General features: G+C 48.1%; 1 long non-coding RNA gene across 1 annotated transcript; it reads right to left on the bottom strand.

Annotated features, from left to right (window-relative positions):
• Window positions 1-53,807: 53,807 nt before the first annotated feature.
• Window positions 53,808-99,133, bottom strand: LOC144166137 (uncharacterized). Its single transcript, XR_013321599.1, has 3 exons — window positions 98,962-99,133; window positions 93,671-93,752; window positions 53,808-53,960 (listed from the first exon to the last, which is right to left on the bottom strand). It is a non-coding gene; the product is annotated as an uncharacterized LOC144166137 (long non-coding RNA).
• Between the last annotated feature and the right edge of the window lie 45,046 nt (window positions 99,134-144,179).

Raw genomic sequence — 144,179 nt, 5'->3', positions numbered from 1 at the left:
AGACCCCCTCTCACTCTCCGAGCTTCCAGGTGTTATTTATTAGATTCCGTGCACCGAATAAAAATCAGTGTAGATTGGCGAAACGGGGGATCTGAAAAGACGATTAACGCAGCACTAGAGCGAAGTGGACAAGGGCTATGCAAAAACAAGCGCACTGGCCGATCACCATGACAGGACGGGACACGTGGTCGAATGGAACAAGGCGAAATTACTGACAACTGAGTGCAATCTATATTCTTGATTACTGCTCGAGTCCGTCATCGTTCAGGCGACGCCAAACAGTATCACCATAATGAATGGCAATCTGAACCACATCTATGCGAACTCATTGCGCCGCGTAATGCCCAATATATAGCTTCGTTTCTCACGGCACATGCTTACAGTAAACAAGCACCAAAACGTTGAATGACTTTCTTGACTTGGTCAGTGACCTACGTTTCATCATTACAATAATGCTTTTGCCTGCCTACACGGCATTCCGTCAAACACGGGACTACACTACATGAGCCATTGCCGTTCTTAACCTGCACCAGAGTATATAACCTTTCACTACTTCTATGAGATAGACCCATAAACGCACTTCAATATGGCCTTTACATTTAGCTCTTCGAAACATTGTATGGCTGTTATGCATTATTTCACCTTTATGCTGCACCTGCTACAGCAGCAGGTAATATTCCAAAGACATGAAAAAATGGCGGTTTAACACGCCAAAGCTACACTTGGGATATGAGGAGCACTGTACGGGAACACTTCGCATTATTTTGAACAGCTGGGTATTTTTAATGCGCACCGAAATCTCGACACACGGGCGTTTTCACGTGGTGCCTCCATCTGAAAAGCGCCCACACGAAGCGGTATCTAACCGACATTTGCCTCCACACCACACCACCCTAGCCACTGCAGTGGTTTAAACATATGAAATGAATTGAGTTTTGGAGTGCAAATGAAAATATTATTAACACGTCTTATTTTCCCAATCGATCTACCTTTTGAAATCCACCATGCAATCCCCCCTCCTCTACCAGCCTACTAAAACACCTTTGTCTCAAGAAGTAATCAGGCTGTTCTTAATAAAGTAAGTATTTTCAATTCGAGACTTGCCATCGTTAAAGTCATGCACTTTTTTTCGAGATAAGTGACATTAGCCATTTGCAGCACCAGAAGTTAATTGTGTTAAGATCAGATTGAAAGCATTGACGGTAGTAGTTGAAAGAAATTGTGTGATAAATTACAACATCGTCTGCAAATATACCTACATGGGAGGATATGCAACATGGAAGATAGACAGGATCAAGCAAACTGCCTGGGGGGACAACAAAAGTGGCACGAGCAAAAGAAGTATATAGTTATTGGGAGAAGTAAAGTGCATTCAAGAAGACTGAAAATGTTTCGCTCAAGTGAGGACGTTAGGGTGAAGTTTGAGAAGAAGTCTGGTGTGCAATGAGATTGAATGCCTTAGAAAAATCCAGAAAAAACTACAGCAGTTTGTAATACTGTGTCAATGGGTCAATGTAGATCGTGAAGAAATGCTGAAAATTGTGTTTCTCAAGTAACCCTTGTGAAAACCGTGGTGATATTCGAATGTGATATTGTGCTTTTATAAATAATTACCGACATGAGAGTGGATGAAATATTTCCCGACCTTGCATTAGTTGCTTGTTAGGGAAATTTATTGGTTAAGTACCGTCTCCTGATTTAAAGATTGGTGCTACCTCGACTAACCTCGAATCATTGAGAATAGTGCCTGTCATGAGAGACTGCGAAAAAAGTGCTGTCCGAATTCTACAGACTGCGGGATGTACTTTTCTGTATGGTGTGATTAATACCAGAAGGATCTGAAGTAGATAAAATTGTAAGCTTACTTAAAATAGAAAGTAGTTCCACACCAGTTTGTATTGCAATTTCAAAACCATAACGAAAGATCCTAAATGTTTGCTTGGCTTGATTACATACGAATACTTCCTTCAAGGTCAGTTCACTTTCTCTTCTTGCCCTTTAGGCATCCGCCCCAGATTCTCTTCAATATCTCTTCTAAGCAATGACACGCTCCAAACGCACCGCACTGCTTCATGAAAATGTTTCAAATAACCAGAGGCCACAGCACTGCTAACCGCTATACATCATGGCAGGTTCCACAACATGCAATAACTAACCTGAAAGTACATATTCGGTGCCTGGACCGACGTGTCGAGCAAATGCGCTGGCTTCTGAACGGGTGGTCCAAGTGGCCAGATGATGGAGGAAGGAATGACTATTCCAGGCGGTAAAGCGTACGGAGCACCAACGAAAGTCCTGGCAGTATTTGGGTACAGCAGGTGCAGTGTCGGTTGCCCACGGGAGGCCCTGGCAAAGCCTTTGAAACTGGACTGAGCGGCAGCCGACCCAGGACAGCCAGCAGCAGCACCTGCAGGTGCATAATCTGTGAGTGTGCTGACACCTGTTGAAATACAAAAGAGCACACACAAAGCACGAGTGCTTACATCAAGTAGATGTTTAATCGTTTAGAAACAGTAACCTCCAAGGCACTAATAAGAACAGTCCCGTAACGCCCAAAGTGAAATTTGGGTCACAGTAAGAATGTATTTATTACACCCGCAGGTACTGTGAGTGGGGTGTGCATGATATATGCAAAGCGCACTGCTAAGCTAATTTGCATGGAACGCATGCTAGAAGCCCATCTGTATCCCTTGCTTTCAATCGGAACTGATGTGTGATAGTTTGGGCTCCTACACTTCAATGTCTGACTTGTTTCTGCACGTTAAATTCTCCAATATTAATCGAGTTGAGTGAGTGCCTACGGCTTTCTCGTTAGTCTCTTATGGCCTGCGGTTTCGCGAAAATGAAAACTTGTGAATTCGCTCAAGTTTCTGCACTAATTTAAACAATACACATGCCTCTGATATCAAGCCCCAGACTTCCCGCGAGCTACTCTGACGAAATAGGCAGGCGCCTCGTAGGCGTACTGAAATCTCCCCCACTACCCTGAGAATATGCTAATTCCCTGCGAGGCCACATGCACGCATTTCACCTTCAATTTCCACGTATGTGAATTCTGTACCTCTGTGAAGTCTCAGACGGGCGTCGTAATATTCGTGCCGGACTCGTGAAGCTCGGCAACTTGAGGCGTCGTGAAATCGCCGCACTCGCTCGCTGGTGCGCGGCCCGAACTCTCTCACCGTTTCCTGCCCTTGCATACTATTTTCGCCCCCTTGCACTTTGTAAATTCTCACCTGTTTAACTACACCTCCTGCGTCCTCATCTCTTGCCTGTTTGTCTTCCAGCCAACTCCGCCAGCACCCGGTCGACGCGTAAGCTGTCGGGGCACGTTGGCGAGCGAGTACGGCAATTTCACGACGCTGTTGCCGAGCGTCACGAGAACGGCACGCATATCGCGGCCCGAAGACCGCGAGGTCGCAACGGTCTCGCGAGCGCAATAGCTGCGAAGCGCAATGCACGGAATTTGGGTAGGGGGGAGACTTCACGACACCTACAAAACGGCAGCCAAGGAATCAAGTGTACGCTTTCTTTCTTTTTAGCAGCCGTGTACTACAGCGCGAGCATCGTAACCAAGGTCTAGCTTCAGCGTAAATGATGCTGGCTTCTGCGGAAACGTTGGAGTGGGCGCCAAACAAGTATGCTAAATCACGTAGCCTCTCAGAGCAAATGAGATGGGGTCTAGTGAACCACTGACCCATAAACAACAGAACTCGTTCCAACCAAATACAGAATAATAAAAAATGCGTACTTACCCCAGCAAAAACGATGTTTCCAACGAACAATTCTCCTTCACTGTCGTCTTCATCTCGTGGACACCAACACGCTTTGTTTGAACGCAATGTCATCCACTTTAGACGCGGAGTATTTTATGCGGCGATATTCGTTCTTCCCGTGTCCCCATGTTCAACACACGCGTAGGTTGGAAGGGTAGACATCACCCATAGAGCTTTTATAACTATGATTTAAGCTTGAAATAGATAAAACTTAACCAATTGCGCCAGCAACCACTCGGCACAAAACGTCATGACCAAACACACAAAAAGTGAGAGATAGTTGCCAGGCTTCAATAGCAGTACTTCTATGTTCCACAGAAATTGTGTTAGTGCTGTATAATTGGTAATTATCTTTCTAATTTCAAAGTCTCAAAGAGGTCTATAACTTGCATTTGAGGTTTTTAAAGGCAAAAGTGAATACACATAAAGTAACTGACATATATACTGATATTGTAAAGAAGTTCTGACGTTTGTTTTGGTTTTCTTTTCACGGCAGGCTTCTGAAGAGAGAAGGTGCGAGGAAACAAGCTACTTTGGGTTTAAGAAGAGGGTGGTAAATGTCAGCGTGATGGAAAGCAAGGAAGAGGCGCTGACCCTGGTCTTAAAAAAAGAGCTAACAAAACCATCGCCGGAAACAAAAGCGAGGTTCGACAAGGAATCGAACCATGGACCTCCAAAACAGTAAGCGGACGCGTTACCACTAAGCTATCTCGGCGGGCGGCCAGGGTGCGCCTAAAACAACTGTATACTTACGTATGTTGCCAACCAATCTTGTTTGTGTCTAGTGTATGCTGCATTTTTGAAATTCTGGCTGTCCTAACGCTTGTTTCTCACGCATCCTTCTTGCAGACGAGGCCGCATTGCTAGTGCTGCAAGCGATTGAGCCAAAGCTCCCTTATTTGACTCAAGAAAAGCTGTCGCAGGTCAACCCGACCTTTTCTGCGCAAGCCACGGTAGCCACGAATGAAATGCAAAGTGCCGTTAGAATTCTGGCGTTGATAATGCTTGTTTGTCCGGCACCATCTTGCAGACAAGCAACGTCGCGCTAATACTACAAGCGATGTCACTCCGGGCATGTCAGGCGCATCTAACCCGTCGTGTAAAACGATTGCTAGCAGTGCGAAAACCTCTGAGTTTGTAACAAGTGGGTATAATGCAAGGCAATATTAGATAGCGACCGAAGGATGTGGTGGCGGCGACGTCATAGGTACTGCAAATAGGTACTGTGGGCGGCAGCGACGAGTGAAAAAGATTTTACATGGGCTGCCCCCGGCGGACTGCGCAAAAAAGGGAAGAACCCCTGCATACACGCCCTCGAAGAAAGCTGTACAGCCGATTCAGTTTATTTTTGACGAAGAGCAACCGAGGCTGCAGCAACAAACTATTGTGCTTGCCGTTGTATTAGCCAAAGCATATCTTGACATCGTTATGTTATCGTCCGTATGACTGTTACTTATTGAAAAGAAAAATCAGAACTCAAACGTTGACGTCTAGCGTCTATGCCAGACATAGACGCTGCTTTTTAGGCCCTAAAACAGCTTCAGGGCGTCTGTCGGTTCTGTCTGATGGCGCGCTCGCACCGCTGATTACCAACAAAGCGTCTGTTGGCGTTCACTGATGGTGTTGGCGAGCCGGTAAACGCAATCAAGGTTTAGCTCCCTGTTGGAAGACTAGGCTATTAGGACGATAGAGTGCCGACAGAATTTCTTATTGGCCCCACAGGCGTGCTGTCAGCACAACAGGAAACAGGTCTGCCCAACAGGTCTTGTTGGACTTTTTGTCCGGGCAGGCACTAGACCTAAAAGTATTGCTTCTAACTGGTCTACCTTATGAAGTCGAGACAGTGACGGAATCCCGTCTGGCCGGGAGAATACATTTCAAACACACGAAACGCCGACCAGTCAAAAAATCGTTCTTGACGTTTCGGCTTCCAGCACGGAAGCCTTGTTCACAAGGAAAACATCACCAGAAATGGATCGTTTAAAGGGGGTTTAGTAATCGATGTAAGGAGCGCGTAGACTGGATTTAGATTTCCGTCGTCCCGATTAACCGTGTTAGATGTGGTCTGAATGGTTAGTGATTCCAGATGCAGGCGTGAAGTAGCCTATTTTTCTGTTGCGACGATTCTTGCACCGTCCCAGTCAATCTTGTGGACATTCGTGACAGCGAAACGTCAAGAACGATTTTGTGACTGCTCGGCGTCTCGTGTGTTTGAAATGGTCTACCTTATTGGCGAGACTGCGAGCATTCACGAGGAGGAAACTTGCCGACTTCAGCTTCTCGTAATCCGCACTTCGTTTGCCGGTTGTTCGGCCGCAGCCTTGGTTGTTCGGCCGCAGCCTGGTGTTTTTTGTTATCTCAACCATGTTGTTACGGCTCTCATCCCAACGATAAACAGGACCGTCGACATTGACCTTATCCTAAACAAGGCGTACATTTTTATTACGGTCCCGGTTTTCTTTCGTGCGAAGCCACAGCTTTTTTCTGACATCCCGGATAGCCTGTGAAAAATCTTCGCTGGCTGAAAACGCAGATTCTTCTATTTCGATCAGTTTTTCATGACACGTTCTATGTCTCGTAAGTCAAGCAACTTAATTATTACAGGCCTGGGTTTGTGATCAGGCCCCTGCTTTGGTCGACCAAGACGGTGAATCCGCTCGACACCCGATATATTTACGCTAAGCACATCCTGAAAGATTTCTTTAATAACAGCTTTCTCGAGATTTTCCGTAGCCTCGTTATCATGTTCGTCAACACCATATACTATAAGGTTCGAACAACGACTACTGTTTTCAAGGTCGTCAAGTTTTTTACCCATACTTGCAAGGCTACTTTCCAATTCTGATACTTTGTTAACGCAGTGCGTTACTTTTTTCTCGAGTCCAGTAAGTTTTTCTATTATTCTTATCAATTTTATTCAGTATTTCATTGCCCGCTGTTTTGCCTTTTTTATTAACCTTGATATCTTGAGCAATTGCTGATAGTCGCTGCGCAAGTTCTTCAAGACTAGGTCTTGCGTTGGTCCCAATGTCACCATCAAGTAAGATTAAAAATCGCATAGACACACTAAAGTCACCAGCCAACTCATACAACTAATACAAAGGCCGAGGGCACGGCAGCAGTATTAGGCAAACATCATTAGAGCGGACACATTTGCCGAAGTTTTTCCCCACCAGGATGAGGAAGAGACGGATTTTTAGCCGGCATCCCGACACTGCGACCGTGGCCACTGCAGGGAAATCCTGGGGGGTGAGAAGGGGGCAGATGGCGGGGCTTGCTTTATACCGGGCAGTTGCGATGGCGCTGGGGATGAAATGTATCTTCCAGTTGAAGGGCGGTGACGGCATGGGTGATACCGTGCCGTACTTCCACGATGGACAATGATAAACCAATTCACGTTCTGCATCGTCGTTGTCCAAAATCTTCATCAGCTGCGCATCGGTTGACTACGATCGTCCCGTTGGTGTCCGGAGCAACACCAGAGAAGTCTGGATGATGAAGAGAAACGGATTTTTAGCCGGCATCCCGACACTGCCGCCATGCCCACTTGTCACATCGGCGTACTAATAGCGCGTAGTCTTAACTTTTATTTTCATTTGTTGGGACTGTCGCTTATGTTAGCATCGGGTCGATGCACTCTTAAAGGGGGGTAATGCCGCGAACCATACATTGGTTTGTTTATTTGTGTTTTGCTTTTACCGCCCGGCTGCGCAGGTCTGTGTTATCTCTGCACCAAGGGAAGCGAGTGTTCCATTCTTTCTTTCTGTGCCGCATGTGTTATCTGTTGTGATAGGGAGAGCATTCCGATTCAACGTGAACAGCCCAGAATAATCTTCTTGGATCTACTATGTTCTCGATGCGAGTCGACGTTTCGAGAACCACGCGAGCCAAAAGATAAAAGGCCTGCAGTGCGGACGCCAGGGCATTCGATTCTGCGACGCTCGCCGACGCAAGTCACTTTGTTGACCGCTGCTTCGCCGCCTCTGTATTCTTTTGAGTTGTTAGGGGAGCACAAGTTCGCTCCAAATAAACTTGTTTCTTCTTCAGGACAACTGCGTCGTCCTTGGCTTCGTGACATCTGGTGGAGGTGCAGGGTACTCACCCTTTATGGTCCCAATGACATCTGGAAGCCGCCAAGCCAGCCCAACCAGAAAACGTCGCCGACTGCAAGAATTGCTACCCGAGTTCGGTTTGATGCCAGAAGGGCCCAAGAAAATGAACGCTGCAACCAACACCATGGTGCAAGAAACAACGTCGCCAATCGTCCTGCAGCAGCCCCGGGAACCGTCATCGTTCCGGGGAGCCCCCACTTAAGACCCCGAAGAATGGTTGGAGAAGCTGGAGCGGGTCCGCATCTTCAACAGGTGGGACGACGAAGAAACTTTCCGGCATGTCTTCTTTTACTTAGAAGATACTGCTCGAACTTGGTTCGAGAACCATGAGAGTTCTTTGGCCGACTGGACTCACTTAAAAAGGAGTTCCTTAAGACATTCACTACCGTTGTGAGAAAAGAGCGAGCAGCGCTTTTGCTTGAAACTCGGACACAACACCCCAACGAAGGGGTCGTGATCTTCGTTGAAGAGATGAAGCAACTATTTCGCCGCGCGGACCCCGAAATGACGAAAGAAAAGAAGTTACGCTTCTTGATGGGTGGTGTGAAGGAGGAACTATTTGCTGGACTTGTCCGAAATCCGCCAAAGACCGTCGCCGAATTCGTAACCGAAGCCAGCACCATTGAGAAAGCACTCGAAATGCGTGCTAAGCAGTACGACCGGAACTATTTTGGTATGGCCAATGCGAATTGCGTCGACAATGTGCGCATTCCCGAATATAGCCTACGGGAGACTATCCGCGAAATAGTGAGGGAGGAGCTGCGTAAACTGCTCCCGACGCCACCGCAACCACAAGTCGCTTCTCTTACCGATGTAATTAGAGAAGAAGTGCAGCAAGCGCTTGGAACTTCAACGACTCCAGTACCACCTCGCGAGCCGGAAGCCATGACCTGCGCGGCTGCTGTACATTGCTTTCGCCCACCTGCACCCTATCGTCACGAGGCTCCGTACCGTCGTCCCCTCTCGCCGGCCCGACCACCTGCGGCGCAACCCCCCGCCCCAAGGAAGACCGACGTGTGGTGAACGTCCGGAAATCGTCCGCTGTGCTACCACTGCGGAGAGGCCGACCACGTCTACCGTCGCTGCCCCTACAGGAGGCTCGGTTTGTGAGGGTTCTCCGTCGATGCACCCCGCCCCCGAACTGGCCAGCGCCCATCGGAGATCGAAGAGTACCTGTCCAACACCAACCGTCGACCAGCCCGTTTCAACCGTTCGCCCTCACCCTAGCCGTACCAGTCGCCGGACCGCCGTAGCAATGCTGACTTCGCACGTGGAAGGTCTCCCAGCCCATGCAGGGGAAACTAAAGGCGGCAACTTCTGGAGGTGAAGTTGCTCTATGGCGAAAAACTGGAAACCCTTCAACGACGTAAGGACGCGCTGAAGACAGTGATTCACAACATGCCCTCATCCCGACGACCCGACCTAACCCTGACGAGACTCGCGAACACGACGACAGCTACACGGCGCGACGCGTACCCAACCTGACCGAGACGTCCGTTGAGAAGACGACGACAACGACGATGCACAGTGCCCGACCATCAACACGTACAAGCAGAGATACGAAGCCCCGAAGAACCCGGAACTCGATGAAGACTGCATCTGACGTCAAGGTGTCCATCGACGGCTTTGACGTAGTCGCCCTCGTAGACACGGGAGCTGACTATTCGGTAATGAGCGGATCATTTGCGTCTAAACTGAAGAAAGTTATGACCAGATGGGACGGTCCGCACATACGCACAGCAGGAGGCCACCTCGTGACGCCAAGTGGAACGTGCACATCGCGCGTCACCATAGACGGCACAACGTACCCTTCGGCGTTCGTCATTCTTCCTAACTGCTCCCGCGACGTAATTCTTGGAATGGACTTTTTGATGGACAACGGTGCAATATTCGATCTGCAGACTAAGTCAATAACGTTTTCCCCCCATCACTCCATAACGCCGGAACCGAACCCCGAACGACGTGCTGCTGTAAGAATTGCCGATGATCATGTCACCCTGCCACCCCGCGCAAGCTTGATGGTCGCAGTCTACTGTGAAGATGCTGGTCCTGACGTCGACGCTAACGTAGAGACTGATCAAAGGGTGCTTCTCAACCGTGGTGTGGCTGTCGCAAGAGGCATTGCGCGCTTCAAGCAACACCAATCCCACATTTTGGTTTCTAATTTCACCGAGGAATACCAGCATTTAAACAAGGGCACGGCAATTGCATTCCTCGAAGAAACGCAAGAAGCAAGTGACATAATCGCGGTCGCCGACTTTGAACGCACACCCGTAGAAACCTTCAAGCTCCCTCAGCCATTCGACATAAATCCGGCGCTACCACAAGAACAAAGGAAAAAATTATTGGCTTTGCTGCGTCGCTATAGCGAATGTTTTTCGTCGAGCGCAAAACTACGTCAGACCCCTCTAGCGAAGCACCGAATAATAACCGAAAATGAAGCCCGACCTACCCGACAGTCACCGTACCGCGTCTCTTCACACCAACGGGAAGCCATCCGGACTCACGTCGACGACATGCTCAGCGACGACATTATAAAGCCATCGAAAAGCTCCTGGGCTGCGCCCGTCGTACTCGTAAAGAAAAAAGACGGCACATCAAGGTTTTGCGTTGACTACCGGCGACTGAACAAAATCACGAAAAAGGACGTGTACCCCCTCCCCTGATTGACGACGCCCTCGACCACCTCTGCCACGCGAAGTACTTCTCATCGATGGACCTGAAGACCGGCTACTGGCAAATTGAAGTGGACGAGAGAGAACGAGGGAAGACTGCATTTATAACCCCAGACGGCCTATACGAGTTCAAGGTGATGCCGTTTGGGCTGTGCACAGCACCAGCGACATTTCCAAGAGTCATGGACACTGTGCTAGCTGGCCTTAAGTGGCACACCTGCCTCGTATACCTCGACGACGTAGTGGTATTCGCCCGGACTTTTGACGAACACCTTGAAAGGTTGGAGTCGGTACTCGAGGCCATTCGTACGTCGGGGTTGACGCTGAAGCCTGAAAAGTGTCGTTTCGCGTACGGGGAACTGAAGTTCTTGGGCCACGTCGTCAACGCCGCGGGAGTCCTACCTGACCCCGATACTTCCGCCATTGCGAACTTCCCAAGGCCGAAAGACAAGAAGGGCGTGCGAAGATTTCTCGGGCTGTGCGCATACTACCGGCGCTTCGTCGCAAACTTCGAACGCATTGCAGAGCCACTCACGCGCTTGACGAAAGATAGCACCCCTTTCAGCTGGGAAAACGCCCAAGAAAAAGCATTCTGCGAGCTGCAAAAACGCCTGCAAAGCCCGCCCGTGCTCGCTCATTTCGACGAAAATGCCGAAACGGAAATGCACACAGACGCCAGTGATATAGGCTTGAGTGCCGTCCTTGTCCAAAAGCAAAGAGGCTGCGAAAATGTAATCGCCTATGCCAGCCGTGGTCTGTCGAAGGAGGAGAAAATCTATTCTGCCTCTGAGAAAGAGTGCCTGGCTATTATATGGGCGATTTCAAAATTTCGCCCATACGTGTATGGAAGGCCATTCAAGGTCGTAACAGACCACCATGCGCTGTGTTGGCTCGCCAATTTGAAGGACCCCTCTGGCCGTCTTGGGCGGTGGAGCTTGCGCCTGCAGGAGTTCGACGTTACAGTCGTTTATAAATCCGGCAGGAAACACTCCGACGCCGACTGCCTGTCCCGCGCCCCCATCGACCCACCACCACAAGACTCTGATGAAGACAGCGCGTTCTTCGGGATCGTGACGGAGAGCGACCTAGCCGCCCAGCAGCATGCCGACCCCGACTTATGCGTCATAATCGAGTACCTCGAGGAATGCAACGTTGCCGTTCCTAGGACCTTCAAACGCAGCTTACCAGCATTCAGCCTGAGAAACTCCGTCCTTGTGAAAAAGAATTTCAGCCCGGGAACAAGAGCGAATTACCTTCTCGTCATCCCCGCGGACTTTCGTGACGACATTTTGGAAGCGTGCCACGACGACCCGTCTTCCGGACATCTGGGCACAGCCCGCACTATTGGAAAAATCAAGGCGAGATACTTCTGGCCCGGCCTTAGCTCTGACGTCACCCACTACGTCCGGAGCTGCCGTGACTGCCAGCGACGAAAAACGCCGCCGACAAGACCCGCCGGACTTCTGCAACCGATCGCCGTCCCATCGAGACCATTTCAACAGATTGGAATGGACCTTTTAGGCCCGTTCCCTACGTCACGATCACAGAACAGGTGGATTGTCGTAGCGACAGACTACATGATGCGCTACGCAGAGACCACCGCTCTTCCGAGGGGGACTGCAGAAGAAGTGGCGAAGTTCTTTATAAGCCAAGCTGTGCTGCGACATGGAGCCCCGGAAGTCCTAATCACAGACCGCGGAACATCATTTACTGCGGAGCTGATGCAAGGAGTATTACGCTACAGCAACACGGATCACCGAAGAACGACGGCATACCACCCCCAAACGAACGGACTAACAGAACGTCTGAACAAGACAATCGCAGATATGCTGTCAATGTACGTTGACGTTGAACATAAGACTTGGGACGATGTCCTCCCATATGTCACGTTTGCGTACAACATGGCTATCCAGGAGACGACGCAGCTGACGCCGTTCGAGCTTGTCTACGGTAGAAGGCCGACTACGATGCTCGACGCCATGCTTCCGCACGTAGAAGACGACGACCTCAACGCCGACGTCCACGGATATCTTCAACGTGCGGACGAGGCCATTCAGGTCGTTCGAGTTCGTATAACGAACCAGCAGCTGGTGGATGCGGGCCTCTACAACCTCCGACGCCGAGACGCCGAGTACCAACCAGGGGATCGTGTGTGGGTTTGGACTCCCATCCGACGACGCGGACTCAGTGAGAAGCTCCTGTGACGGTATTTCGGACCCTACCAGATTCTACGACGTGTTGGCCAACTTACCTACGAAGGTCCCCGATGGTGACTCCGGCACATCACGACAGCGCACACGGCCTGAAGTCGTCCACGTGGTTCGCTTAAAACCTTTCTACGGACGATGACGAACTTTTATTTTCATTTGTTGGGACTGTCGCTTATGTTAGCATAGGGTCGATGCACTCTTAGAGGGGGGGTAATGCCGCGAACCATACATTGGTTTGTTTATTTGTGTTTTGCTTTTACCGCCCGGCTGCGCAGGTCAGTGTTATCTCTGCGCCGATGGAAGCGCGTGTTCCATTCTTTCTTTCTGTGCCGCATGTGTTATCTGTTGTGATAGAGAGAGCATTCCGATCTAACGTGAACAGCCCAGAGTAATCTTCTTGGATCTACTATGTTCTCGATGCGAATCGACGTTTCGAGAACCACGCGCGCCAAAAGATAAAAAGCCTGCAGTGCGGACGCCGGGGCATTCGATTCTGCGACGCTCGCCGACGCAAGTCACTTTGTTGACCGCTGCTTCGGCGCCTCTGTATTCTTTTGAGTTGTTAGGGGAGCACACGTTCGCTCCAAATAAACTTGTTTCTTCTTCAGGACAACTGCGTCGTCCTTGGCTTCGTGACAATATCATGCAACACCAATTCCCGGCCATGGCAGCCGCCTTCCGATGGGGGGCACTTGTAAAAGATACACGTACATGATATGAGTGCAGAGCTCCAGGTTGCCTGAATCGATCAGTTCCTTACTGCAGCATTCCTTGTAAACGTATTTTGGTATGTAATACCAAATTTAGAATACTACAGGTCAGTATTTTGGCATGGCAGTAGGGGCTACGCAGTATACATACAATATAATGAAAATTAATATAAACAATCAAAACAACATGACGACCAAAGCAAAGTACTACGATCGAAATTTACAGTGTTGGTTTAAAGGTCTTTTATAAAATCAGCGGAGTCAAAAATCTCGCGGGGCAAACCATTACTTTCGGACACTGTTTTCGGTACTCCTATACTTCTGTGCGTACATTTTAGCAAAAATTGGCGATAAAGAGTATTCATGGCTGTGTCTAGTTCTCCGTGAAGTAAAGGCTTTGTGCAATTAGGAAGTATTGATTTATTTTCAATACAAGAGACTTGTGAAGAGACCCACGACGACTAATTTTTGCGGAGAAACCTCGACATTCGGTACATTGTACTTCTGCATCAATATAGATGGCCAATCATGCCTTTCATATCTACCCAAAATATATCTCATTGCCTTTCTGTGAACTCTTTCAAGCTGCATAACATCCTTTTTATAACGGGGGTCACAAAAGTCAGCAGCATACCCCAGTTTTGTCCAAACGCATGTATTCTAGGCAAACTTTTTAGTACTGACTGGAGCATTATTAAGATTTCTTTTAAGGAAGAATAACCTACCCAGGCCTGATCGAGAAATATCGAATGTATGCTTTCACCAAGTAAGCCTCCTAGTTAGAGTCACACCTAGATAATTATGTTGGGTTACCAAACTACAGCTATTGATGTAGTAGATAACAAAAGAACTATGACATTTTTTTCTTGTGACACGTAGAAGCACGGTTTTCGCTTTATTCATCACTGTACCCCAACGCATACACCAATCATCAATGGCAAGAGGGTTTTTTTGCAAGAAAAACTCATCATATGTGAAAAATATTGCCGCGAACCATGTATGGACTCGCCTATTTATTGTTTGTTTTTACTGCCGGGCCACGCCCGGCTGTGTTATCTGCGTTCCAAGCAAAGCGCGTCTTCCATTCTTTATTTTTATGCCACACGGGCTATCACATTCAGATAAGCAAACTGTTTCGCCCTAACGTTTCGCCTAGAATAATCGTCTGTGATCTACAATGTTCTGGATGTGAATCGATGGTTCCAGAAACACTCGCGCGAAAAGATATAAAGCCTGCAGAGCAGACGCCTCGGCATTCGATTCTGCGACGCTCGCCGACGCAAGTCACTTTGCTGACCGATGCTTTACCGCCTCTGCATTCTTTTGAGTTGTAAGGGCAGCACAAGTTCACTCCAATAAACGTGTTTCTCCTTCAAGACAACTTCGTCGTCCTTGGCTTTGTGACATCTTGTGCATGTGCTGGGTACTCACCCTTTATGCTCTTTACGACATCTGGAAGCCGCCAAGCCAGCCCAACCAGAGAAAGCCGCCGACTGCAAGGATTGCTACCCGAGTTCGGTCTCAAATCAGAGGGGCCCAAGAGAAGGAACACTGCAACCAACAACATGGTGCAAGATACAACGTCGCCAATCGTCCTGCAGCAGCCCCGGGAACAGCCATCGTTCCGAGGAGGCCCCGCTGAAGACTCCGAAGAATGGTTGGAGAAGCTGGAGTGCGTCCGCACCTTGAACAGGTGGGACGACGAAGTAACATTCTGGCGTGTCTTCTTTTACTTAGAAGATGCTACTCGAACTTGGTTCGAGAACAATGAGAGTTCTTTGACCGACAGGACTCAATTCAAAAGGGAGTTTGTTAAGGCCTTCACAACCGTTGTGAGAAAAGAGCGAGCTGCGCTTTTTCGTGAAACTCGAACGCAGCTCCCCAACGAAGGTGTCGTGATCTTCGTTGAGGCGATGAAGCGACTTTTTCGCCGTGCGGACCCCGAAATAACCGAAGAAAAGAAGCTCAGGTTTCTAATGCGAGGAGCGAAGCAAGAGCTTGTTGCTTGTCTAGTCCGTAACCCGCCAAAAACGATTGCTGAATTCGCGTCTGAGTCGGCCGCGATGGAGAAGACGGTAGAAATTTGAACTAGGCAGTATGACTGCCCTGTCAACGCACTGTTCTCGGAGACCATCGGTGCCGCAACTGGAAGCTCCGATACATTGCGCGAGACCATTCGAGCAGTGGTCAAGGAGGAGCTGCAGAAGCTTTTTCTAACAACGCCGCAACCTCAAGTGGCTTCTCTGACTGACGTCATCCGTGAAGAGGTTCAACAGGCGCTGGGAACTTCTATGCCTTAAGACGCACCACGTCAGCCCCAAGCGATGACCTACTAAGCAGGTCTTCGTCAACCCCGCCCTGCTCCAACCCGTCGTCAAGAGGCCCAGCCATACCGCCGTCCAATGCCTCTCTCCCGACGCCCTGTAGACCAATAGCAGACGCCAAGGAAGACCGACGGGTGGCGAACGCCCCATAATCGCCCGCTTTGCTATCACTGCGGAGAGGCCGACCATATATACAGTCGCTGCCGTTACAAGAGGCTCGGTCTACGGGGATTCTCCGTCGACGCACACGCCCCCGACACGGCCAGCACCCTACTGAGATCGACGAATACCTGTCCAACACGAGCCGAGGACCTGGTCGATTCAGCCGTTCGGCGTGCCCCTACCGGTACCGGTCGCCAAACCACCATAACACTGCTGAATTCTCACGTGGAAGGTCCCCCAGCCCACGCGGGGGAAAATAAAAACAGGAACTTCTGGAGGTGAAGTTGCAGATCAGCGAAAAAACGAAAACCCTGTAACGACGCATGGCCTCACCGAACACCGTACCTGCAGCCCAGCGAATCGATCTAACCCGGACGTGACTCCCGAACCCGACGATGACACGACTTGACACGTACCCGAAACGACACAGCCTGCCGCTGAGAAGGTGACGAGAATGACGACGCATGTGCCCGACCGTCAACACGCACAAGCCGAGGTACAACGCCCCGACGCACTAGAAACTCGAGGAAAGCGGCGTCCGACATCCAGTTGTTTATCGACGACTTTGACGTAGTCGCCCTCATCGACACGGGAGCTGACTACTCGGTTGTGAGCGGCTCATTCGCGTCGAAGCTGAAGAAAGTTACGACAACATGGGGCGGTCCGCATATACGCACAGCAGGAGGCCACCTCGTAACGCCAAGTGGAACTTGCACATCACGCGCCACCATAGGCGGCACCACGTACCCTGCTGAGTTCGTTATTTTGCCTAACTGCTCCGGCGACGTAATTCTCAGAATTGACTTTTTGATGGACAACGGCGCAATAATTGATATGCAGACCAAGCCGACAACTTTTTCCTCCGATCACTCCACGACGTCGCAGCCGACCCCCGATCACCGAGCTGCTGTCAGGATCGCCGACGATCACATTACCCTACCACCCCGCGCAAGCTTGATGATCGCCGTGTACTGTGAGGATGCTGCTTCTGACATCGACGCTAGCGTAGAGAGTGATCGAAGGTTGCTTATCGGCCACGGTGTCTCCGTCGCAAGAGGCATTGCGCATTTTAGCAACGGCAATCTGACGTTTTGGTCACTAATTTCACCGAAGAGTACCAGCATTTAAACAAGGGAGCTGCAATTGCGTTCCTCGAAGAAACGCAAGAAGCAAGTGGCGTGATCGCGGTCGCCGACTTTGAACACACACCCGATGACACCTTCAAGCTTCCGCAGCCCTTCGACGTGAATCCGGCGCTACCCCTAGAACAACGGAACAAAATATTGGCCTTGCTGCGTCTCTACAGCGAGTGGTTTTCGTCGAGTTTAAAATTACGTCAGACACCCCTAGCTAAGCACCGTTTTCTAACTGAAGATAGAGCCCGACCTACCCGACAGTCATCATACCGCGTCTCTTCCCACGTACGGGAATCCATCAGGACTCAAGTCGCCCACATGCTCAGCGACGACATTATACAGCCATCGAAAAGCCCCTGGGCTGCGCCGGTCGTACTCGTAAAGAAAAAAAGACGGCACATTAGGTTCTGCGTTGACTGCCGGCGACTAAACAAAATCACCAAAAAGGACGTGAATCCCCTGCCAAATCCCCAGGGACGAATCGACGACGCCCTTGACCACCTCTCTCATGCCAAGTACTTCTCATCGATGGATTTAAACACCGGCTGCTGGCAAATTCAAGTGGACGAGAGAGACCGAGAGAAAACTGCGTTTATAACCCCGGACGGCCTATACGAGTTCAAGGTCATGCCTTTTGGGCGGTGCACGGCGCCAGCAACGTTTCAAAGAGTCATGGACACTGTGCTAGCTGGCATGAAGTGGCACACTTGCTTCGTATACCTCGACGACGTTGTGGTATCCGCCCGGAATTTCGACGAACACCTTGCAAGGTTGGAGTCTGTACTCGAGGCCATTCGTACATCGGGGTTAACGCCGAAGTCTGAAAAGTGTCGTTTCGCATATGAGGAGCTGAAGTTCTTGGGCCACGTCTTCAACGCCGCGGGAGTCCTACCTGACACGGCAAAAACTTCGGCCATTGCGAACTTCCCAAGGCCGAAAGACCAGAAGGGCGTGCGAAAATTTCTCCAAATGTGCGCATACTACCGGCGCTTGGTCGCAAACTGCGCCCGCATTGCAGAGCCACTCACACGGTTGACGAAAGATAGCATGCTTTTTAGCTGGGAAAATGACCAAGAAAAGGCATTCTGCGAGCTGCTAAAACGACTGCAAGGCCCTCCCGTGCTCGCTCATTTCGATGAAAACGCTGAAACAGAAATGCACACCGACGCCAACAATACAGGCTTGGGTGCCGTTCTCGTCCAAAAGCAAAGTGGTGTCGAAAAAGTAACCGCCTTTGCCAGCCGTGATCTGTCGAAGGAGGATAATAATTACCCAGCCTCTCAAAAAGAGTGCCCTCGCAATTATATGGGTCATTTCAAATTTTCGCCTATACCTATATGGTAGACCATTCAAGGTTGTCACAGACCACCATGCGCTGTGTTGGCTCGCCAATATGAAAAATCCCTCTGGCCGTCTTGGGCGGTGGAGCTTGCGCCTGCAAAAGTTCGACGTTACAATCATCTACAAATCTTTCCGCAAACAATCCTTAGCCGACTGCCCTTCCCGCGCCCCCACCGACCCGCCCCAACTAGACTCCGAAGAAGACAGCGCGTTCTTCGGAGTCGTTACGGAGAGCGACCTAGCCGCCCAGCAGCGTGTCGACCCCGACTTGCGTGTCTAGATCGACTACCTCGAAAGACGAAATGTCGCCGTGCCTAGAGCGTTCAAGCGGAACTTGCCAGCATTCAGCCTCAAAAACGCCGTCCGCGTGAAGAAGAATTTCAGCTCCGGAACGAGAACGCATTACCTACTTGTCATCCTTGCAGAGCTCCGTGACGAAATTTTGGAAGCGTGCCACGACGACCCGTCTTCCGGACATCTCGGCATAGCTCGCACTATTGCAAAAATCTAGGCGAAGTAATTCTGGCCCCGCCTTACATCCGACGTCACCCACTACGTTCGGAGTTGCCGTGACTGCAAGCGAAGAAAAACGCCGCCGACAAGAGCCGCCGGCTTTCTGCAACCGATCGCCGTCCCGGCGAGGCCTTTTCAACAGATTGGAATGGATCTTCAGGCCCGTTCCCTACGTCACAATCACAGAACAAGTGAATTTTCGTGGCGACAAACTACATGACGCGCTACGCAGAGACCGCCGCTCTTCCGAGGTGCACTGCAGAGGAAGTCGCTAAGTTCTTCATAAGCCAAGTTGTGCTGCGACATGGAGCCCCGGAAGTCCTAATCAGGGACCGCGAAACGGCCTTTACTGTGGAGCTGATGCAAGAAATATTGCGCTACAGCAACACGAATCACAGAAGAACGACGGCGTACCATCCCCAAACGAACGGACTAACAGAACGTCTGAACAAGACAATCGCAGATATGCTGTCAATGCACGTTGATGTTGAACATTAGACTTGGGACGCACTGCTCGCGTATGTCACGTTTGCGTACAACACGGCCATCCAGGAGACGACGCAGCTGACGCCGTTCGAGCTTGTCTACGGAAGACGGCCAACTACGATGCTCGACGCCATGCTTCAGCACGTAGAAGTCGACCACCTCAACACCGACATCCAAGGATACCTTCAGCGTGCGGAGGAGGGCCGCCAGCTGGCTCGAGTTCATACAACGCGCCAGCAGCTCGTGGATGCCGGGCGTTACAACCTCCGACGCCGAGACGCCGAGTACCACCCAGGGGACCGTGTTTGTGTTTGGACTCCCATCCGACGACACGGACTCAGTGAGAAGCTTTGGGGACGATATTTCGGACCCTACCAAATTCTACGACGTGTCGACCAACTTACCTACGAGGTGATCCCTAATGGTGATTCCCGAACATCACGACGACGCACGCGGCCCGAAGTCGTCCACGTGGTTCGCTTGAAACCTTACTATGCAAGATGACGAAATTCTTTTTTTGTTGTTGCTGGTTATTCGGACTGTCTTTTATATTAGCATCGGGTCGACGCAATCTTAGAGGGGCGGGGGGGGGGGCGGTAATGCCGCGATCCATGCATGGGCTTGCTTATTTATTGTTTGTTTTTACTGCCAGGCCACGCCCGGCTGTGTTATCTCCGTTCCATGCAAACCGCGTCTTCCATTCTTTATTTTTATGCCGCACGGGCTATCACATTCAGACAAGCAAACTGTTTCGCCCTAACGTATCGCCAGAATAATCGTCTGTGATCTACAATGTTTAGGATGTGAATCGACGGTTCCAGAAACACTCGCGCCGAAAGATATAAAGCCTGCAGAGCAGACGCCTCGGCATACGACTCCGCGACGCTCGCCGATGCAAGGCACTTTGTTGACCGCTGCTTCGCCGCCTCTGCATTCTTTTGAGTTGTTAGGGGAGCACAAGTTCGCTCCAATAAACTTGTTTCTTCTTCAAGACTACTGCGTCCCCTTGGCTTCGTGACCATATTTCTTTAAAAACATCACAATCATCACAAAGCATTCCTAGGATACATCGTTGCGTACTACATTCACCAAATGAAGAAAATAAAGAAGGAGCAGTGTGCCTAAAACACGCACCTGTGGAATTACCGAGGTAACAGAATAAACGGAAAGTGATAAATTTTTACAAACTGTTTTCTGTCGGCTGCTTTACAAAGTGATTTATAATATGTTCCAAACGGTTGCAACAGGAACTCGCAACAGTGACAAGACGGTAAGTTTTAGAAAGTTACCTGTCATCGGTTTTATGGACGGCCGCCACACTAAGGCTATAAGACCGTCAGCTGTTACGTTATCAAACGTTATTGAAAAGTTAAACATTGCAGTAAAAAATTGAGATTTGTTGACCGTAACATCTTTACATGCATTAGAGAGTCCGGCAGGGCCAGCGGACGTATTTTACAGCTTCAATAACAAGGCCAGGTTGCCCTCTGTATTTGCATCCAGCTCGTTTTCGAATACAGGAGCAATATTCAGCAGGTTCTATGTGTCATGTATTTAAACCACTTAAAAGTACTGAATAAACGTCTCTGCAATAGACGTTGGGTCGTCCAGAATTTATCATAAACTTTCACTTAGTTAAACTCCTTGTAACTTAGACTGAGGTAGCGCCGTAACATTCAAGTGGCGTTTTTTTGAACTCGACTTTAGTGTGTCTAAAAAACCGCTTTTTGCTTGTTTTACTTTGCAGATTCTGCTTCAACTGCATCAATTGTGAAATGAATGTTTTTTTTGTAATTTGCTTAACCTTTCCTTAGGTCTCTATTATATCCCAACTAGTTCAGGGGTTTCTAATATGATTTTGCAGTCTTCTTGATCGAATGAAATGTTTAATGCAGAACTTAACTGCCGAATGAAGCTGTTCCACAACCGTTCAACATTTTTTGTGCTAACCCGATCCTCTTCTAAATAATTAAATACAGCTGTGTCGTCGGCTCTTTTATAGTCTTTACAGCAGCTGCAGGAATTTTTATTTTTCCATCTTGGTTTATCTAGTCCAGCAGAAAGATGTTAGGTTATGGCCAGAAATTCCAGGTTTAGCCTGTACTGTTCCCTAGAAGAATTTTTAGAAAGAAATAGGAGATCCAAAAGTGCATTCCCGATGTTGTAATCTCTTACAATGTGATCAAGAATAAAAGTGAGGTTTATATCACTTAGGGCGTCAGCTGCTACAGAATGCCCAGATTGCATGGTAGTCAAATGAAGCGATGACAAGTTAAAATCTCCTGTTATGATTTGGATTTTGTCCCGGAATTCAAGCAGCGCATTGTATACCCTACTCAAAAACAAGTCATCAGCATTTGGTGGGACGTCTTCTATGTAACTTGTGAAGTTTTCACCGACCTGCCGGGCTCGTAAGCACAAGCGCTGCTCCGCTCGAAGCTTGCGCACAGTTGGGCGGCCGAAAACCGCAAGGATTTTGTCCTTGAACTCAGTCCATGTCTTAGTGCGACGATGGTTATTCCGGTATTAAATTTCGGCGACGCGGTCAGGAGGAGGCTCACGTTATTGAGTTTGAAAGCGTCGTCCCACTGGTTGTATGTGCTCACTCGCTCTTACGATGCGAGCCAATCTTACGCGTCTTTTTCATCACTGCCGTTGAAGCCTGGCGGGTCTCGCTCATGCACGGCACCGGAGCACATAACAGGCGGAGGCGAGGGCGTAGTGGTTTGGCTGGCTTCGCTGGTCATCAGTTGGGACAGTGTCCGGCTCCGGAGTTCCAGGACTAGATCGTGATCCCGGCTCCTCCACCACTTGAAATGAGGTTTATTGGCAAACGTTGCTGTCCAGGCAAAAGATAAGGCGGGCACAGTCGTAGCACCGTCTGAGCATAGTCAACGCTTGGAAAAGGCAGCGCGAAGAAACCCCGTCGCTCTAGGAGATGGTGGTGCGGCTTCGCATTCGGTTTCTGCTACCGATAATGATAAGATGGTGCACAACTCCGGCAGAACATTGGCGGTTGTCCTGGTTCTTCCGGTGAACGTCGCCAATCTTCTGCATTACAGTACTTATTGTTACTCACACTCACGAATGTGTGCGATTAGGAGTGAGCACTGAAGTAAGCGCAGTAGTCGTGAGTACAGTACTCATGAGTAGACTAAATATGAGTATGAGTATTCGTGAGTGCAGTACTCATGAGTATTAGTACTCATGAGTACACAGTACTTATGAGCACAGTACTTTGTGAGTACACATTACTCATAAGTGTATAGTAATCGTGGGGACATAGTACTCATGAGCACGATACTCATGAGTATTGTATTTGCGAATGCCTGCAGTCATGAGAACGTGTGCTTGTGTGCACGGTAGTAACACATTTTATCAAGAACTCGAGTCTGGAAGCGTGTGTACGAGTCGCAAACATTTAGCAGTGCCGCTGCGCCGCTTAAGAATCAAGGATGGTAACATAAGACAACAAAAACTGCGTATTTCTTCTCCCGGCCCCTGTTTGACGATGTTAGCAATTTTTTGGAAGTCGCTCGCTAACCGTGAAAATGGAAAAATTAGGGGGTCACGGCCGCATTGGCAACGCGGACGTGGTCGCTTTGCTTCTTGATAATGTATTGATTGGCGCAGTTATTTTTGTTTACGCGGCATGAGAACACGCGACGGTTTCGTTGCGCTAGCCCCGTTCAAGTTGTTTTTGGGGAGAGGCGGTGGAGGCTGCTCAAAATGCAAGCAATAGGCGTACTGAAATCGCTCCTTCTCAATCTTCAGCCGTTTTCCGGGACGCACATCGCGCTGTGTACTCGTTTGTGAGTCGAACCACTAATTTAAACAGACCTGATTAGGAACCTATTTTGCGTCAAATGGACTACATGGTTTCCGACGCCGCAATTTTCCGCATCAATCAGCTGTACAGATTCAAGCGACAATTTTGCTGATGTAGGAGCTCCAATCTGGTTAACGAGTATCCCCGTTTTGAAACATTTAGCTCAGGTTCACTAGGACTATGGTCTCGTGCAGTGCCATTTATAAGTTAACACAAAGCTACAATGTGCATGCACGGCGGTAGAATTATCCGCCCCAATGAAAATAGAACATCCGAGTACACCTAAAGCCATTTGTGGGTTATAAATCGGATAACATGATGGCAGCTGAATGCGTGCGTGGCCTTGTCTCGACTCACATTGTGCTCCTACATTACGCGCCGCTTCTCGTTGATGCCACAGTGTAATGCTCAAGCTGACGACGACGGTGAAGCTCGGTGGTTGTTCTTTCCTACCCTCATCTGCAGTTTATTGGCGTGGCGACCACCCCTCGCTAGCAACTACTCCACAATTTAAGCTCACAGTGGGGAAGAACTCTTGAAGGGGCCATTTTTAAAGCAAACCTGTATTGCTCTAGCATCCAACGCATCTTTCGTGGCGTGCGGGACAAGAAACTCCCAACGCAGCGGAGGCGAAGGCGGCTAATGACGGGGCAGAGGGTTTCCTTCACGGAGCCCACTGTAGACGGCGGGACTTTCCCTTGGCGTACCCAGCGTTCCCCGCGCGCTGGAGCGTGTTCAGGCCGGCGGGAACTACTGCGCAACTCATTCTGTTGCCTTTGTCGTCTCCTTCAGCCGTGGTTGTTTTGCGCCTGTTTTGGAGCACCTTCGCGTTCATTGCGCACATTCATAGCAGGGCTCGATTAATCCTTTCGACACCATGTCATGGGTAACCCGGACCCGACGGAATTAAGTGATCACACGGCAAAGATACGTTAAGGATTTGCTTGCAGGCCGGGAAAGCAATACCTAGAAACCATTAAGGGAAATTTGGCCGCTAGAGAAAGGCTACCTTTTGAGCACTGCTTGCAACGAATGGGACTCCGTTTTCTATATTAGTGAATACCAATTCGCTTGTGTTTTAGGACGTGTTACAAAAGGCAAAGGTAGGAACTGGTTCTGATAAATGCCAAATATAAATGATCCCTCAGGTTTATTAGAAAACTCAAAGTTACTGAATTCGTTTAAATGGGTAAAAATAAATATCACTCAGCTCACATCCCGAATTGTTTCGTTGTCTGCGTTTCTATCGCGCAGTGCTGTAGCCCCAAGCTAGAACGTCAGGGTGGCTAGTTCCGCGGTCTCACCCTTCGAAAGAAGCTCCTCTCCGTTTTCTCTCACTTCCGAGTCACGACCACGGCTATAGCGGCGGCGGCGTCTGCCGCTCTAGCCCGGCCGTGGCGGACGCTGCTTCGGTGTTCAGGACGCCACCCACCACGAGTGCCGTGTTGGACGCTACAACTCATTCCGTCCCTTAAGCATGTCGGCAAACAGCTTCCTGTTTGAAATGTACACACTCGCGCAACTGAGCATTTTCTTATTTTTTATGCTTTTGGTCAAGTTTTAACACTAGATCGGCCACCACGGATTCAAGTTCCTTAATTTTATTTGCAAGATCGGCATTAGTAAACACTGTGCAGTTGGTCAAAATGAACAAAGAGAGTCTTGATAGAGCAGCAGTTACAGTGTGGAAAAAGCCAACTAAACTACATTGTTATAAGTAACCTGCATAAATGCAGCGGCAAGACTAGCTTTTGACCAACCACCGCAACTGCCGCCCTGAAAACAATGTTAGCCGACCAGCAGCAACCAAAGCAACCCCTGGCGTGTTAACAAACGCATCAGCACTCCCGATTCTGCATCTGAGGGGCTGGCAACGTCCCGTGCTGCGCAAGACAACTGTTGATACTCCGTCACGCAAAATGTTCATACACGATAGCGGATAGTCGCCGACGATATTCTGGTTTTCAAAACTCCAGTGGTGAATACACGTGAATGAAAGGTTGCAGTTGGTCGAGTTGGTCTGACCTGGTAATAATGAAATTGCGCTAAAAGGACAACTGCGCAATAAAAATGTGGATGGGTGCTGCACAAAGCAGAAGGGGATGGTACACAGGGGGGAATGGAAGGACTGTGTAGAGGGTGAGGTTTACTTGATTCCGTTGCCGTACAAAAAGTATACAGCGGCAAAACTGGCAGATGTACTTGAACCTTCTCTTGTTTCCACGTGTCTATTTGATAGTTGTGTAGTAATCGTAGATATCAACTCAGTCTTTTAGCCTGCTCTGTGTAAAGTGTTTTCTTGGGCATATCGTGACCTTTTAGTGCAATTTTATTTCCACCACCGCGTTGCTCCTGCTGCAAAGTGTCTGGGCTTTTTCGTCCTTGGTGCTGGTAGCGACACCAATGGAGTGCCCAGCTCGGGAGCAAAAGTTTGATCTTTAGTTTCAGAAATTTCTCGGCGTAGGCGCCGGGTATTTGAAGCAGCATTGCAGCCGACGAATGGGAAACCTGAAATACCGTCAAACCTTGGGGAGTCGGAAAGGTGCACCGGCCACGTTGGGTACACATATTGCTTCGCCCATGAATAAAGTGGATTTGGGGTATTTTCAAGTTTTCCAACTTCTTCCTGGCGTATCTCGCTGTGGTGTACAATTGTTTCAGTGCTTCGAAAGTTTCGATGCGGATTAGGATCATTCTGTTATCGTAGGAAGTATGTTTAAATGTACTCGGTCCAAACCCGGACGTTAGACATGGTAGCCGCCTTATTGCTTTTTTAACTGATTCAAAGTTCTTCGTGCGCTCATTGAAGGAGCTGTTTCTTGTTCGGGGGTCCTGGTGGCTTTAAGAGCCTCCGAAGAGTGCTTTGAATAGTTGTAGCACAACGGGTCTCTAAAAGAGCTCACTCTTTCTGGAGCTGAGCTGAAATCCACCCGCCAATGCTGCTACAGAAGCTGGAGAAAAACACACTAGGAAACGCTGAGTGGTCCACGAACAATGTGGGGATGTTTATGAAATTCACTGAATAACAAGGGGACATGGCCCTGGGACAGTGCTCCACCAAGTGAACATGGGATAGCACTCATCGAAGACATAGTTCGGTACCACGCCGCCGCTGCTTCGCCGGACACAGTAGAGTGGCGCCCCGGCACTGTATTCCAGCGCCGAGTTCATGTACTTATTACAGCGTCATGACCCTTAGCGAAAACTAATGCGTTTGAAATGCGTACTGGAAGTGCACTTGAAATGTGCTTTGTTGTGCTGCTGAGCTCGAGGACGTTGGTTCGATGCGCGGCCGCGGCGGCCGCTTTTTCTCATGGACGCGAAAAGCAAAAAACTTGTGTGTACGAGATTTAGGTGCACATTAAAAATCCGCAGGTGCTCAAAACGAATCTGGAGCCTTCTACCCGGGCGAGCATCATCGCTTGCGTTGTGTCGCTGCGTTAAAGCCTACAAACAAAATAAACATGCTTTCGATATTGTACATGTACTTCAGGTGCAGTAAAACAGTATCAACTGAATTTTTTCCAAATAGTGAAAGTACATTTATACAAATGGGGAGAAAATACAGCACTTTTAAATACTCTCCAAATAGAATTAAAATCCACTGAACATCGCCAACGTGCGCCTAATGTATTCAGATTGTATTCAAAATGCAGTTTGTTCGGCAAAACGATAATGGTGTATGGCACTAGAAATCTGATGTAAATATACTTGACTGAATACATTTAGAGCAGTACCCTCAGTCAGTATTGCCAGATTGGGCTATTTATAGCCAAACTGTGCGATTTGATGGTTTTTGTGGCGTTGTTTTAGACGACGTGGCTATATGGCTGTTTTTGGGCTACATATGTACAAATGATATCCCATTCTAAAAAGCGTGTTTAAGTCCCTGCTATGTTCGCGACGCCCCTTTTCCCACATTTCACAGGCTTATTTCTATGGGCACATCACCATGCGTCACATCAATCCTTGAGTGGGTGTAAGTGGCGTTGCAGGCAATGCACTCTTCCCTTTCATTGAGCGGCAATACTCGCGAATTCTGGAGGGCTGTCGCGAAAGCTACTAACAGTGTGGATGAAGCTCTTTTTCCTAACTTGTCAGCGATGGTGCTTGCACTTCTTTGCTTACCTGCGTCGAACGCCACTGTAGAGTATTCAGTCTCGTGACTGTAAAAAAGACGGACCACAGAAGCAAAGTCACTGTGCGGAATCTCGAAATGATTCTGAACGTTCGGTGCGGCTTGAAAGAGTATTTCGGCTGCTGTAACAATTTTAAGCTAAGCGAGCGCTTTTTGGAGAAACCTAACAGTGCTGCCATGTATGAGGTGTAATATGTTCCTAGAGCATCGAGTGGTGTGCGATGATGTGCAATATTTTTATAGTCTTGCGTTACATCAGTTTACTTGTAATCACAGGGAAGTCAGCCAGTGTTTTTCGGACTCACTGTTATTATTCTGGCAGCAAGTTGTATGTACGGCGAGGTTTGCTGTGCTTTCGTGCCTGTCTCATGTCAGTTGTATTTACAAGGAAGTTAGCTAGTATTTTCTTCTCTCATTATTATCAATTTGGTAGCAAGTCTTGTGCTGCGAGGTGTGCGTTTTTATTCTTGCTGTATCTCCATATGCGTATTTAGAAGAAATTCATTGAGTGTCTTTTTTGTCATTGATAGATTAAGAGTATGCTGTTGTTTCTCAATTTATTTGTATAGGCGTAAAACCCTTTTTTTCTGTCACAGTAGTTCTTGCTAATAAAAAACTGTTTCTACCACTTTGCAGTCCATGGTTTTCGTACATCATTATGGTTACATTGGACTACTTACTATGGGCACCTCATTGCAAGGGTAGCTATTTTTGGGCAACATGTTTTTAAAATTTCGGCGGCGCCCTACAATGCCATCTGGCAACATTGCTCTCAATTTACCCTAAATATATGGTGAGGCATATAAATATACTCAGAATATGTTGGAAATATATTTCAACTGCCTTTTTTGTTTCTGGAAGAACCATGGTAGAAATACGCCATACATATAACAAAAATGTATTGAAAAGGAGTTTTAAACGAATAAAAACATTGTAAAAATTTTTTTCGAGTGCACTATGGGCCCTTATTCAGTGGCTGAATCTCAAGATACACGTAAAGCATGTCTTAAGCACCCGCTAAAAAAGCTTTGAAATGAATAAAAGCACAGCGAAAATTTTGTCCTCATTGTTATTATATTAGAAACTGACTGGGCGACTTTAATGGGGGACACATGTCCATCCGAGCGATCTAGTTGGCGACGTTGCGCGTCAAAAGATCTCCCAGGCTGGGTGGGTGCGGGAGCGGGAGGTGCGGCAGGACATCCGACCATGAAACAGGTTCTCGGTGTAGCCACGCGTACGTGGACGCGCCCCTTTCCGCTCATGTATTCAACCCTTAAGGTAGGCCGACAATTGAGGACCAAGGTATTAAAAAGACCTAAACATACAAATATGTAAGCTACGGTCTTTCAAAGGAATCGGCACCAAAAACACACATAAATAAATTACTATACATGTATACAGGGTGCTCAAAATTAGGCCGACAGATTTTTTCAAATTGGGCATAGATTTACGGAAAGACCGCCTCTACAGTGATGTTAAGCTCCCAGGGGGACACAGAATTAGGTGCTAAGTATTCTTATCGGCGGCCTCATTAACTAACAATGAATAATTAATGTTTTAGTGGTTGCAGTACGCAGGAATGTTTGTATTGACACGTTAGACGCAATCGTGTTTCTACGCAGGTTCATTTGGCAGAATTGTTCTAGCGCATCCGTCCTCCGAGATATCAAACTGCGAAGTGCCGTCCGCATTATTACGCATGCTGGACAGCGAAGACCGGCGCAAAGCTACTCCCTTTGTTCTGCGTTTCCATAGCGGTTCCGGCTTGCGCAGAGAGAGAGAAAGTGTTTATTAAAATAAATTACAAGGCGAAGCTTTGCCTCTCGACAAAGGGCACAAGTCTCGCCGGGGAAAAAGTGGTTTGAAAACAAAACAGTGAAAGGGCAATAGAAAATATATAAGATAACAGGATATAAAAGGCTATGCACAATCTATATACATACACACTCAGGTTACATACAGACAATTTACATACATCCGCACTCACACATACACAGCCACGCACAAAAGAGGGTTAAAAGGGGGTGGATAGCCGGTGGGGTCTGGCTTCTACCGTTCATGGGCCGGTGTTGAAGCCTTACTTGTCGAGGTACGAGAAGAGCAGTCTGAAATCCTCTCCGTGCAGCATGAAGGCTCCCCGAGGATGCAGGATGTCATCTGCAGTGCTTGACAGTAGCCCCAGCCACCGGTACCCAGACAGCAGTTTGTTCGGGGCACCAGCGTACGCAGGGCAGGAGCAGAGGATGTGATGTAATGTCTTGGCGTCGTGGCAGTCGGCACAGGCGGGTGTGGGCTTGCGACCCTGCCTGTGGAGGCGTGCTGCTCGGTTGTAGCGGACGGTGAGGAGCCGCAGTAGGAGGGACCGCTCTATTTGGGATATCCCTCTGCTGGAAAGGAGCCGCGGGGCCTCACCGGTGGCCACTCGTTTGCAGGGGTGGCGGGAGGCCATCTCTCGCCTGATGACGTCCCTGGCAGCATCATAGCGCACCAGGGACGCGGAAACTGGGGCCATTTGGGAGTGGGGGGCTGATTTGGGTAAATCCTCTGCAACCTCGTTCCCCGGTATACCAACGTTGGCAGGAAGCCACCGCAGTAGGCGGTTGCAGCCAAGCCATAGCAGGTCGCGCAGCTTGGAAACTAGGGACATCTCGAGGTGGCCACGTCGCCCCCGTTGTGAAGATGCCTCCCTCAGGCGAAGTAGCGCCGGCCGGCAGTCGCACAAGATGGTGGGCGCTGGTGGTGGATCTTCCCGCAGCATGTGCGCGGCCAAGTGTAAGCCTGCCAGCTCGGCCGCTGTGGAGCTGGTGGGGAACGGCAGCCGGCATTGCCGATGGGCTCCTCTGGCGAGGGCTGTGCAGGCAGCAGCACCTCGGCCCTCACTAGGAAGGGCCGAGCCATCTGTGTATACCAGTAGTTAAACCGGCGGTTCTAAGTTTATGAGTGCAGCAGCTTGGCGAATCTCGACCTCTGGCAGTCTCGCCCTTGACTTAGCTCCTGGTAGCGTGACTGTGATATCTAGGTGTACGACTGCCGGTGGCGGTGGGGGCAGCAGGCACGCTCTCTGAGGGACTTCAACATAGCCCTCAAATAGAGCGGCCATGCCGCCCATGCGAGATTGGCCTCACGAACGAAGTCTGGCCCGGAGGTGGTCACCTCCAGGTGCTCGGTGCAGGCGCTCCACATGTCGCAGTGCTGTCTGCGTGGCGAGCAGCTGGATGGGCCAGCTTCCGGTTTCCGCCAGGGTGCTGGCCACTGGGCAGTCTCTTGAGAGGCCGACGCAGCGCCGAAGGGCGTTTTAATGAGCCAGCTCCAGGGTCTTCCACTGGGCGTCCCTAAGGTTCACCAGGGGGGGGTGCGTATAGAACACGCGAGACAGCGCAGGCTGTATACATCAAGAGCGCCCACTGGTGCGAGCATCCTCTACCCTTTGCCACGAGCTTGTTGATACCCCTAACGGCGCAGGTCATTTGGTCCAGTTGTGCTCCAATGGCGGACCTCCATGAGAGGGTTTCGTCGATGACCAGGCCGTGGTAGACGACTTTGTGTCACCAGGGCAGGGATCTGCCATTGAGATGCAGTGGAGGAGTGAGTCGGGCTTGGGCTGGGCGCGGATGGATTGCGATGGCCTCCGTTTTGGCTTCGAAGATTCAAAGTCCCTTACTCGTCAGGTGGTTCGCCACTGTGTGGAGGGCAACCTGTAGGAACGCGGGAAACCGCCTGCCGACTTTGGTGGGGCCACGGGTCCCGAGTGACACGTCGTCGGCATAAATGTCCGTGTATACCCGGTACTCCAGGGATTCCGGAAGACGGCTCGGACGATCCGCCATGGCAAGGTTGAAGAGAAGTGGGCTCACAACACTTTCTATGAGTGAAACTTAAGCGCAAATTTTTTCACAGGTACGAGAAAGGGAACGACACAGGCGCTTACTATCAACTGAAAGTTTTAATGAAAACGAAACACATTTATACCACCCCCAGACTGAACAACCCAGCACGTGTGACCTTCGCACATGCGTACGGCCGTAGAAGAGAACCGCCCCATTTCCTTCCCTTTTCTCTTCTCCTTTCCCTCTCAAGGAGAGGGGTGGAGGATGAGGGAAAGGAGAAGAGAAAAGGGAAGAGAATGGGGCGGTTCTCTTCTACGGCCGTACGCATGTGCGAAGGGCACACGTGCTGGGTTGTTCAGTCTGGGGGTGGTATAAATGTGTTTCGTTTTCAATAAAACTTTCAGTTGATAGTAAGCGCCTGTGTCGTTCCCTCTCTCGTCCCTGTGAAAAATTTTGCGCTCAAGTTTCACTCATGAAAATTGCGAACCAACTAGCTCTTCTCTCCATTTTGCTTCACAACACTGCCCTGCGGGACACCCGTCCCCACTCAACGCGAGGGGCCGACGCATACACGCAGTCTACGGTCTCCGAGAAAGCCCCTTACATAATCTCGGAGCCTCTCCCTCTGCTCCCAGGCGGTCAAGGGCACCGTGGATGGTCTGGTGCGGTAGCGCGTCAAAAGTTGACTTGACATCCAAGAGCAGGAAGTACGCCCCCTCTTTCTCGTGTCGGGCCTGCTCTAGAAACGACACCACATCTGCGAGGGCGTCAGCGGTGCAGCGGGACCTTCGGAAGTCACTCTGCTTTTCATCAAGATCATTTTGTAGGCTTGTTAGCCATTCTAGTCTGCCCAGGACCACCGTCTCCATAAGGTTCCCCACCGCTGAGGTCAGAGAGATGGGGCGATACAAGGAAGGCTCGCTCGGTGGTAAGCCAGCCTTCAGCACTGCAGTCACAATAGCCATCCTCCTGTCCTCAGAGATGGTGCTGCTCCTCCAGACATGGTTGAAAAAGTCCAGTAGGCGCATATACTGGTCGGTTTGGAGTTCTCCCAGCATGGCATAGGTGATGCCGCCGGCGCCAGGGGTGCTGTACCGCCCGGGGCCGCGCCGCACAGCCGTCAGGAGCTCAGCCAGTGTGATGTCTGCATTGGAGGCCGCTTCTACCCAAGGGTCAGCTGGTCTCCGTGGTAGCTCGGCGAGAAGGACGCTGTATAGTATGAGGTAGTAGCCTGCTCTCGTGTGGCCCCGGCCAAAGATAGTGGCCATAGGGACCAGCGTTGGGGGTGGGTGCATAGGGTTGACGCAAGGGGCGAACGGCTGTGCAAGGAGCTCAGCTAGCTCTTACTCCCTTATCCCTGTGCCTATGGCCACGGAGTGAACTGGGTGCAGAGCGAAGGCCGGCTGTGTGAATGACGTGAACAGCTTCCACGCCCAGCCAGAGTCTCGGCTGCTGTCAAGGGAGCTGCAGAGGCTTTGCCAGCATCTCTTGCGCTGCTGCCTGGCGTGCCATCTGGCTGCTGCGTCCAGTCGTCTGAAGGCCGCCCCAAGGGCAGGGGTGTTGTGGCAGACGGCCTGGTTCTGGGCTCTGGTCCGGGTGGCCTGGAGGTTGAGCGCCCTAATGCCAGGCACCGGCTTTCCCCGGGTCACTTCGGTGTAGGTACTGGCAGCTTCAATGCAGGGGACAAGTTCCTAAGGGAGGGTGCGGTCGTCTGCTGTTTCAAGCTGTTCCCGGACCTGTTGCCTGAAGATGGTCCAGTTTAATACTCTGCAGCATCTGGTGTCAAAGCGGTGGTACCGGGAGGACGGGGTGAGGAGGACCGGGAAGTGTTCGGAGCCCCAGGTGTCGTTTGCCGTCTCCCAGTTGTAGGTACAGCGCTCGGACATCAATGCGAGGTTAATCCACGTCTGACAGGCTCGGCGGACAAAGGTTGTGCTGCCAGTGTTGATTATCAGCAGTCCTGTAGCGACCGACGCATTTAGGATGTCCATACCCCGTCTGGTGCTGCAGGGGCTTCCACAGTGCCGGTAGATAACGCCAGCCAAGACTGAAGACTGCGCAGATTGCGATAACGCCAGCCAAGAATGAAAGGGTTCCGTTTATCACCTTTGCCTGCGCCTCCACCCCGTTTGCAAACTAAACATCGTACACCGCAGGCACGTCATAAAAGGCCGGAGCATTCCGCGGGTACTCACCGCCTTGCATGCCTAATCATGATAACGGGAATTGCACTTCGCACTTCAACATCTCGGAGTACGGATGTGCTAGAAGAATTCTGCCAAATGAAACTGCGTAGAAACACGATTGCGTCTAAATGTTCTATACAAACATGCCTGCGTACTGCTGCTGCTAAAAAGTAAACAATTCATTTTCAGTTAATTAGGCTACTGATATCAATGTTTTCCCCATCATTTTGTGTGCCCCGGGGCTTAGAACCTCAAAGTAGATGCGGCCTTTACGTACATCCAGGCACGTAAAAAAAGAAACCTCTCGACGTAACCTTTATCACTCTCTGTATATGTATGAAGAGACTTGCACGAACAAAGAGTTGTTAAGACAGCAAGCTCTAGAAGCTTTCAAAATTGTCTTTTTCTGAAAAATATTGGCCTAAGATGGAAAACAGTGGCTATTCTTTAGAGTGCGAACAGCTGGGTGCCTCTCGCTGCCAACTCGCTACCCCCTACTCAGTCCCCGTACCTACGCCGAGAGATGGCACGGTGCACCCTCACTTCACATTTCATCTGCCCTCGCTGCGACCCATAGCGAAAAGTAATACGTTTGAATTACGGACGAGTATGGTTGAAGTGCATTTGAAGTAGGCTTTGTGTTTTTACATGCAATTAAGTGCATTAAAATGTATTTTGTCAATTTTTAATAAATATTGAAAATAGATTTAAAAAAAATTGGAACAAATACAGTACTTTTAGGTACCGTAACAGTAGATCAAGAATGCACTTAACCTAACGAATGTGTGCTAAAGTTATTCAGAATATAAATAAAAAGCAGTTTTTTTTCGCAAAACAATCACAGTGTAATTGCGCTGTAAATATATTTCTAATACTATAAATAAATAGGTTTAGATCAGCACTCTGAGAATACCTTAAACGTATGCATACAAAGATACTGCCAATATATTCGACATATATTTCAAGTGCCTTTTATGTTTGAGGAACGGAAACGGTAGAAATACGCCATGAATACAGCAATATATTAATTTGAAATACATTTTGAACTTATTAGATACCTTGGCCAAGTGACATTTCGAGTACACTACAGGTGCTTCTCTAGTTACTGGATCTTAAAATTCACGACAACCATGTCTCAGGGACCGGAGAAAAATAAATTTCAAGTAAATAAACGTAATGCTAAATTTGTTTTTCTCAATGTTGTTCGTTACATGCAGCAGCAGAAACTGAGGAAGATACGTCCGGTTATGGCGCTGTCTAAGGGAAGCATACAAATAAAAGCTGTGTTTTAGAGAGACCCTCAGCGTACAAATATGTAAGCGGCGGTGTTTCGGAGCAGTCGGCAAATCAAAAAATCTAATTTAATGGTAATATATGTCTATGAAGAAACTTGCACTTCGCGATCGCTTTTATGACAGTATCGCTGTGCAGGCTTTGAAAACTTTCTTTTTCTGATATATGTTGGCCTTGGATGGACGACGCTAACGATGCTTACGAGCGCGAGCAGCTCGGCACGTGAAACTGCCGCTGACTACATCGTCCTCAGTTCCGGGTACCTGCGGCGCGGGATCGCACGGTGCACCCCAAGTTCATGTTTTGGCTGCCCTCACTGCGTTTCTGCGACATGTCCTGTGGTTCACAAGTTTTTGACTTCCTCAACAGGCGGTCGTCGTGCGGACGCAGTCTTTACTTGGACCGGGCGTTGCAGCGGCGTTTGTATCAGGATTGGGGATTAGCCAAGGTAAGCGCGATTTACCAGCTATGTGCGTGTAAGCTGTCGCACAACAATTCATCGATGAATGTTTGCCTTGCCGTTGAAAAGTGTTTATGACTCCCCTTATGAAACTCGCACGCGGTTCATAAGGCGTACTTCCACCTGCGGGCAAGATTTCATACCGTAAGTACTGCGTGCAAGGGAATGCGCTCACAGATCAACGACAGCAAGGACACGTTTAAAAAAAGTATTTTAGCGCCTTTCTTTCTGAGCCTATTTTTTTAATTCGGGTCCTGTAGAGTGGTCGTGTGACTGTTGCTATGAGTTTTCTTGTAAATCCAGTTATTCCGTTCTTATCTAATTGAGGACTAAGACTTGCAGTAAACACAGAATAGCCAAGAACGTTTTCAGTGCAGCCTGTTCACAGAAAGTCCGCCATTCATGCTTACGCGATTGAAAAATTGGCGACGTGTATCTAGAGAGAAATCTTTTTTGCTGTTCGCAGTAGCCGCTCACAGGCGCACACGTTCACAGCCCTACAGGGCAAGAACCCAGTCTGTTGGATACATGCATCCACGACTAATGCGTATGGCGGGGCCGCATGGCGAGAAGCCGAGTAGCCTGCCGTGCAATTGAACGCAGTTAGCCATTTTTGTCGGTCGTCGCATGTCACCATTCTTTCATATAAAGCCAAAAGTCATGAAAGAGTTTATTCCGCTTGTTTGGAAGTAACCAAAAGTGTTAAATGCGACCCACGTAATCTTCGGCACAAGTGACTGTCGCGACACTAAGTTGCTTGTGCAGGCACTTATAATGATTTATCCATATACGACAAACTGTACAAGAGTCACCGGTAAGTTTCTGCAGCCTTTTGTCATCAGTTGCCATTCGTACTGCCACCGAGAACTAATAACTAGCAAAGAAGGAATTGAGAAGGGGGGTGAGGCACCCAGTTGCCAGCATGAAACCCTGCGGTTCCCGGCACGGGTTTCCCATACGGCCGTGTTCGTTTCTCTGTTTATTCAATCGCTCCCCCAAAATTTCCTGAAACTTCACGACCTTCCACCCTTCTTCTTTTGTGATTAATAGCAGCTTCTTGCCTCCTCCCGGCATTATTTTCGTAGTGTATTGACGCCTTGCACGTGTGCACTATTGGGGAGGCCCTTGAGACAGTTGTTGTCGAGTGTGAATCCGCCTTTGATGATGATGCTGCTACTTAGCGGCTTCCCCTTCGTAGCGGGGTGGCGTTGCACGGCGGCTTTATTCGTAATGCCACTGTACAATCACCTCGATATATATAACAAATAATAAATAAAAACTAAGTACCTTTATAAAATTTTTGTGCTAGTCTGACTTCTTTATTCGCATGTATTCCCATATTGTTCTCTGCTCTTTTCCCACCAACGTTCCAACCTAATTTTGCTAACCTCTAGTGCTGTCCAATTGACTTTTCCGTTAGCCTTAAAGCTTAGGGCTTCGGGAAGCTCTCTCTCATTGAAGACTGCACGGACACTTTTGCACTCCCGGTTACACTATGTTGCATGGTTTCTGGCTTCCTGCCGCAGCCTGCGCACAGTTCTTCCTGTACCGGCTTGCGGATAAGCGTTTTTGACTGCACGTAACCCGTCCGGGCTTCAGAAGGCAATGCTCTCTATTTGGTACTATCGAAGAATTTTTCCATTGTGATCTCCTGCTTCCCGATCCTGTAGATATTGAATTCTTTGCGTCGATCCTCCTTTTCTAAGTCGTTGTCCCTGATTCTGTTACATCATTTTTTATTGCCTTGATCGTTTCCCCTACACTTGCAGGTTTCGTACACTATGCCCTGTGCCTTCTGGTTCTTTTCCTCCAGTGTGTGTTTCCTCGCTTTTTATGTAAAGACACCGTACACATCAGTCGCCTATCCCTGGTCATTAATATTTTAAAGTCGTTCTTCAAAACATATTCGACTTTGTGCTTCTCTTATTTCAACAAAGGCCCCTCCGATGTCTGCCTGCACTGCCTCGTTTGTGTTTTTACTGTGTGCTCCTAAGGATAATCGACCTACCGCCCTCTGATTTGCTTCTAGCCCAGACTGAATCTCTGATTTGACACAGACTACTGCGTTTGAAAAGGTGAGTGCTGGTACCATTACTACTTTTAAGATTCCTCTCACTACTAGCTATCTGTTATGTCCCCACAGTGCTGTATACTTGGTGATAGAGGCGTTTGGTTTGCCTTTCATTCTGAAATGCTCCACATGAGTTCTTATATACGCCTGACATTCGTTTATTCATATGTCCAGATGTTGGTAATCCGTTACTCAAGGTATTGCTGCTTGTTGAACGAATACCGATTTTTTACGGGCGTTGTCAATAAAAACCCGAACTCTCGACTTTGCTGTGCTAAATTCTAACCCCAGTGCAGTGGCTTCTTCCCCACACATATCTGTGAGCTGTTGTAAACGTTGTTTGCTATCTGCCAGTAGTACTAGGTCATCTGCGTATATCGGTACCGGGATATGTTGTTGCACTTCCTGTCCTTTGCGGCCATAACACCGATTGAAACCCATTTTACTGCCTTCAAGCTTTCTTTCTAGTCTTGCCATGTACAACATCCCATGCACATATGCAGCGTGCCTTTTTTATTGCGCTGTGGCGGCCTCTGGTTGCACCGCCACGAACCGATATGGCAGGTGTACAGTTAGCCGTCACTGTAGCGGAAGGAGTTTCAGGGCTGTGCTGCTAGTTCCTTATTAGGTGCGACGCATCCCTTCCTCTGAGGCATGTCCCTCCTGCATCAGCGTCGGCGTCGGCGGCGTCCACACGCCACCTGTGCATGCGCGCCTCTCCTCCGCTCTTCTCTCCGGCAGCTGTGCGCAACAATCTCACTCCGTCTCATTATCACAAGCAACAGCTGCGTGCGCGCGTTTCGCTCCACTCGCGTCTGCTCCGGCGCGCAATTGCACGCATGCGCGACTCTCCTCCGCTGTCTCCTCTCCTTCAGGCGCTGTAAATAAAAGCGGGTAGCGCGCTGCGGCGGTTGAGTCAGCGCCCGCTCTCGTTCGACGCCGCATGCCTTTGCTTGACGACTCCGTGTTTGACTTGATTCTTCCGATGAAGACGTGATGGAAGCGAGGGTCCCTTCAGCGAGTGGGCTGACACAATCCAATACCAGCGTCAGCGCGAACGCTCAAGGCAACGTTACGACCAATTGAAACCACCGACGCGTCGCATCACATCAGGGTTTCCTCGCGGGAAGATGGGCGTAATTTTTTGTTTTAAGTGAATTGAATAGCAAGCGTAAAGCTGCAAAAGGAATAACGATGCTGGAAGACGTATGCTTTAAACGTGGGAAACATCTGAACAAGCGCATGACGCTCGTTTCTTCTTGTAGCGATTTCGCATGTGTCAGTACCGGATGGTGGCCCGCTGAGGCTAAGGGATGTTCTCACGCCATTCATTTTTTTATCCCTTAAAAGGGAGGGGTGAGGGATATCGGCATCTGTCAGACAGAAGCATAAACACGAGCACCTAATGTGTCCTTTATAAAAATCATTCCGTGATGCTGGTATGTGGATTTCAGCGAAGCAAAAATTATACGTGGCCACAGATGAGTTCGATTCCGCCGTTTTTCTTTTTTCACTCTCTCTTATCATAACGAGCATGAATGCATGTGCAGAGAACCCTTGTGGGCGTCTTGACCGACGCAAGCAAAGTCCAAAGCAGCCAAAGTACCAATGTATCTTAGAAAATTGCTTTTATAGTGCATTTCTATTCGTAACTGCTGTTGTTCATCCTAGTCGCACGATTACACTTCGAGCCAAACTTTCAGCGAATGCCAAACTGTCAGTTTGGTATTCGTTCATACCTTTTAAGCAGTGACAATATCGCAGGCCAAAAAAATGGTGCACAGGAACTACATTTCTACTAAAATCGCAAGCTCCTCGCCATTTGGACCAGCAGTGGAGGGTCGTATGCAAATTACCAGAAAAAAATTGATCACTTCCGGCAAGCATGCCAGGAAAAAAAAGAAGGTCCCTCAGAGGATTCGAACCATCATACCGGAGCGGTGCGGTGTTTCTGACGCTCTAGACCACTCGGCCACGGGCGCAGCAAACAGCAGCCGGCTTGAATGCAGCGGACACAAAGCGGAGGCTTGTCTTTTGTTTTGCACCTCACTGAAACCGTTTTTTTTTTGTGGTATACCTGGCACAGAAACGGATCATTTTTTGAATAGCGATTGTCCACTAAGCGTCTCTTGAATCCGCCCCCTCCCCCGAATAACTGATAAGCATACCATGAACTGCGCTACTTTCATTACGCCAGGCAATACGATTTTAGCTTCAAGCTGATCACGAGTCCACCCATCGACAAAAATGTGCTCTTCGTAAGATATTTTACACTTTACGATAGAAACATTGCTTCGTTTTGATTCATCCTTTCCTAGATTAAGTTGAGTAAGTCTTCTGGACTTGACATGCCGTAAATTTTCTACAAGCGTACCAGCTGTGTACGCATATAAAGCTTAGGTTTAGCGAAGTCAGCGGAGCGTCGCTAGCCTTGAAATACGGATCGAATACCTAGTGTGAAGGTCTCTTCGTTGACCTAACGAAGTTTATTATTCTCTACGAACTAAAAAATAGAGGCACATTCATCGCGGCCCGAATCTTGTCGGGTCCTGACGAGCCGCCTTGGTCAACAAACCTCTGATACCACAGCAACTCTCGGTCGGTCGGTGTGTTCGTATCGTCGTAGGGGTAATATGACAAGGCGATCTCTGGATTTGGCGTGCAAGCCGATTGTCATCACCGATGGTGTGAATAGCTGGTGTGACTGCGACGGGACGCAGAATAGGTGTTTATGCACGGTGCCGTGGCGGACAGTTCCTGATTTGTTCATTCCCGTTTTGGGGTTGCGGGTGTCGATAGAAACAAAAATTTCGCCTCTCATGTTCTGCCTTGCCGACAGTTGTGTTTGTAAAACGTGGTGCATATTGTTTTTTTCTGTGGGGGCCGATCCCGGTCGCATCTCTCACTACACGAGCCCAGATACAGCAGCAGACGGCAGTGGGGTCGCCGTGGAGCAGACCAGCCGATCCCTGCCATACTGTTCCAGCCCTCCATTGACAGTGCCATCCTCATGCGCAGAAGCGTTGTGAAAGAGGCGGATTACAAAAGTGTACCCAACGCAAGGCAGAACAGAGAGTTAGCGGGCACGCGTGGGCAGCTTGGCAGGTTGTGTGTGTTTGCAGCCGCAATTGCTCCTTTGCGCCTCAGCGGTGTTTCAACGAGTTTTTTAGGGATCTTACGTCTTAATGATGCCACTGAATTTTACTTGTTGGTAACTGACGATAAATAGTGTTCGTAAATATTTTTTCAGTGTATTAAAGACGTCAGTATTTAATTATTCCCCGCTTTTCTCCTCAATTAAATGATAGCATTTTCTGTGGACTGCAGAAACTATAAAAGTTTCCTTGTTTTGCTTTGGAGAGGAAGAAAATAAATACGTTGTAAGCAAAAGTGAACCTTTTTTGCTTTGCTTGTTTTGATCGCCTCAATTATGGGCCTACCGTATAACAGTTTGTAATTTTCAGGACGGCTTGTGGGAAAACCGCGCCTCGGCTGTTAGTGGCGCCGAAGAAAAGCGACGCAAGACCCGTTATCCATCTCAGCAAGCGTCGTGTTGTTTTTTGAAGACAAAGCCAATGGCACTACTCGCGCTGCGTGCTGCCCGTGCAGATCCTCGTCATCGTCGTCTTCCTTGCGAGCCTCATTCCATTGACGTGACAGTTCAGCGCGATGTTCAAATACAATTTACAACTTCCTCCGCACCCGACAAAGTTCACTAACCCAACTTCAGCGGGTGCAACAGCTGTACTGGTCTAGTAACTTCTATACCTACTGGTAAAGCGACCCTACATGCCCTAATATGATTGTCCCTCGATGAGTACACCGTGGCTATCCTACCGAGTTTCTAGAATGTTATGGGTACCTTGTCTTCCGTGATGACAGCTACCTCGCCAACCTTAAACTTGTTTTCAGGCTGTACTCCTCTGATATGTGCGCTTCTAAGGGATAAAAGGTACCAGTGGTTTCAAAAGTCGTTTACTTTTATCTGCCTGACTTCCACAGCTTGAGGGTATCAGCTCGATTCGAAGATGGTTCCGCACCATTGGAGCTAGGCAATGCAGTGGACTTCCTACCAGTCACGAAATCCGAAGGCGTAAGTACCACTGCCGCAGTAGCTTCAGAGGAGATGTAGGTTAGTGGCCTAGAGTTTATCACGTTTTCCACTTCTACTAGTTCGGTAGCAATCTGCTCAAAATTGAAGCAGCCCTTCCCTAGTGCTTTGCAGAGGCAGCCATTGACTGAACTAATCACCCTTTCCCACAAGCCTCCCCAGCACGGACCGCGTACGGCAATGAATTTCCAGGAAATATGGTTAGTAGAGCAGTAGTCCTGCACCTGGACATGGCGCAAAAGCCGGTACGCCGCATTCAACTTAGGACTGGCTGCATGAAATGCTGGGGAATTGCCGGAGCAAACAACAGTGGGCAAACCGCTTCGCGAAAGAAACCGACGAAAAGCCATCACAAACGATCCTGCAGTCATATCGGAGCATAGCTCTAAGTGGATAGTCTTTACTACGGCACATGTAAACAGCACTATGTATGTTTTAGCAGCACTGTTTCTCTTAATAAAAACAGGTCCGGTGGAGTCAACACCCACAACCTGGAATGGATGAGACCTGTCCACCCTGTCCGTCGGCAGTGGTGCGATCGGTGCTGATACAGGTTGTAGCTTGAACGGGCAAACACTGTACACTTTTATATGACTTTTTTCACGCACTGTGTGCTCCTAATAACCCAAAACTGGTCGCACATTTTGGCAAGGGTGTCATTGATCCCGCTATGCACCAGGCGCTGCTACACGAGGTTGGTGATGAGGTACGTCAGGCCGTGGTGGCCGGTAGCAAGATGGGGCGCAACCCTTCTTCTGAAGCCTTTACATTTTCAAGACTTGTCTTGGTCCTGAGGATAGCATGATGGTCCAAAAATGGGTGCAAGTCACGACAGCGGGACGCCGTGTGCAGTTGTTTGTCCGCTGATAGCGTTGTCTTCTCAGACCCAAACGCGTCCGCTTGAGCGCTCCTCATCAATATAAATTTGGCATCTTTTATCTCGGGAGTGGTTAGTGGGCCTAACACTCGCTGACTTGAGTGCACTCGACAATTTTGGACCATTCTTGTAATTCAAGCTGTGATTCTTGTCACTCGGATCCAGCTGCTGTGTTTGTGAATGTCCAAAAGGGGCTCTTTGGGCGAGCAGTGGCCGGCCAGTATGGTTGTTTCCTTATGGTTTCTTGCCCCCGAGAACACATCTGGTGACTTGTCAGAAATCACGTCACTTTGTGGCCAGACTTCTTGGGGACCAGATAGCCATTCAGGTTCATGTAACCATAAGTTGTTTGTGGATGCTCATGCCCAACTGGCATTGCGCCTTTGGAGTGGCTCTTCGGATGTCTCAAGTCGAGTAAGAATAAAAAATAGCCTGTTTAGAGGCACGGCAGAATGGGAAGTCTACAGCGGGTACTTGTGAGCTTATCGGTAGGTTATGTGTGATAGGAACCGCACTTGCCCATTTGCGTTTCAAGTGTATTTTAAAATCGCCCTTTTTAGGCGCCTAAAGTCGTAATATACACACTACTCTTTATTTTTCGGTCACTGACGCCAACAGGTGTTCATCAGATTTTGGTTTTCCACGTTAGAGACGCCAGCTTTCTTAAATATATTCCGCTTTTCTCCTGAACAACGAATTGCATTATCTGAGCACAGAAAGGAGTACAAAAGTACCGCTGATGTGTGGAGAAGAAGACAAATAAATATGTGTATAAGCAGAACCAGGCTTTTTTTGCTGTGCTTGTTTATTCCCCTCTGGTATGTGCCTACCATATAGCAGATTGTAATTTTAAGAACCGCTTGGAAACATTTGGTTTAATTATTTAGGAAATGAAATTACTGTGCCATTCCTTGAAAGGCACTGTTTAGTGCACATGCCGGTTGCTTCCTCTGTGCCTGTCGTTTTTAAGCTGTTTTGTTGCAAAATATTTTTAAAACGTGATGTCCTTAGGAGTAGAAGCCGAAATACGATTCACGAAAGATACGTTATTAGTTATTATACGATTACTCATGTTATTTTAATAGCTCATGGAAAATCAGAGATCAGGTTTGTCCAAAGTAATTGAATAACTAGAATAACCACCATTATTAACGCGGTTAAAAAAAGAAAGTAGTACCACGCTTCGAGTACTCTTGCATGTTTGATAATGCTCGTTTTTATGTCTAGCAGCATGTTTTTTCCACATTTGCGCTAATTTTCATCCCTACATCATCTGCAAGCATATCCCATCCCACCCCGAAGTGCGCCGTGAGCTATGTTCAAGAGGCAATTCCACATGGCAGTAACAAGTATGCTGAGTACTAGATACAGTTTTACATATTTTCAAGTCGTCTTCACCGCGAATGACAGTTGCTTTTCTACTTTCTTTTGTATGGGCAGGTAGTAAGTATTTGTTACGGGGAAACTGATTGATTGATTGATTGATTGATTGATAGTAGGGTGTAAAGCGCCGATGAAACACAGGCAATGAGGCCATGAGGAGTAGTTGAGTTCCGCAGGCGATGAGGAGTAGGGTTATAAAAAAATAGGACGGAATCACTCCTCTTCTGTCCGAGAGAACTGGAGTCGATCGAACAAGTGGACTCTATACATAGTTTATTACCCGCTGTCAAAGCACAAAATCTGGAAAAAAAATCCGACCGTTTCTGGTACTCCAGCCATTTCTTTCAGTACATTCAAGTAGAAATCAGCCATTATTTAACCCAGAGCAAAACAAAAACAACTTGAAGCCCTAATCATCTTCTTCAGTGACTGTTTCGCTCTTACCTCGAAGGTCACGCGCACTAAGGTGGATAAACACTGAATCATAACCGATGAAATAGAGGCGCCTGTTCCGCAGCAGCCGTACAGGGTTTCGGCAAGACAAAAGCCGATTAAACGTCATGTCAAGGAAGTGTTGCGTGATGTGATGAAGCCATGAAAGAGTCCATAAAAATCACCTGTCTTCCTCGCGGCAAAATAAGGAGGGTGCCCAACGCTTTATCGTTGATTCGTCAACATCATCACCACCACCATCAGCATGGTGGTAGGTTAAACAAGACGCCATTGCCTTCCATTAGCTCGGAAGCCATTGGATTTCCGAGCTATTGGCCACTCTGCGGTACATTAGGTTAAATATTTCTCTGGCGCCATGCACACGGTTACCGGAAGCAGAATCACACAGAAAGCACACCGAAAGCCGTGCTTCCACCAAGCGAATAAAAGCTCGCAGCTGAGCAAGCGCGCCTGTCGTGTTTCAACACGTCAGTCGGAGGAAACAGGCAAGAACGCCGCAAAAAAAATTAGCCCCATCTTCCCGAAGGGAAGTAGATGCGGAGCAGTTTGTGGGCTGGTGCTGACCCTTGCTTGCGCCAACCCACTAACTGACGGGACTGTTGCTTCCATAACACTTCATTGGACGAACGGAGTGAAGTGGAGTCAATCGCAGCAAGCGATGAACTGAACGCGCGCAGCGCGCTACCCGATTTACATTCAAGGTTAGAGAGGAGACGAGAGGAGGAGAGGTGCGCAAGCACCGAGCATGCGCCACGAAAGCAGAAGCGAGAACGCGGGAGAAGCGAAAACGAAGCGCACGCAGCTGGTACGAGAGAATAAGTGGCGGGAGTATCGCGTAGCTGTTGGAGAGAGGGAACGATGAGATTTGCGCATGCGCAGTGTGAGTAGGGACACCGACGCGGGACATGCACTGTCTATAAGATGCTCCGCATCTAAAAGCAGTTACCGAAGTGGTTGCGGCACGGCGCCGTGAAACAAGGTTTATTTAAACTAGAAAGCAGGTTATTTGAAACACCATTCGAGATAAATTCGGCTGGCGTCTCGCTAGCGTCGTGAAACAACTCCCCATTCCCTACCCAAGACTTTGTAAATTCTTTGCAGTGCGCCGCGCAGCGATTTTACTCGCGATAGTGGCCATGGCCGCAGCGGCCATCCGCCTCGCGGCCGGAATACGGGCGTCGTGATTGCGTGCTGTACTCGTGTAGCTCGAAAACACAGTCAGGCGTCGTAAAAGTGGCGTATTCTCTAGCCAACGTGCCCCGACAGTGTTCGCGTCTACCCGTTGGTGGCGGAGTGCTTTAGCGCGAGTTACGCTCTTAGATTAGTAGGCAATGCAAGAAAATATGCAAGTGCAGGAAAAGGTGCCAGAAACCTAGATCCGCGTGGGAGGGAGAGATCGCGCCGCAAGAGGGGGCGCGGCCCAGCGAGCGAGTAGGGCAATCTGTCGACATCCTATTTCGTCTAGCGTCAAGAGTCATCATCATCATCATCACCAGCCTATCTACGCCCACTGCAGGGAAAAGGCCTCTCCCATTATTCTCCAATTACCTAGGTCCTGTGCCAACTGTGAACAATTTATCCCCGCAAACTTCTTGATCTCATCTGCCTATCTAACTTTTTGGCCGCCCCCTGCAACGCTTGCCTTCTCTAGGGATCCAGTCTGTTACCCTTAATTACCAGCGGTTATCTTGCCTTCGCATTACATGCCCTGCCCACGTCCATTTCTTCTTCTTAATTTCTACTAATACGTCTTTAACACCAGTTTGCTCCCTGACCCACTCCGCTCTCTTGTTGTCCCTTAATGTTACACCTATCATTTTCCGCTCCATTGCCCGCTGAGTCGTTCTCAATTGAACTCCTTAGTTGAACTCTCTTAGTGAGCCTCCAAGTTTCTGCCCCGTAGGTGAGTACCGGTAAGATGCAGCTGTCATACACTTTTTTCTTCAGTGACAATGGTAGGCTGCCATTCATTATCTGAGAATGTCTGCCATATGCACCCCACCCCATTCTGATCCTTCTAATTATCTCTGCCTCATGGTTGAGATGTGGGTTCACAACTTGGCCTAAGTAGATATATTCGCTTACCACTTCTACTGCCTCGCCACCTATCTCAAACTGCTGTGATGTCCCGAGGTTATTGATTATTACTTTAGTTTTCTGCATATTATTTTCAGGCCCCCGGTTCTACTCTGTTCGCCCAGTGCGGAAAGCATGCTTTGCAATTCGTTCCCCGAGTTACTTAGCAAGGCAACGTCATCAGCAAATCTGAGGTTACTGAGGTATTCTCCATTAACCCTTACTCCCACCTGTTCCCAATCCAACATTCTGAATACTTCTTGTAAGCATGCTGGGAATAACATTGGAGAGGTTGCGTCTCCTTGTCTGACACCCTTCATTATGGGTATTTTACTGCTTTCCCTGTGGAGGATGATGGTAGCTGTAGACCCATTGTAGATATCCTCTAGTGTTCTTACATAATGATCATCTACCCCCTGGTTCCGTAATGCCTGAATGACTGCTAAGGTTTCGACCGAGTCAAATGCTTTCTCATAATCTATGAAGGCTATATATAGGGGTTCAGTATACTCAGCGCACTTCTCTATCACCTGATTGATCGTGTGAATATGGTCAATTGTTGAATAACCTTTACGGAACCCTGCTTGTTCTTTAGGTTGACTGAAATCTAAGGTTGCAGAGATTGGGTTAGCGATTACCTTGGTAAATACCTTGTAGACGACTGACAGAACGCTGATCGGCCTGTAATTTTTCAAGTCCTTCATGTCGCCTTTCTTATGGATTAGGATGATGTTCACGTTCTTCCAAGATTCCGGTACCACTGCGGTCATTAGGCATTGCGTATACACGTTTGCCAGTTTTTCAAGTACAATTTCTCCGCCATCCTTCAAGAGGTCTGCTGTTATCTGATCCTCACCAGGTGCTTTGCCCCCTTTCATTTCTTTCAAAGCCTTCCTTACTTCTTCTGTCGTTACTGGTGGGATGTCTATCTCCTCTGAACTACTGTCCCGTTCGGCATTAGCCTGTTTCTCCCGGCTACTGTACAGATCCCTATAGAACTCCTCGGCCACTGTGACTATTTTATCCCTATTTGTGATGACATTGCCTTGCTTATCCTTAAGTGCATACATCTGATTTTTCCCCACGCCAAGACGTCTCTTCACTGCTTTCAGGCTACCTCCGTTCTTTACAGCGTATTCGATCCTCTCCATAATAAACTTCCGTATGTCAGCTGTCTTACGCTTATTGATTAACTTTGAGAGCTCGGCTAGTTGTATTCTGTCAGCTGCGGTAGAGATTTTCATAGTTCGCCGTTTCCTGATTAGATCTTTCGTCTCCTGTGAAAGTTTACCAGTATCCTGTCTAGCCATAGTGCCCCCGACTTCTACTGCACGCTCCGTGATAATGCGTGTAGGGTTGCCGCTGGCTTCCTGTGTCGTAAGCTCGGCTACGTCGTTAAGGGCGGAATATCGGTTCTCCAGCACGATTCTGAATTCTTCTACTTTACGTCTTACTGTTAGCTCATTTTTCGGCTTCTTTCGTACTAGCTTGTTGCGGTCCCTCGTCAAATCTAGCCTAATTCGAGATCTCACGATACGGTGGTCACTACACCTTACCCTTCCGAGCACTTCTACATCTTGCACGACGCCAGGGTTATCGCATAATATGAGGACTATTTCATTTTTGTGTTCCCCATTCGGGCTCTTCCAGGTCCACTTCCGACTCTCCCGTTTACAGAAGAAGGTATTCAGTATGCGTAGGTTATTCCGTTCTGCAAACTCGGCTACTAGGTCCCCCCTGCTATTTGTACAGCCCAGACCATAGTTCTCAACTATGGTCCGCCATAACAACGGTATATTGTGTTTTTACTTTAGCCATTGCCGATTCCACATCTTCATAGAAGCGTTCCACTACTTCGTCGTCGTGGCTGGATGTGGGCGCGTAGCCCTGCACCACCTTGAGCTTGTACCTCTTATTGAGCCTAATTACAAGACCTGCTGCCCCTTCGTTAATGCTATAATATTCGTCTATGTTGCCAGCTATGCTTTTATTGACTAGAAATCCCACTCCCAGTTCTCTTCTGTCCTCTAGACCACGGTAACATAGGACGTGTCCATTTTTCAGCACCATAAGTGCTTCGTCTGCCCTCCTAACCTCGCTAAGTCCTATTACATCCCATTTAATGCCCTCTAATTCCTCGAACAACACCTCGAGACTTGCTTCGCTAGATAAGGTTCGCGCGTTAAACGTTGCCAGGTTCAGATTCCATTGGCAGCCTGTCCGGATCCAGGGATTCTTAGCACCCTCTGCTGCGTCACAGGTCTGACCGCCGCCGTGGTCAGTTGCTTCGCAGCCGCTGGGGACTGAGGGCCGAGGGTTAATTGGCGTATTCATGGTAGGTTGTGGCCGTTACTACACCAGGGTGGCCCATCCTGCTCTGGTGAGGGAGTGCAGTACCTGCAATGGTCGCCGGGGTCAGGCTGCACCCCAAGCCCCTTTGTGCAATTCCATCAATACGCGGATTTTGTTTTCTTTTTTTTATCCGGTGGGAATTGTCCGGCACCGGGATTCGAACCACGGTCCTTCTACACGCGAGGCGGGTGTTCTACCTCTACGCCATCGTTGCATTTCTAGTCAAGAGTACGGCACGCATAAACATCGGAGTCCTGTGTAAGGGGCAGGGGTGATTTCACGAATTGAGGCGCGAGCCTTAGGTTATGATACTATGTGGAAAAGATTTTGAGTTAAATGCAGTTCTGTTTTAGATGCGACGCATCTCTTTCACTCGCCTTGTCCCTCCGGCGTCGTCCGGCGTAGTCCACATCCCTCCCAATTCTCCCCGCCGCGCCAGCTGCGTGCTAGCGCCGCTCTTACCGCAGCGCCATCTGCGTGCTAGGGCTCGCCGGCGCTCGCTCCGTCGACGTGCGAGCTCTGCGTGGGTGCGGGTTAGCGCGCAGCTTGCGCTCGGTTAACACATGCGTATGCGCTGCTATGCGGTGCTCTATCTTATTCCGCTGCATATAAACGCGGTAACTGCGCCGCTCCGCTCAGTCGTTCCGCCGCCGCTCCGCCGATGACATCCTCCGATGACCACCGATGATTTGAGTGGAGACTAACAGGCCTGCTATCGCGATGGTCGGGGCAACCGTAACAATCACCGGCCATCACGATAAAAATTTACACCATCTTCCTCCGAGGGGAACCATGGGGTAGATGCGAAGCATCGGGGGTGAACATGCTGCGTAAAATATGGACACACAACAACAATGGACACGCTAACATAACGGAAACGCAACGGAAACCCCCGATGCGTCGCATCTACCCCATGGTTCCCCTCGCGGGAAAATGGTGTAAATTTTTTTCCAGAATGGGACAAGTGCTGCTTTCATAAAACGTGACACTGAAAAGGAAATGGCACTATTTGTAGTACGCTTCCTTTGAGAGCCAGTGTTAACAAGATGGAAATTTAGTTTGAGTATTTTCACAGGCGCATGTGTTACGAAGGGTACTCGATACTAGTGCATTTAGTAATAAGCTTCCGTTTAATATTAGAGTGAATTCCTTTTACGTATTACAGGCGCTAGCACGCAGGCGTGCTACCCGTAGCGAAGGGGTGGATGCAGCAACGGGAACAGCTCTTCCAAGCTGGAAATTTCAAGAATACTGCTTTTGAACTACACATCCTCTTTGAGGCTGATGGGTAAATTATTTACAAAAAATATGGTTATATCTACATAAATGTTTTCCCTTTTTAAAGCGTCTGTATCTGCTTAACACATCAGGTATTGATTGCGGGTGTATGAGACTTTTTCTGTACTTTTTTTGCTTTGCTTTCATGTCGACCGGTTTATTCAAGAACATTCTTTTCTGTTCTTGCAATTGTTAGCCATGTGTCTTATGTTAAAAATAAATGTTTGATCTGCATAATAAAAGAGTAACCGAAGAAAGCCGGCGTATTTTGGTGCTTCTTTTAAGGAAGTCACGTAATTTCGCCCCTGAGAATTCTTTTTTTGAGATGATGATGGTTGCATTTTAGTGGCTCAACGCCAACTGGGGCAAAGAGCACAAAAATAGATGGTTAACTACCACAGATTAAAAGTGAAAACTACAATCTAACAGCAACAGAGGTAAAAACAAATAACAAAATAGAGACGGCTGTTGTAGAGGGCTGTTGTAGAGGGCCAGCTTGGGATTATGCATAATACGATGTGAGATTCAGAAATTTAACCTCTGATAGATACTTGAAAACACGTTTGACAGTATTCCTCACCGAAGAAGTGTGATGGGTAGTGTGGGAATTCTTGTCTGTGGATTTCTCGAAAGTGTTTGCGTCCTGTACTGTGCAGTGCCTTGCATGTGATTAGTATGTAAACTACGGATAGCCCCTCTCCACACCTGCCGCACAGCGGTCTCGATGATCCAGTGAGCAAGTGTGAATGTGTAACATAAGTGTGGCCTATCCGTAGTCTGGCTAAGGCTACTTCCGTGTGTCTGTCTTGTAAGTGTCTTATGTGTCTATCTAAGTATGGCTTTATAGTGTAGAGTTTGTTCTCTGTTTGTGTGCCCCATCTTTCCTGCCAACATTTCCACAAAGCTGTCCGTACCAGTGGCTTTAGGTAGAGGCGGGGAACACACGGTACATCTATGCTACTTCGGAGGGCAGCCAGTTTCGTTCCCAAGAATGCCACTGTGACCCGGAACCCAGCAAACAATTATTTTTAGTTTTGAGTTATCAGCAAAAGGTTAGAGCTTAAATTAGATGCTGGGTGACAATGGTTCTCGCAGGTCTGAAGCAATGTAAGGCTGTTACCACACTTAGAGAGTCTGTAAAGATAATGGAGTGTTCTGTTCTGGTCTGTGTAATGTGTTGTACTGCTAATAAGATACCACGTGCTTCTGCCATAAAAATGCTGCTATTTCTGTGCAATGTCTTTGTACCGCTAAAGTTGGGCCCATGTGCGCCACATGCGACGGCCCAAGAAGACTTTAAAGCATCGGTGTAGAAGGCGGTGTGCGGGTATTTGTGTTCTAACTGTAGGATGTGTTGTAGTATAAGTTCTCTGGGCGCATTTAGTTTATGAAAATGCCTAAAAGAAATCTCACACGAAATTGCTGACCTCTCCAAAGGCGAAATGAGGCAACAACAGAAGACGTCATGCTCTCCTCAAATGAAATTAATAGTTCCTCAGCGAGGGCTCTCACTCGGATACAGAAAGAAGCGGGATTCGATGGCCACGCTGCGAACAACGGATCAGATGAGATGTTGTTTATGATCAAGGTACATGCGTGATTTTTACAGAAGTCGCCTTAATAGCGTACAGCAAGGATGTGTAAGAACGCTGGTGTTGAAGGCTCCATCTATCACACTCTGCATATAGGCTTTGAATGGGACTCGTCCGGAACGCACCAGATGCAAGACGGAGCCCCAACTGCAGCACTGGGTACCACAATTTTAGGGCAGTGTTACAGGCGGACCTATAGACAACACTCCCATAGTTCAACCATGAACCCAAACAGCTGGTAAACACGCGAGGAGTATTTGTTTGTCCGCTCCGTAAGAGCAATGCGAGAGGAGGACCTTCAGGATATTCATGGTTTTTAAGCATTTATCTTTCAGGTGTTTTATATGGAGAACGAATGTCATTTTTTCATCAAGTGCCACGCCTAAGAATTTCTGTTCCTCTTTGAGAGGGATTGAGACACCTTTTTACTTGTGTTGGGTTGCTTGTCTTGGGAGAATTTACAACGCCTGCGAGTCGCCTGCCGACTCTTGTGCAGTATAACAGTTAAAGATATATTAAGATGGCTTTATTGAACTCTAGCTATATATAGAGCTTTCGTTTTATTATTTTCTTGATGAACGTAAAAATATGCTGGAGCAAAAAAGTAATTACACTCCCGCTGGGCTTCTCCATTGATTCCGCTCGCATCTGACGCGTCCGACAAGGCAGAAGTGAGCAAAGGCGACAGCAACGCTGTAACCAGTTTAATCGCAAATAAGTTAGGCTTCTAGCGTCGCTTTAATGGTGACTTTACTTGGTTATCCCTTAAAAAGACAACGCATTAAAACGTACAAGGGTTCTCATCTACCTCCAAGTAGAAGTAGGTGTCTTGCGAAAAAAACGTTAACATTTGTGCGTTCCCAACTCATTGCGTAGTATGTTGCCTTGTCGTCTGATCCCGCGTTGTTAGAAAACAACTCTTCCGGTACTAAAACATTGACACTGTAGAAACTCGCAAAATAAAGAAAGGCACATTCTTCCATTCACACAAGTGTCGTGCCTTAGTTTCAACTGAGCGAACGAATTGCGATGGCTCCTCGGCGGCCGGCGGACTAAACATTGGGCAGACAGACTCTGCCGTGAGGTCGGCGAGCGATGGAGTAGCGCAGTGAAATCAAACAATTTCACATCAAGCTTTCATTCCGTTGTGCTCGGGAGGACGACAAACGGCGCTTGATAAGGAATGCAGAAAATAGGATAATTGCGGAGTTGGAGGAGGGCCTTTTGTTAGAGCCCCCTGTAATGACACGGCGCATCATAATGACGATGGGCTTGGCCTGACGGAGATTTTGTTGCACGACCGAACCTCCTACTCCAGTAAAATACACGTGAAGACCGAGAAGTTTCAAATATTTGTGGGGCGAATGGTTTTATGGTGATGATGAAGGACAGCTTGAAGTGGTAGCGTGTGATGGGAGTGCACAAAAAGAAATGAAGTTTTCCCTCCCGAGCAAGCTATACCGGTACTACGAGCTGTTTGCTCAACGACGTTTAGGACGTCTTGAAAGCTGTCTGGAATGAATCGAGGACTGTCGTGATTGATCCAGATAGTGATGTCGTCTGCATAGAGAGAGTACTAAACTTCGTGTGAAAGCTCTAGAGTGCTGTGGATACGGTGCATGGCGACTTTAAATATTGCAAGATAGAAGACCGCTCCATGAGGAATGCCTGTCTGTGGTGTGGGTGAGGTAGTGCATCAAGCTTGGCGTCACGAATTTGCATGGGGAGGTTACGAGATTGAGAAAGTCGCTCACGTAATGTACATGTTTCGGCCCCAATTCGTATTTGCTAGTTCTGAGAACATAGCGTCGTGATCCACACATTCAAATGTCTCTGTAAATTCCATACCGAGGATGCCTTTCAGCTCGGCTGAGCTGGGAGATTGAAATTTATCTCCGTATATGCGAAGCAGTGTGCCATGAGCCTAAAGCTGGGAGGGATATCCAGGCATACACTGATGGAGTGTTCCATTACTTTGCCAACGTGAAAGGTGAATGTGATAGGACAGAGATTAGGGAGGTGTACAGGTGTGCTGGGCTTCGGAATAAGGCTCATGTGGCCATTCCTTTACAAGTCACAGACCGCTACTTGTCCTATTTAAAATAGTTGTTTATGCAGGGGAAGAAATATTTTTTTAAATAATAAGAACACGTACCCGTAACCTACTCTTCCTCATCCATAGGAACGATTTAAGCTGGTATAAACTAAACAAAAATAACAAATCTTTAGAGGCGGTGTTACTTCACCTACATTTTTTCCCTTATTACTAAATTTGAAATTTTTCTAAGTCAACGGCATAACACGTAAATGGCGTCAATGTATAGCTGCAGGAAAGTGAACCGTACCGGTACCCTGGGTGTGGTGCCGGGCGTACTGGGTTTCAAGTTCCCGTTGTTGAAAAAGGAAACCTTAATTTATTGAAAAAAGCAGGGCAGAAGTGCAAAAAAATTATTGAGCGCCCATAAATCACTTTTAATATGAATTCGTATAATCCACCCATCTCCAACATGTGCCGCTTGTGTTATGGCCATAATAGAAGCACGCGCATCCACTTGGACATTCGACTATTCGGTTCCTCTCCTTGCGGCACTACATGAAATAGAAAAGGGTTTAATTAAAGACGGGAACACCAGGCACAAAAAATCAAGATTTTAGTGCCTATATTAGACACTGAGAAGGCCCAGTTGCACAATTATTGGCGCAAAGAACAATATTGTCACGAAGACAAGGAGGATGCAGTTGTCTTGAATGAGAAACACGTTTATTGGAGCGAACTTGTGCTCCCCTAACATCTCAAAGAATACAGAGGGGGCGAAGCAGCGGTCAACAAAGTGACTTGCACAGGCGAGTGTCGTCGAATTGAATGCCCCGGCGTCCGCACTGCAGGTTTTTTATCTTTCGGCGCGCGTGGTTCTCGAAACGGCGATTCACATCGAGAAAATAGTAGATCCAAAGAGATTATTCTGGGCTGTTTACGTTAGATCGGAATGCTCCCGCTATCACAACAGATAACACATGCGGCACAGAAAGAAAGAATGGAACACGCGCTTCCCTTGACGCAGAGATAACACAGACCGGCGCAGCCGGGCGGTAAACAAACCCAATGTATGGTTCGCGGCATTACCCCCCTCTAAGAGTGCATCGACCCGATGCTAACATAAGCGACAGTCCGAAAATAAAAAAATTCCCGCGCCTTCCCGCGAGGGGAACACGAGTAAATGCAGAGAATTGGGGCCTCAGTACTGATTGCAGGCAGTGTTGCTTCCATCGCTTCTTCCGTGATGCTGGAGTAGCAGACACGAGTAAACGTGAGCACGAGCGTCAACCAAGGAAGGAAGGAGCAACGCAGTGACTGAAACACGAGCGACCGCTAGCCGCTATATTTGCAGCGCGCGCAGTAGAGGGAGAGCAGTACGGGGGGGAGGGCGCACATGCGCAAGCAGCGCGCGCCCTTCCACGACCCACCGCGCTGCTATCACGCACCTGTTAGGCCGAGAGCACGACGGAGCGAACGGGCTGACTACGACGCATGCGCGCGCCAGCTGCTTTTGAGAGAGAGGAGGGAAGGAGAGGTGCACCTGCTGCGGACGCGAAACTGTTGACACCGTCCGACGCAGGAACAGGCGAGGCTAAGAAATCCTCTGCATTTGAAATAAAATTCCTTATCGTCCGTAGAAAGGTTTTAAGCAAACAACGTGTACGACTTGAGGCCGCGTGCGTTGTCGGGATGTGCCGGAGTCACCATCGGGGATCACTTCGTAGGTAAGTTGGCCAACACGCCGTAGAATCTGGTAGGGTCCGAAATACCGTCGCAGGAGCTTCTCACGGAGTCCGCGTCGTCGGATGGGAGTCCAAACCCACACACGATCCCCTGGTTGGTACTCGGCGTCTCAGCGTCGGAGCTGGTCCGTTATACGAACTCGAGCGAGCTGGCGGACCTCCTCCGCACGTTGAAGATATCCGTGGACGTCGGCGTTGAGGTCGTCGTCTTCTACGTGCGGAAGCATGGCGTCGAGCATCGTAGTCGGCCTTCTACCGTAGACAAGCTCGAACGGCGTCAGCTGCGTCGTCTCCTGGATAGCCGTGTTGTACGCAAACGTGACATACGGGAGCACTTCGTCCCAAGTCTTATGTTCGACCTCAACGTACATCGACAGCATATCTGCGATTGTCTTGTTCAGACGTTCTGTTAGTCCGTTCTTTTGGGGGTGGTACGCGGTCGTTATTCGATAATCCGTGTTGCTGTAGCGTAATACTCCTTGCATCAACTCCGCAGTAAATGCCGTCCCGCGGTCCGTGATTAGACTTCCAGGGCTCCATGTAGCAGCACAACTTGGTCTATAAAGAACTTTGCCACCTCTTGTGCAGTCCCCCTCGGAAGAGCGGCGGTCTCTGCGTAGCGCGTCATGGTGTCTGTCGCTACGACAATCCAGTTGTTCTGTGATCATGACGTAGGGAACGGGCCTAAAAGATCCATTCCAATCTGTTGAAATGGTCTCGACGGGACGGCGATCGGTTGCAGAAGTCCGGCGGGTCTTGTCAGTGGCGTTTTTCGTCGCTGGCAGTCACGGGAGCTCCGGACGTAGTGGGTGACGTCAGAGGTAAGGCCGGGACAGTAGTACCTCGCCTTGATTTTTCCAATAGTGCGGGCTGTGCCGAGATGTCCGGAAGACGGGTCGCCGTGGCACGCTTCCAAAATTTCGTCACGAAGGTGCGCGGGGATGACGAGAAGGTCATTCGCTCTTGTTCCGGGGCTGAAATAATTCGTCACGAGGACGGAGTTACTCAGGTTGAATGCTGGTAAGCTGCGTTTCAAGGTCCTGGGAACGGCAACGTTGCATCCCTCGAGGTACTCGATTATGACGTGTAAGTCGGGGTCAGCACGCTGCTTGGTGGCTAGGTCGCTCTCCGTCACCATCCCGAAGAACGGGCTGCCTTCATCAGAGTCTTGTGGTGGTGGGTCGATGGGTGCGCGGGACAGGCAGTCGGCGTCGGAGTGTTTCCTGCCGGATTTATAAACGACTGTAACGTCGAACTCCTGCAGGCGCAAGCTCCACCGCCCAAGACGGCCAGAGGGGTCCTTCAAATTGGCGAGCCAACAGAGCGCATGGTGGTCTGTTACAACCGTTACACGTCCTTTTTCGTGATTTTGTTCAGTCGCCGGTAGTCAACACAAAACCTTAATGTGCCATCTTTTTTCTTTACGAGTACGACGGGCGCAGCCCAGGGGCTTTTCAATGGCTGTATAATGTCGTCGCTGAGGATGTCATCGACTTGAGTCCGGGTGGCTTCCCGTTTGTGTGAAGAGACGCGGTACGGTGACTGTCGGGTAGGTCGGGCTCCATCTTCGGTTATTATTCGGTGCTTCGCTAGAGGGGTCTGAAGTAGTTTTGCGCTCGACGAAAAACGTTCGCTATAGCGACGCAGCAAAGCCAATAATTTGCTCTGTTGTTGTTGCGGTAGCGCCGGATTCACGTCGAAGGGCTGCGGGAGCTTGAAGTTTTCGACGGGTGTGCGTTCAAAGTCGGCGACCGCGATCACGTCACTTGCTTCTTGCGTTTCTTCGAGGAATGCAGTTGCCGCGCCCTTGTTTAAATGCTGGTACTCCTCGGTAAAATTAGTAACCAAAATGTGGAATTGGTGTTTCTTGAAGCGCGGAATGCCTCTTGCGACCGACACACCACGGTCGAGAAGCACCCTTTGATCAGTGTCTACGATAGCGTCGACGTCAGAAGCAGCATCTTCACAGTAGACTGCGACCATCAAGCTTTCAGGGTGGCAGGGTGGCAGGGTGACATGATCATCGGCAATCCTTACAGCAGCACGTCGTTCAGGGTTCGATTCCGGCGTCATGGAGTGATTGGGGGAAAAAGTTATTGTCTTGGTCTGCAGATCGATTATTCCAACGTTGTCCATCAAAAAGTCCATTCCAAGATTTACGTCTCGGGAGCAGTTAGGCAGAATGACGAACGCCGAAGGGTACGTTGTGCCGTCTATGGTGACGCGCGATGTGCACGTTCCACTTGGCGTCACGAGGTGGCCTCCTGCTGTGCGTATGTGCGGACCGTCCCATCTGGTCATAACTTTCTTCAGTTTAGACGCAAATGGTCCGCTCATTACCGAATAGTCAGCTCCTGTGTCTACGAGGGCGACTACGTCAAACCCGTCGATGGACACCTTGACGTCAGATGCAGTCTTCGTCGAGTTCCGGGTTCGTCGGGGCGTCGTATCTCTGCTTGTACGTGTTGACGGTCGGGCACTGTGCATCGTCGTTGTCGTCGTCTTCTCAACGGACGTGTCGGTCAGGTCGGGTACGCGTCGCGCCGTGTAGCTGTCGTCGTGTTCAGGAGTCTCTTCAGGGCTAGGTCGGGTCGTCGGGATGAGGGCATGTCGTGAATCACTGTCTTCGGCGCGTCCTTGTGTGTTTGGATGGCTTCCAGTTTTTCGCCGTTCACCTCCAGACGTTGCTGCTTTTAGTTTCCCCCGCGTGGCCTGGGGGACCTTCCACGTGCGAAATCAGCATTGCTATGGCTGTTAGGTGACTGGTATGGGTAGGGCGACGGCGATCGGTGTGAGCGGGCTGGTCCTCGGTTGGTGTTGGACAGGTATTCGTCGAACTCAGTAGTGCGCTGGCCGAGTCGGGGGCGTGGGGCGTGGACTGAGAAACCACGCAGTCTGAGTCTCCTGTACGGGCAGCGACAATAGATGTGATCGGGCTGCCCGCAATAGTAGCACAGCGGACGATGAACTGGCGTTCGCCAAACGTCAGTCTTCCTCGTCGTCTGGGTTTGGGCTGTGTACGGCAGTACGGTCGACGGCGGCCACAGTGGGGACGGCGGCGAGAGTGGGGACGGTGGCGAGAGTGGACGCCGGTACGGTGGATCTTCTTGCCTGTGGCTCCCGGGGTGCTTCGCATGGCATAGAATTGCCCAAAGCATGTTGAACCTCTTCGGGGATGACGTCAGTCAGGGAAGCCACTTGAGGTTGCGGCGTCGTCGGAAAAAGCTTCCGAAGCTTCTCCCTGACTACTGCTCGGATGGTTTCACGCAGTGTTTCGGAGCTTGTAGCCCCGGCACCGATCATCTCGGAAACCAGCACGTTGACCGGGCGATCGTACTGCCTCGTTCGAACTTCCAGCGTCTTCTCCATCGCGGCCGCCTCAGAAGCGAATTCGGCCACCATCTTGGGAGGATTGCGGACAAGGCAAGCAAAAAGCTTCTGCTTTACCCCTCGCATGAGAAACCTTAGTTTCTTTTCTTCTGTCATCTCCCGATCCGCACGTCGAAAGAACCTCTTCATCTCCTCAACAAAGATCACTACCCCTCCGTTTGGGTGCTGCGTTCGAGTTTCAAGTAAAAGCGCGGCGCGTTCTTTTCTGACCACGGTAGTGCGGGTCTTAGTCAACTCGCTTTTGAACTGAGCCCAGTTTGTCAAGGAGCTATCGTGGTTCTCTAACCAAGTCCCAGCCGAATCTTCCAAGTAAAAGAAAACGTGCCAGAACATTTCTGCGTCGTCCCACCGGTTGAATTTCCGGATGCGCTCCAGTTTCTCCAACCATTCTTCTGGGTCTTCTTCGGGGGCTCCTCGGAATGATGGCGGTTCCCGTGGCTGCTGCAGAACGACAGGAGGATTGGCTTGGTTGAGCATGGTGCTGGTTGCGACGTCTTTCGTCTTTGTCTTCTCCGGTAGTAGACCGAACTCGGGTGGTACATCTTGCAGGCGGAGGCTGGCGCTTGTTGAACTGGCTTGGCGGCTTCCCGAGGTTGTAGTGGGCATGAAGGGTGCGTACCCCGCACCTCTACCAGATGTCAAGAAGAAAAGGACGATGCAGTTGTCTTGAATGAGAAACACGTTTATTGGAGCGAACTTGTGCTCCCCTAACAACTCAAAGAATACAGAGGCGCGAAGCAGCGGTCAACAAAGGGACTTGCACTGGCGAGTGTCATCGAATCGAATGCCCCGGCGTCTGCACTGCAGGCTTTTTATCTTTCGGCGCGCGTGGTTCTCGAAACGTCGATTCACATCGAGAACATAGTAGATCCAAGAAGATTATTCTGGGCTGTTCACGTTAGATCGGAATGCTCTCCCTATCAAAACAGATAACACATGCGGCGCAGAAAGAAAGAATGGAACACGCTTCCCTTGGCGCAGAGATAACACAGACCGGCGCAGCCTGGCGGTAAAAGCAAAACAAAAATAAACAAACCCAATGTATGGTTTGCGGCAATATACAAAGTGAGAAGGCGTCAGACAAGGCGACACAATCTGTACAAGGTTATCCACAGCACGTTTACAAGAAGTATTCAGATTACTGTTGTGACATATATAGGCTTAATTTGTAGCAACATCAGCGGAGTATTTCACGAGAAATTTCGGCCCTGTAATAAAAAGAGCGAATTATCCTGTTCTGTAGGGAAAGTATTTTCTTCTGAATATAAACGTGAGATTGACGCCTCTCCAACACATTTATGTGAACTGTAGGTTTATTCCAGACTGGGAGAAATGATATGAAAGCTATGGCAAACCCTCACGATCTCAAGGTTTTACGGGATGAAGTTGTGCCCCTTTTCAGTGGTTATGTGTGTGTGGAAAAGTAATGCAAAGCGCCACTGAAGTTGACGGACTGTCCTTGTGTTTCGGAACGCTCTATTAGCGAATTTAATTGCTAGTATCGCAATGTTTGCCGGCCAGAATCTTTGCAAGTTGTTTTATCGGGGGCACTCAGGAAAGCGGGGTGCAAGAGGGAATTCAGTCTCCGCAAGGCTGTGTTAGGAATAGGTGTTTTGGTGCCGCTGACCCAGAAGGCACCCAAGTGTCATTTTCCCGGATGCTTTCTACTAAGAATGTGAAATACGCACACGAACGCACACTATTTTATTTATTTATTTGTTTATTTTTTTATTATTGATGTATTTATTCATTTTATTTATTTATTTATTTATTTATTTATTTATTTCTTTATTTATTTATTTATTTATTTATTTATTTATGTACCTACATTACCCTCAGGGCCCGGGAAGGGCGTTACAGATGGGAGTGGGAACATGACAATCACTAAATAAACATTGCAATAAGGAGTAGACACAGCAATGAAGGAAAAAAATGAGAACAGAAGAAAAATGCGAATGCACACAGAAGAGAATAAAAAATAAGATCACGCCAAGTTCACAACAAATAGCAGCAGCAAAGGTCCAGTCGTGTGCTACATAACAGCAGGCAAACGACACAAAAATAACGTAAATAAAATGACTAACAGATGAAAAACACGTCACATATTCTGGATATTTTTGACCTCAAATCAGCAAGCGGTAACGTAGCACCAGTGAAGCATGACAGTATATATTAATACAGCAAATTGACAACAAATAGGCACAATTGTCCGAGGGAACAAAATGGCCCAGTCATGACTGGCTGAAAATGTAAGTCGACACAGCAGATCAGAATAAATGATTGTCACGAATTAGATCTATCGGTTCGGGAAGGTGGTTCCAGTAGTTTATTTGTTGGGGTAGAAAGGAGTGATAGAACGGATAAGCGTTACAATGGATGGGTTCAACCTTGTGGCGGTTTTCTAAGAGACGCGATAAGAAGGGACTTGAAATCAGCAAAGCGTGAAGTGTGTCGTGATGAAAGATTTTATGTAATAAAAACAAACGCTGAAGCTGATGGCGTAATGACAGATCGAGTAAGAGCAAGTGTGATTTCATGGGTATTACACTAGCTGTGCGGAGATAATTAGAAAGGATGAAACGAGCAGAATGGTTTTGAACGGATTCAACAAATGAAGTTAAAGATGGCCCCAGGCCAGGGTCCCAAATAGAAGCGGCATACTCAAGATTCGGTCGAATTGGAGTTTTATACAATTGTAGTTTCAGCGAGAAAATAGGACTAGAAAAGTTTCGTTATAAATAGCCGAGCGGCAGTTAGCGTTATTTGTTATGTAGTTGATATGCGGTTCCCAGGAGAGACTAGATGTTATATAGAAGCCTAAGTGTTTATACGATATTACAGTCACTGGAAGATTACCTTGAAGGGAATAATTAAACCTAGCAGGTATTTTACGGCATACATGCATTACTTTACTTTTATTTATGTTAAGAGATATAATCCAGTCGTTACACCATGTAGCGATTGCGTTAATATCGGACTAGAGTATAGCAGAGTCATTATGAGTTGTAACTTCGTGGTAAAGAACACAATCTTCAGCGTATAGGTTGACTGAAGACTGTACTGTGGTAGGAAGGTCATTATTGTAGATTAAAAAGAGCAGTGGTCCAATAACAGAGCCTTGCGAAAAACGTGAATGGACTTCAGAAAAAGAATACGTAACTTGGTTACCAGACACAAACTGAGAGCGGTTTGTGAAAAACTTGCGTAAACAGGCAACGGTGTTATGATCGAGGCTAAGTTTGCTTAGTTTAAAAATTAGTAGTTCGTGTGCTACCTTGTCAAAGGCTTTGGAAAAATGAAGGAATACACAGTCTACTTTGTAACACTGGTGAAATATACAATGAAGTGACTGTGTGACGCAGGCTTGCTGATTTTCACATGAAAATGTTTACGAAAACCCTGTTGAGAACTGCGACTGAATTTCTTGAAATCCAAGTGGCGACCGATTTCTGATCATAAAATGTGTTCCAAAATTTTACACGGAATGCTTGTATGTGAAATGGGGCGGTAAATATTGACAGTATGCTTATCTGAACTTTTATGGACGGGAACCGCCTTCCCCACTTTCCAGTCAGACTGCAGGTTGCTTGTTAGTAACGATTGTTCAAAAATTCTTTACAACATAATTGAGGAGTACACTTTGGTATTTTTTAAGAACTTGGAATTTCATTTATCGATGCCAGCGGCTGAGGAATGTTTGGGAGTTTTATTTTAGCAATGCCGCAAGGATCTATAAAAACAGAAGGCATGTTCGAAAATTGATGACTATAAACTGTAAATTTTGGTGCGTGCAGGGTATTTGAAAATGATTTAAAAAAGAAGTCATTGAACGCGGAAGCACACTGTTTGTTGGGAAGCATGACACCATCATTTCATGTAATGGTAATAACATAATCGCGATGAGGATTGACAAGTTTCCAGAATTGGCGTAGCTGGTTTCTAAGCAATCGGGCAATGTTTGTGTGTTTTAAATATGTTTCGCTTCATGCAATGCGCGGAGATAGTTCCGATTGGGCAGATGATAATCTTGCCAATTTTTTGGTTGTATTCGGCGCTTCGCTTCACGAAATACACGCTTTTTTGTTAGCTAGTCGCTGAAGTTGTTTATTGAACCACAGGGATCGCTTAGTTTGTATGCAACGAAGCGGTGTATTATTGCTAGATAAATAGGATACTTTGTCTCTGAAAAGACACCAGTTTTCTCTAACGACCGCAAAGAAAAAGTTTCTAAGAAGTCTTCTACGAATAAGGATAATTCGGTATTTATGCTCTCGTAGTCCACTCGGGAATAATCATGTATCTGTTTTACTTTTTTGGGGTTACGGGTAGTAGCAAAATTTAGCTCCAATTAAAGAAGGGCATGATCGCTAAGTCCGGGTAGGGCTGACAATGATGTTATTGCTTCCGGAAACCTTGTTAATACAAAGTCAAGTATGTTGGCCGAATTTGCAGAGCATCCAGTTGGTTCTGTCATCTTGGTGAAGTGGAAGGTTGAACAAAGGTCAAAAAACGACTTCGCTTCGGAATTTAGAGGTACAATGCCAGGACCATCCTTGGGCCACTTTATGCTGGGATAATTAATGTCGCCAAAAAGAATAACCGGCGTGTAGGGGTATCGAACAAAAATTAAGTTAACTACGGCGTGACGATTATCAATGAAAGATTTATCGGCTGACGGGGACCGGTAGCATGCTCCTATTACTATATCCTTCTTTTTTTTAAGTGTTAAGGACGCCCATGAAATTTCCAGGTTGCTGGAAACATTAACGGGAGCAGACGTAATGTTAGAGTTTATTCCAATTATTACACCACCACCTGACCTACAATTTCTATCGTTTCGATAGAATGCGTATTTGTTTTTGCATTCAAGTATTTCCGAGTCACTGATTTTGCTAGAAAGCCACGTTTTCGTGAGCACAATTATATCAGCGGATGCTGAGTCGATAAATTCACTTAGTTTCTCACGTTTTTTGAGAACGCTGCGGATGTTTGTGTAAACAGTCGAAAGATTCCTATTACATCCACTTCCCCCGGTAACTTCTAGCTGGAGTGACCGACCGTGCTCATGGCATTATTGGGAGAAATTCCGGGTGACTTAGGGTACTCGGTGTGTTTACTGGGTGTCCTGTCGATAACGCAGCCGCTATCTTGATTGCACGTTTAAGTCTCACCACCCAAAAGTAATTTTTTGTATTTGATTTGATATTGGCGTCCTTGGGTTTTCGCGAATTCAATGAGCTGTTTGTGAGCAAGCCTAGTTGCTGGACAATGTTCTTCGCTTATCGTTATATTCTTTTCATTAGGGTGGGCGCGATTTGACGTCCAAGAGAAGCGTGATATAAAATAGTCTTCGCTGCTGCGTTCGTATCTGACGAAATCCGGTTGATACTTCGGAAACGTTTGTTGCAGTAGCTTTGCGGCCTTAGCCGAATACTTGAGATGGTAACCTTAGGACCAGGTGGAAGATACACAATCGTTAACCGCTCCTTGAAGACACCAACGTGCCCAGAGGAAATCTTGCTTGACCAAAGCTATTTTTACAGAGCTAAAGGAACTTCTCAGCTCTTTAAAACACCCATTAATCAAACCGACTGTACAGTGAGGTGCTACAATTCCACGTAGAATTTGGGAGTTATCCTGTGCTGCTGGATTGAATGACCAGCGAAGCTGTTGGAAGAATGCGACTCAGTAACTATGTATTATATGCCGATTAGCAACACCACACATCACGCAATATTCCTTGAAAATACCTGCAGCGTTAGGTTGCAAATGCGAAAAACGTTACGCGGCGCGGCCTATGACAGATGTCGTGCCCAGGCTACTTACATGCCGGTTAAGTGGCCTCCGTCCGTTTGTAAATTTTCCCTCGCATTAAAACCCTTCATATCTTTCTCAGCGGCTTGACCTGTCAACGAAACTCAGCTAAAACGTTTCTACAACAGTACTCTTGCTATTGTTACTCTCACCCCTCACAACATATCGAAATAAATTCGCCAAGGCAAACCACCACTGCCACGTTACTCGGACTGGTTTGTGACCTCAATCACAGACTTGCGTCATTGATTATGAAACTGCGCTTAATTGGCAGACCATCGTTATATTATTGTAAGTGCACTACCATGCCCCGTTCTTCACGAGATAACATCTAATAGGATAACACGCCATACCTCTCGGCGCTAGGTAGTTTTCCTCTTGAGAGAACTCCGGATCACATATTGTGAGTCGGAGTATACATACATGAAACGTTCTTCATTGAAAGCTACATTGAATGTCCTCGAAGACTTAACAAGAGTTTATTATTTCCTCTCCGCTACTCCCATTTCTCCCCAGTGGCCAACAGGCCTATCATTTCCAAAAATACTCCTTTACTGCGGCACGTGCTGTGTCTTGCTTACCGGCAATGACGGCTTATGGCGGTGCATGGGTTCGTCGTATCACTTTCAAATATCCATGTGTCAGATGCTCATCTGGGTTTCTACCGGGAGCTGTTTTAGACACTCAGCGGAATACGCACCAGGCTGTCGCGTTCGTTCTCTTTGCTTCTAGTTTATTGCGTTAGCAAAGAATAAATCATGCGCCAAAATTTTCGCCTTCGATCTGCGGAGGCAGCGCGATAGAATAACATCGACAAAGGAAGCTGAAGTGGGTAGTGGAGGGGTTAAGCGAATCCAGCGGGGATTGTGTATTGGGTGAGGGCACGCTGGGACCTCTGCAGGACCAGTAGCTCGGGGTGACGTCCGGTCGTTGTCTTGGCTACTGTAGCATCCGTTTTCGCGTCTTGGCGTTTTGGTACGAGGCAACAATTCGGTTTGCAAACAGGGTGCGGCAAACGCCAACCTGTGGGCTTCTGAAGCGGGAGCAGCCTTAGCAGAATATGAGCTCGATAATTTCTATAAGGGGATATACTACAACCCAGAAAACCCGTTTTACGCGCTAAAAACGCCAATAGGACGTGAACCCTAAAAAAGACGCCTAGGAGGCCTATGGATGATGCCCTGATATATTTTCATTCTCTTACTTTTGCTTATGCGACAAATAGCCGTGCTACGGACCCGAGGAAAAATATAGGCATTTTGCCTAACGCTTCGGTCTCAAGTTGTAATTATCACATTAGTTACATGAGCGGGTGTACAATGCCAGTTTACCTTAATACACGAGTAGTCAGGGATAAATTTAAAGTGGGGATAAAAATATAAAGCGAGAGACGCCAAATTGAACAATTGGTTCGTGGTTATGACATAATGATAATATTGTATTGGATTTGGAATCTCTAATTTGCACACTTTGTTCTTTTACGTAGTCACGCGATAAAGTACCTTGCATACACGAAAAGTGGGCTCTTTTTGTGCTTCCTTTCATATTAGCCCGTTCGATCTTTGTCTCCATCACTGTACATCTAAATGCAAACAAACGATGTGACGATTTCAGTGCAGGCTGCTTATCCTGCGCAGGGATGTTTTTTTCCGCTGTTGGAGACATTTACGAGAGATCATGTTGAACGTTTGCATGCAAGAACCACTGTTTGCCGAGTTAGCAATTCGGCTTGGGCCACCGTTCTGTATGGCGCTAGTTCACGTTACCATGATCTTACTTTTTTTCTGCATAGGGTAAAATGGCAAAGAGTAATAAAGTGATCGTCGTTTCTGCATATGGAAAACAGCACATCACACAATATTAGTGTCTGGTTCAATTTTGTTTTGAGAGCGCGACAAACAGGTCCCCAGAACAATCATGTCTCCCTACGAAAGCGCCATTTATGGTTGTATTCTCTTGATGGCACAGTCACATATATGCCGCGTAATTTACCGCCCAGCGCGGCAGTGGCTGAAATCAACACTCCAAAAAGCCGAACGCTGGTTTGAACGCCGAACGCTGGCTCCCATGCGGAATGCCGAAACCTCTTCTAATTCTTTCCGACTGCCTACACGTTCCCTGTCGTCAAGTTTTGCAGCAAGTACTGACAGCCATGCGTTCTTTTCTGCATTTGGATGCAGCTTGTTGTTACTAGTAAAAGGGGCAATAAAAAGCAGTTTGTAGATGGTTACGGGTCATTCCCAGAGGACCGCTTTTCTGTACATGCAAACAAAAAAAAACGTACATAACGAATTTGGAGTAGAACAAGGGCGGGAAATTCTTCCAGGTATATGAATTAAATGGAATTTTAGTTCGAAAGCGTCAACATAAATCTTTAAATGGTACAAAAGCACTCGGATGTCCCAAGTTAAATCTGTAGGCGGCACCTCCAATGATGCTTGTTATTAAAGGAATAATATAGCCAGCAACACTAAAACAGAGATGTTAACAACGGCAAATAAAGCTCCAACATAAAAAAGAGAAACAAGGATACAAAAACCAAAGAACAAAAAGTACACTAAGAAACGTGCACACTGAAAAACAACAAGCAGTAAAACGCAGTATATTCCTACTGTGGGATATAAAAGCCATAATAAAGGAAATACACAAAACACATCCCACTGAAGTTACAATTTAATAAAACGCGAAGTGTTTTACGGGAAAAATTTTTAGTTTAGAACTAAAAGGCGTAGAAAAATAGAAGATTTAATATCAGGTCACAGCCAAAACCGAAGTCAAATGGTGAAGAAACGAATCTGATGTTTGTGGTAGTGTGTAGATAACAAAGTAGCAGATTCTGCCATGAAGCAAAACATGTTGAAACGGTATCATCAGTGATGCAAGAAGAAAATATTCAATGCAAGGTGGTCGTTAGAAACATTAAAATAGAAAATGAAAATTGGAAGAAGAGAAAATGATAGGAGAGATTGAAAGATCCTGGTCATTTTTCACTGCGTATTTTTTGCTTTTCCGAAATGTGCTAAATTCTGCAATACGGCAGCTGAATGGACAGTTTGGAAGGCAATCTTGTTGCCCAGCCCTCTCTTATTGTGTCTTTGTTTTCACTCTGGGCATTGTGGACAGTTATTTCTCATTTAAAGAGAAGCTTTCTATGTCGGAGTTACTGTGCTGGACGTCGCTTCATTAGAAACTGCAATAAAGTAAACGTTACACAATGGGTATCACAAAGCCATGATGATAAATACCGAAGGACCATCAAGCAACTCAACATAAAAGTGCTTCCTGTGGTTGTAACCGAATTTGGATCCCTGAAAATATGAAGCAGCGGTCAACGGAACGCGTCAATCTGGAATGGTCGATGCAAATTCAATTTAGGACTGTGTGCTTAGGCTACATGGAAGAAAGCTTGGCGTTTCAACTTTCGTTCTTGTTATATGAAGACTGAATATTTTGTTGCGAAATGCGCTCGACCCTCGAACAAAATGCGCTCGAACCCTCGAAATGCGCTCGAAATGCGCTCGAACAAAAAACACGTCGGTCGACGACAAGGCTGAATTCGCCCATGGCGCGAATTTTGTCTGCTCTTCACAACAACAGTATAGGCGCCGGACAGAGCCCAGAGGGCGACATGGAGCCCGCGACACCCAGCGCCCCCTTCGACAGATATGCGCAACGCTGGGTCGGTCCCCGCAAGCCGGTACGCTTCTGGCTCGGGAGCGCTCTTCTTTTTGCAGCGCGAATGAAGCATATTAGACGCCTCTTTTGGGCTTAATCCGACACGACTTGGCTTCCGCCAATCGCCCTTCTCAGCATGCCAGCGGCAAATGCAAATATGGGTTGTGTCGCAGCAATTGAATGTTGGCAAAATGAAACAAGTACTTCCAGACGTTACGACAGATCTTGCCGATCGTGTGTTGATGCCGCTGGTGAGTTGAAAGGACGAAGTTCATTTTGGTGGACAACGGGAATATCTTAATGCGAAAGACAGTGAATTCCTGCGTCTTGCGCGTTCAATGAAAGGAGGACTTGGCAAGCGTCCTTAAAGCTCCCTGGAGTAACTACCAAAGTCCTTTGAATAAGAGAAGTATTACTCCGATTTGTCAGCTGAATGGATTATTAAAAGGCAAAGATTCCCTTTCCGTGCGGCATTGTAACGCATGACGCACGCGAAAAAATATAAATAGTTTGGTCGCTCTCATATCACGCCTTAAAACTGCTGTACTGTAAAGGCTCTCGGCGAGTCTCTAAGCGAGACGTGTGCAAAAAACAATTAAAGCTGTCATATTTCTTGGTGCAAAATCTTGTCGCTTCCAACCTGCACAACCACACGCAGAGGAGTCGTGGCTGTTATTGTAAGAAATTATATTGTAGTCTGTGGTCTGTTTTCTGCCTGTGTGAGTGCGGGTGACCCTGAGGCACTGTTCAATAAACTGAGCTGTGCTACAATCGTAGTAGTCGTATACCAGCCACCTAACTCGGTAGTTGCAACCTTTGTGAAAAAACTTGAAGCATCCCTCCTATTGTTATCCCGTGGAAAAAATGTGACATTGTAATTGTTGGTGACTTTGATATTGATCTGACAAGTGAATCTCCCACTAATTATTATTTGCCTGCGGAGTCGGAATTTACGAAAATATATAACTCAGCATACTCGGGTTACTACGACCACTAGTACGTTAATTCAACACGCTCTTTATAATGCTGATAACGTTTGTTTTGGCGTTATATCTGACCCTATCTGTGATAATGTACCTATGTTTATTGCCCTCCGAAACCAGTTGCCGATAAATGTAAAGTCATTTGGTACCGTGCCGAACACTAAGGTTGACTACTCTATGCTCCGCTGCTTGTCAGAACAGATTTTAATCTTGCCTATGATGATAACATTGATACAGAATGCCGACTTTTCACTGGTTTTTCAAATAATATTTTAACCGAGAGCACAAAAACTATGAACACTTCGAGCCATTCTGCAACTTTATGCCCTTGAATGACATCTTATATTTTAACAACTTTCGGAACGAGGACTACTGGTACAACAAATTGAAACGGAATAAACCTAATACATCATAACAAACCCAGTAGAAGCGCCAAAAAACGCTTCGGTGTCTATGACGAGAAAAAAAAGTTCGGATACTATACCTCCTTTATTGAACAAGCGGATGGAGATCGAAAAAAAATTGGGGGCATTGTGAACAACACCGTTGGCTGAAATCAAAGCCACAATAACAGGCTCATTTAATAGACCAGAATGCTGTAAGATCTTTTAATGACTATTCTACAAACATGGACCCAAAGCTGGCCAAACAAATACAGCCTAATAAATATTTATTGCCACAACTACAAGCCGTTTGAAATCGTTTCGCAATGACTGATATCATCTTCCATGAAATCATCGACGAAGTTACGACGCTTCAGGTAAGAAAAGCCCCCGGGGCAGACAGAATTCCAGACAAATTATTCAAAGATTACATGGATATTCTCGCTCTTCATCTCCAGCATCTGCTACACCATTGGATGGAAACGGAAATCTGCACTCATAAACTTAAATCGCTGATGTGGTTCCTATTTCAAAGATGGCGACAAACTGGAACATAGGAGTTATAGAGCGATTTCTGTATTACGTGTTACAAACACCATATTCAAGAAATTTTTCAGCCACGATATCAAGATGTATATATCGATGTACAATATTATAGGTCCCATTAGGCATGGCTTTACTCTGAAGGGATCTACATCTACAGCAGTACTCGTTTTAACACTGCTCTTCACAACAACAGTATAGGCGCCGGACAGCGCCCAGAGGGCGACACGGAGCCCGCCACACCCAGCCCCCTTCGGCAGATATGCGCAACGCTGGGTGGGTCCCCGCAAGCCGGTACGCTGCTGGCTCAGGAGCGCTCTTCTTTTTGCAGCGCGGATGAAGCATATTAGACGCCTCTTTTGGGCTTAAAACGAAGCAAGAAATTGTAAAGTAATCCTGCCTCATAGTGCATGTGAATGAAGAAGGATTTATTCGGTTTTAACTCGCGTATAGGACGGCTTATAGAGGCCGCATAGGAGTGAGGCCGAGAAGAGAAACGCTTGTACAGCCTGCCTGCGGGGAAAACATTTCTCAAGATCAGCATGTTTCGCTTCAAAAGAAAACATAATTCATATTGTTACATCACAAAAGGGGAGGCTTTGTCTGCAAATATATTAGACGTTGCGCGATGTTGCCGCGCGGGGTATTCCATCCATGTGACTGCACTTGCATGCGACTGCAGAACTACTAACTGGACCACATGGGAGTTACATATAGGTCTTTGATCCGAATGTGATGCTACATACATGTAACAGTAGGGAATTCACGTCTTTTGGGGTATAGTGAAAGTGCGGACGTTAAAAGATGCCCGCTTCGCCTAGAAACTTTTGGGCTTACAGTTGTAGCCTAGTACGCTAGTTGCATACATGTAAACACGCCCCGAAAAAAGAAACTCTACACGAGAAGGCTATCACAAGAAATTCCTTTGGGCAGGGCTGGGGTGGGGGAGGGCTAAGCAGAACATCTAATAGCCTATCGGAATAAATTACGGAATATTTATATTCGGGTATTTTTTTTCTCTCTCCACACGAACGGGTTCGGCGGGAGCCCTCCGTGAGGAAGGAATAGTAGCGCTTTTATTACCGTCAACACCTTTGCAACAAAGGTCACGGGAGAAAAATTTAGTTCCCTGAGTACACTCCTCACTGGTCCACAGTGACCGCAATCATAACGGATGGGATAAAATTTGTCCTCCTCCTCCTACTAATCCCCGAACGCAAAATGTTTTTCCTCTGTAAATATTGTTCCAACTTTTATTGCGGCACGTCTTAGCTATATTTTTCTTTACTTTTAAGTGGCTTAGACAACAATTTCATTGTTTCTTTTGCAAGAAGAGGCGGTGATTTTAAGCTATCTAAAAGCTCGCGAAACATTTGGGCACGTTAAAGCGTATAAGTGTCCGCGCCCCATATGTGTTTATATGTATTTAATACGGCGGTATAAGCACATGGAATATTAAATGAAGCAGAGTAGAACCACTGGGTGACAAAACTACAATGCTATAACTGTGCTTGGGGGCCCTCTTTGTTACCAAATTTAAAGCGCACTTATGTGTATTGACCGCTTGCTAACCAGCCTACTAACAAGCTGATCGTACACCACGGCAGCATGTAATCCGCTCGCTTAATGTGGGCCTTTCAAGACTCTGTAACCATGATTGGTATATGCGAAAAAAAAACAGAAGAAGATTCCGCGGGAGAATAGAAAGCCTTGAACACATGCTTCCCAGTTGTGTTAGCCTACGGCTCGGCAGCGAGGCGACAGCATTTTATCAGCGCCCCGTTTTATTTAAAGGCTTCCCCCGACTATATAACATTTTGCATGATTTTGTTGCACTATGTAGTACATATACGCGCAAATAGGGTTAAAACACACGTTTTTGCAAAGTTGCGTTCACTGGCGCTGAAGGCTGTCGGCGCGCCGGGACCGACCCAGAGTTGCGCGTGTCTGTCGCGGCTGGCGCTGCGCTCGCGCCGCACACTTCGCTGTCCGGAGCCTATAGCCGTAGAAGTAAATATAGACATAAAAAAGGCCTTCTATACAGTTATCCACAATAAAGTATTGAGTAAACTCTAGAACTATAGTTGTAGAGGAAAGACGCATGAACTGTTAACCACTTAGTTAACGGATAGAAGTCAATGCATGACAATTAGGGACTTCACCTCTGACCCGCAAACAGCATTAACCGTGGTACCCCAGGGCTTAGACTTCGACCCGATTCTATTCTCCTTGTGCATAAACAATTTTCCATTGATATTGAAACATTCGTAGGTATTAATGTACATTGATGACATGGCTCTTATATTCACAGGCGCGACGATCGAGGGAATTCAACCTAAAATAAACCGCCATCTCGGAAATGTACTGGCGTGGTTTTGCAAGAAATATCTGTCACTTAATCTTGAATAAATAAAACACACCATTTTCCACTCCAGGAGAAAGCAATTAGGTTCCAAGTGGTTGTCTATACTTTAAAAAACAAGTTCAGCACGTCCCTTCGTGCAAGTGTCTGGGTTTCATCTTCGAATCAGATATACACTGGAAGTCACAAATTCAACACGTCTGTTCCAAGCTGGCTTATGTAAGCCATATCTTAGTACAAGCGTTCGAATGTTTTGATAAAGCCATACTACGAATATTATACTTAGCTTTCGTTTGTAGTCACCTCAGTTATTGCCCGGACTTCTGGTGGGCTTCGTACATGACCTATGCGGAACCCGTTAGTATGCTGGGGAAGGGCACTCTCAGAATTATCTTTTGAAATTGTACAGAACCAACCAGACAACTTTTGAAGTTGACATGCATACTACCCGTCACCATGGTGACAAAGCAAAAAATTACGCAAACAATTCCTATAATAGTACATAACAGTGAACTGTTGCCATTGAGGTAAATAACAACCAATTTATGTTCCGGTTTGCCGTACCACTTTCGGACAAAGAGTAATTTAGTTTAAGGGCACCCATTCGAGCAGTTACCTAACAAATAACTTGCAGAACAAAAGGAACTTTTGTTTGGCTTTAAAGCAGTATATGCAAAGTGGGTATACATCATGATTATTGCGTTTTTTGCAAAGGACTATCCGCAAATTTGTATTCATAATGATCACTGCGTTTTTTTGTTTGTATATAATGATCATTACGACTGTGTTATGATATTTGGTGATATGGTTTGTCCCATGATATGTTAAGTTATAGAGCGTTGTTATACGTTATAATATCCTTACTTACATTCGATTTTTCAACTTCTATTTGTTGCTTTCGCTGCAAATATAGCGAATTTTTCATTCGACCCGCCACTAGCCAATCGGCTTTGGATTCAAACACTGTGTGGAAATTTCTGCAACTACGAGATGGATAAACTGAAACTGAAATGGAACTGATACTGTGACACGCTTTTAAAGTTGGCCTGCTTTAAATGTTCATGCTTTGCGTGGCGACGAGGAAAATAAGAAAGGCACCAGAGTCGGCCGTGTTCGGTGTCGCTCACTGGTAGTGCGTTGTGCTGTATTATCTATTTAAACGCCATGTTTAGAGATACGCAATTCGTGAGTATTCTTAAAAACGGTCTATATAACACGACACGGTCGCTGCGTAACCTGACCGAATGTTGCGATTCATCGTGGTCCTGCTGTCCCGCGCACCGAATTCTTCTCAAGATCAACCCCAACCACTGAGCGGCTACACAGAGATTCTCTCCCATTACAAGCAAACTCGCCGCAGCCTCCCACTACACCACTGGCGCTTCTCTAGAGTGGATGCTCCAACATGCCGGTGGCTCCAAACGAATACCTACACACATCCCAACCGCCTTCACCTCGACTTCCTTACCCAGCAACCCTCCCTCTTCGCTTACTCTCCCCAGCCTGGCCCCCCCTACCACATCATATGCAAGTGCCAACAAACTCCAGAGTCGCCCCCACTTCCCTACCCCACCTTCGAGCAGTGGAGGATTCCTTTGCCAGCCTGGACCCGGATATCCAGCGTTACCTCGTGACCCGAGCAGAGACGGTGAGCCGAAAGCAAGGCATCCCGTGCTAGGGATACCGTCCATGGAGCGAGGCCGACACATCAGCCTCTGCTCGATAAATAAAAACATTTATTTTCTCTTGCTCTCTTTCTTTCGCTCCAAGCTATCGAGTTCAGTGTCTAAGCAGCTGGGTCATCTGGAGCGTAAAATCTTGTAAGTGTTTGTGAAAGCGCCGCGGAGTGCCGTGAGGGCTGGTGTAGAGGGCAGTGCTTTTTCTTTATCAAGTGAGTGCATCGTGCTCTGGTGTGGCTATCGCCTGATGCATGATCGTCATTCAGGGGTCACTGTGGAAGCCGAAGGAAAGGTTGTGATGTATCGTAACTGGGCTCTCGGCGCTTCTGGTGAGCAGCGTGGTACTTTCAAAGTGCGATTGATGCGTGGTGTGGGCAGTAGTTTTCTCTGGGGTGGCTGTTTGGGAAAGCATGTTCGTGCCGGTAGCGGCGGGAGAGACGAATGTTTCGTCCTGCTCTAAAGCGCGACTGGTTGGTCTGCAATGCTGCAGTGTAGTAAAAAGTACAGATTCGAGTCACGAAAAGAGCGCAAGAATTGTTCAGAGCCCTATCAGCCGGCTATATTAGACCGCAGTTTTGGTGATCATGATAGCATTAAAAAGCAAGTGCGCCTTACAACTGTCGTGTTTGTGTATTTTCCTGAATGTTCTGTATGTGTCATTACACTTGGGAATTGCATTGCTGTGATCTAAAGTGGAGGATGTCGCTGCACCTATATTATTGCCCCCATTTATATCTGGCTAGCTGATGTGTCAGCGGCTTAGCAACAACGTGTGCTACAGTTTTTATCAGAACTGCTATCCATACATTCACTCGCACAACCTGCATAGATACTGATTGCCTTAAAAAAACCGCACTTACCCTGCTGATCAATAATGCAAGGTAATTTCACTTGCTTGTGCACTTAACAAAATCGCCCCAAATAAACTCTGCTTGCTTAAGCATACAGTAACCCTCTTCGGAAATAAAAAATGGCGTGTGCTAATTTTACACAATAAATTACTTGGAATGCAAGGCAATGTAGTTTGCAGTTGCAGCTTGCAGTTGGCACTGCCAGCACGAACGTTTCCATCGTCCAGGTCGCACAAAGTTTATGTGTTTGTGCCACGTTGTGTAAAGTATTCACAGGTGACATGACCTCGACAAGCCATAGAACATGGTGTGTAAAAAGCTTACATTTCAGTTGCACAAGAAGAAAAAAAGAGGTGTCGTGTTTTTGGTTGCAAGGCTCGTGACAAACTGCTATAACCCAAAGGTCGTTTATTGAGAACTAGCCTGGAGGTGTCCCGCGTGGTTCATGCTTGGGTGTGCCCCACCAGGGGGTGGTACTTGTCCACATGCGGCTTAATGGAGCACAGTACTTGAGTTGGGGCCTGCTGTAGCGCGGTACATGACACCTCTTCCCCCTCAAAGAGGGTAGCGGCGAGGCTTCCGTATTGCTCGCTGAGACTTCCGGGGCTTCACAGTTTCAGACTATCGTCTGTGCCTTGAAGCAGTCGCGATGGGTTCAGCTGGACGTTGTTCCACGACTGTTTTTTGTAGTTTACCCCAGATTTCCAGCGAGTCAACTTCGTTACTTATATCCAGGTCCCACACCAACGTCTCTGATGGGCCATCTGTGACTCTCTTGGTATCCCTTTTTCTTATTTCAGTTGTCGTCGAATGACCCCTCCTCCCACACATCGGACATTCCCAGATTGGTGGCGGATCTGTTTCTCGAGGACGCCGGAAATTTACTTGGGCTTCTTCAGAAACTGTCCTACCATGACTTGTTCGCCTGCCACTAACTGTCGGTTATTGGGCCGCTTCTCTTGTTTTTCAGTTGCTTCTGGCGAAGGCTTGATCTGGTTTAAGTGGGTTGGAAGCTTCCGTCCAAACATTTCTATGACTGGGGTGATACCTGTGGCCTGGTGAATGGTGCTGTGCCGCCGAAACAAGAATCACGTGAGCCGGCTACTCATCGGCCCAGACTTGTCCCGTGCCAGTGATATTTTCAACTCGCCAACATAGCCCTCTGCCTGCCCGTTGGTAGCAGGGTGGTACGGCGCCGAGGTTATGTGGCTGATTCCGTTGTGTGTGCAGAACCTCTTAATTTCAACAGACACGAAAGCTGCGCCACTGTCGGACACAATTTTCCGCGGTACGCCAAAAGTAGCGAAAAGGCTGTCTAGTACCACACTCACTGCTGCCGACATAGGCTGGTTCACTTCTCGCACTTTCAGCCACTTTGTAAAAGCATCTGCTACCACCAGAATGTATGTCCGCGCTTAGGTGTAGCAAACTCCACGTGCACTGTGTGCCAAGGCGTTGACGCCAGTGTCCATGACGGCATTGGGGCCCTTGCTGGGTTGCCCTGCGTGCTTTGGCATAGCTCACACGAGCGAACTGTTGCATCTATGTCGCCATCTGAGCCAGGCTGCCACAAGTAGCTTCGCGCGCAGCCTTTCATAACCACGACTCCATGATGTCCTGAATGCAACAGTGACATCGCTTGTTTTCGCTCTACCACGGGAATGACTACCCTGGACCCCAAAGTGATACAACCATGCTGGATTGCCAGATCGGAGCCTCTTCTGTGATATGGTGTGAATTCGTCTCCCTTGAGCTGCTGTATTGTACCTTCTTGTACGGCTGTGAACAGCTTTCAGATTGTCTCATCTTCCTGTGTGAAGGCTGCTATGACACCTGCTGTCAGTGACAGCCGTGACAGGGCCTCAAACATGAGTATGTGACCTGGAACATACGAACTTTCAATGCACTGCGGTAGTGGCAACCTGCTAAGAGCATCCGAATTTTGGTTCAAATTTTCCACCCGGTATTTCAGGTCATAGTCGTAGGCTACCAGTTTCTAGCACCATCGTGCCATGTGGGGCGAGATAATTTATGGCACTGACTTTTCTGGACCCAGGATTCCAAGCAGAGGCTGACGATCCGTTATGAACGTGACCATGCGTCCTAGGATGTACCAGTGAAAATGGTCAGTCGCGAACACTACCACAAGATCATCCCGGTCTAGCTGCGCATAGTTACGTTCGGCTGCTCCCAGTGTGCGGGACGCAAAAGCCGTTGGTGCCTCCCTTCCCAGAATATCTTGCTGAGCCAGTACTGCCCCAGCACCGTAAGGTGATGCATCACATAGGATTATGAAAGGCTTGGCCACGTCAAATTGTGCCAAGACGATTCTTCTCACAATGAGCTGTTTAATCAAATCAGAAGAGTTCTGGTGCTTCTGGTTCCACTTCAATGGAACATCTTTTTGCAGGAGCTCATACAGCACCGAAGCGATGGTTGCTCGGCCTTATAGAAAACGGTCATAAAAGGCCAACATCCGTGGGAATGACTGCAAGGTTTGATTGCTTGTCGGTGCAGGCGCTCCGACGATAGCCCTGACTTTGTCATCCGTTGTGTGAATCCCTTTGTCATCGATTCTGTGGCCTAGAAAATGTACTTCAGGTACTGCAAACCGACACTTGACCTTGTTGATTCCAAGCTTTAGCTGGGCCAGTCTCTGTAGAACCGCTCCCAATCGGTCGTTGTGCTCTGCCTCGGTGGTGCGACTGACGATAATGTCGTCAGTGGCACCAACTACTGCCAATGATTGTGTTTCAGTAGTCGCACTGCTATAACACAAACAAGCGGGAGGTGTTCGGTGTCGTCCATGCTCAGGCGCGCACTGCTACTCTCGGCCCGCGCAAACTACATCACGTGAGTGACTGTTTAGGTAGGCCCCACCAGGTGGCGGTACATGTGCGCTTACGGCTTTACGGAGCGCAGGACTTAAATTGGAGCCTGCCGGAGCGCGGTAGATGACATTTTTGTGTCCAGATTGCCGCTGAGAAAAGAAAGAATCGAAAAATGAGTGACAGCGCGGTGGCAAGCTGACTGTTAAGCTGTGACTGTAAGAGAGTTTGTGTTTATGAGGGGCACCTTGACAATGTTGCCAATACAGAAACATAGAACCTTTTCGGAAATGGCCGAATGTTTTGCAATAAAAATAAGCCAGGCATCGCAAATGAATCTGAGTATTTCTGGACTACCAAAATTGTTATATCGATTGGAGCGGTCAACACGCAGAATCTAGTGTTTGTATTCCAGCCGCGCCGTAGTGTATGGCTCCCGAATACTTTTTACTAACGTAGCATGTTTTAGGTATGACAAAATCTTGGCACACGGGTGATCTCGCACCCATCAGAAAAGATGCCACGGCGGCCGGCATCAAAACTGCGTCTCCAGGCCCAGAAGCAGACCTCATCCCTGATGCCACTGCGGCAGCGACTCCTAACTTGCACCTGACAAAAATGTTTTGCGCGTTTGCACAAGCTATGTATCACTATTTAGGAAAATCTCCTATTAATTGCATTCATGCGTTAAAATCGTCATTACGCCCCTTCCCCTACTCTAGAACAATAAGGCTACACTCGCACCGCCCGGCTAAGCGGCAACGACACAGAAACTACTAGCCGCAGCCGTTCGATGAACGACAGATCTGTTAACTAGCAGTCGCTCCATGAAGACGCCAGAAGTTAAACTGATATAGCAGTCGTCAGTAATACTAAAAACGACAATACCTCTTAAAAACACAAATGGCGCCCCACGTATATTGTACGTAAAAAAGTGGCCGATTAAGTCAAGCCACTGAATGACGTATTTATTTGAGAACGCCTCCGAACACATGTACATAGTCAAGAAGTCGCCTGGCAATTACAATTAACCGCTTGGAAGCCCCCACTACAACTGGGCAATAAACGAGCACAAGTTTAATTTAGGGGTTTTGGAAAAAACGTGTTGCTCTATCGTAGCGTTTACTCGAATGTTTCTTGAAAGTGAGGTTGCTGGGCGTGAAAGACTAGTTTCACGGCGGCTGTTGTCATCTCCATTCGTACCTCATCACAAAAATGTTTTTGGTACATTTTTGGAATGCAAAAAAAGGGCTCATTAATCTTATTAGGTTTTTACTTCACTAAGAAATCGCGAAAAAATAAAAACCATTTGACCAACCGGGTTGGCAGTCGCTTTCATTTGCGAGTCAGGATCGCGCTCGTCGAACGCGGCTCAGCTTTCCCTTTGAAGCCTCGTATGTTTATAATTAGTCCCCGGGGTACCGAATAACACGGATTAATCGCAGTATTTGATAATTTTTATTTAACAAAGCTTACTATTACAAATTATGCCCACACTCATCAGAGAGTAGTATGGCTGCCATCGTAACTAAGTTAAAATAACGCCGGCAATTATTTTCGACGCTGCAGAATTCTTTAGTTGGCTTTAACTGGTGCTGTTAAAGCGGTAAATTACATAATACCTAATATACCCCGCACGAGGCACCTTCAGCAATTTTGTTGATGGTATTGGGCGCACCGTGTACCGTGAGCCCCCATCCTTACGCTCTAACCGACCGAGGTAATGAGTTTTAAGGTGAAGGGTAGAAACCCTAAACGGTAGCCGTTGGAGCCCAGGTGAAGCTAGGTTTATAGAGAGTGTGGTTGGCGTAAATTACAAGGCGAATAAGGTAACATCAGGTGACATTCTCGCTGAAGTGCAAACCAAGCAACAATCCAATGAACTCTTGAGTCAGACTGAGATGCATGATTTAAAAGTATCTGTCACTCCACACCGAAGCCTATACAGCTCCCTAGCCGTAATTTCTGAACCTGGCCTCTTAAAAGCAACCAATTCTGGCACCCTAGATGGCATGCGTGACCAAGGCGTGATGGAAATGAAACACCAACGAAGCGTGTGATTCTAACTTTTGACCGGACCTCTCTTCCCCAGTCAGTCACTGCTAGATCCATGCATTGCGAAGTCTGACCATACACCCCCCCAACCCCCGCCGATGCTTCAAGTGCCAACGGTATGGGCACAGTACAACCTCCTGCCGCGGACGTCTGGCGTGCGCCAAATGTGCAGCATATGATCACCCGTCGGAAAAACAGATCTGATGCGCTGAAATGGCCCATCTGTGAACAACCGCAAGCAGCCTAGTACCGAACATGTGAAAAGTTCAAAGCATAAAAACAAATAATCAATCTCAAAGTAACGCAAAATATCTCCTACCAGGATGCGCGGATTAAACATGCCATGTTTTCTCCTAGGTATGCCAATGCAGCTCTCCAGGGTAGGAGCCGCGTCTGGTGTCGGTGGTGACCCAGTACAGCAGTGCTGACTTGGTCCCATCCTCGACCACACTGTGCTGCCCTCGGCAGCCTAAAACGTCGTCACACTGCCTGTGACTGCAGCAGCAGTGGCGACAAAGACTTCTAGAGATGGTGCGGCCCCTTCCGTGTCTGTTGCACCTACCCTCAGTGTTCCTGAGAGGTTCGGGAACATGAACTCGAGGGGCCCGGCTCTATCCTCCACGCTTGCCGTGCCGCATTCTGCGCCTCGAGCGCGCGCGGCCAACAAAGACACCAACCCTCTCGGAGCACGGCCGAAAGAGTCTGACTCATCAGCCGCGCATGGGGCACCCGTTGACGAAATGGACGTAACGCCGCCCCGGGTGGCACGATAACAGTCCAGGGACCGGTGTCCCTCAGTTGAGCGTAGAAAGCAAATCACAAGTGTACAGGTCCTCTAGGAAATATACAACAAATCTGATATAAACTCCCAAGCACAGTCTTTCCTAAAACGAAATAAATGCTGGACACCCTTTTACAGTAGAATTGTAGGGGCCTGTTGAAAAACCTTGACGACATTTCCGCAATACTGTCAGAACACAAGCCAGGTGTAATTTGTCCCCAGGAACCACATGTGAACGCAAATAACACACACTTTCTGACACAGTACAAGGTTTTTAGAAAGGATAGAGATGGCTGCACTCACTCTCCTGGAGGTGTTGCCCTAGTCGTTCAGAAGTGATTGATTTTCATCAAATAAGACTGCAAACTATCCTTGAAGCAGTTGCCGTAAGGGTGATTATCTTTATTAGGCTAATAACTGTTTGTTATTTGTTTATACCTCCAGATTACCATCTCTAAGCTAATAAATTTCAAACTTTAGTTGACCAACTCCTGCAGCCTTTTATACTGATGGGTGATTTTAATGTTCATCATCAACTGTGGGGTTCGGCACGTGCCGATACAGGAGCAAGACTTATAGATAAATTCTTGCCCTCTTCTGCCAAGTGCTTATTTAAGAAAAAAACGACTACTTACAACACAACCCATAACAATTACTCCCCGATCGATCTCGCAATAGGCTCCCCAACTCTCTTTACATTAGTACAGTGAAGTGTAACAGCAAATACCTACGGTAGTGACCACTTTCCTGTTGCATTAACCTCAATAAATAGCCCCACTATTCCAACGCACAAACAATGATTTCGCGAAAAGGAAGTGGACTGTTAAAAAATCAGGGCGATGTCCCGACTGTCATATGCCTCAATATAAAAGTTAGATATTTATCAAATGGCAGGTACAGTTACTGAACACCTAATTGAAGCAGCACATTCCTCAGTTCCCCAAACTCCGGTAGAAACAACAACAAACAGAGGCCTTGGTGGAACGAGACGTGCAAGATAGCTCGCAAAGAACAAACTAAAGCCTGGGGAGTCCTGAGAAGGTTTCCAACTACTGAAAATCTCGTTGCCTTCAAGGGCGCAGAGGCAAATGGCTGCCGAACTAAACGAGAAGCGAAAACTGACAGCTGTAAAACATTTCTACCTTCCATCAACGGTTACACTAATACTCACAAATTTGGAAAATATTTAGTGCACTACAGGGAAGAAACACAAACACCCTACCACTTCCTGCACAACTAGAGACACGCTTCAAGATCAAGCTAACGCCCTTCGGCAACACTTTGAGATGATCTCCAGCTCTGCTCACCACACTGCACAATTCTTGGAGCACTAAAACCTAATGAAACAGCAGCCTCTGCGGAAAAAGAAAAAGTGCGTGGGCTACAACTGCCCGTTCACCAAATATGAGTTTGTTGTTGCACTTCCTTCCTGTAGAAAAGAAAAACGCTCGAGGGGCAAAAAAATAACTTATGAAATGTTTAAACATGTTCATCAAGACACTCTAGCAGAATTCTTTTTTGTATTCAATAAAATATGGCAAGCAGGATTCCTTCCTAATTCTCGGAAAGAATCCTTGCAGTTCCATTACTAAAAGAAGGGTACCTGTTTACCTGCCAGCTACAGGCACATTGCATTAACAAGCTGTTTATGCAAGCTTTTTGAGAAAATGATAAACAGACGCCTTCTTTATTTTTTAGAGCATGACGGGATTTTAGTCAAGCGTCAAGCGGGCCTCCGTTCGGGAAGGTGCACAACGGATGCCCTTGTGGTCTTTGAGGCATACCGACGTGACGCCTTCGGCCACAAACAAAGCTGTATGTCTATATTCTTTGACCTAGAAAAAGCCTATACAACGTGGCATTACGGCATTCTACTCGACCTTTGTTCATTCAAAATCTGTGCAATATGCTAAATGTCATAGAAGACTATCTCGCCCACAGGACATTCCCAGTGAGAATTAGCCACGTGTTATCACGCGCTTTCATCGAAGAAAACGGTGTGCCTCAGGGAGGTGTCTTGAGTTCACTTTTAATCGTCAAAATCAATTCGTTAAAGAACATTCTACCCCACTCTCTCTTTTACTCTGCATATGTGGGTGATGTTCACATTAGGTTTAAATCTTGCATATGGCCATTTGTGATAGACTCCAACTTGAATTGAAATGCCTCTCAAGTAGGGCAAATGCAAACGGATTTGTGTTTAACTGTGACAAAAGCAGCTACGTACTTTTTACTAAGCTACGCAGCATGCGGGCGACCCATGTCAGACTCTTTAAGGGAAGCCCATCCCGATAGCAAAAGAGCACACATTTTTGGTGGTGCTGCTGCATGAAAAATCATTTATTCCTCACATAAAACAATGACGAATAAAATGCCCGAAAGCACTTAATATTCTAAAGATTCTATCACGTGAGTCGTATGGCACGGATAGAGCATGCTTATTGAAAATTTTCAACAGCCTCGTAGGATCGAGGCTTGATGATGGTAGCCTAGTGTATCAGTCAGCTCCAAAAGCTGCTCTGAATCTACTGGACCCTGCCTATCATTTAGGCCTGCGGTTTGCGACGGGTGCTTTTCGTACGAGCCCGATAGAAAGTTTGTAGAATCTTACATCTGGTCATTGGAAAACCAGCCTGCTTACACATCCTTGTTACATGCTGTGAAAACAACCTCAGACACAAAGCACCCATAAAACACCTTAATTCATTACACATCCACTGTAAATTTGTTCGTTAAGCGGCCGTCACTTCTGCAGCTCTATGAAATAACACTAAATACTGTAGCCGGAAACTTCGTTATTTCGGTCAAAGACACGTACAAGACCTGTTTAGCTGATGTTATAGCACCATGAAAGCTGTCGCCTCTAGCATGCCACACGTCTTTTGCAAGCGTAAACAAAAACAAAGTACCTAGTGCCTTAATTCATCAGCTCTTTTCAAGTCCTCAGCATAAATATAAATGTGCAGAGTGCTACACACACGCGTCCAAAACCAATTCTGCAGTGTCATGTGCCGTACTTTTACCAAACCTCTGCGCTCCAAAAATCCTAAATCCTCGCAGCAGCATTTTCACAGGTGCCGGGAATCTTTTGGAAAGCACCATCCTGACCCACCAGCACTTGCAATAGAACACATATTACACAACAAAATAGTTTACTCGGTCATATACCCTGATTCTCTCAGTGTGGTGACAGCCTTGCCTTAGCAAAGCCCCAAAAGAACAGTCTTCATTTCGCTCATAAACGCTATCATGGCAAAATGTTCGATGGGGCTCAACATTACTGACTGCTTGGTCCCTGGTCACTGTATAATAGCAGGAAATGAGGATGCTGATAGAGAGGCAGCTGTCGCTGCTCTTCGTCGAAATGTGACATAATGTAACTGCCTTACTGCGACATAAAATCGCTCATTAAAAGAAAACTCCGGGAACGCTGCCTGAAAATCTGCGACACGCGAACAGAAAACAAACCACAAATAGGTGGACACATAACCGAAAGACTACACAGGTGTGTAGAAGTTGCTCTGTGTCGTTTAAAGATAGGGCACACACATGGCACACATGGATACCTCTTGAATGAAACACCACGACCGAGGTGTGATAAACGTACAGGAGATATTTCTGTATTCCATATCCTAATTGAATGTACGTCACTGGATACAATCAGACAGACACTTCGCTAGTATTTACACAGAACACATACTACTACACCCAGCGCACTTTCTCTCGGATGAAGGAATATTCAGTTACAAAAAGTTTTAGACTACTTGGCTGAGGTTGAGTTTGAAGGAAAATTTCTTATCGATCATGACCCCAGCTTGTCGGTCAGTAATGAGGCACTGCTGAGATACTTTTCCATGACACTCAGGGGCCTCATCTTTTTTGTCCTAGGCAAAAGCTCTTCACGAGGCACACTCATTTTAACCCAAATCTTTATACTATAACAACGAGTTTTATTCACTGTTTAAGACAATCATTGGCCCAATACACCAATTTTACATAACCATCTTTTAACAAAAGCGTGCAGCATATAAGTCACCTGCGACATGAACACACCTTGTTTTTGCGCTCTTTTTCCTAGACGCCCTTGCGCCATTAAGCACAATCATCATCAATTACATAATATATAATGTAAGGGGAGCAGCAGAGTGCACATATAGGGACTAACAAGAGAGGTGTGTCAGATAGAATTCCTAAGCCTGTTTCGTTTAGTACTTGAGATTTTTACTTCAAGGTTCATCAGTGTAGGGAATCATGCAGGTTTTTGAGCTTGTTGGCGAGGTGAGCGAAATAACAAAAGAACACTCACAGTTCTGTTTTACTGTCATACTTATTGCAGAGGAGGTGTCCTACACACTACAGTAAAGTTTAACCCGATTAAAATGAGGACATTTATAGTCAAAAGATCCACGTACGTTCATCTGCCCGTGCAAAGATCCGACCACGACCCACACAGTGTGGTCGCTGCGGCCGCCTGGACCATGTACGGCCTACTGAAGGGTCAAGGAGAGGTGCGCGCGCTCTGGTAAAGGCGACACCAGGGAGCAGTGCACAGCTCCAGCTTCACTCTGCACCAACTGTTGTGGCCCACACTCGGTAACGGATCTCCGCTGCCCTCGATGGCAGCTCCAACGGGAAGTGGCCGCGGTCATGGCAGGGGCACGTTAGCCGCTGCCCCTAGCTGAGGCCAGAGAATCGGTCCGGATGGGACTGAGCCTGAGGCACGCGGAGGTGGCAAGGCACCGCACCAACCAGCAACAGCTATCCAGCCTCTAAACGTGGCCTGCTGCCACCCAGGGCCGACAGCAGCAGCCGAATCATGGCGCTCAGCGAAAGCCAGCCAAGCGGCCACCCGCCCAGATTTCCTCAGCCGCGGAGACCAGGCTGCAGCAGGCTCCAGCAGCCGCAGCTTCCCCCAGCCCGGATCAGCTGGTACCCGTCCTGGAGGCTCTGGTGCACAGCCTCGTGGAGAGACTTCCTACTGAGAACCCCGAACGCCTGGTGGCAACTGCCGCCCTTGCCCACCTGTGCCCTCCCACTGCCCTCAAAAATGGCTAGCAGACCCTGGAGGACAGGCAACCGGCAAAGCGTCTTCCACTGGAACTGCAACCGCCTTGGACGCCGCTGTGCAGAGCTGGCTGAAGACCTGCTGCGGGAGCCTTTTGAAGTGTTTGCGCCACAGGGCGCCAAAGTCTGCGGCAACAATCTGTGCCTGCCGGGGTACGTGCGCAACCCCAGTGCCATCAGCTGCCGCCTGCGCTCCTGCAGTAGCAACGCATGGCGGTATGCCAGCCACCCACCAAGAAAGTAAAAGGCTGCAATCTGCATGCGAGCAGCCTTCAACAGTGCCTCAGTCGGCCTTGCCACTGTGGTGGAGGGTTGAATGGAGTGCGCTGCCGTCACGGTGCTCCTGGGGTCCACGGACACCGTCGTGGCCAGCGTCAATGTCCCACTGCCACAGCAGTGACGCCACAGCAGTGGGTCGGTTGCGGGCCCTCCTGGGCTCGGACGCTGTCGTCTGTGGGGATTTCAACGCCCCCAACCCAGCCTCGGGCATCCGCCGCACCACACGCAGGGCACGAGAGCTTCTAGATGCTGCCACCTCCTCCGGGCTACTGGTGGCCAGCACGGGCAGCCCCACCTTCACCCGTCCTGGTTCCCGTGGCACCCTACAGCTCACGCACATTAATGTGACCCTGGTGTCGCAGCGGTGCGCCTACTCCTGGGAGGCCGCTACCAACACGGTGGGGTCCGACCATTTTCCCATCGTGGTCACTCCAAGGAATGGGCAGAGGCGCGCCGACACCAGGACCTATGCGGTCACCAACTGGGCTGAATTCCAAAAGGAGATGGCGCAGTGTGCGGAGGATTCATAAGACCACTTCCTGACAGTGGTCGTATGCAGCACTGCCAAGGCTACATTACGGGGCGAAGCACCACTGGGAACGGCGCTGCCAGACCCGCAGCTGCTGCAACTGCGGGCCAGGCGGAGCCAACTGCAGTGGCAGGCCATTTGAAGCAGGCGTCCAGAGGACTGGACGGCATACCGGGGGGGAATGCAAAATACGGAAGAGGGCCAGGCACCATCGGAAAGGGAGCTGGAAGTCTCTCTGCGCCTACTTCTACTCTCACAGAGACCCAGCCAAAGCCTGGCGAGTCTTCCGGGCTGTCCTTAAACCCGCCACCACAAGTCGCAAACCACTACTAAAGGCAACCGTATCCCAGGGAATCTTTGAGGGAACCCTGGAACAGCTGCTCGGCGATCAATCAAGAGCTGCTCGGCGACCACCGGCAGTACAACCCTCCCCAACGGAATGACGGCTCCCCTACATGACAAACGGGTCGTGGCCGTTTCCACAGCAGACATGACGCCATGGGAATTCCAGGCAGCCTTGGACCGCTGCTTCAAGGTTCCATATGCCCCCTGCATAGACGGCGTGACGTACCAGATTCTGCAAAACCTGCACGTCACCCAGTGGAGGCCACTCGTGCGCCTCTTCAACTGAGTGTGGAGGGCGGGTGTCCTTCCGGCATCCTGGCTGGTGGGGCTGGTATCAACCATCCTGAAGGTAGGTAAGCCACCCATGGAGCCAGCATCCTACCGGCCACTGTCTCTCGTGTCGGCAGCCGGCAAGCTCATAGAAAGCACCGTCCTGGCCCGCCAGCAGTGGATAGCTCACCATTGTGCGTCTTTCCGGAGCAGCAGAGTGGCTTCAGGCCGCACCGCTGCACTGCTGATGCACTGGGGGACGTCGTACGCATGCTGGAGCAGGTGCGCCACGACAAGGAGGTGGGATACCTCGTCTTTCTTGGCATTGGCTCGGCGTTCGACTCTGTCTGGCACAACCTTATCCTACAATCATTCAACGGCATGGGTGACGTGGAGAACCTCAGAAGCTATGTACAGGCGTTTCTGACCGGCTGGACCGTTTGGGTAAAGGTTGGCCGCGCGACCAGTAGATCACTAGGTGTCCACTGGGGGGTGCCTCAGCAGAGTGTGTTAAGCTATTCCTGTTAAACTTGCTGCTGGCTCTCCTGCTCGACTACATTCCCGGCGGGCTCCGGTATCATGTGGGAGTTGCAGCCTACACACACAACGCCGCCATCTGGACGCACGGGCCTACAAAACAGCTGTCCAAGGTGAAGGTGAGCAACCAGGAGCTGCTGGGGGCGTTCACATACTTCCCGAGAAGCCGTGGTCTACAGCTGTCCGAGGCTAAGATAAAGGCCATGATTAAACACCCACGTGGCTACCAGACATGGAAGATAACATACCCCTTGGCCAGACGCTCCCGTGGTGCCTCAGTGTACAAATACCTGGGGCTGCTGATTGACTGCTGGCTGACCTGGGCACTCAAGCAGCGCGCGGTGAGAGTCTAGCGGGGCGTGCGGAGGCTGCTGGCACGAGGCCAGGGCTGCTCGCACTCCGTGGCCCTGCGAGTGTTTCATGGAATGGCGTCGTCGGCCATCCTGTATGCTCTCTCACTGGCGCACCGACAGCCACTGCGGTGGAAGAAGCTGGAGATGGACCAGCTCCGGACCATACGTCTTGGCCTGGGTCTACCGAGAATGGTCCGGCTGCGGCGACATAGACAGAGGCCGGTACCTGGACCATCCAGATGCGGGCTCTGTAGTCGGGGCTACACAACATGCACCGGCTCCATAGCACACCGGATGGGCAGCCCTTTTGCAGCGCTGCCGCAGCCTCCTCTACTCGCATATAGGCATGCTGGCGTCCATCTACGAGGGTCAGATTAAGCTGCCGCAGGGTCCCCACTCGAGACACCACCACGTGGTACCGGGTGAGCTCTTCGCCTCAGTACAACTCTCTCGGAGATTCGCAACAAGCGGTCAACATCAACCCAGGCTATCCATCACTAGGTTGCTGCCCTGCTGCAAGATGACACGGCCTGGCTCCTGTAGCTCTACACAGACGGCTACGTGCAAACCTCTATAGGTAGAGCTGGAGCCCCTGCATGGCAATGGAGATTGGCACTAGTCCAGTGTGCTGCCTGCCCTTCCCCGCCCTCTTCTCCCATCTAGAGCTGGCCGGCCTGCACCTTGCTGCAGACCTGCTCTTGGAGAACGCCAACCAGCTTCAGGGGGTCGTCAACTTCATTGACTCCCTGCGCGTTCTCTTACGACTGCGAGTGGCGGACCAGCCATGGAGCTCCAGCGGCTATGTTGAGCAGTCGCTGGCGGCGAAGCTTCACCTGGTGGAGTACCGCGGATATGACCTGCAGCTCCACTGATTGCCATCCCGCCAGAATCACCGGCAATGACGTGGCTAACGCACTAGCCACAGGTGCTGCTCGCCAGGATGGGGTCCCTGCCTTCAGCAACCTGATGCCCATCGACGCCGCACAACCCATCCTGCCGCGGAAGGTGGAGACGACACAACCGGGCCCCAGAGTCATCAGTGGTCAAGCTCCCCAGATCCTTGTCATGCCGCATCATCAGGGACGCCCGCTCCATACTCTTGCGCATGAGGCTCGACTGCTGCAACGTGGCAGGACTTGCACCGACAAGGCCGGCGGTCGTCGCCAACATATGCTAACTGCCGAGAAACCGAGACCCTGGAGCACCTGCTCTGCTCCTGCCGCCAGCACCATGTCCCGCGAGCACAGCTTCTGTCCGCACTCCAGCGTCTCGGGCTGCCCAGCCACACCCTGAATGAACTGTTGTCCTCGACGTGCCCCAGCTCCATCCGGCCGGAAGCATTACGACTTGTCTTGGCCTTCCTCGAATAAACCAACCTCATGCAACGGCTGCAGCTAATGCTTGCCGGCCAGCCTTACGCACTCGTTATCTTTCTTTCCATCTCTCTTCTTTCTCTGTCCCCATTTCTTCTCACCTACCCCCTTTCATTCCCATTCTCAGCTTCCACCGGTCTGGTTTAATGGCTGGTAAACTCCCAAATCAGTTCAAAATAACCCCAGTCCACTTTTTTTCCACTTTCTGTATCAATAAAGCACTCAGCAAATCACTCACTCTGTCACTTACCCACTCACAAACGAACGTTCATCTTCTGAGGCAATATATAAGGAAATAGTAAAACAAGCCCAATAGTAAAAAGACCAGGCGTCGTGAATAATTTAAGGCGCTAAACAACGGGCGCCAGCAGAAACACGTACACACAGACAAGGCACCACTTCCAAATAAGTTTTCTTAGTGAAAAACCTTAGGTTAAATTTACAGTTCTGACGGCATGGAAACGGAACACGAACAACGTGTGCAATCCTACACATGTCCATCTAAGAACTCCAATACTTTAAGTGATACTGCGACCGACGGTGTACTGATGCACGTCCTGCCCGCCTTATGAATAAAGTACGCCTCCACAATCTCCCTTTCTTGCCTATCTCTGATCGATTTTAGAAACGTGGCTTGTTTGAAGAGCGGAGTGCAGTTTGCACCCTGCATAGTGATCTTTTGCCGTGCTCAGCCACGTGACCCCCACCATTGTTCTTTACTTCCCAACAGTGCCTGCTCGCACTGTCGTTGAAACGCCTGCCTGTTTGCCCAATATAACACTTGTTCCAACTCGTGAGAATCTCGTAGACCATCGCCATGGTGCATTCCGTGTATAATTCACCGTGATTCTTGGAGCATGACTGCGGCTTCCTTTGCGTCCTCACAGGGCAAACCTTCGCCAATTTCCAGGGCACGCTAAACACCACATTGACATCGTAGCTCTTAGCACCTTTTTGATGTTATGCCTGATCCTGTGCCAATACGGGATAACGTGAACTTTGTTTTTTTTTCTCTTTTCTTTTGCATGTCACCTTTCTTCGGTTTTCGTTTAAACTTTGGCAGAAGTTTTTCAGAAATGCCAGACACAACTGAAGAAGAGAATCCCGCATCGCGCAACCGGGCATCTGTTCATTAAATGTGTCTTGTACCTTGTGCGGGCAAGACTTGTTTAAGGCTACCCCCTTCTGTGTGGCGCTACTTGGCAGCGCCGCAAGCCCATTTGAGGTATCCAATGACCATTGTTATAACTAATGTGGAAACAAAGAAATAAAGTTAATGCTGAATGCATTTCCCCCTTATAACGTTTTACATAAAAAACTTCGGAGGAAGAGTCTTTAAAACTTAAAACACTGAAAACAATAACAAGAAACGTACAAAACCACGAATCTAATCTACTACACTGCCCTCAAACGATTAAGAAAAAAAAGAAAAAGAAAGCTCGAATAAAATGATGCAAAACATAAATTGCACAAGTACTGCACCCACACAAATTGCAAGTCCTACGCTTTTCTTGTTCCTCAAAAATGTTCAAGGGTAATAAGCGTGCTACCAGATTTAGCAGCTTGGAAATATTTTTTCAATAAAAACGTCTAGTCTTTTTTTTTGTTGTAAAAAAAAGACGTATTTTCAATACAAAAAAAAAAACAGGTGAATACTTTTGGAGAAGTAAAAGTTAGGCAAGCAATGCTAGCAGATAGGCAGAATTTAAGCCACCCTTGTAAAACAAAAAGTCTTCCTTTTTGTTTTACAAGGGTGGCCAAATCGCTGTACACTTACAATAAAATGTCCGCGTTTTAGTAGGTGAGGAGATGCGCTATCTTTAAAAATGGTAAATCAGCACCCCCGTATCGATTTGTATATAGCCGAAACGCATAATTGGCAAACATAAAACCTGATATTGGTATTTTAGTGAAAGTGTAAATAGCACTCACACCAACCAAAAAAAAAAACAGAACACTGAGAAGCGAAATAGAGAATCTAGAATGTTAATATAATACAGTGTTTTACTCGTTGAACAAAAATATATTATACTAGTACAAATCGAAGCTAGATAAAAAACCACGAGAGAGATCAAAACTTGCAACGCCCTGTATCTGCATAACATGCCTCATGGGCGATATAGCGTAATATTCGCTTACGTATTGCAGGTATAGATCCTTGGTAAAACGAAGCAAGAAAGCAAATTGGTAAAAAGCTGAAAACCCTCAATCAAAACAAGACATCGAGCAATCTATCCGAGAAACGAGCCTACACAAAAAAACAGTGACATTCTACTCTGTGAAGAACAGTAACTTGAAAGACACGTGGAGTGCAAGCTGTGCACGAAACAAACAGGTGCTTTTGGAACTTGTGTATATGAGCATACGTGCAAGCAAATGTGCTAAACAAAATTTTGTACAAGTACAGTTCAATTCCTGCGAACAAATATGGGGCCAAGCATTTTCTCCTGTGACGTAAGCATCTCGCGGTCCTTGTAACACACGATACCAAACCGCTGGATCCCTGTGCACAGCACTCAGGTCGCATCGTGCCCTGAGAAGCGATGGAACTTTGATATTGTTCACCAGCAGGATGAGGATATCATTCGTAAGCTCATGCAACCTGCGTGTGCATGCCCGCCGCCTACCCCTGTCCGTGTCCCCATAGGTTACCCACATAGGTCCCCATAGGTTACCCACCGGTAATGCAATGCGCTGTGGCGTATACATGAAGGACACCGGCGAAAATATCCTTAGAGAAGCCTTTCAAGATGGGCGGTGGACACTCCGGCCTGAACTCAACTCCAGAAGACCTTGAATAAGAAAACACTGAGCAAAGGGTTTCGGGTGTGAAGAAAGTCTATTTTGCGCCAATTTATTAGGCACATAAGTGGAAACCGAGAGATCGAGAGCTTCGCAGGAAAACTTCAAATGAGCTAAGCTTTGTAGGATTGTTAGGGCATTGGCAGATAATTCTGGACTTTTATCAAGATAGATTACTAAGGCAAAGAGTGAGAGTCTCAATACCTAGATTTAAAAACCTGGGTGAAAATGAACTCGGTTCATCGACGAGGGATACGTTCCTGAACTTACAAACTACAAGCACTTCCAAGTGATACATCGTGCACTCTTCCGCCCTCGAATGTCGCACTCTTCCAAGCAGAAAACAAATACAATTCACTTTTTTCCCTCCAGGGGCAAACCGCGTCTTTAGAAAGGTTTTGGCCACTTTGTTTTTCTGGCAGCAAATATGCTGCGACCAGCGAATCTAACAAGAGCGCCGTGACAGCATGGCAGTGCACTTTTTATTGCTCGGATATGTAGTCTGAACTTAATTTCGTCTAGTAAACTTTTAGTGCAAAGAGTTCGTGTTTTTTTTCTTTTCTACCTAAAATATGTATGCCTGCGGGACCTAGCAGAAGTCTACTACTTTTGCATCAAAGGGTTGCAATTAGTTTGCCTCGATACCTTGGTTTATATGTTTGTATGTGATGATGAATGGCTCCGCGAAAATACGTCTGAAATGTTCGCTTTCTTCCATACCCACGTTGAAATAGCAAGAGCTTCTTAATGCAAGCTATTCGCGCTACTTCATCCCCAAATTTGTCCCCCATGCATTCTTTTCTCCTCCTCCTCTGGCAGCAGCTGGGTGATTGATTGACAATTAGCGTGCCTACTACTAGCAGAAAATAAAAGAAATTTTAACACCTAATGGTAAATCGCCAAGGTTGCGTTTCTGTTTTTTTTTCGTGTCGTATTAGTTGCTTTCGCAAAAGTAACGGTATTTTACCAATTTTCATCGTTTTACTAGTAAGCCTGTGTGGTTTTACTGGATGCATCGTGCCAACCATTCGTATAAAAATTTGACTGATGGATGATGACTTCGTCTTTTGGAGAAGTAAAAGTTAGGCAAGCAATGCTAGCAGATAGGCAGAATTTAATTAGTTATATATCTAGAATACCTGGCCTGACATGTTCATGAATGTTGCCGCTCATTGCTCGTAAATATATATTTGAAAACACCCTCTCGTAAGGACACTGAGCAGGCCAATGAAGATTGAAACGAAAAGATTGCATTACGTACAATGTACGATGCACATATACAAATTGAAACACGGTTGCCTTATGCTGCAATTTTTTTAAGACAAGCACTTGTCTTTTATGACCATGTAGTCCTAATTTTTATACGGACGTGAAGCAATTGAGGTGCATGAAAAGCTGTTTCAATTTATTTTTTTGACACTAGAGCCTCATCATGTAAACAATTTTGCTATGATGCTGTGCCAGAAGAGGAGCAAAACGTTCTTCCGGGTCATCACAACTCTCCCATTATTACTGGCATAATATTACAAGAGCATGCCACTACTTTAACAATCACAGAACCAATCCGTTTATCAAAACCCAATGAACTAGTGTTGGAGATTTATATTTTTTATCATTACTCACTGTTGCGTTACAGCGCACCCAATCACCGTTCCATGCATCAGCAGTTGAGGGGTCTCCACTGGCAATATTCATTGTGATTATCCTGAAAGGCAAACCAGTTCTTCAATGCTAAAAAGCCAATAGGAAATACCGTAATTTGCTAAAACCACATGATTGACGCTTCCGTGAGTAAACTTTTCTGTCTTTTATAACATGCGAAATATTTCGAACAGACATTTTTGGTCTACATAGAGACGTTACTTCTTTACGCGGCCATTTTGTTACACACATAGACGTAATTAGCACAAAACACTAAAAGGCCTAGATTCAGAAGAAATGAACGTACCGAGGAGTAGACAAGCCCACCTACACACAATTTCATGCTACGCAGAGCTGCAGTTTTTAAGTCTCAAACATCCCCTAGACACATTTACAACGGTCTCAAATCGTGAATTGAAGCAATAATAGCAGTTTGTGTACTGCAAACAAGGCGAGGTACTAAAATCATAAAGTACTCGTGTAACTCAACACACCACCCAGTTTTTAAAGAAGGAAGAAAAGTAACACTAATACAGAACGCGGCATTCCCGCTATGGCTCGCGGAGCCATAACAATTTTGCAGGAAGTCAGTTCTCGGTGTGTGTTAGACCGCCGCTTAGGAGCACTTTTTGGAGCCAAGCTATATGTACCAAAGATGCCACGGTTTTCAAGCGAAGCTTCTATTGGCGCCCCTGTTTACTCGGTGGTTGCTTACGCCTTATCCTCTGGAATTCCACAAAGCGAACTTTATCAACGTGCTGTAAAGACAACCATGGTGATACTGGCGATGCCCTTGAAGTAATAACCTTGAATCAACTCGGGCGAATTGGCCAGGAAAAAAATGTTGACTATGCCCCTACTAAAACATGACAGCAGCTCTTGCTCGCCGTTCGCAGCTCGCGGGAGCGAGGGCGCACAAAGCAAGCGAAATATCACGCCACAGTTGGAGACAATTAGCGTTGTCCGTCGCATCACACTACATCAGAAATGGGATCGCTTGCTCTCTGTTGGAATTCATGTTCTAGAGTGGCATAAGTAATCCGCGTGTGGTTCGGTCCGCAGAAGCAGCCAATCATTAAAAAACGCAAGAATTCCTGATAATTGCAGAATAATGAACTACATTACCTACACTATACATTGGCATTCGGTAAAGCTCAGCAAAATTAAAGGCTTCCGTTTTGGTCGATTGATATCTTTGCATTTTCGCTTCGGTCATTGCGTGTTGATTTTGGCAGAAGTGTTCGCGCTTTCTTTGTGTGTTCAGTGGGTTTAGATTTTCGTCATTCTCCTTTTCACTGATGTCAAGCTTCACGTTGATCTCGGTTTTTCCGGAAGAAGGGGTTATAATTTCTATTGCGTCACACAAAGCTCTTCCTTCTTCTGTGCCAGTCTGCCGCAACAGTTGGGGTCTTCGAGTACCATTCCAGTTTGTTTTGGCCTTACATTGCTTCGGTTGAGGTTGCAATTTTGTCTCTTTTCTTATTCCTTGTGCGTATGCTCCTTTTCAAACTACACTCTGGTACGAAACACAGTGTGGTAAATAGTATTCAGTTATATGCCAAACATCCGTTCAAATAATTATTCGTGAACAGCTAACTCAAAGGCGGCGCCAGCCAGTCTTGTTTATTTGTATTCGTAAAATTTAAAACATACCGAGAGCACGCGTTCAATTTTTGTTTAGATACTACAAATACTTCACCACCCCCTCAAATCAGGGGCAGAAAGCAGTCGGCGACGTTTTATCTCAAAAATTACCGTTAGGCCTACCTCACGCCTTCGCATAGTCTAGTCCCAGTCTGCCAAATATTCCGTGGCAGCTTTTTTGGGATGATGGCAATGATGCCGCCATGACTAACGCTTCGTGCGGTATTGCTTTTATTTAAAGAAGGAAGGGTGGGGGTGAATATTTAGTGAAAGGCTTTGCATGTACCCTCTTACTGACTAAACCAAACCTTCACAGCAGCCTTCTTCCCCAACATTACAGAGACGTTGTAGTTACTGCGGACACCTTTTCTTAACTCCCTTTCAGCATAAGATGTACCACAACTGAAAATGTACCTTTTCATGTAACAATATTGCATAGGGCGTACCGCAGTAAAACGACAAAACGCGGCTTATACAGGGTCAAAAGCACTGTAAATTGTAAAGCCATCATCTACCAAGACAAATGCGCCAAAAACGTTTGACTGGCCTAATCTTGTGCTTCTCCATATTAAGTGCGAATGCACTTTATAAGCGACCCCAAACCATCCACCGCCGGCGTCGGCGGCGGCGTCGGCGTCCGCAGTGCTCCTCTATAAAGAAACAGCATCCGGCGCCAGGTTTCGATCCGCGGACTTTCCGGCCGCAGCGCGACGCTCTACCGACCAAGCCACGGACGCGACGTGATATCAGCGTTAGTGACGCGCCTTATATCTTTAACGCATTCAAACTACGTAGTCAGCGGCGTGCGTTGGCGACTCAGCGGCGTTATAGCGGCTTTATAACTGCGTGGTGTACACGTGATACTACAAACCCGATGGAAGAGATGGAAGAGAAGGCGGCCTGGCGGTGGGCTGCGGGGGCCGAGCGCAAGCGCCACAAGCGGGCCGACAACCGTGCATTCACACTTTCACATTCTCCCCCTCGGGGAAATGCGGGGGAATTTTTTTTGACACCGGGTTGCAAAAAACTTCAACTGAGATGAAGCGCTATAGTGTTGTCGAAGTGTGTAGAGACATTGGTGATGTTTATAGTCAAGTACAGGTGTGTTACCCCCATTCTCCTGGAAAATACCTATAAAGTAGAATACGATTAGCAAAATTTGAGTAATTATTCACGCTTACTAACAAAAAATGTTCCAATTAGCTACTTCCTTGCCGGCCAGCAACGGACGTGTGAATATTTCACTTTATGAGAGACGTAATAATTGCACTTGATAAATGTTAATATAACCTTGAATTGTTTCCGCTCTTTGTTGAAACTGCACACACTACCATAATGATTGTGATCCATCAACCGCGTGTTCGCCCGGAATGAGTGACTTGACAATAACTGGCTATGAGATCACGGTCATGATCCTGCCGTATATTGCACATTAATATGAGTGGGGAGGGTGTAATTATGTCGCAAAAATATATAGAATATTTTGACGCAGATTAGAATGAGCCCACCCGCCTTGCAGGAACGGAAACATACATCTTTTTGACTGTATGTATTAAAATAGAAAAAAGAGGCAATGAATGTAATATTTCTTATAGCCCTATCTTTTAGGTTGCGGCAAAAACTGTGTTTTATGTACTTTTCCACAAATTAAGGCCCCTTGAGAGCACAAACAAAAAAACCCCGTCGTGCAAGAATTGAGAAGTTTGTATTGTGAATATTTCGGCGTCTCTGAATTAAGAATTTATGTTGAGCAGAAAGAGAACGGTTTTTCCAGATGTTTCACTTCATCAGAACATAAAAAGAATATTAGTGGCTCGCGAATTTATAGTTACAAGTATAAAAACAAAACCACAACTTTCGCGTTTTTTAGATTCAAGTCTTCGGTCTCTCCTACTCTGGAGCGCCTTTGCAACATCCACTTCCGATAAAACGTAACAGTGCTGGTGACTATGGCAATACGCTTCATTGAGGATATATTCCCCCCAAAACAGCAGTATTCTGGAAGAATGCGCTCGTGGAGCATTTGTGTGGTCGTGTCAGTTGACACTGCCTGGTCCGAACGCGTTCGGCGTACATCTGCATCAAAACCGTCAGGGTAACTCACGCTTCATTATTAGAAATTGTTCCTACAACCAGTAGTATCAGCGTCAACATACTTGAAATACGATACTTTAGGGAGTGGAATTCCCTCTCTAGAGCTAACATAGCAGTTGTGCTAATCCTCCCAGGAAGTCACGGATGAGCAGAACGAAATGTCACGATGGTGTTCGTAATCTTTGAAGTTATCATTTTTGTTTTCCTGAACTGGGAATCTGCTTTGACCCATCAAGATTTGCGAAGTAAATCGTGGAATACGCGTCGAAGGTCACCAACATCTTGGTACATGCTACGCAAGATGAGTTGAAAATAATGATCCAGAACCTAATACTTAACTGACAACAACAAGCAGGCACAGCCGTGTCCGGAAGAACAGGCCACCCATGCATTTATTTATTTTAGGGAACTTAGTAAATGCTACATGAAAATATACCCCATGTAACAAGTTTGCGTCTCACGGTCTTTCCGTAAGACTGCGATGTTTTTTATAAACAAATTGTCATTCTGAGCACAGACGTCTTCATGAGATAACATTTCTGAAAACATAGACATAACTAGGTCAGGGGCAGTTTTACCCATATTCGCGGGTTGGGAGAAAAAACAACGGATTAACTGGTTTTCCGAGACAATGGGAATGATTTTTTTCGCTATTTCCACAGTTGTCGTATAACACATAGGTGTATTATAGGATTTTGTTATTTTACACTACAGGTGTTCGCGCCAGCGCTAGAATTCCGACCTTTTTTTAGTTTTTATGTGTATTCCGAACTAAGAAATTTTCGTTAATTTCGAAAATGTTATCATCGCTCAAACCAAACGGCTGTACACGACTTCCAGCTGTACCGAAAATATATTTATTTTAGTTATGTATTTATTACTTATTTAATTAATTTTTTTAGATACCCTCAAGGACCATTCGGGCTATTAAGGAGAGGGTACAAAACGAATGCATAAAAAAACCACAAAAAGCACGGAAATATTTGCGATGAATTGCAAAAGAAATTGGCAAAAGTATACAACCGATATGTGTAACAAGAGTAAAAAAAAATTTTGACGGCATATTGATTTACACACGTAAATTATAGCACTGTGCAAGAAATAAAAATTGACTTCATTATACAAACCTAGCCAAATACACAATATTTTGGACAAAACACAAGAAAAACCATTTAAAACTTAGCACGGCATGTAGAAGTCAGTCAGTTGCTTCTTAAACTGTTCAGCTTTGGTATCAAGCATCAAGAAAGACGGTAGTTGCTTCCACTCCGCTGATGTTTAAAGGGAGAATGATTTTAGGTAGGAAGCAGTACGACATTGAGCCACGCAAACTTTTCGCGAATTACGTATGAGGGTTGAGATATAACTTGTTGGCGTGAATAATGCGTTCCTAAGTGAAGTATTAAGCTTATATATTTTAAAGAAAAGGCACATGCGCGAAATCTTGCAAATAAAATCAAACGTGCTAGTGCACAATTTTCAACAAGCAAAATTTACCTCTACCAATATGTTTTCGTTGAATTCGCCATACGTACATTGTTTGCAGCACGACAATTAGGATTATAGCCGGATTTGTTAATCCAGGGAGACTCATCTTTACAAGAGACAGCGGTACTTCAGGACTGGTGCAACTTCTACGAACATTGGGGGATTTTATAGCAGCGAAAAATAACTACACTAATCACAAAATGTCCCGACGTATTTCTTTGCACATTCCGACTGAGCTATGCTTAAGTACAAAACACATGAGATCCCTTGTGTCGTGAAGTTCGGAAAACGCACTATTGTTCTTTATTGTTGGGCTCTACGAAGGCTTAAAATTGTGGACGAGAAAACAAAACAATCGCGTCTAAGGACACAAAGGAAAGTGATGACGCATTTTATTCTTGAAGAGCAACAACTTCGTAAAACTGAACACAACGCGAGAAACTTTAACCCTAAAGCTTATTCTTCCCTAGAGGACGCTGAAGTACAGGTTTACTCACCAAAGCGAATGTTACGAAATTCTTGTAAATGAACTATGCACATATTCCTGTTTTTGCAATGTGACCACCGCAATAAACTTCTGTTGTGAATTTTAGCTGTGGTAAGGTGCAGTGAAAAATTCTTAGGTTAGACAGTGCGCCCCGTCGAAGAGAAGAGTTGACGTGATAGACAGCCCTGTAAGTACTTAGGTACTGGTTTTGTCAGAAATCGCTACGGGGAGTATTCCTCGTATTTCTGAACCTCTGAATGTCTGAATTTCTGAATTCCACAATACGGTTAATTTTTTAGCTCATATTATTCTACCTGGAATGTGTGCACAAAGTATTAGACAAAATTAGTGCTCATATGCAAACTCTAGAGGTTTTCCTTGTTTGTTGCAATCGGTATAGAAGATGTGCGCTTGCAACCGGCACTGCAGCCGTGTTACTCATCCCTTGTCCAGAATTCCTATAACTGGAGGGAAAAGTGAAAAGTTGAAACTTTCACCGAATGTGTTACTGTCTGACGTGCAGCGTTGCCGGTGGCGTATGCCAAAACACCTTGCGGCTGCGCCAACTTTACCCACGTGCCCTATTCAGCGGTTCCCACGTACGCGAAGGGGGATTTACCAGGGCTAGTTGAGACTGTGACTCTGTTGCTGCCGAAAATGCATTGTGGCAGCTCGCCATTCACAACTTACGCGTGCGCGCCCCAAAAGTATCGCCCTATATCACGCCACAATGGTCGCAAATCAGCGAAATCGTTCACGTACTGCCACATCGCAAGTCTGGTCACTCGTTCTCCTCAGGCAGTTCAGCTTTTAGTGCAGCATGGGCATCCCGCGTCTGGTTCACTCCGAGGGATTTCCGACAGCCATTGAAGAAATTTGGCGGTTCCCATAATCAGAGAGAAAAGACAGAACAACTTGCACCAAACATCAGCGTCCGGTTAAAGCTCAGCGAAATGAAAATGTTTTGTTGTGGTCGATCGACGTCCCTGTGTTCCTACTGATATTTAAACTTCGTTGGAAGTGTATATATATTCCTTTTCCTGTCACTGTGTTTCGAGTTTGGTCGTTTTTGTTTTCACTGAGTCAAATTTCGCGCGCAGATCTGTTTCTGCAGAGATGTAGTTCGCCATGTTTCCAGTGTAAGGAAGCATAATGGCCCGATATGGCTACCCTCCACTCCGTAGTACCACATTTATTCGAATTTTAAACACATTCCTTGGAGTAAATATATTCCGGTTTCAGTTTTTTCCAGATGCAAATACTATGCTCTTGATAGAAAAATGGCCTAAAATATTGGTGTGAAATCCGAGATAAAGAAAAACAATAGCCACCTCACGCTTCTGTTTCACTTTGTGGGAGCAAGCGGTGTACAGCTGCCGCAAGAGGATCAATCTAGTTGTTCGCAATGGTACTAAAACGTATCACCCTAAAATGATAGTTTTGTTTGCTGCCGCAATTTCTGAGGCCTCTTATTACCATAAACGGGAGATTTGTTTTTATACCAGTGGCGTTGTCCTACGGCAACCCATATGTTTTTTTGGGGAGAGAAAGGGGAAAGGCCGAAGGGGGAAATGCTTTCTGGGTAAAAATATTTTACATCTGCCCGAAACGAAGCCGTACGCCTCCAAGAAAGCTTTAAAGTTTTTCTTTGTAGCCGCAGTGCTGCATTAAAGGTGGATGGTAAATTATCAGGCCAGAACTCCACGGTAAACCGGAATTGTGGCGACTGCCTCTGTATAGTAGAGCAGTTCCCTGGGTATCTGGAATGAAGAAATTTAGGATTGCGCAACACAAAAAGTTTAAAAGAAAACAATGGCTACTTTGTCGGATAACGTATTTTGATAAGTGTAGACTGAAATTTTAGAGTTCCTCTTTACATGGCGCCTTCCGTTTACTACAAAGCTTTAATTAGGAAACCTACTTATGTTTTGTAATTTCGACCATTTCGCACAAAAAAGGTGGAACACGTTGCTGATTGGCATTGGCCCCATCTTTTCTAGGGGTGAAGCGCCTGAGCCACTCGTCACGGATCTGAGAAACTGCTTGATATCCGTATGCTGTTCGCTTGACGGTATCATGAGCATAAAACTCGCCTTTGCTTGAAGGCCTCTTGCGGCACGGTTGCCTTATTAATCTTGAAAAAAAATCGCAGGAACATGTGGGGCTGAAAGAAGCAGAATTGGGAACGCCCAATACTTCGAGAGCTTCCAAATAAATATTTTCTGTTGGAAAGCGACTCTAACGAAGGGCTGACGCCTATTTACATTCCGACACCAAAGAAGTCGAGAAAATAAAAAGACGTTATTGCGAAAACGATCGACTCGCTTAATAGTGGTTATGTTACTACAAATATTTGCAGAAAGGCACCCTGAACACGGATAAAGAAAATAATCAACGGTTTCCACATATAACCTATTGACCTGGCGCAATTTGCCTGAATCACTGTGGGTGCATATGTGTCATGTGTGCATGTACTCCTAAAGTCCGTGAAACCGCATTTTCATGATGAACAAAACGTACAAGGGTTTCGTCTATCGCTTTCGTCGCCATAGACGCCGAAAAAAAATGAAAACAAGGGATATACTCCACAGAAACTTTGGAACGGCTAACACGCCATTGGTCTTCTGTGTCTCCGAATTACTTCGCTCGGACTGTTACAGTTAAACTACTTTGATAAGCACAGTGCAACAGACGTACAGCGAAAGACACACCCAAATAATGTCTTCCGTAAAATGAAATATTCATACTAATCACTGTCAAATACTTTTCTTCTGTTTTCTACGCCGCGCTAGCCTTTGGGTCTTCCTGTGTATTAAAAACGAGTTCCAGCCACTATACGCACGTGTACTGCACATAGGGCTGGGTTAGTTGCAGATAGTGAGCGATGAGCAGGTAAGACGAGATGTGTTTTTTACGGAAGAGATAAAACATCTGTGCGGAGCATTTCTTTCAAAAATTTCTCTTACCGCAGGACGTTTAGGAGAGTACCCGCACCAATGGCTTTTTTCAAATATTTTATGGCGCAAAGAATACCTTTTCGCTCAGTACATTGATTACGATTACAAATCGGTCAGCAGTCACCAAGAAATGTTTGCTATGCATTTGCTTTAACCAGTGGCACTTCGGTCACCGTCATCACACGTGGATGTTGCAAACAGTACGGGACGGTGTTCACACTATTGTTGCCGGGGTGCAGCGGTGGCGTAAAAGGAGAGCATCCGCCTCGCATGCAGATGAACCGTGGTTGGAATCGCGGTGCCGCACAATCTCCACCAGATTCAATAAGTAAAAAAAGTCCGCATGTTGATGGATTTGCAGAATGAGGTTTCGGAGGCGTCCTGACCCCGGCGACCAGTGCCGGTAACACACTCCCTCACCATAAGAGCAGGATTGGCCACCCTGATGTAGTAATAGCCACAACCTCCAATAAATACACCAAATAACTGGCGGCCTCAGTATCCAGTGGCTGCGAAGCAGCTTACCACGGCGGTGGTCACACCTGTGACGAAGCAGAGGGTGCTAACAATCCCTGGAAACGGACATGCCACCTTTGGAATCTGAACACGGCAATGGGTAACACGAGAACTTTATGTAGCGAAGAGAGTCTAGACATGCTGTTCGAAGAACTAGGGCAATGAATGACATGTAATGGGGCTCGGTGAGGTTAGGAGGACCGGTGAAGCCTTTAAGGGGCCGAAAAATGGACACGTCTTATGTTACCATAATCTAGTGGACAAAAGAGAACTGAGAGTGGGATTTCAAGCCAAAATACCCATAGGTGGCAACATAGATGAATACTATAGCATTAACGGAATGGTAGCCGGTCTTGTAATTTAACTTAAGAAGAGGTACAATCTCAAGGTGGTACAGGGCTACGCGCCTACATCTAGGCATGGCGACCAGCTTGTTGAACGCTACTACGAACATGTGGAATCAGCAATGGCTAAAGTAAAAACAGTATACCGTAGTTATGGGAGACTTCAATGCTTAATTAGGGAAGAATCAGGCTGAAGACAAGGCAGCTTGAAACTATGGCCTGGGCTGTGCTGTTGAAATAGCAGAGGGGGACCTACTAGTCGAGATAGCAGAACGGAATGATCTGCGCATCATGAACACCAACTTCTGCCAACAGGAGACCCGGAAGTGGACGTGGTGGAGCCCGTATTAAGAGCATAAAAATGAAATAGACGTCATAATATGCGATAACCCTGGCGTCGTGCAGGATGTGGAAGTGCTCGGAACGGTAAGGTGTAGCAACCACCGTATGGTAACATTTGGAATTAGGCTAGATTTGAGGAGGTACCGTAACAAGCTAGTATGAAAGAAGAAACCTTTAAATGAGATAGCAGTACGACGTAAAGTTGAAGATTTCCGGATCACCCCGCAGAACCGATATTCAGCTTTTACCGAGGAAGCAGAGTCTACGACATAGTAACTCAGGGACAATCTCACACGCGTAATCACGGAGTGCAGTTGAAGTAGGGGGCACGATTGGTAGACAGGATACTGGTAAGCTTTCCCAGGAGACGAAAGATTTAATTAGGAAACGGCAAACAATGACAATCTCCTCTTCAGCAGACAGAATAGCACTAGCGGAGCTGTCGAAGTTAATCAAAAAGCGTAAGATAGCTGACATACGGAAGTGTAATATGGAGAGGATTGAATATGCTATGAAGAACGGAGGCAGCCTGAAACCAGTAAAGAGGCGCCTAGGCGTGTGTAAAATCAGTTGTATGCACTTGAAGACAAGCAATGCAATGTCACCACAAATAGGAATAAAATAGTCGTAGTGGCCGAGGAGTTTTATAGTGATCTGCACAGTAGCCAGAACATGCAGGGTAATGCCGAACGCGAAGGAAATTCAGATGAGATAGACATCCAACCAGTAATGACAAAAGAATTACGGAAGGCTTTGAAAGAAATGAAAGAGGGCAAAGCACCAAGTGAAGACCAGTTACCAGCAGACCTCTTGAAGGATGGCGGGTAAATTGTACTAGAAGAACTGGTAAACCTGTACACGCAATGTCTAATGACCGCGAGTGAACCAGAATCCTAGAGGAACGCGAACATAATCCTAATCGATAGGAAGGTAACATGAAGGGCTTAAAAAATTACGTTTCGAACACCTTACTGTCAGTCGTCTACAAGATACTTACGAAGCTAGTCGCTGAAAGAATGTCTGCCACCTTACATTTCAGCAAACCTAAAAAACTGCCAGGACAACAAAACTTACTCACACGATCAGACAGGTCATAGAAGACTTACCAAAACTTGTTGCTGAGCTTGGTGGTACATACTTATACAAGAAAATGTCGCGCGAAGTAGACGTGGACGAACACTACGGGGCACCTATAGTTGAGCGCCCTTTTCCTGGCCAATTCCCCTGACTGGCTATGAGCCATATCTTTTTGCAACACCCACCATCTTGTCCCTGAACCGTAGTGATGGTCCGAGGCGCGGCACTCGCATCGTATGCAGGAGGTACCAGGTTCGAGTCTTCGTACCACCGGCCACCAGCCGGTTTTTTTATTTTTATTTGGCACAGGCATCCCTTGTCCAGTGTGGACCCTTGAAAGGGGTGGCCACTCCTGGAAAGCTGCGTATACCCTTGCGAGAGGCCCCTGTTCCTTGTCCAAGTGGCAAAGCCCCCGGCCATCATGCCGCCTTGCGCCATTTGCGGAGGTGAGAGTCTGGCCGGATGTTCTGCCACAGGAGGTTACAAGTTGAGCGTCCACCATGACTGTGGGAGGAACCGTGTGCATCATTTGTATGCCTTGGTGGCGCTAGGCACCTACCTGTAAAGTAGCTACTACCGACTCCCCGACCTGGGGCTTGGCCCTTGTGTGGGGCTATAACGCTTGGGAAGTTCACCCGGCTTACACCGGAAATCGCGGTATGGGAAGAGGCGGCTGCAAAAACTCAGAAACTTTTTTGGGCTTATATCTGTCGTACCTTTTCTTCGTGCACTTCTAGTTTGCGCCATGTTTTCTTTTTTTACGGGTGATAGAGAAGTGCGCGGAGTATACTGAACCCCTATATACAACTTTCAGAGATTATAAGAAAGCATTTGACAAAGTGAAAACCTCAGTAGTTATTCAGACATTACGGAAACAGAGTGTAGACGAGCTTTATGTAAGAATACTAGAGGATATTTACAATGCGTCCACAGCTACCATCGACCCCCATAAAGAGAGGAGTAAAATACTTATAAAGAAGGGCGTCCGACAAGGAGACTCAATCTCTCTAATGTTATTCGCAGCATGTTTGAAAGAACTACAGTCGAGTCCACTTGTAAGCTTACCGTTTAGAACACTTTTTCGGATATAGCGATAAACAGCTGTGGCACCGTCAACTTTTGTATTCTTTTTATGGTAAAATAAACCGTTTATTACAATGCCCCAGTGCCACGATATCGGATATAGCGATTGAATCCAGTTATATTGTGCACCAAAAGTGCAACAGTGGTGACACTAATGACACGATCGCGAAGCCTACTCAGGTAATGTTTTGGTAAACGGCCAAATGCGTGACACAGTCCCTCGGGGACATTGTTTCCGCCAATGACATTTTGCTCATCTAGGTGAAGCACCTATAGAAGCTCTTGGACGAAATGTTTTGAGCTACCTTCACACGCGGCAAACAAAGGTGACCGACTGTGGCTTCGTCTCCACAAATTAGTAATAGCACGACCATGCTGGCATGCGAATTAAATCTTTTACGCTCTGTTCCGTCTTTTTATTTCGCAACCCGCTTATATCAATTATCGGTTATAACGATGGGATTGCCTCGGTACTTGGATAATGTTTTAAGTGGACCAGACTGTAATCAGAACATTGGATTGGGAACAGGTGGGAGTAAGGGTAATGAAGGACACCTCAGTAAGCTCAGATTTGCTGAGGACGTTGCCTAGCTAAATAACTGGGGGGACGATTTGCAAAGCATTCTTTCCGCACTGGACAAACAGAGTAGAACCGTGGGCCTGAAAATTATAATGCAGAAACCTAAACTCATTGTCAATAACCTCAGGGCAGAACAGTGATTTTAGATAGGTGGAGATGCAGTGGAAGTGGTAAGCGCATATATCATCTTAGGCCAAATTGTGACCCCGGATCCCAACCATGAAGCAGAGCTAATCAGGCTAAGAATGGGGTGTAGTGCATTCGGCAAGCATCCTCAGGTAATGAATGGCAGGCTACCATTGTTTCTGAAGAGTAAAGTGTATGACAGCTGCATCTCAGCGGTACTAACTTACGGGGCAGGAGCTTGGAGGCTGACGAAGGTAGTTAAACTTAAATTGAGGACGACTCAACAAACAATGGAACAGAAGATGATAGGTGAAACATTGAGGGGCAGGAAGAGGAACTAACGCGCGTTAGGGACATATTAGTAGAAATTAAGAAAAAAATGGACGTGGGCAGTGCTTGTAATGCGAAAGCAAGATAACGGTTGGTCATTACGGGTAACACAGCAGATTCCTAGAGAATGAAAGCATGGCAGGGGGCGGAAGAAAGTTGGATGGACAGGTGAGATCAAGTTTTTGGTGATAAATTGGTCGCAGTTAGTACAGGACCGGGACAATCACAGAATAATGCAAGAGGCCTTTCCCTGCTGTGGGTGTAGTTAGGCTGGTGAAGATGATCATGATGACGATGATTGCGGCCGCAAAACTGCAGGTCGTGGTATTGATCAGAAAGTCATGCCGTCACATGCGTTTACCAAATTGTCTGCGGTTGTCTCACGTGGTGTGTATAGGCCCGCGTGAGTATGCGGCTTGAGCTGGGCCGCGTAAATTCAAAAAGAAATTTACAAATTGGTGTAAGTAACCCTATTCAATGGGTTTAATTTTAATTGCGACACGTTTTAGTTCATTCCTCTTCTTAATGTTGGGCTTCCAATGGTTTGTGAAAACACAGCGTTTATTTTTGGCCATTTGCAAAAGCTCAAGACGTCAGTAAAAACACCAGGTTTGGCTGAGCGTGACCACCAACAGTGGCTTAGGGAGTGTTTCCAATTTCGGAAAGGTCTGCTGACACAACCAAGAACGCGCAAATTCTCAGGGCACCAACAGTCTTTCGTCACGGTAATGGCGCTTTAGCTTGCAGTGGCAATACGAACTAGCTCTCTGCCGGGCCAAACGAAATTGTTTTTTGATCTGTATCCTGATGGGGTTGGCTGCATAAGTAACTAAAAGGCATCCTCACGAATTTCGTAAGCATATATACTATTTTTGGGGCACAGAATGTTTGTCAGTACTCTCTTGACAGCCAACGACAGAAACGGCGATAGAAGCTTTTAATCAGGTCGCATTGAATTGAAGACTGCACCGGAATAGGTGCCTACACTTTATGGATGTTGGCGCACCTGAAACTGCCAATTGTAAGCCTGTTATTACAAAGCTGCTAAATAAAATGAGTCGCCACAAAATGTAAAAATCACGCCCTCTGACCGGGAAATTCCGATATTTAACATACCTGGAACTGATTACGAGCTGCTGAAGAAAAAACTCCAGATCTGAGAACATCATCGATATTATTAAAAGTCAAATCAAATTACCATTTTCTTCTATATAACAAAATCGAAAATGTTTGACGTCATAATCACTGCTTGTTAAGCACTCAATTGGGGTTAATTTCTGTTTCTTTGTTATCTTCAATCTCTTTTCTTGCACATCGCAGTATTTTTAGCATTTCTACATTTTGTGTTAGTGTTTAGCATTACCTTTGCCGTTTGTGCTTTTATCAAGAAGACAGGCAGCGTCTTGCGGCCTGCTCAAGTTATTCGTAGTTGTAGCTTTTGTTGTCTTTGTATCTTTCGTCCTATTTTTGGCGTCAGCCATTGTGTGGGTTTTACGGAGCACCTACCTGAGCATGGAGCTGGGCTACAACCTGCGCTTCCTGCGCCTGTCCTACCCCCCCCCCCCCAGTAAGACCTGAATGGTCATCGTGGGCGTTTCTAAAGCGAAGCTTCAACACTTTCCTCCAACTCGTTCTGGGAGTATGCGGAAGTTATTCTTTTGACAGGAGACACACCCCCGGCGACATGCCCCTTAAAGCGCCTCGTGTAATTCGCCAGGCCCGTGGCCGACGCTACGCGCAAGGCCCCGTTTTTAGTCGCTCTGCTCACGTAACGGCGGCGGCTGTGGCGGGAGTGGCGGCTCAGCTGATCAGGAGCCGACCAAACCCGCAGCCTCCCATGTATCTCCACAGGGTCGGTACAGCCACTCGGATTATTCGGGGTGAAGGGGACCACCTTATTTTTAACCTCCGGGCCGTGGCTCGAATGTCTACGGCATGTTGAGAATGGTCGACCAGAATTGAATCCTTTTAAGGTACCTATGCCACCAAGACTGCCAGCACTTAGGCCCTCGCTATGCATGGAGCGATTCAGAATGGTAAATGAGGGGTTCATTGAATAAAGAGAGAAAATAAGGTTTGGCCGTCAGGAATGCCCCGCAAAGCAAAGGGGAGAATGTGGTAGGTCATTGAAACAAATTAAGAATTTTGAAAGACAGAAAGTGGGTTCGAATCCCCCCCCGGCAGGCATTTTTTATTTGCTTTCTTTCGGAATTCTTTATTTGTTTCAATGACCTGCAGTATTCTTTCCTTTGATTTTCGGGGAATTCTTGGCTGCCAACCCTTATTTTCTGTCATCATTGAACGAGACCCTCATTTGCCATTCAGATTTGCTACATGCATACCGAGGGCCCCCGTTTTCGTAGTCTTGGTGCCATACGTAGCTTAAGAGGGTTTAACGGTGGTCGTCCACTGTTAACATGTCGTAGACAGTCGAGTCACTGCCCGGGGGTCATGAATAAGGTCCCATTTGAGTAGTCCGAGTGGTGCTGCATACCACCTCGAAGAGCAGGAAACCAAATACAGTCACATAAATACCCGAGAAAGTGCAGGAGAAACCCCGTCCCTCCGTTAGCGTACTGATCATCGCACGAGACGCGTACTGTCGAGGTCGTTGGTTCGGATCCCTCCCAACGGGCGTTTTCTCTGCACTTTCCGTCTTGTAAGGTTCTTTATTTGGTTCAATGACCTACCGCATTCTACCTTTTGCTTTCCAAGGCATACTTGTCTGACAACCCTTATTTTATGTCTTAATTCATTCTGCCGCACATTTGCCATTCTTATTCGCTAGATGCATCGCGAGGGCCTCTGTTCTTGGAGTTTTCGTGACATAGTTATCTTAAGAGGGTTAAATGCTGGTCGACCACTGTCGACATTTGGTAGACACTCGAGTCGCGGCCCGGGGGTTACAAATACTCTCCCTTTTACCCCGAGCAGTCCGAGTGGCGCTGGCTACCAAACCCAAAGCCAGGAAACAAAATACATTCACATAAATACCCGAGAAAGTGGAAGGGAATCAGCCTCGCTGGTGGCGTAGTGGTCGTGTTTAGAGGTCGTGTTTTCTGGTCCCTCATGGTTCTTTCGGGCTTTCAAAATTTTCAATTTTTTTAATGACCTACCGGGTTCTCCCGTTTGCTCTCCGAGAGATGATTCACGGCCAACGCTTATTTTATGCTTTCATGCAACAATGCCCTCATTTCACATTCTGATTGGCTATATATATTTGTATATCAATATATATATATATATATATATATACATTATATATATATATATATATATATATATATATATATATATATATATATATATATATATATATATATATATATATATATATATATATATATATATATATATATATATATATATATATATATTTATATATACATACAAGAAATAATAATTGGCCGTCAAGAAGACTTCGAAAAGCAAAGGGGAGGATGTAGTAGCTCAAGATAACGAATTGGGAAAATAAGAAAGTAGAGAAAAAATGGCCGCCAGGTGGGATCCGAACCCACGACCTCCAGAATACCGGTCTGGTGGGATAACCACTACGTTTCCGGCGGGAATATTTTTCCCCTCCACTTTCAGGGGTATTCATGTCAATGTAATTCTTTCCTGTGCTTGGGGGTGGTAGCCAGCGCCACTCCGACTTCTCGGGTAACCCCCGGGCCGTGACTCGAGTGTCTACGACATGTCGAGAGTGGTCGACCAGCCTTGAACCTTCTTAAGCTCCCTATGGCACCAAGACTGCCAGGGAGCTTAAGAGGGTTCAACGCTGGTCGACCACTCTCGACATGTCGTAGACACTCCAGTCACGACACGGGGGTTAAAAAAGAAGGTCTCCTTCCCCCAGAGAAGTCGGAGTGGCGCTGGCTCCCGCCTGGCGGGCATTTTTTCTCCACTTTCTTATATATATATATATATATAGATATATATATATATATATATATATATATATATATATATATAGAGAGAGAGAGAGAGAGAGAGAGAGAGAGAGCACAGCCCCGCTGGTAGCGTACTGGTTACCGCACCAGCCGCCTTTTCTGTTTGTCGTGGGTTCGGATCGCAGCAGGTGCGTCCGTTTTTCTGCCCGTTCTTTCTTTCTCTAAAAAACCTCTATTCTTCCCAATGGTAATAAATCACCTGCCACATTTTTCCTTTTGCTTGCTATGGCTTTCTTGACGGCCTACCCTTATTTCTGTTCCTATAAAACGAGCCACTGAATTCTAGTGCTGATTCGCTATGCGTATATTTATTGTGAGCGCTGATTTGTGTCAGCTGGCTCTGTTCTCTCGGAAGGAGGAATAAGTGTGAGCAGTGATTTGCGGAACAGAGAGAGTTTCTCAATATCACCTCTAAATCCCCCATCATCAGCCAGTGGCGCCAGGCTGCTGGCGCCTTCGTCATCGTCAACGTGCGTGGTTTGTCGTTCTGCAGCTAGTTCGTTTTGATAAACTGCTTTTTCTAATCTCCACACTTCAACTCATGGAGCGTGTGAGTAGATACTGCGGCCTACACCTCTGAGTACACCCCGTAGAACTCCGTTGAGGTAGTTGTCTACTGCAGAAGGTCATGGCCATGACAGCGGAACCAGCCAACGTTGCGTGTCCGAGTGCGGCCTTCCCACAGTGCTTCGTGAAGAGCCACCCAGTGTTACCCCCATCTTCGCCGGGCTTCGCGATGAAACCGCCGAAAAATGGCTGTACACTTACAAACGAGGCAGTGCTTTTACCACTAGGACGACAGCGCCAAGCCTGCAAATGTGAATTACTCTCTAGGGGAAGGTGCCAGAACGTGGTTCTTTAACAAAGGCCGATCGATCAAAGACTGGGCTTAATTCACTAGTGATCTGCGCTGGATCGTTGGAACTTCCACCGCTCGCTCCACTTGTGAAAAGAAGAAGAGGGGGTACTTGCTCTCTGTGTGGCTGCGTTGATGCAGACATGACTGGACGAGACCGGGTACGTCACAACAGAAACGGGATCAGCCACTTTGCTTTTACAGCTCTTGCCCTTCTAAACCCGCCAACCGTGGCAATGTATTCAGTATTTGCCAGAGTTTGGATGCAATCCAGTCCATGCGTCTCTAGCAGGAGCCTGTTACACCTCAGCATCTCGGAGACGACATCCCCCGAACACTACTACTTTACGTTACACGTGAAAGTTTCGAGATCATGGGGATGCTTTCGCGTTCGGTGTACCGCAAAGCTCACTTGCCCGCAGCCTCAGCGAGATCATTAAAGAGGAGCTCGCGGCGATGCCCGGACTCTCGTCTTCAACCCTCCTGCTCCTCTTGCAGCACGTACTTCTTCTGATGTTGTTGGCGACCACCCCTGCCGCTGTGCTGGTGTTGGCTCAACCAGATACCAGCTGTGTGGCTACCATTCCGACAACTTTGGCTCCGCGATCTCCTTACAAAGTATGGCGACCACCCATCAAGATTACGCTGCTGGTCGGCTGATTGTCTTTTACTGCGGCATCCACGGTCACCACATCTCCCGGTTCTGCCGCCGGCGTCAACAGGAGGAGCGATGTGGACAGGACATATATGACCCCAACAACATGCACTTTAGGTATGTTTATCGACAGCAAATTTACCCGCCGCCCACACCTCGTTCTTTTTCTCCACTCACCGACTAAGCTGACCTCTCTAGCAGCGCCCTGGAATTTGCGATGCCCTTCACCCTGTCTACACCGCAGGGCTGTGTAGCCATGGCCGGTCTTCGACCGGTCTCGCATGATTCTGAACACCTCCCTGAAAAGTGGGCCCAGCAGTTTTTCGGGGGCAAACTGCATTACATGGACAAAAGTATTCAATCTCCCCAGAACATTCATGAAATATATTATCAGTGGTGGTAGCAGGCGTTAGACTTACTGCCCTTATTGACACTTGAAATTCAATATAAGTGATAAACGCAGATTTGTGTATTAGTTGCGGAAAGTCAGTATTCGATATAACGGACCTTAATTTTGTAGTGTGGTAATCCAGCAATAGTGGCGGTGGACAATTCCGCGCGATGGACATGTTCCGGCGGAGTATGAAGATGTGGCGCGAGATGAGATAGGATGGAACATGGCGGACTCGGCTGGGCTACGTGTGTGCAGCCGGATCGGCTGAGCAGGGGACCTTGGCGGAGCGGGACTCCAAGTAAAGGTGTGATCGAGGGGGCTCAGTGTCTTTCTGGGGAACCGCGGCCGGGTGCAAGAACCCGGTACCACATTTGGTGCCCTGAACGTGGGGCCAGCCGTGGTTCCTGGGAAGGGCATTGTGGTCTTCTTCCTTGTTTTGGTGTTCCGCGGTGGGCATTTTGCGGGGCGAATTACGTTGGCGTTTTTGAGTGGCTCTCGGGATTTTTCGGTAGCCCTCCTCGTGATTTGAGGCGCCTTTGTAGTGGCTTCTGTTGTTTATAACCATTTTTTCTTCCCGTGTTCGGTTCGCGGCGCGCGAGAGCATTTCTTCCCTGGGACATGCCTGGCCGTGGAGCTTCTACCCGCCGGCGCCCCTTGGTTGCTCCGCGTGAGCCCGCAGGGGATGCGGACGCCACTGGGCTCGTCGGCGTGCTCCGCCCGATCATGGACCACTGCGAGAACCTCACGAACCGGCTGGCGGGTCTCGGGCTAGAAGGCGGTGGGTCCGAGCTTGGGCCATCGTTCTAGCCAAGCATTGCGGTGCCACGGTTCACGGGCTACGATAACCCCAAGACCGTGGCGGACTTCCTGAGCGATCTCAGTGTTTACAAGACGGCGTCGGGTGGTTCGGACGAGTTCGTGTTGACCCGTGTCCTGCCGGTTGCCCTGGAGGCATCGGCTGGTCGTTGGTGGCGCCTCCAGACCCCGTTCGCGTCCTGGGCTGACTTCAAGGCACCCTTCCGCGAGGAGTTCTTGCCTCCCGACTACGACTACCGCATACGCCGTGAGTTGGAGGCACGTACGCAGCACCCGCGCGAAGGCTTGCTCGAATACATTCGAGCTATCCAGGAGCTCTTCAAGCGAGCTATCCCCGGTGCGTCTGACGCGGAAATGTTAAAGCACGTCTTGCGGTGTTGCCATCCGCGCTTCCGACCTTTCCTGCACGGTCGTGATTACTCCAGTTTGGAGGAGATGGCGCGATCAGCTCGAGCAATCGAGGACGCTCTGATATCAGAGCTGAGTTATATACCCCCTCCACCAGTAGGGGAGGCACTTGAGCCAGCTGGCGCATGGAGAGACACCTATGAGACTTCGCCACAGCGAAGTCCACAGCCGCGTACGGCAACGGCGGGCTTGAATTCCCCCCGCGCACGAGGTCCTTCTGCCCTTGGGGACAGGCAGTTGGAGCGCGGAAGACCACTAGATGGTGCAGCCCACGGCGGGAACTCCCCGCAGCGGTTAGAGCCAGGGTTTCTGCGTTGGGAAAACAGGCCCTCTTTACTGGCAGGCTCACTGTTCCCCGACCCGAGTCTCTCCCTTGGGGGTCGGCAACGAAATCCTCTGAACTCCAGAGGTCCTTCTAGTCCAGTCGTCGAGACGGGAGGGTCGCGGGGCTACACGCCCAATGGAAATCAAGCTGGCGGCTGTTACCAATGTGGACAGCCAGGACACATCCGTCGTGAGTGTCCGCGTGTGATGGCTGGTCGCCGAAATACAAATAGCCATCGAGATGAAGGAATGCAGCCCGAGGCAATGATGGTGACTAACCCATCACTGCGTGACCCAGAATTGGCTGGTGGCGAGGACTGGTTTCTATTACCCACTTCTTGCCGTGTTGAAGCACGCACACAGCCCGTAGCACCACATCTTTCTGTTCACGTTCTTGGAACGGATGTTTCTGCATTGGTTGATACCGGCGGCAGTTTGTCGCTCATTGGTGATACTGTCTTTGAACTTTGCCGAGCACGTGGTGTTAAGTTGCGCCAATGCAGCACCCGGTTGCAAGTGGCCAATGGTGCTGTGGTTGAAGCGCGTGGAGCTGTGCGTTTGCACATTTCTTACGCAAGCAGAAGGTGTCGGCAGCGCTTTACGTACTGCCCTGGCTTGGCAGTACCCACGATTTTGGGCCGGGATTTCATTATTCGCGAGGGCCTACTGCTTGACTTGGCGGGAGGTGGTTACAGATTGGGCAATGACGCAGAATTGATACCTTTTCTGGCGTCAACAGATATCTGTACCGTGCCAAGGTCAGCCGTAGTCGCAACGAAATCCGTCTTGCCGGAACGAATCATGCAGTTGCTTGAGGAGTGTCCTTGCAGTGACTATGAGAGGGAGCAGCTCGCCTATGTGCTGGAGCCGTTTGCTGAAATGTTCACGGAGGCCCCTGGGCGGACAACAGTCCTTCAACATCGCATTGACACGGGAGACGCCCCTCCTTGGAGCTGCAATCCACGGCCGCTCAGCATCCAGAAGAAGGCGAAACTGGATGTCGCCCTTGACGAGATGCTGAACACGGGTGTTGTGCGGCCGTCGCAGAGTGCCCATGCATCTCCAGTCGTGTTGGCGCCAAAAAAGGACGGCAGTGTGCGTCTCTGCGTGGACTACCGTCGTCTCAACGACGTAACTGTAAGAGACGCATATCCTTTTCCTGCCGTAGAATCCATCATTTCCTCGCTTGGTGGTGCCCGCGTGTTTACCACTCTGGATTGCTCACGCGGCTTTTTGCAAATTGAAATGCACCCTGCTGATATTCCCAAAATAGCATTCACAAGCTACAGGGGTCTTTTCAAGTTTGTGCGCATGCCGTTTGGGCTGAAGAACTCCCCGAGCTCATTTCAAAGATTAATGGACATCGTCCTTGACGATGTACGTTATAAGTACGCGATGGCCTATATGGATGACGTCGTCGTCTTTACGCGCACCTTTGAGGAGCATCTCGTGCATCTCAGAGATGTGCTTGACCGCATGAAACGCGCCGTTCTCACCATCAATCCTAAAAAGGTCCAACTCGCGACAAGCAAAGTTGACTTGCTCGGCTTTGTCGTGGACAAGGGAGAGCTTCGTCCTAACGATGCCAAACTGGAAGCAATTACAGAGTATCCGTGCCCGCGTAACGTTGAGAGCTTGCAGCGTTTCTTGGGCATGATAGCCTTTTACCGCAGCTTCATCCCTCATTGTGCGGAGCTATCACGTCCGCTAAACCAGCTACTACAGAAAGGCCTGAAATGGCAATGGGAAGAGGCTGAACAGCAAGCTTTTGAAGCACTGTCTCGCGCAATCGCAGCAACAGCGGCGTTAAGGATACTGGACCTTAACAAACAATTTGTCTTGCAGACCGATGCTAGCGACTATGGACTGGGCGCAGTGCTGATGCAGGAGTTTGAGATTGTTCTCCGTCCGGTCGCACTTGCTAGCCATACGCTCACTCCGGCTGAGCGCAATTACACGGTCACAGAACGTGAGTGTCTTGCAATTGTGTTTGCACTAAAGAAATTTGACATGTATCTTGACGGTGCCTCTTTCACCATTCAGACAGACCACATGGCATTAACGTGGCTGCAGCCTTTGCAGAACCCTGCTGGTCGTCCTGCGCGCTGGGTGCTTGCGCTTCAGCGCTAGGATGTTACTATCCAGCACAGGAAGGGTTCGCAGAACTAAGTCGCTGACGCGCTATCGCGCGCGCCCCTGCCGCCATCCTCGGACGCGGAAGCGCCGGCGCTGGTGGCTGCAGTGGATGCTGACGCACGCTTGGGTACGCTGGTGAGCAGGGCAGACCTTCTCGCGTCGCAACGTGCCGACGGACTCTGCCGTAAGATCATTGAGCACGTCGGGGCCTAGGGCGCAGCTCCAACCAGCAACAGCGGTGAGTTTGATACATATGTGTTGGCGGAAGACGGTCTCCTGCTACGGTATATCCCGCAGGACGATGACGAAGCTAATGCCCCATTCCGCGCTGTTGTACCGCGTAAGCCTCGAAGGGATTTCATCCGTTACTTTCATGATTCAGCTCTGGCTGGACACAGCTCTGGCAGCAAAACATACGAGAAGTTATGTCGGACTGTCACGTGGCCGGGAATGAGGCAGGATGTGCTGCGGTACGCCAGGAGCTGTCACGTGTGTCAGACAGCGAAACCCCGAGTCGGTTGCCCGCCCGGATTGATGCAGTCTGTTGAGAGTAAGAGCCCCTGGCAAATCGTTGCTTGCGATATCATGGGCCCTTACCCCTGCAGCCCGCGTGGGAATTGTTATTTGTTTGTGGTGACGGACCATTTCACGAAGTGGGTAGAGCTGTTCACGCTACCTACCGTCAATACACCGAATGTATGGAGGTGCTAATGGAAGTGTTTTCGCGCTTTGGGTTCCCCGCACAGCTCATAACGGATAATGCTACGTATTTTACGAGCAAATTCTTTGAGGACAACTGCCGAGCTGTAGGCGTGAAACACAATCGTACGACCACCTATCACCCTCAGGCAAACATAACTGAGCGGGTGAATCGCAATCTCAAGGCGATGCTAATTGCTCATACGGAGCAACACAAGGATTGGGATGCTAAGCTGCCTGAGATTGCATTTGCCACTCGCACCACGGTGAATCGCTCAACCGGGTTTACGCCGGCCTATTTGAACTATGGTCGGGAAATGCCATTTCCTCTTGAAAGGACATTTCGAGAAACGGAGGCGGGTTCTGGTATGTCGCCCCATGCTGTGGCCGTCCGCCAGCGCCTGCGCGACGCGATACAGGCTGCCCGGCAGCAGCTTGACGTTGCTCGTCTCCAGCAGGCGGAGCAGTACAACCGGTGTCGTCGAGATGTTCAGTTTGCGGTTGGCGACATGGTTCTCCGGCACACTCATCCACTGAGCGATGCCTCACGCAAGTTTGCCGCGTCGCTAGCGCCTAAATGGGAGGGCCCTTTTACCGTAAGCGAGAAGCTGTCTTCCATAACGTATCTTTTACGCCACAGCAGTACAGGTGAACATGCAGGCCCGGTTAATATAGCAGACCTTAAACAGTACCACGTGGACTGATCTGCTTTTGGCCGCAACGCCTCTTGTTTCTCAATGGCATCTGCGCACCCGTCATGTTAACATTCTATGGGATGTATCTAGAGTATCCTTTTTAGGCATTTTTTTTGTTTCGGAATACCTATTCTTGGTGCGTAATTTAATGATTGATTAGTACCACGTGATGCGGTTCTTTGTTTTTTTATTTTTCCCCCTGCTAGAATTGTGTTTCTTTCCGGGCGTTAATTCTTGCTTCTTTCGCGTCCAGAATCATTTTGGCATTCGCTCCTGCTGCGCCCGCATTCACCGCCCACCCGTGTGGAGGACTTTCCCCACTGCCACATCCACATGTGCGTGGTGCATGACCCGGTGGCATCCTGAGTTCCGGACTCCTTGGCCTTGGGGCTACCTTCTTGGCTGCATGGCTCTTTCTCCGGGCGTGCCTGCTCTCTACTCTTCACTGTGCTACCTTGGTGTGTGCGCTGTGGGTCTTGAACCGGACGTTTGGGTGGTGCTCTCGGTTCCACTCCGGCGCTGCGTACCTCTCGCCGCGAGGCCCTATCTGCTACCTCTGGTACTGTTGAACAGACCGTCATCGGTTCATGGGATTCCTCCAGTGGCGCCAGCGATCCAGCGGCGTCCATGGCTGTTCCTGGGCTGATTTGATCCTGTGACTGCTGTCCCGGAGGATGTCCCGAGTTCCAAGATTGCTGTAGACATCTCTTTTTTGGACTGTGACGTCATCTTGGGGCCCCGATGCGGATGCTTCATGTTACTCTTTAGCTCTCGGTTGGCTCGAGGACTGTGCGTCGGCCTTTTCTTCGGAGGGGGGGAGAGTGTGGTAATCGAGCAATAGTGGCGGTAGACAATCCCGCGCGATGGACATGTTCCGGCGGAGTATGAAGATGTGGCGCGAGATGAGATAGGATGGAACATGGCGGACTCGGCTGGGCTACGTGTGTGCAGCCGGATCGGCTGAGCGGTGGACCTTGGCGGAGCGGGACTCCAAGTAAAGGTGTGATCGAGGGGGCTCAGTGTCTTTCTGGGGAACCGCGGCCGGGTGCAAGAACCCGGTACCACAGTAGTGAATATGACGTTGTGATAGGACCCTTCGGTACTTGCACTCTGTGTGTTTTCATTGATGGGATTGGGCATCACATCAAGTGTGCAGTTCTATTCCCTGTGCTCGACAACTTATTTTACCATGGGACTACCTCAGCTCGACAGACGCCGTAATATTGTGTCATCGACCAGAAATGCATCTTTCTACCACAGAATACTCTAGCATCGAAGAGACACCACCACCTCGCTGCCTCGTAGCTAGTGTTGACACCGCCGTCGTGCCAGGACAAAAAAAAATGATTTCGGTTCGTTGCGATAACATCTGTGATTTCGATGTTCTTGCGAGTCCATTTGGCGGCTTCCTTTGGAAGGGCGTCATCATCCCCATCTCCTGGCGCGTTTCAGGAACGGGGTTGCTTTACTGGCCGCAACGGATAGTACCCCCAGGATATCTTTACCTACCCGAAGGTTCTACTGCAGCGACTGTCGACGACACGGCTGCTTTCTCACTTGTTCTCCTATCCTGTTTAACACCGCGTTCTCCATCTCGCTCGTCCGCACGCCCTCTCCACGTCCCTGCAGCCCAGATGAGCCCCGATCTGTCGCCAACAGACAAGAAGTCAATAAGAAAGTTGTTGAGGAAGCACAATTTATCATTTTGTTGCACTGCCACCACCCTACGAACCACAATGACAGCAACCCACAGGATAGAAACAGACGTCAGCGGAATTGTTCACCATCTTCTCTATCGTGTGGCCGCATAGTTACGCCAAGTTATCAGGGAACAGGTGTTCGGGAAATGCCTACACGTAATATAATTCGCCCGTCATCTAGTCTATGGTCTTCCGCTGTCGTTTTGGTTATAAAAATGACCGGTCAGTGCCCTTTTACTTAGAATACAAAGCGCTCAACAAGATCTCCCGCAAAGACGTGTATCCGATGCCCGGAATAGACGACGCTTTGTGCTGTTTGCAAGGAGCGCAGTACTTTTCCAGCCTTCACCTCCGCTCCGAGAATAAGCAAATACCAATGCAGAAAGGCGACAAAGAAAAAACGGCATTTGCAACGCAAGATGGACTATATGAATTTAGATTGGTGGTCTTCTAACTGTAATGCTCCAGCCACATTCTAGGGAATGATAGACAGCGTTCTTTGTGGTCTCAAATGGACGACATGGTGGTGCTATCTCGACGACAATAAAAGTTTTTCACTGTTTCCACGAAGATCTGCAGCGCCTCCACCAGGTCCTCGCATGCCTTGATACCGCAGTTCTGCAGCTGGTCAGAAAGAAATGTCGTGAAGCCAGCAAAAGCACCAGTTTCAGGGCATGAAGTAAGCAAAGATATTAAACTACCTGACGCCAACAAGATTGCTGCAGTTGTCAGTTTTGCTCGCCCTTTACAAGAGGCAGCCCTCTGCAGTTTTGTAAGCATGGCGTCATGTTTCCATAGGTTTGGTCGGAACTTTTCAACCATAGCTTCTCCCCTGAATGAGCTTCTGAAAGCTGGCGCTCCTTTAACGTGGTCTGACAAGCGCGAAGACCGCTTTGGACGTCTGAAAGCCGTGCTGACTTCCGGGCCCGTTCTCGGTCATTTCGACGACCCAAACACTGCATTCTACATACCGACGCTGATGGACACAGAATAGGTGTTTTGCTGTTGCAACCCCACGAGCAGCTTCGAGAGTTTTTGCATATGCCAGTCGCTCCTTGAGCACTGTTGAGAAAAAAAATTATTGTATAACTGAGCAGGAGTGCCTTGCCGTTATTTAGTTCATAGAAAAAGTTTGCCCCTACCATTACGGCAGGGTTTTCAGAGTAGTGAAAGATCACAACGCACTCTGCTGGCTTTTGTCACTGAAGATGCTCCCCGGACGTCTCGGCCGCTGGATTTTACGACTACAACACTACAACTTTACCATTCTAAGTCCGGAAATAAATATCGTGACGCAGACGCTCTTTCACGCTCTCAATACTTACGTCTTCTACCAACTGTTGGGAATCGCAACGCAGCTTGTCACCACTCTTGCGAATCACGCAACCCGACTGTGTCACCACTGCTGGGACTGGACCCTCTCACTGCAACCACCACTGTTGCGATTGGCCATCTGAGAGCAGTCACCGCTGTAGCAACGTTGCCTTGCTCCGTCTGCTGTTGACGCGGCCCAGACAGACGGATGAAGTTCTCGAGAAGAGGAAAAGTTGAAACAAAACTTATATATAGTATGTAAAAGTGTAACAAAGGCGTCACACGGCTCATACAAAGGCGACAGAAGCTCTCTACTCGATCCCTCAGAAAAGTGCCACCAAAAGTGCCTCTGAGTAGGTTTTCATACACCCGGTAGCCCGTTGCAGCCACGAGCGCCTTGAATCCCTCCAATAAGGACACCTGCTGACCGAAATTTGAAATACGATGAATGGAGGCGAAGTGGTTGCGTCAGCTGAGACCCCCCGACGGGGAAAGGGAAGGTGACGCTATCGTCTTTTCATCGGAGCCTACTCCAGGCTTGTAGCGGCATGTCGGTTCCCGGTCGGTCGTCCGATGCATCATTCGGGCGAGCCGCCACGACACGAAAACGAGAGGCGACTTTGTGGTGATGTAAGTTTGGGCCTGTCGGTGTCGGGCGGTTAAGTCTGATTTGGTCGAGGCCTGAATCGGCGCCTCTGTCGGCGCGTCACACCGCGCAACGTATTTGGTTAGGGCGCTCTGGCACAACAGTACCCCCGCCGCGAGACAATGCGCCAGATAGAGGAGGTGCCCCCACGAGGCTCAGATGCCGGGCACGCTCGTTTCCCCATCCTCATCGAGTCTCACCTGCAGTGCTCCAGGAAAACGGTGGCTCCACGCTCCTTTCCACGAACAGGAACAACCTGCCAGGTCCCTATCACAGCTACATCGCCGTGCTGCCCAGGTGTTTCGACCAGCTTCGCCAGGCTCTTCCGGTGTGGTTTCTCAGCAGCTGTTTTCCATCGTTCTACATCCTGCAAAGAACCACCCGATAACAGGCAACACCCAGCGCAAACAAAGCCCCTCTGCCCTCTGTCAGTATACCATACTCCAAAAAATTGGATAAAGTCTGCCAGCTAAGTGTCTATCCTTAATTCGTACCACCTACACGAAGCGGCCTATGCGGGGCGCCAGAATTTTCAATGACAACTCAAACTATGTGTCAAAGATGACACAAGCCAAGAAATGATCATAACTATGGTTGATAACTTGAAATCACGCAGGATGGAAACAATCAACTCCGACAGTGAATGAGGGCAATAATTTTGTCCCGTATACCTGCTACGGTAAAAGCTGATCACGAATAGACGAAACAGAAACACACTGGGCGGGCGAAGGCAGCAATACTTTGAACGCACGGCTTAGTGCGTCTGCGTTCGCGTTTAAGTTTACTTATAGCGAATAAAAAAGTTTTGCAACTAGAGTATCATACTCTCCCTTAGCAAAAAACCGCTTTAGGGGACATGTTATTTAGCCATGTTAGAAGGCAATGATCCGTTTCTACAACAAACTGAGAACCGGCTACTTAGCATGCCCACTTCTGCACTGCCAATACGACGCGGCCACATTCTTTTTCGGATTTACTCTACGCCTCTTCCTTGCAAGTTAGCTTGCGTCTTAATCTGTTCGTTTCCGGCCGTTCGCATCCCCTCGGCCGAGTACAGCTCTATTGCCACGATCGCTCACATCGCACTGAATAACAAAACCCTTCGAAACGTCGGGGCCCATTAGAATGGGCTCATCGCTCAGCTTGATTCACAGTTTGAAACGCGTCCTCCTTTGTTGGGGCCGACTTAACCTTCGCTGAATCCGTCTTTCTAAGACCGTCAGAGGAACGACTAGAACGGTGGAGTAATCTTTCACATAAGTAGATCAATATCCAGTAACACCCAAAAAAGCCCTTATCTCACATTTAGTGGTTGGTCGGCGATAGTTCACAACAGCGGCTACTTTTATTTCCGACGTTTTGTGTCGGCTGCGCTAACACCACCACCTGCCTCAGTTACGTCATTTCGGCACTACATATGTGACCCTCGACTCTTTGACTGATAGGCTGGCTTCTTTGGGCATGCTCACCACTACTCTCAGTGCTCTACATGCTCCTACCATGTGCTAGAAAAGATGGCGATATCGTCGAGGTAAGAGAGTGCGTACTCAGAGACGCCACAAAACACACCATCCATTAGTTCCGAGAAGCGACAGGGCACGTGTTGAGACCGAAGATCAACATGACGGGACATACTGTTCCGAACGGGAAAACGAATGCAGCGTTAGAACCAGCTCTACGGTCCCCGCTCGTCTCGTCACTCGAAACACGTTCTCTCTCCCCGGTCATTTACAAGCCCTACAGGTGTGATGGCCGTGATATCGTGCGGAGCTGACTTCAAAGCCAACATAGCGGCAGGCACATAGACCTACCAATCACCGTTTTGCTCAAAGCAGGGATGTCTCAACTTTCGCTTTCGCACTGAGTGCTTTCGTTCAAGTAGGTTAGAATGCGGACGAAAGCCAGAACTGTGCACTACCTTAATTGCATGCCAGCTGTCGAGAACTGGGGACAATGCAGAGTTCACCTCGCCCGGCGCGGGTAGCTGGGTTTTCCCACGTATAGGGATATTGTATCTTGCTTCGGCCGTTGGCGGCTCGACTAACCTACCGCCAGAGCTTTCGGTCAGCGCCCCGAACGGGCTTCGGTGCTCGCGAGTCTTCCGTGTCCCGCTCACAGGCTTTGACACAACAACGCCCGACTTGAAACTCGCCCCCGCAGGAACACTTTCCGTTTCCAGGGGGCTCTTAAGGCTTCGTCTGGCTAGCCTTCCTGTCCACACTCGCCAGCAAATCCTCGTTATGTCGCGCATTGTGCGCGCTGGGGTTAAAAGCCGTCTCGAATGCCTCCGCTGATTCTGAGCATTCTTCTAAGATCGCTAAAACGGAGGCCAAACAAGAACGCGATCAGCGGACTCGTATGGCCCTCTATCGGACGTCTCAGCAAGTGGGATATCTCCTTTAGGTACCCCATTGCTCTCCGAGATGACGGTACTCTCTCTGTTAGTGCCATCTGCCACGAGCTTGCCGGATTTCCTTCTCGGGAGCGTTCGGCCTTGAAATCGTTGCCGCGGGACAGCTGATCGGGCATTGGGGCGAACGTACTCTTCGTGTCGCCCGGCTGCGTCCACTCGTTACTCGGCCGAAGACTTTTACGCTGCCCGCTTCAGCCACTGTCAGCGCGACTAGACCACCAAGAGAGTTTTCTGTCATCTCGTAGTTCGTGCTCCGCTGCTCGGCATCTTTCATGTGTCGCTCTCTGGGGACGAGTCAAGTTTCTGCGAGAGCTTCCGTCCTTGTGAACTCGCGAGTGTCATGCACTGACCACTACCCACGGACTGTGTTCGTGTTCCCGGACGCTTTGCGTTTGTCTTGAGACACTCTGACTTTATGTTTTGACCCCTAAACAACGAACGGTGGCCGTTGGTCTCGAATTCTCGGAGCGCTTGCCTGAAGCGTTGGAGGAGTCACGTTTGATGCTGCGGAGCACCCCCGGAGCCTCAACTCAAGCCTCATCAACTCGAGCTGCCTTTTGTATTATGTGTGGGTGGCAGGAAGACGACACATGAAGTGGCTCAGCCAAAGCAGACCGCGTGCAGCTTTATTGGGTTGCTTATATAGCCGCATGCGAAGCCAGAGAAGGGAGAGGGTGTGATAGTGGGGCTCGTTATCGGCTTGCGCGCCGCGACGGCCAAGTACGATATATCTCTTTTTCTTTACATGAACAAAAAAACACAATCAGTAAGCAACCATGATTCACAAGTAAAGACAAGAGATTAGACGGAAACTTTTGTCATTACGCAACCTCTTCGGTTCACTGCATTGAAGGGTTGTCCTGCGGGTAGCGGTTGACGGCCGCCCTTCCGTTGCGGTTCCCGGGGTTCCGGCCGTCTCCCGCGTTTCATTTTGTAACTTAGTTACTCCAGGCTCCTTTGCTTGCAGGCTCCGAGTGGCAAGACCACATTGATTAAAACCTGGTACTTGAGCGTCCTGGCTCACGACTTGCGCGTTGTCACACTCGGCGTCATGGCTGTTCCCGTCGTCAGGCATGGCGCGGAATGCTTCCTGGGTTCGAAGCAGGTGCTGTCTGTTCCGCCTCAGCAGCCGTCCATCCTCCGTTTCGATGATGTGGGATCGAGGGGCTACTTCGTGGAAATACTCTCGCCTTGCGTGACCAGTCGTCGTCCCGTATGCGCACTCTCTCTCCTCGCTGCAGTAGTGGCAGTGGCTTGCCTTTGTCCTGATGCTTATGCTTTACTACGGTGCTTCCGAGCTCCACTCTGTATTCCGGGACGTTGGTGCGCAGTTGTCGTCCCTGTAATAGTTGTGCGGGTGAGTGGCCATCTTCTAATGCAGATACCCGATACGACAGCAGACCTAGCCAAAAATCATCACGCGACTCTGTAGTCTTCTTCAAGATTCGCTTGGTTACCTGCACCCCCTTTTCCGGTAATCCGTTGGACCGAGGGAATCGCGGGCTCGAAGTGATGTGCTCGAAGTCATACCGTTTTCCCCGCACGGGGCACCTTGAGTAATCTTGGTGACGGTACTGGCGATACCGCGGACCCCGAGCCCCCCAACATAAGCTGTGACCTACCATGGTGATGTGTTTTTAAGGTGAACGGTAGAAACCTCTAACGGTGGCCGTCGGAGACGTGGTCAAGCTCCGGTCGATGGGCTCCCTGCCTGTCTACCAGGCAGCGAGCTCCAAGACCTCTTTGACTACCAGGGTAAGGTCAAACGAGAAAGTACCCGCGTCTCCCTGCTTTTATACTATGCTTTATGGTATTGTCTAAACCCCTCCCCCAACCGTGATCGGTCCCTGAAAAGGGGCTGCACCGAAGTATCCTTTCCTCCATGGCCGTCGTTAACCTTTCCTGAACCAGATCATTTTTCTCGATTTCTTGTCATGGAATCACTCGATCCAACCCACCCTCTTGCATCTCAGTCAGTCTTCTTGATTGCCAAGTATCTTGAAGCCATAGTAGGAAAATCGTATAAGTGCAAAAAACAAAGGTCTGGTGAACTCCTAATTCAAATAAATGACAAGCAGCAGTCTGCAAAGCTTCTAGCTCAGACTAGACTGGGTGATCTCAACATCAAAGTCACACCCCATCGGAGCCTCAACAGCTCGCAGGGTGTGATATCCGAGACAGACCTCCTTAACGAAACGGATGCGGATCTCCTTGCCGGCGTGAAGGATCAGGGCGTCACTGCCGTAAGACGCATCACTATCCGCAGAGACGACAGGGAGATTCCCACCAAGCACATTATCTTGACCTTTGACCGCGCAGTTCTCCCACAACGCATAAATGCAGGTTTTATTTGGTGCTCAATAAATCCCTACATACTGAACCCGCGGCGCTGTTTTAAGTGCCAGCGGTTCGGGCACTGTACGCACTCTTGCCGTGGCCGAACTACGTGTGCGAAATGCGCGGCGCACGATCATCCGAGCGAGAACTGCCCATCTGAAACTCTCACTTGTGTAAACTGCGGGGGCCCGCATGCGGCATACTCCCGCAAGTGCGAAAAATTTCAACTGGAAAAAAAGATTATAAACATTAAGGTCACTGAGAACATCACCTTTCCAGAGGCGAGAAAGAGGTTCGCCTCTATCCCTCTGGGGAGGTACGCCGACGCAGCTCTCCGGGGGGCGGAGCGGCGTCTGGTGTCCACAGGGACCAAGTTCAGCGAGTCTGACCTGGTCCCGCCCCCGCCCCCCTCTGGGTTGCCTCATGCAGCCCAACCTGGCACCACGCCGCTTGCTGAGGCAGCAGCGGTTGCGGTGCAAACCACTTCTGTCGGGACCGGTGCTGCTCCCGCCTCTGTCTCCCCGTCCTCCAGTGCGTTGGAGGGTACCGAGGTGATGGACACCACGGGCCCCGCACCGGCACCCACCGCCACCGCACCGCCCGTGCCACCTCTGGTGCCCCGGACGCACTCGGCGGTGGCGGCTCAAACGAAGGGCTCCCGAGGGGAGCCAAATCCGGGGGGTCCGGGCCGTCGGGCACCCCTCGGACATCCGACGACGAGATGGATGTCGGGCCGTTCCCGCCTGCAACGCAGCGCAAGGAGCGGCCACCGACTTCCAAGCCTACAGACAGGACTAAAAAGCCTAATCCCAGAGTAACAGCCCCGAAAGACGACACATGAACACACACACACACTCCATTCATTCTTAAACGTAAATAATGGGAACAGAAAACATCATTCAATGGAACTGCAGAGGCCTCCTTAAAAATCTTGATGATGTATATTATATCCTGCGTGCCAATCAGCCAAGTCTCATGTGTCTCCAAGAGACACACCTCAATTCCAAACAGACAATTTTTTTAATTCTGAGGGAGCCGCGCAAACTAGACAGGACAAAGGGTATTAATTTCTTAAGTAGGTACATGCTATTCAGAAAGGACAGGGTTGGCTGCACACACTCTTCTGGGGGTGTGGCCATTACCGCCCGGAAATCCTTAGCATGCCACCCTGTCACTTTGAACACTGTCCTTGAGGCTGTAGCAATTCGCACAATCATGTTCAATAGATTGATAACGGTGTGCTCCATATACATTTCTCCTGATCATGCACTTTCGAGCTCTAACTTCGAGGCACTGGTCGACCAGCTTCCCGAACCATACATCCTAACAGCGACCTAAATGCGCACAACTCTCGTTGGGGCTCCACCAGAACGGATGCCCGAGGTCGCCTGATAGAGAAATTTCTTACATCTTCAGGAGCATGCCTTTTCAACAAAAAACAGCATACATACCATAACTTAGGACATAATACGTACTCACATCTCGACTTGGCTATTGGTTCTGCAATTCTCTTTCCATGTCTTGAGTGGGGCGTGGGCACGGACCCATAGGTAGTGACCACTTCTCCACTTCCCTAACATACATAGGTAAAGGCCCATGCAGTCCATCTTCCCACAACAGGTTTAATGAATCAAAAGCAAACTGGAGTACATTCACAGAAACATCTAAACTACACCACACAACCATAAAACACCTACACGTTGAGGAAGCAGCCCAACTCATCACGGCGCACATACTCGACGCTGCCGAAACGTCCATTCCCCAGGCCTCCAGTGCGTCCCGCAACCCAAGAAGGCCCTGGTAGAACGAAGACTGTAGGCGGGCGCGAGAGGCCCAGAACAAGGCGTGGGGTGTCCTTCGCCGGTACCCGACGTCAGATAATCTCATTTCCTTTAAACGGGAAAAAGCTCTTGGGAAGCGTGTGCGTCGTGAGGCGAAAAGGGAGAGTTGGCGCGCCTTCCTCACTTCCGTCAACTCATACACCGACACTCACAAAGTCTGGACACGAATACGCAAACTAAAAGGACAACAGACACACAGCCTTCCCCTGGTTAGCACAAAAGGGGACACACTCGAAGTCCAGGCCAACACTCTTGCACAACACTTCGAACACGTGTCCAGCTCAACACACTACACCAACACTTTCATTAACCACAAAGCATCATGTGAGAAGAAGTCCTTGCGAGACAATAAGTCGAACTTATCTTATAACACCCCATTTTCACTTCATGAGCTGAAGGTCGCACTCGTTACTTGTAAACCTTCAGCTCCAGGTGCAGACAGGATTTCATACACAATGATACAACACTTACATGCAGACACACTTCAAACACTTCTTCACCTCTACAATAAAATATTTCTTTCGGGGCACATTCCACGCTCTTGGAGGGAGGCCATAGTAGTGGCTTTCCTAAAAGAACGGAAGGACCCTTCCTCTCCTGCCAGTAATCGTCCCATTGCCCTGACAAGCTGCCTGTGTAAGCTCTTCGAGAAGATGATAAACAGGAGACTCGTGTACTTCTTAGAGTACAGCGGTCTTCTCGAGAGCTGCCAGGCAGGCTTCAGGACGGGGCGATCTACGAACGATCAACTCGTTGCGTTAGAGTCATATAATAAAGATGCTTTCATCCACAAGCAGTATTGTATGACAGCATTCTTTGATCTTGAAAAGGCGTACGACACTGCTTGGCGGTACGGCATCCTCAGCGATTTGAAGTCCTTTGGCGTGTCGGGTAACATGATGAACACGCTTGCCAGTTACCTGTCTGAAAGAACGTTTCGCGTGCGAGTTGGAGCTGCACTTTCTAGGGTTCATGTGCAGGATAACGGCGTACCGCAAGGTGGAGTTTTAGTTGCACCCTTTTTATTGTGAAAATGAATTCTCTTAGGAAGGTGCTGCCACCGTCGATTTCCTGTTCAATCTATGTAGACGACGTTCAACTCTCCTTAAAATCCTGTATATTGTCTGTCTGTTAGCGCCAGGTCCAGCTTGGTGTTAACAAGCTAGCTGGCTGGGCAGATAGCTATATTTTTAAATTTAATACCGGAAAGTGCACTTGTGTTTTGTTTTCCAAGAGGCGTGGCATCCGGCCGGATCCAGACATTCAACTCAATGGTGTCTCGATTACTGTAAAAAAGGAACACAAGTTCTTAGCTATCATCTTTGACGAAAAGGTGACACTCATCCCACACATAAAACAACTAAAACATAAATGCTTAAAAACAATGAATATCCTGAAGGTTCTGTCGCACATCTCTTTTGGTGCTGACAAACCAATTCTCTTACGTATTTTTACCAGCTTGATAGGTTCACGATTGGACTATGGTAGCGTTGTTTATGGGTCAGCAAGTAAAACATCCCTCAAAATGCTGGACCCAGTACTCCATCTCAGGCTCCGCCTGGCGTTTGGCGCCTTGAGCGCTAGCCCGGTCGAACGCCTATATGTGGAGTGAAACAAATGCAACCTACAACGTCAGCGAGCATACAATGATCTCCTTTATGCCTTTAAAATTTCATCCATCCCACACCATCCTTTTAAATCAGTTTTTCTTGATACATCCATGAATAACCTCCTTTTAAATCGACCATCGTTCCCTGCGCCCTTCTCTTACAGAGTTAAAGAGGAAGCGTCAGAGCTTGCTGTCTCCTTTTTAGATGCAATCCAAAGTTCTCTAACGGAATTTATAGCACCATGGCATCTCCGCCCTGTATCATGCGACACATCTTTCAGACATGTAGATAAAAACCGAACTCCCACATGTGCAATCCTGCAGCATTTCCTGTATTTGCAGCAGAAGTATCAGAGTTCTGAATTTTATACGGACGCTTCTAGAACTGCCACCTCTGTGTCCTGCGCGGCGCATGGGCCCGGCCTTAGTGTCACTACAACTCTGAATAGTCATACTAGTATTCTTACGGCAGAGGCTTACGGTGTACTTCTTGTTGTGAATCATATACTTCAAAGCCACATCCCACATGCCATTATCTATACAGATTCCCTCAGTGTTGTGCGGGCACTGTCGTCAACAATGCCTTCGAAAAACCACGTTGTCAATCTGATCGTCAGGGGTATTTTGTCTGTGTATGTACGCAAATTTGAAGTGGTTTTTTGCTGGGTCCCTGGCCACTGTGGTATAGCCGGAAACGAAGCAGCGGACCGAATGGCTGCTGCTGCTACACTCTTGAATACAGTAGACATAACCACATTAGTCTACACCGACGTGGAACCACACATCCGAGAACAACTTCGCAAAACATGGCAAACACACTGGTAGTGAACAAACAGACAACAAGTTACACGTAATAAAACCTCACTTGGGACCATACACCACCGACACACGCAATAGATACTCTGAAGTCGTCTTGGCCAGATTACGGATAGGGTACACACATGCAACGCACTCGCACCTTCTCACTGCATCTCCAAGACCTCTGTGCAGCAGGTGCGGAGAGGCCCTATCCATAGTGCACATACTAATCAAAGCAAGGCACTTCACACAACACGACACAAACACTTCAGAGAACTCTACAGACAACATATCCCACTACATCCATCGCTGTTTCTAGGTGACGATGCCAGTGTTTCTGTGAAACGTGTGTTTGAGTATTTGTCAGACGTCAAGTTTTTAAACCTCATTTCGTACCACGCATAATCAAATCTGGCCCTATACACCAGCCATCACTATTATATTTATTGATCTTACTATGTCCGGTTTACACGTTTTATACCTACCTTTTGTGGTAGTCACTTCTTTTTATTAAATAACTTCTCTGGCGCTTTTTGCCCTCGTCGGCCTTGCGCCAATTAACACCAACCATCATCATCAAGTCATACCGTTTTCGAAGTCGGCAAATTATTTTGACACAAATTGAGGCCCATTGTCTGTGCATACTTGTCCAGGGATCCCATAGCGTGCGAAGATAGCGGACGTTTTCTCTACTACCTCTCGTGCTGTCGTGGTAGCTAGCTTTTCCACCTCAGGAAAGTTGGAGTGCGCGTTGTACACTGTCAAGTATGCGTCACCAGCAAAGGAAAAGATATCGATGCATACTCTGTACCATGGCATACTGGGTGTTGGCCGAAGAACAAGTGGCTCGGACTGCTGCTTGTACGCATATTTCTGGCATGCGCTGCATGAACGAATCATCGATTCTATGCTGCCGTCAAGACCAGGCCAGAAAACTAATCCACGCGCTCTTGCCTTGCATTTGTTCATTCCGAAATGACCGGTTTGTATTTTCTTTAGCATTTCAGCTCTCATGGACAAAGGTATGACAACTTTGCATCCTTTAAGTAATATTCCTTCGATGACTGATAGCTCGGCAGCAAACGGGCGTGATTCCCCTTCAACAGGTCGACATTCGGAAAGCTGCTGCATCACCAAACTTAGGTAAGGATCCGCCACAGTTTCAACTTGAAGACGTCGCTTCGTTGGTGTGCTTACTATTCCGGAGATGACCTGAACTGCGTGGACATCGACGTCTTCGGTTGTTGCCGGCTCCTAAGCGTAGGCAGGCGCGTGAGAGAGCATGTCAGCCAGGAGCAGGTCCTTGCCAGGAACGAACTGCAAATCGTAATTGTACTTGAGCAAGCGCACGTATAAACGCTGTAGCCTTGGTTTTGCAATGTCAAGCAACGGCCGGTGGTCGGTCTCGATAATAATTTTGCGGCCGTATGTAAACTGGTGGAATTTTTCGCACGCGAAGACGATGCAGAGCGTCTCTTTTTCAGTTTGGGAATATCGCGTTTCGCTATCAGATAGCGTCCGCGATGCATACATGACTGGGCGCCAGTCATTGCCGTGCCTTTGCAATAAAGAGGCACCTATTCCGATTGCAGAGGAGTCCGCTGCCAGCTTTGTCTCTTTTTTCTCGTCAAAGAAAGCCAACAGCGGAGGAGACGTTAACGCCTCGCATACGGCTTCCCACTCACGCGCGTGAGCTGCAGTCCACTCGAAAATGATATCGTCCTTTACGAGGCTCCGCAACAATAACGGGTTGTCGCTTAGTCGGGGCATGTATTTGCGGAACTAATTTACGACTCCCATCTTTCTCCGTACTGCATTTTTGTCTTCCGGAGCGGGCATAGCTCGGATGCTTTTGATCAAGTCGGGGCTCGGGAGCACACCTTGTGCGTTGATCACGTCACCCAAAAATGTTATTTCGCTCACACCCAAGACTCCTTTTTCTTGGTTAAAGGTCAGCCCTGCCTTCTCTGCCCTTTCTAGAGCGGCGCGCAAACGTTAGTCGTGTTGAGCTTTGTCATCAGCTCCCCACACCAGGACGTCATTGACGTACACGCGTACTCCAGGTACACCTTCAAAAATTTCGGACAGCGTTTTCTGAAATTCTTCGCTGGGTAATGAAATTCCGAGTGGCAACCTTAAAAAGCGATATCGCCCGAACGGTGTTGCAAACGTGCAGATCCCCGATGTAGCTTCATCAAGTGGTATCTGATGAAATCCGGAGTTTGCATCTCAATGCGAAAAGACTTGGTCCCCTGACAACTCACTTTCGATGTCCTCGCGGATGGGCATTGGGTAATCCTCACGTAATATATTTTTGTTCTCTTCTCGTGGGTCCATGTATACTCTGAGCGACCCTTTCTTCTTGCGTACAGCAACCAGTGGACTCACCCATTCAGTTGGTTCTTCTACTTTCACGATTATGGCTTCTTTCACCATGCGGGTGAGTTCGTCACGTAATGGTTCCTTCAGAGCCAGTGGCACTCTCCTTGCTGGTTGCACGACTGGAACAGCGTCTGGGCGAAAAACCATCTTGTATTTTCTTTTTACGCACCCAGTGCCTCGAAAAAGGTGCGCGAATTCTGTCTCGGGCGCCTCTGCTCCGCTTCGTCCGATAGTATCGACGGTTGCCGGGATAAGGCCGATTTCACGGCAAGTGCTCAGGCCAATTGCTTGGCGCCCTTTCTTAACGATGAGGAAATTGGTTTCTTTCCTTGCGCCGTTTATCTCCAGTGCTGTGGTCGCCACGCCAAGGTGTTTGACTGCGGACCCATTGTAGGCGGTGAGCACTGCGTTGCTCTTCTGCAATGCCGCTGTTGTTGACATGCGTTCGAAGACGCTGAGCGGAATAAGGTTCGCCTGAGAACCCGTATCTACTTTCAGTTCAATTTCGCAACCGTACACCTTACCGCGTACTTTCCAATCTTCTCCTGCGTTCTTGTTGATGCCACAGATGCTAACGTCAAGCACGTCGAAATAATCGTCCGCGTCGTTCTGAATATCGTTAACCTGCTTGTTCTTGCAGCAGGACGCAAAGTGATTCATCCTGTTGCATGCGTAGCACACTTTCCCGTAGGCTGGACACTGTCGTGGCGGTTGGCTCTTACTACTTTGCGTGCAACGATTTCTTTGCTTTTTGCTGCGTTCATTCTGCCGGGCAAGGTCAAACTGTACGCGCTCACTAGCCCATGCAGTATTTTGTTGCTCCGCTACTTCTGCTGCTTTGCACATATCTTCTGCTTTCTGTAGAGTCACGTTCTTGTCCCGCAACGTTTTTTCTCTGGTGTTCTTGTTATTGGTCCCGAAAACAATTTGGTCCCTTATGATAGACTCTTCAAGGTCCCCAAAGTCGCAAAGCTTGGCTTCCGTCCTTAACTCTCGGGAAAATCGTTCGAAAGGCTGTGCCTCATCTTGGACCCGCACGCGGAACAGATGTCGCTCGTAAACCTCGTTCCCTTGCTCGAGACAGTATTCATCAAATTTGCGCTCCTGCGTGGGGAAGTAGTCCTTTCGCTCACCTTCATGGAAGGTAAAGTTGTTGAAGATTTCCAGTGCCTCTTCGCCAGCGGTGCTGAGAATGATCGCTACCTTGACCGCTTCTGTCCTGGGTTTCTTCGCCGAAGTCGCCGTCAGGAATAGGTCGAGTCGTTGCTTGAAGAGGTCCCAGTTGCGTCTCATGTTTCCAGACAGTTGCAGTGGTCCCGGTGGCTTTATTGCGTCCATTCCTTGATGCTTGTTGCGTTGGCGGTTGTACTTCTGACACCATGTATCATGTGTGGGTGGCAGGAAGACGACACATTAAGTGGCTCAGCCAAAGCAGACCGCGGGCAGCCTTATTGGGCTTGCTTATATAGCCGCATGCGTAGCCAGAAAAGAGAGAGGGTGTGACAGTGGGGCTCGTTATCGGCTCCACAAGTACGATACACCTTTGGGCTTGCTCTCTTTGTTTCACCCATTCGGCTTCCTTCCCCCGCTTCTGCTTTTCCGCTTCTTCGCGGTCACGACGTTTTCTTTTCTCGGCCTCAACGCGCTCACGGCGCTCTTTCTTTTCGGCTTCATCGCGCTTACGGCGCTCTTTGATTTCAGCCCTGTCCTCGCAGACTTCCTCAGCCGCTACGTTCTGCTTCGGCAGGATGTCAACAATCCCATTATTCCGTTTCGCACGGTCGAAGTCAAGGTATAGCTCCTCGCACATTTCGATGAGTTCCTTCACTTTGAGGTCCTACATCGTTCGCACTAGCTGATTGCTGCTTGCCCAAGTTAGAATTCCCTTGCCGTTCATATACTATCGAGCTACTAGTGCGGCACACGCAAGAAATTCCGTACGCTGTTTTGTTTACACCCTCGGCACTAGCTCTGGTTTCTGCACATTGTCCGTAGGCTTGAAACAGTCAAAGCTTTTCACAGTACCTCACACAGCCCTTCTCTCAACTACCATAACATGTGCTATAGACGTCTGGTGAAATGAGATTGAACATTGAGCACTTACCGCTATAGGTAGTAGCCGTTGGCGTTCGATCCCGCAGCTGCCATTCAATGTTGTAACTCGCATGCCACCTTGTCACCACTGTTGGGAGTCAGCTATTCCGGCTCTGTCATCACTGTTGGTACTGGGCGCTCTCACAGCAGCCACCACTTTTGCGACTGGTCATCCGAGAGATGTCACCGGTTCAGAGACGTTGCCTTGCGCCGTTCACTATCAACGCGGCGCAGAGCATAGCGATAAAGTTCTCGATCTGACCAAAAGTTGAAGGAGCAGTTATATACAGTATATACATGGGGAACAAAGCCGCGACTGGGCTCGTACAAATGCGAGAGCAGCTCTCCACTCGCTGCCTCTGAAAAGTGCCGCCCAAAGTTCCTCCCGGTGACTTGTTATAGCAACGGGAGTCGTTTGCAGCTGCGGTTAGTTTGAATCGCTCAAATCAGGACTCTCGCTGATCGAACTTTGAAATCCGACGAATGGAGGCAAAGCGGTTGCGTCAGCCGTGACGCCCCGACGGGCGAAGAGAAGGCGACGCAGTCCCCGTCTCAGTCGAGCCGTCTCCAGGCGTGTAGCGGCATGTCGGTTATCGGTCGTTCACCCAATGCGTGATTCGGCCGAGCCTCCGCGGCGTGAAAAGGAGAGGCGACTCTGCGCCGATGCAAGTTTGGGCCTATCAGCCGCGGTAGGTTTGGTCTGGTTTGGTCGAGGCGTGAATCAGCCTCGCTGTCGGCACGTCACCCCGCGCAGCGAATTTGGGCCGGGTGCTCTGGAACAACACAACAGGTCTTTCCTCAGTGCACCCCACACATCGGCACCTCTCGAATATAAATACTCTAATAGCCAGTCCAAATTCGTTGAGTGACAGCGAGCGGACACCTGCTTCTGCACAATGATTGTCCGCATCACCGGTGACCCGCAGCCACCGAACAGTCGCATGCACCGTCAGCTCAGCGAATTCAATATTCTAGATAAAGCACTATACTATTCAGCGCACCAGCTGTTATGGCCCATAATGGATTCCCTTTTTGCCCATGTTTCTTCGTTCTGAAATTTTGGCTGCCCTTTACGACGACGCCATGGCTGGACAATTGGGCTTCTAGAAGACTTATGACCGTGTCCGTTTGTGGCTTCTTCTGGTAGCACTCTCGTCCAGCGTTTCTCGCTACGTCGCTTCTAGCGTTCCCTGTCAGCATCAAAAAACGCCAAACTTCGTTCCATATTGGACCCCTACAACCCCTTCTATGCCCTGGTGAGCCTTTTGAAACCATAATTATTGAGTTGTACGAGCCATTACCTGCTACACCTGCAGACAGACAGACAAATGTTTTTATTTGGATGGTTCGAGGCCGCGGGCTTAAGGGAGGGGGTTAATGATGTCCGGCCATGGCTGCCTCGCAAACGAAGTGCCGCAACGCAGCCAACGTAGCTTGGTGTCGATCACGTGGCCTGATCCAGTCCTCATAGGAGAGGACACAGGCGGGACGATATTTGCGCGAAGCCGATCATATGCCCAACAGTCCCAGGAAATTGTTAGTGTTTTGTTTTGTTTATTGTTTTTTGCGTTTTGTATGTGTTTGTTTTCAGTATTTTGTTAGTTTGTGGTTGTCGGTATTATGTTTTTTTTCTTTCTGGGATTTTCTGGCTCCGATAGTTTAGTGTTTCATTTGCTTCTGTGTTTTGTGCGTTTTCTTTTTAGTACTTTGTGTGTTTGTTGGTTTTAGTATATTGTGTGCTTATTGTTTTTGGTGATTTATGTGTGTTTTGGTGTTGGTATGCTTTGGTATTTTGTATTTTTGGCATTCCATGTTTTTTTTTGGTATTTTGTGGGCTTGTTGTTTTGGTGTCCTGTGTGTTTTTGTCTGTTTGTTGTTGGTATTTTGTGTGTACTTATTGGTGGTATTTTCGCGTTTATTATTTTAGGGTGTTTATTGTTTTGTGATGGTGTATATCTGTATGTACCCATTGCAGGTACAAACTTCGTGTGCATACATTTGTGTGCAAACATACAGGCAGCCTTTGTAAGCATTCGAGTACATCTACATATATAGTGGCTGCACATACCGACGCAAATGCATTGTGTACATATCGTGCTCATATACCATCGCGTGCATATGCTTGCAAGGTGCTCGACGCCAGGGATAGGCAACCACCCCCTTCGAACTAAGCATCTTAAAAGCATATTTCCCTAATAGGTGGGGTGTGGAAGCACAGTAATGTGTGTAGCTTAAAAACAGAACACCAAAAACAGAACGAACACACATAAAATACCAAAAACAATAAACACGCCAAATACCAAAACAATACAAACACATAAATACCACAACCTTTGTGGAGTAACCCTTGAGATACCACCCTTTATACCAAAACAACTAGGATGTTGGCTTAGAAGCAGCCATCAATTAAAAAAGCGTAATACCTACATCTGCAAGACACCACGGGATTGTCACCGCAGTCGACCATTTACATGATATGCATCAACGGTCCCTGTGCGTACTGGCTGCGCTTCAGAGACCGCTCACTTCTTTTTCGAAGCAATCATCTTGCACCATGCCGCCCCCGGGGCCATTTAAGCTATCGTGGGGAGACATTTCTCTCTAAGATTGTAGCTTACGTCCTACAAGGCGGAAGTACAGTGCGCAAAAATGCCTCTTCAACTAAACCCTGTCCGACATGCTTTCCATGGATATTCCAGCTTCCCATAATAACTGGGACACTATTCTGCCGTTAGTTACAGTTGCATTTAATACTTCTGTTCCAAGTACAACCGGCTGATGTCAATATTTCCTGGTATTCGGATGAAACCTCTGATTCAGCCTTGACACAAACTTTCTCGTTTCGTCCCTACATGCTTCAAGCTCACTGCCGGAGCGGTTTACCCGTGTGGACAACCGCTGCCGACAAGCTCATTTCCGCAACCAAGCTTCGCAACAAGACGACAAAGAGCGCTATGACGCTTCCACCACGAGGTTCGCTTTCACCCTAGGGACAAAGTCTTACTCTGGACTCCTGTTCGATCTCCCGGATTCTACGAAAACTTTGTTCATCGGTCGGTTTTTGTACTAATATGGAAGAAACATCGCCAGTAAACCACCGCATCACTCCTAACTGTGCTCCCAGGGACCGTTATCGGGGGCGGCCCTTGGCACCACCTTGAAGTGCAGGAAATAAAAATACCTTAACATAATTACCCCAAAAAGTGGAGGGGAAAACTTCCCCGCCGGTAGCGCAGTGGTCATCGCACAGACCGGTTTTCTGAAGGTCGTGGGTTCGGAGCCAACCCTGCGGGCATTTTTTCTGCACTTTCTCTCTTTTCAAATCCTTTATCTGTTTCAATGACCTTTCACATCCTCCCATTTGCCTTCCGATGTTTTCTTGACTGCCAACCCTTATTTCTGTCTCATGTCAACGAGCCCCTTATTTCCTATTCTGATACGGTACATGCATAGCGAGGGCCTCTGTTGTGGCACTCTTGGTGCCATAGGGAGCTTAAGAGGGTTCAACGCTAGTCGACCACTCTTGACATGTCGTAGAAACACGAGTCATGGCCCGGGGGTTAACAAGAAGGTCCCCTTCACCCCGAGCAGTCCGCGTGGCGCTGCCTACCACCCTTAAAGCGCAGGAAACAAAAATACCTTAACATAATACCCCAGAAAGTGGAGGGGAAAGTAGCCCCACCGGTAGCGTAGTGGTAATTGCAGCAGACCTGAAATTTGGAGCTCGTGGGATCCGATTCCACCCGCAGGGAATTTTTTCTGCACTTTCTTTCTGTTTTGTCAAATTCTTTATCTATTTAAATGACCTACCAACTCCTCCCATTGGCGTTCCGACATTGTTTTGACTGCCAACCCTTATTTCCGTCTGATTTCAATGAGCCCCTCATTTCCTATATATATAAATATATATATAGCGAATCAGAAGTGGGAAATGAGGGGCTCGGTGAACTAAGACAGAATACGGCTTGGCAGTCAAGAAAACGTTGTAAATCAAAGGGGAGAATGCGGTAGGTCATAGCAACAGATGAAGAATTGTTTGAGCCAGAAAGAAAGTGGTGAAAAAATGCTCGCTGGGAGGGATCGGAACCCACGACCTCCAGAATACTGGTCTGGTGCGATAACTACTATGCTACCGGCGGGGCTGTTTCCCCACCACCTTCTTGGGTATTTATGTCTCGGTATTATTTGTCTTCTGCACTTGCGGGTGGTAGCCAGCGCAACTGGGACTACTCGGGGCGAAGGGGACCTTCTTTTTGACCCCCGCGCTCTGACTCGAGTGTCCACGACATGTCGAGAGTGGTCGACCAGCTTTGAACCCTCTTATGCTACCTTTGGCTCCAAGAGTGCCAAAACAAAGGCCCTCGATGTGCATGTAGCGAATTAGAACTAGGAGATGAGGGGCTTGGTGAATTAAGACAGAATAAGGGTTGGCAGTCAAGAAACCCTCGGAAAGCAAAGGGGGGATTGCGGCTAATTTAAGTGAAGAAAAACAATTACACCATCTTTCCGTACGGAAGCGCTGAGTAGTATGCGAAGCAGCGATGGGGTCAACTGAGGTTCCCATTAGTTTTCAGTTCGTCGTTTCCGTTGCCAATCAGCTTCGCGTGTCTTCGTTGTATCAGTAGCTTCTTGACGTAGTTTGAATGAGTGAATGACATAAGGCGCATTCGTAGCACGTGCTCCCGGCTCGGTTTGTGCCGCAGTAAAAAGAGCGCCACGTACCTCCCGTTGCGGCCAGAGTGTCGTGGGATCAAAAGTGGGTGCCATCTGACTATTTCTTTTTATAGTGGACTGCACCGACGTCAACCCAAACGCTGACGGGGCTGAAGAGACGCGCATGCGCAGTAGAGTGCGGACGGCGGACAACAATAACGAGGGAGGGAGGGACACAGCCTCGAGCATGAGATGCTTCGCATCTAAAATCAAGGCCGCATTTCAAAGGATAATGGTAAACCTACTGCCACTCTAGAACATGTATCTGCAACGTCTGTAGCTCCGTAGTAGTCCTGTAGAATTAGAAACCAAGGAACGGCCTGTTTGAGGCGAAGACAAAAAGCTCGATCGAACTTTCCAGATGTGGAGTTGGAAGGATGGGACACGAGCGGCAATTTATTAAGAATAACTTGAGTCAAGGTGAATGGTAAATCCTACTGCCGTGTTTTTGTAATTTAAAATTCAGGAATGTTCCCACTGACGTCGCTGTAGGAGCAAGTAGGAAGGCAGCTTTGCCTTTCAAGTATTTTGATGTCCACACTGAGCTAAGTTTGTGTAGAATTTGTGGGCTTTATGTCAACGGACAAGATCAATCCACCCCTGGGGCATCTTCTTGTATGGCGTCCTTACCGAGTTCTCCACCGATTGGCCCGTCATAGCGGTTGTTCGCGCGCGATGCACGGCTAGGCCCGTGTTGGAGGTGGTTGGCGCGTGATAGCGGTGGTTGGCGTTGGTGCACAGAGAGAAGGGCGGGGGTTAAATGACAACAAATCTTTCTTTTTATCAACGTTAAACGAGCCAGAACACAATGCCAATCCATATTAAAGCCCGAACCCCAACTAGTGTGCACGATGGAGAAGTTCAAGAAAAACAAAAAGGCAAACAAGTGAAGAAAACCAATATTCACACTATACAAAATTGCACCTGTAAGTACCGAAAGATTTGTGAATTATTTCGAGCTGAAAACACAAAAAAACGCAACAGCCTTTCAAGAGAGGCCTTAAAACTGCGGAATAAAAAGACAAAAAATGACTCCTCCGTTTACGTAACCATCGGTGCACGTGAAGCATGTCCCAACGCCTTGGAACCGTAAACCGAATTCTTGTGGAGTGCCTGTTAGTCGAAGTGACATGCGACAACCCACTTCGCGGCCAATTTCAGATTAACCTTTTTCCTGCAATGGCTTGGCGCGAGCGAGTGCTTCGGCGTGTGTTTGCTTGTGTTGGCGTTCGCGTGGTGCCTTCCGCTATCTTCATAGCGACACCTAAGGGCGGGTGTTTCAAATTTTGAAAGATAGTTTTGTTAACGAGGCCTTTTTCACGCAAAGTTTATTTCCTCTGTCAATAAGATCTGTCCCCGAATATGAGTGGCACTGACATCCTGCTTTTTTCCGGTTCAAGTTATTCTGCCATTTTTATATTTTCTTTTCCTCGAAAAAATGCTGCCGCTCAGCGAACTAACCTCACTTTTTCTTCTTCCAAGGAAAGAGGCACCTGTCATTGGCTGGGAGATTCGAGAAAAGAAAGATTAGGAGAGGTTTCATGCATTTCTAAAGGTCTAGAGAAGTTCACGTAGTTTTTTCACGCTCACAAGAGGCCATAGGCCATCGCGTGTTGGCAACGACGTCAAAGGCTGCCCCACCGAGGCGCTGCTTCGCTACGCGGCCCAGCCGATATCCTATCGTCCGCAAGCGCTCACGTAGAAGATGAGTGAAGGAGTAGCAGAGGCGATTAAGGTGACGAGTGTACGACAAATGCAAGAAAAAGTTGGGAAAATGCAGATATGGCAGAGCGGCTTCAGGTAACGTGATGTAGGAACTCTCCTAAGTTTTCTTTCCTCTACGGCACGGAGCACGACACTGAGTATATTGATTATGCGGTTTAACGCGTCGACGCTGCACAGGCGATGAGGCGCGTCATGGCAGAGGGCTCCGAATTCCATTTTGACCACATGAAAATTTTTAACGTGCACTGAAATCTCCAACAGACAGGTGTTTTCGCTTTTCGCCTCGATAAGAAAACGGGCTGCCATGGCCGGTAAACTAACCCGCGTCCTTAGGCTCAACGTCTCAGCGTCGCAGCCACCAGGTGAAGCATGGCGTGATCAGGTGCAGGCTGCGGGGAGGGTGTCTCCTAACTACTAGGTCCTGGCGAGGATTGAGGGGAGGGCGTTAGTAGAGAGTTTAGGGCCCGACACCCGCAGCAACGCTGACGTCTGCACAAGTCATGCGATTAGGCTTCAGTGAAAAAACTCTATTGAAGTTAGCTGGCGCTAGATGTACGACTTGCTTTTCGATCGGAGATCTACTGACACACGTGTTAGCAGTTGGCATGACGTTGCTGTGGATGAGTCGTAAGTTAATGCTGATGCCAGTTGGTTGCTGGGTCGATGATCTGGTTCCTTCAAAGCCAGGCTTAGACGTGTACCCTTCTGCAGAACTGTTGTCGTGACGGCTAACCAGATTGCTGTATCGGGTGAGCTACCAGCTTTTATATCTTTCTTAGAACCCACCATCCTTCAGTCTACTCGTGCGCTGTCTTCCAGTGCCAGCCTTTGGGCACCTAAACAACGGGTCACGCGGTGACGCGTGCTTTTTCGTCCTGTTGGTTTCTTATACCGCTGACCGTGCCAAAAACAAATCACAAGCGACTACGCCCGATGGTATTGGTGCTGGTGGTACTCCACAACGCATTTGAGATATTTACTCACACAGCTGCTCTTATGGATCATCCAGTAGCCAACCAAAGCAAAAGATTGAAGAATTTACACAGCACTTTCCTGCCCAACGGCACTTTTGAGATAAGGTGTGGGAGCTGAGACACTCTGCATTTTGAGAACCACTAAAGAGCACCACAAGAGGACAGCGTCTGTCCCAACTGTTTTAGGTGTGTCTTGTGGAATATTGTTCACGATGCTACATCTGCTTCTGGCCTTCAGGACTGTGCATAATGCTGCCTACATGACAATATGGATCAAAGCCGTGGATCATTCCACAACAGTAGGAACTTTTATAAACTGCAACGATCCCTCGATATCATTGCCAGCCTCGTAGCCTCCAAATTAAACAAAACATACCGGACAAAAGAAATTCTATGGATGTTAGTGCAAATCCCACGATGCATGCTCTATTGGCTCTCCCCATGGCTGAGGAAACCCTTCAGCGTACATCGGAAGGTTAGGTAGAAGGCAGGGTAATCCATTCCATGAGCCTGGAGGAGTATCCTAGTAGATTTGAAAGCTCAAGGGTTAACGAACTGTTTTGGTACTCGTAATTTGAAGTATTTGTAGTGCATTTGGCTGAGCGTAGCAAAACCATCGCCTCCCCACTCGTTCAAATCATTGTGGTGAGCAGTGCCAGCTATTTGGCCCTCGGCTTCCGTCTCACGAACCCTAAGGCGGAATAGATATAGGCACTCTACAGGAGAGGCCTCCATGTAATCATGGTGCTTCAGAAACACACGAAGGTCAGAGTGGCATTGCCGTGCATGTGTTCCCACCATACAAAAAAGAGTCTTTGCATGAGCCTGTACTGTCAACACCGACCACTGGCTCAGTGAGCAAGGGCGCCGAATAATGACGGGTGATGGCCACATTCCGCCTCCAGGCACACCACTGACATCGAACCACATTCCACCATGGGAGGATATAATTGTTACGGGGCAACAATCAGCACCTAATATTTCCCAGCAGGGCAGGCGTGGGCTGCCGCGGACCACGCTGGTTATAGCCGGTGCTATTCCCTGCAAAATACAACCCAATGTTTCGGTGGACGCATAATGGCAAAGCAAGTGCCACATAGCAGCACAAGCGGCAGTTTGCAGCCCTAATAACAACCACATCATAAATATTATTTCCTAAACGCCTAATCCCGTATAACAGAGCTTGAGCTTGATGTCATAAAGGAGGGTTTCCGCTTTGCACTCAAGGCAGTCACCGATCACTCTGAGCGGGGCTCTGACAAGTACATATGGTGACTAACTTTACCGACCAGAAAAAACCTCCTAAAGAGAACAACGAAGCGTAATTGTAGAGTCCATCAGGTAAAAGGTTTGAACGTGTTGGTTTATTGTCACAAAGAAAACAAGAGCTGTAAAAAACAAGCAGGAGGAGGCCTGGACAGCACAAGGGCTAACTTTCAACAAAACGTTTATTGCAGCACCAGCGCATATGAACACGTCGGGCTAGCATAAAGAGAGGAGGAAGGACATGGCCAGACGTGCTTATATGCGCTGGTTCAGCAATAAACGTTTTGTTGAAAGTTAGCGCTTGTCCGGTCCACGCCTCATCCTGTTTGTTTTTTTTGCAGCGCTTGTTTTCTGTGTGTACAACCCACGCTGTCGAAAAGCATTGCGAGGAACTCCACTCAGATGATGAAGTATTCTAAACTATACGCCGGATCAGGGGAAATTGTGGACAAGTACGATGAAAGAAGGCTCATGGGCTTGCGAGCGAGGCTTTATTACACCGGTCCTAATCTATGTGCCCTATGCGTCCAATTATTTATCTAGCCCTCACATATCCAGACGTCGTGCGGCATCCCATATGCAGTAAGGGGTTGGAGCACTGTTAACGACTTCTCTACCGTGCAACCACACGACACCACCTCGTCTTTCCCCGGGTGACCAGGTGATCCCGATCAGCGA

The sequence above is a fragment of the Haemaphysalis longicornis genome, unplaced genomic scaffold, assembly GCF_048455015.1.
Source record: "Haemaphysalis longicornis isolate Haplotype H1 unplaced genomic scaffold, Haemaphysalis longicornis Haplotype H1 scaffold_16, whole genome shotgun sequence".
NCBI lineage: Eukaryota > Metazoa > Arthropoda > Arachnida > Ixodida > Ixodidae > Haemaphysalis > Haemaphysalis longicornis.
This window is presented reverse-complemented; position numbering and strand designations above follow the sequence as displayed.